Genomic DNA, 123,468 nt, shown 5'->3' with positions numbered 1-123,468 from the left:
GGCTGCCTTCTCACCAACTGTCTAAATCCATTGAAATGACAGGAGAAGCTCCGCTGTCAGAGTCACCCTTCACATTCAAGCCAAGCGGGCACTCCCCAAAGTACTCTGCAAACTCTCATCGTTGTGAACTGTGGACACCACGTTGCCAGAGTGACAGTGCTGAGGCTTTCCATCAACCTCAATGGCCTTTGGATCAAGGAAGCTGCCAGCCATCAGCTTGTTGCTCTCCAGAGGTCAGCTCAGTTCACCATGCACCTCCCCACAGAAGGGGGAGAATCTCAGGAGTGATCCAGCTGGTACCACAGTGCTAATGCCACCTATAGCCACTCACACTGACCTAATTCATCCTTGCGACGGAAAAGTTCTTCTTATTAGTCACAGGCCTTCCCGCAATACCCAGACCTCTCTGGAGACCACCCGCATGCGTTGTAAGGGTTCGGTGCCATCGCCCCAGGTGGCTAACTTCCTACCATGCGTAAGGAGAGGGGAGAGATACAAAGCAAGGACCTAAAAATCTCACGCTGATAAATCTCACATGTAATAGATGATGTGCTGCCTGTTTTAATACATCGTTTACAAAAAGTCTACAGAAGTCTTTCCTACCCTTTCTATTATGAAGAGCCCAAAATGTTGAGAACGTCAAACCAGACCTTTCAGAGGGAGGGACATGACTGTCACAGGAACGTTACTCCATGTACAGAAGGTAGCTTGCAATTGCAAGAAGGTAGCTTGCAAAAAAAAGAAGGAGAAGGAAAAAAGCAAAGGTTGCCTGAGAGAAACAAACAAAGGGATATTCACAGAGTTGTCATTTGCAGAATGGGACCACAAGGTGAGAGGCTGGGTTGGTTATGGGGTAAGACTGGATATGTGCGGAAGGGCATAGGTTTTGAGGTCATCAAAGGTAAATTATCCTGTTACATATAGAGAAATTACTGGGAATGGAGGGTATTGGCACACTGCAAGGTCTGACAAAGAGTTGGGTGCCTTCGTCAGTTCTTCTGGCAGGCCAGAGTTATTGAGCTATGAGCCTGGAGGAGACCAGAGAGACGGGCGGAAGGATGACATTTATCCAAATAATTCTTCCATATCTGAAAATATGGCTCATTCCTCTGAGCACATTCCTTGTTATGCAGAATATCAAGTCACCTGTAGTAAAAGCAAATGAGCGAGTAAACCAAAAGTCCTTGTTATTTTGGCGCCCAGAGTTAAAAAGAGCACACTCTTTGTTTCTACAGATTTTGTGTTTGCTGTCAAAAGAAACTCACTGTTTGTGTAGTGCTATTGATACTGCAGATCTGTACAGCACTCGCTGCAAAACCTTCCACTAGTCTCCCAACAATACATTAAGGAACACTAATAACCAGATGACTGTTGAGAAAGACCACAGTTAATCTCCCCCAACCCCTCTGCTTCGGCAAAGCTGGATAACCCGTAACTCACAAAACTAGATGGCAAAACAGCTGTACCTGTCCTAGGCCATTTCTGACCTCCCTCGTCTATCGTTTTTATTCAAGAGCAACACCAACTCAGTCATTACCCAACAGGAGCCTCATGAAATATTTTCCTGAGTTTTAACAATCTTGGTTTGCTAAATGAGGAGCAGGGGGAGAAATAAATCTGTAAAACTTGGGCAGCAAGTGGTTTTTTGATTCATGCTTACCTTGCACTAGACAAAAAGGCTGGTGAACTGTTAGCAAGGGCAATGTTAGCATGCCTCTTTCTGTGTCTGCAAATGGATAGCCTTGAGTTTTGGAGGACTGACTCTGAGCCTAAGAGCATCCCGCTTCCAGTTGTTCTTGGCAGGGCTTTTGTCCTGGTAAGGGCAGAGCACGCCACTGCAATCGCTGCCATCAGAACCGCGGGACTGCCAGCCACATCACACCACCACCACCATCATTTCCTACCGCTGCGCCTCCCCTGAAAGGGTACGTGTGCTGCTTGTACCTCTATAGCGTGTGCTCCTTTGCAGCAGTGTTTTCCGGCAACAGAAGGGAGAAGGGGCTGGGAGGGGGTTCAGTATAGCTGCACACCAAGGAGGAAGAAACCCACAGAAGCTATCTCATCAAAATGATTTCTTGTCAATTGCTAATTAACAAGAAATTAAGTGGAGGCCACATGTTCCGACATTGCCATGAAATGGCGTGCACCCGCCGGCACAAGGGAAAGGCCTGTAAACCTCAGGCAACGTAGAGCCCTTTCAGATGGCTGAGCTGCCCTGTGTGTGCAAGGAGGAACACGACAAATACAATACTAAATGGGCAGGTAAGGGACCGTGTAAGGAGCAGAGCTTCAGCCTGAAACCCAGGACCTCGCTCCGTGTGATCGGCGCAATGCTTTCCAGGAAATTCCCACCCAACCATCATCTTCATTCATTGACGTGCTGCAGGCCAGCCACTCCAGCAGCACTCGCAGTCGGAGTGCAATGTCCCTGCAGCGTGCGACACGCTACCAGGAACGCCGCTGCAGAGAAAGCAGCAAGAGGTATGTTTGGGAGGTTACCAACAGATCCTGTTGTAGCTCATTACTTGTGCACAATTCCGTGCATGTTAAATACTGCAAATATATAAAAACTATCCAACCACAACCCCCAAACCTCTGAAATGGATATGTCTTGCAGTGTCACCAGGTCGACAAGTTGATCCTGAATTTCTTTTTTAAAAAATATTTTATTTGCCAGCAGTGCGCTCTATGCTTCTTAATACATCCTACATAACTCAATCTCCTTTTGAAACAGAATAACTGAGTTTGAAAGAAAACATGACTTCGAAGATTAAGAGGTGGGATCAGAAGTAAGCCACCTGTCAGACAGGATAAGAACCTAGGAGTTTTTTCTTTGGATTTAACCAGTCATTTAAAATGTAATAGTCATATGTTTTAGTGTTCTCTATACGGTCTAATTTTAGAGTATTCGTACAAAATAAAAGGGTGCCTCACACTTAAAGCCATACTTTCAACTATTATCTTCTTCATTGCGCTAGCCAATAATGACAAGGAACCAGACTCTATTATAGTTATTTCTTGTCAGCAGCAATTTATTTATATTCAGAAGTCAAGGGAGATTTCTTTCTGAAAGCTGTCTCCACTCTGGCCCTAAATGGTCCGTAACTGCTTGGCCAGGCGAGGCACGTCATACGCACGCATCTGTCCTGGGAAGCCACATTCAGCCTGCTACGTGTGCACAGTATAGGTTTGCACAGGCACAAATAAATAGACCATTCTGTGCCTGCAGTCCTCAAATACAGGCATCTTTCCCCGTTTACACATTGTGCTGGGTGAGATAAACCTTGGCCCGGGTCCCTTTCCCAAGGCAGACCCTAGCTTAGGTGCCAGCTCCGAGCAAGGAGAGCAGAAGCCGCAGCAGCATCTCCCACAGGCTACGCAGGGCTTCTGGCGGGGTACAGCCCTAAGAAGAACAGAAATAAATAAGTTGTTGTCTGTGCAGTGATTCCAACGGAGAGAAGTGTCATTGCTGCTGCTAGTTAAAGGTTTCTATTTCTTAGAGCATTGTCATTGCCAGCATCCCATGAACAAGCAGCTAATTCTGTGTACCAAAGGCAGACTGGCAGGACACAGTATTTAAGAGGCATTTCTCTTTGAAAAATGTGCTTAGCTTTGCTATGAGACAATGCACTTGTGGCTGATGGACCCACGTGCGATTTGGCTGCAGCCCTTCTGCATGGCTCCATGGTGGAAGTCCCGAGCTCAGATCTACCTACAGGTTCACAAGACATACTACACTGCTGCTTAGACATTATTTTCCATAATGAGACTAGGATGAGAAATCTAGAATAGTTGGGGGTTTTATCCAGAAAGATCTCGCTTTGCCCTTAGGTATATTCCTTTTATATATATATATATATATATAAATAATATATATATATTTATATATAGGAAAAATAAACTAACCTTAGACATAACAATAGCTAAAAGCCATACTTCAAATTCTTATTCATTGTTATTGCTATTAAACGGCTGTTATTCATAACACAGCCCTACAGTACTTGGGATCTTAATCTCCTTTTGTGGCATAAAACGGTCCAAACAGCTGCTAAATGGAACAAAAGTGTAATCCATCAGTATCAATCTGAATAAACATAAACATCCCATTTCCTTGCAGACAAACATGGCACGGGCTGAGCAGCTTGCTTTGACCGTCACGATGATGCTGCCGGAGCTCTCACAGCCTGGAAAACTGGGGTGTTAACCTGAGCCTGGCACACGGCACTCCGTTTTGGGGAGTTTGGGGGATGTGAACAGAACGCATCGTGTCTGCGCTTGTTTGGGAGTTGGAGGCGGGGAAAGACGAATTTGTGAGGCTGAGTGCCGCTGGCAGAGCTGCGGGCTGCGAGTCTGCTGCGGGCAGTGGTGCTTCACAGCCCTAGTGCTGGCTGCCCCGCAGCTCACGCCTGCTCAGAAGAGCACTTTGCAGCGATCCAGGGTATGGGAAGAGCGTCTCAGCTGCAACCAGAGCATGAAAACCCCAGCAGAAAAGAGTTCTCCTTGCATCTGCTGTACAAGAAACCACAGCTCAGCCATTTTCTCCATGAGGTATAGCAGGAGAGTGGCCGGGGTGTGCCCAGCACGGTCCTTGAGCCAAAACTGAGGGGACCCCAGCTGACTGCCTGGGCACCGGACCACAGCTCAGCCGGGCTTTTGCAGGGGGCAGAGAGCTTTTAGTGCCTTTCCACTGTGCAGCCACCCACCCTGCCCCACCAGCACGGGCTAGCGTCTGTCCCCGGGCAAGCTGACATATTTCTAAGAACTGCCAGGGAAGGGACCCTTTTAGGTAACAAAAATTAAAAGTGGAAGCTATTGGCATGAGGTTCCTCTTGAGACCACACTGCCGAGTACTTTCTAAGGCCCTTCCTCCACAGCAGCAGCACTTGCCAGCATCCTCCTGGCAGCTTGGAAATGACCATGACTGGAGGAAGAGGATGATCAGAAAAGTCTGGTTTTAAGAAGCAGAAATGCTTTCTCTGATTGAATTTGAAAGTTATAAACCTGAAACTAATCAAAAAAATGTTTCTCCCTTTGAGATGCACAGCTATTTTGACCACATGCGCATTTCTGTTCATCTCGGGTTCAAAGAAAAGCAGGCACTCGGCATTCAAATGCCACTTGGCCGACAGGTTGGGGTAGGATGGATGAGGCCATGCTTGTCAGCCCCATTCCAGTATGTCTCCTATATGCTGCACCTCTATATTGAGTGCATGAAAGTGAGCCTAGGGACAGCTAAAAAAAGGAGAATCAAATACATAGTCAGTAACTTAGCTGGAGACAGACTCCACAACTTGGGGATCTACTGGGGAAAAGGAAAGAGGGAAGGGTGGAAAGGAAAAATGATGGATCTGGAAAAGAACACGTTGTCTTCACCCCCAGATGACTGCTACTTCCATCAGCCTCCCTGAGCTGCTGCTTTGCGGTCTTCTGTACTTAGGTAAGGATAGGAGCATAGGCATGGATAGACACCACCATCAGGCACTTCCTCCAGAGCTCAGGGTTGCTAAAGTGACTCCAGAAACAAGAGCACTGTTTCCTAGCAAACGCCTGGCACCCCGAGACTGCCCAGTGACTTGCACTTTGCCGTGAGTTTCAAATGAGGTGGCAGCTGGCACTGTGTCTCCACTGTCTCCTCTGGAAAGTGCATTCCGGGTCTTGGCTTGCACTGTCAGCTGTGCCTCGGTCAAGCAGGGGTAGGGGTATTAGTATTCATTAATTTTGAGGCACATCACTGTGCCATCCAGGAGAAATCACTCAATATACAGCAAAGGAAATATTATGGTTTTGAGTCTGGGACTACATGGGAGTTCCTCTTTATCTAAACAGCCAGGCCTCTAAATCTTCCCTTGCAAAAGAAAATTATCAACAACGTGGCTTTGTTAATAACTAAAAGATTTTAGCATATCACAAGTGCGTGCAAAAACTCCATGTGCTTTTAGCTACCATCAGTCCAGACTCAGAGTCCCATTTGAATGTGATCTGCTGTATGAAAGTAATTGGAAAAATATGGCTAAAAATGTGTGTGTACACGTGCACATAAGAAAAGCAGCTTTCATTAAACAGCATTAAACATAGAAACATATGGCAGAAGATTTAAATCACAAAAGTTTCCTCTGATTTCCTACAACCAGCACTGCGTATATGGAATGGTACCTTGCTCGGCTTGCTTGTGTGCAGCACTGATACCGCCAAGCAAAGAGGTGAAGTCAAAAAAAGAGAGGTGGGCTGGAAATTTGGAGACTGACAACTGAGTATTGTGGATCTTCACTGTTCAAGTAGAAATCAGTGCCAAGTCGCTAGGAGACATCATCACTGGGGAAAACCATGAGACCTGTAAGAGGGAGACCTCCTCATTTGCTTGAAGCAGCTGTCAGTGCAAGATCTGGTGAAGATATAAACTGATTTATATCTTCATGGTGAAGATGTGAACTGATTTTTTGGTAATAAATGTGCACCTAGACAGTTAAGCACACCCTGGATTCCCTCTCAGTTTTCTGCCTGATGCTGATTGCTTGTACGTATGTCTGGACTCAGGTTGGTTTTAGAAAAGCAGTTGGAAGGGAAGAAAAATGCTTGCGAAGCTCAGAGGGCCAGAAGAGCGTCCCGGGCTGCCCACCCTGGTCAGACGGGTACGGTAAGGGCACTTCCCTTCCCAAAGGTGCTCAGATCCCCTGAGCCTGGCAAAAGTCTCAGCTGCAAGCGGGGTCAGGAGCTCAGGCTGTCCTGCTGGGGCGTTGCCTGCAGAAGCTTTCATCACCTTTTCTGCCACAAAACAGCTCCCGTCCACCACGATCTACTACCGACGGGCCACGTCCAGGTCTTCATCAGGAACAGACTTCGTGGCTCACCTCCCCGTTTCAGTTACTAGGAGGCCGTAAGAGGGGTAAGCAACGCATCAGGCCAGGCGAAGGAGACAGAGCAACGCACAGAGCGCTCCACTGCAGAGCAGCCACCTGCCCAGGGGACGTGCCCCGTGCTCAGCAGCGATGCACAAACGCCTGAGGGACCACGGGCAAATCCGCTGCCGCGGGGGCAGCTCTTTTCAAAGCCCAGCTTGTGCATGCACTGTTACAAACCCGGCAATCAACTTAACCCCACGTAAGCGATTAAACTGCATCTAATCCCGTTTGTTTACTCTCAGGGAGCCCACACCGCCGCCCCCCGCCCCCCGCCCCGGCCTGCTGAACTGGAGGGATGCAAAAGCAGAGGTGCCATGCTGCTGCGCAATGCAACGTATCCTGTTTACAGTACGAGAGAATTAGCCAATCTGCCTGTTTACGCATGATGTTAGCTGGCCTGCTGCTGTAATGGGAGTGCAAAGATCATGGGTTTAGTCTGTAATGTGTTTAACTTGTTTGTTTTGAGGCTAAATTACCAGACCTTTCTGTTAGGGAAAAAGAGAATTATTTTTAAGGGACCTCTGTAGCATGAACCCAGAGGTCAGACATGGCCTTTGAATGTAGCTTGTGACTAGCTAAGGTTCAAGTGTGACACTTGAAAGATAATGTGTAGTGGCCACCAAAAAGGCAGTTAATATGTGCCGCGGTTTAGCCCCAGTTGGCAACCAAGCCCCACACTGCCTCTCGCTCACCCTCCCACCCAGTGGGATGGGGGAGAGAATCTGCAGGGCAAAAGTAAGAAAACTCATGGGTTGAGATAAGAACAGTTTAATAATAATAATAATATAACAACAACAACAACAACAACAATAATAATAAATTGTAATGAAAAGGAAAATAATGAGAGAAAGAGGGGAACAAAACCCAAGAAAAAAACAAGTGATGCAACCGCTCACCTCCCACTGACTGACACCCAGCCCGTCCCCGAGCAGCAATCGCTGCCCCCCAGCCAACTGCCCCCAGTTTCTATACTGGGCATGACACCATAAGGTATGGAACAGCCCTTGGGCCAGTTTGGCTGTGCCCCCTCCCAGCTCCTTGTGCGCCTGGCAGAGCAGGGGAAGCTGAAAAGTCCTTGACCAGTGTAAGCACTGCTCAGCAACAACTAAAACATCCATGTGGTATCAACATTATTCTCATATTAAACCCAAAACACAGCACTATACCAGCTACTGGAAAGAAAACTAACTCTATCATCTCAGCCGAAAGCAGGACAATATCACAAAGGACATTTTAATTAAAAGGTATTAATTCATTACATCGCTCACAGACAAGCACGTGCTCCATGCACCACGCTCTCTGCACGTGTGTGGCAGCAGCAGCCCCATGCCCAGCGCTCCTGGCTTGGACTGTACAGACGAGCTTCGGCTTCAGGCTGGCCAGGCAACACAGCCGAGGGATACAGTCAAACTGCAGACTGCAGCAAACTGCAGCACTGCAGCGGGACCCTGTGCCTGCGGAAGCTTGTATTTCCCCATGAAAGAAATATAAAGCAAAAAAAAAAAAGTCCTCTGAATGGCTTTGGCATCAGCCTCTGTTTTGCAATCGCTCCTTCCCAAAGGAGACCTTTCCTGCTTAGCTGAAGGTTTACAACCTTCATGTCTTGCCTTTTTTCTTTTCTTTTCTTTTCTTTTCTTTTCTTTTCTTTTCTTTTCTTTTCTTTTCTTTTCTTTTCTTTTCTTTTCTTTTCTTTTCTTTTCTTTTCTTTTCTTTTCTTTTCTTTTCTTTTCTTTCTTTTCTTTTCTTTTCTCTTTTCTTTTCTTTTCTTTTCTTTTCTTTTCTTTTCTTTTCTTTTCTTTTCTTTTCTTTTCTTTTCTTTTCTTTTCTTTTCTTTTCTTTTCTTTTCTTTTCTTTTCTTTTCTTTTCTTTTCTTTTCTTTTCTTTTCTTTTCTTTTCTTTTCTTTTCTTTTCTTTTCTTTTCTTTTCTTTTCTTTTCTTTTCTTTTCTTTTCTTTTCTTTTCTTTTCTTTTCTTTTCTTTTCTTTTCTTTTCTTTTCTTTTCTTTTCTTTTCTTTTCTTTTCTTTTCTTTTCTTTTCTTTTCTTTTCTTTTCTTTTCTTTTCTTTTCTTTTCTTTTCTTTTCTTTTCTTTTCCTTTCCTCTCCTCTCCTCTCCTCTCCTCTCCTCTCCTCTCCTCTCCTCTCCTCTCCTCTCCTCTCCTCTCCTCTCCTCTCCTCTCCTCTCCTCTTGTCTCTCCTCTCCTCTCCTCTCCTCTCCTCTCCTCTCCTCTCCTCTCCTCTCCTCTCCTCTCTCTCTCTCTCTCTCCTCTCCTCTCCTCTCCTCTCCTCTCTTCTCTCTTCTCTCTTCTCTTCTCTTCTCTTCTCTTCTCTTCTCTTCTCTTCTCTTCTCTTCTCTTCTCTTCTCTTCTCTTCTCTTCTCTTCTCTTCTCTTCTCTTCTCTTCTCTTCTCTTCTCTTCTCTTCTCTTCTCTTCTCTTCCCTTCCCTTCCCTTCCCTTCCCTTCCCTTCCCTTCCCTTCCCTTCCCTTCTCCTCTTCTTCTCTCTTCTTTTTTTTCGCCATCTGTGTATCGGGCAGTTGTTTCTGTGAATGGTCCCAGTAGGTTCAGTGAAATCTCGTGCAGCAGACAGTACAAGCAGGTCAGAGGAAGGGTTTCCAGCAATTGCTTTTTGGGTTCAGAAGGAGCGCTCCCCCATGGGACCATCTACAAGAGGCACCAGCTCAGCCAAGGGCAGGAGACTCGGCCGGTGACAGTCAGCAAACACAGCAAAGCCTGAGTGCCGTGAGCACATTGCTTCAGAGGGAGTCAGTCGGTTCCAAAGCAGTGCCATGGATGTGGGGCGCGGAGTGCCCCATAACCACGGCAGGGAGAGGGTCAGGCCAGAGCAGCAACTGCAGAAGAGAAAGAGAGGAACATGCAATCTTTGGAGGGGGAAAATATGCAGTTCATATAATGGCCCTACAATGTATAATGTTTAGAAACATGAAACCAACAGGGCCAATAGGTTTTTTTAATTGGGAGTGTAGAGTTTTATTATTTAAAAGGTTTTATAAAGGAGTTCTAAATAGACCATGGAATTGCTATAGCAGTTTTTTTTCTGTTGGAAATTACTCAGCCATTTGGTTTCTATTTTTGCAAAAAGCACAAGCCTTTTGAACAATCATTTGATATGCTTGTTGATGCATCACAAAAAGGAGATATGCTTTGAATTCTCCTTAAAAACCCCATGTAAACACAAGGCTTATGTATAATTACAACAAAATACCATCTCCTTATTGAGTGCTTTCACATGTAATTTCCTCTCTGACTACTGCATGTAAACACACTTATTGTATTTGGGAAACTCCCAAATCTCAGGCACAATCAGGATCAATAGCTCAGCAAAGGCAAATTATAGTTTAAAATGTCCATGTTTTGCAACAAGATGCCTAGATGGTAAGAGAGGAAGAAAGAAAGAGGCATTTTAACATAGACGGGTGGTTGGATGGCCCCATTTTCCACTCCTTTGTGTCACAGGATCACACCACACCCACCCACAGCATCCTCCACGCCCAGGGACCACTGGTCCACAGGCTGTAAGACAGACATCCAGGCACGGGAGTGTAATTTCAGACAGACAAGGGCATTTGCCTCTCTGTCCCGTAAACTGTCCCCTAAATTTCTCTTTCTTTTTGTAAAGACAAGACAACGTCTTCCACCCATTGGGGTTGTGTTCATTTTTCTTGTGTGTTTGTTTCCCTAAAGCAGTGGGAGGCTGTAAGGGGTTGGAGCTCAGTGGCTGCTGCCACCCCAGGCCTGCAGCCGTGCCGTGCCGGATCCTGACCCGCTCCCGGCTGCACCGCCATCACCGCCCCAGAACGAGCTGAAGGAAGGGGCTTCCTGGGAGACTTTTTATTAGGAACACCATAAAGAGATAAGCAACAGCACCAAGACATTGCACAGGTGAGAAGAAATAGCAACTAGTATAAAATTCAACATGACAAAAGACTGTAAGAAAATTATTAATTACCACTAAAATAAGTGGATTGTCTTGGTTTCCCATGGTGCACACAGCACATTTCTGTGCATAGAGTCAATCACTGTATAATTCCCTTTTGCTTCCCCCCAGAAGCCAGCCAAAATGCTGTATGTGCTTTCCATTTCTTGATCTTCAGTGTCCCCGGGGAGACTTGCAAGGTCTTTTTAGTTTAGCACATAAACCATTACCACCTTCTTCCCCACAGCTGGGCCTTCTGGACAAATTGTTGAAAGTCTAAATCCTATTAATTTGTAGATGAATAGCCATGAAATTATCTTAGGAAAGTTCTAAGGTACTATTTGTACCCCTAAGACCATTTATGGTTATAATGGTTATATGGTTATAACCATCTTTATGGTTACAATTTTCCTCTGCTGAAATTGATATTAAAATTTAAACTAGATAGAGTTCCATCTGTACCTGAAGGCAACACAAGATTGGGTTTCTGCTTCTTCAAAGCCCTTCAGCTTCCCCTATGCTGAATTACACAGCTCTGGGCTGAGCACAACAGGGGATTAATGCCACTTGGACTCTGCCAGTATTGCAATACAGCAGAGCATATCTAGCTTTATCCACATACAGGCAATCACATCACTGGAGTGCACAATATTGTCGTCAAGCAAAAGAGCTGCGTAATGTGAGTGTCCTGTAAAAATGGCATGAAGGCAAGCTGAAGTGGTTTTCCCCTCAACTTTCTGTATATTTTTTATTTTCAAATGTTTCTGCTATGCCCTGATTTATCAAAGCACTAAAACACATGCTTGACTTTAAATGCCTCGCTGCAGCTAAAACTAATTGCATACTTAGTCTTTGATGGCTCAAGGTCATAAAGAAATCACTAGCTTTTCCAAACAAATACTTCAATATGTTAATTGCTAGCAAACCAAATCCCACAACCTCTTCGGTTATGGGTGCAGGGCTGTATGCCGGACTAGAGGGTTAACATGTTTCTGCCTGGGATTTCCCAGCATAAATGTAGGCACCACACAATTACTCAGGACACAGAAAGTCCAAAAGTGTCAGACCACATGGCTTGGTCGAACATCGGTGTGTCACACATTTACCTGGAAATGCCTGACCAAGTGAATAGAGTATGTGCAGGGCGCAGACACAGTGCAAAACCTCTGCTTTCTATGGCTTTGCATATGACGTGCCACAAAGCACTGGGCAAAAAAAGGCAGCTGTCCTGACCCTGCCGGCACACGTCTGGGTCGGAGACGCCTAACCTGCCAGGGTTACCTGAACACATCTGTGAAGTCTTCAGCATCTCGTCAGCAAACATTTCCCATCTGGCTGCGGACATACGGTAGCCCTCTCCTGACCACACAGTCCATGTAATCCATGTTTTGCCTAAAGATGCAAGGGTGCAGAGGCTGGGGAGGGAGTGTAAAGCAGAAGCATAAGATATGTATGGTGGGACAATGATGGCTTGGAGCCCGGTGGACACAAGCACCTCGCTCCTGACGGCGACATTGTGCCAGTCCTGATCACGCCACAGCCCAGCGCACCGGCACCATCTGCACGGGCATGTTGCCTTCTCCTTTGGTTTGTCACTTCCTCTTCAAGTGAGGCTGGGCAAGAATCACACTGTTCTCTGAAAATGCAAATCATTATTTATTTGTGATAGCAGGAGGTGAAACTAAGGATACGAAACGTCTCACACCTAAACATACACACACACACACACACACAGAGCATACATATATACACACCGTGTGTGTATATATACACACATATATAAATATATAAATATGTAAATAATATATAAGTATATAAACGTACACATATATAAAAACATGTGAAAGCAGTACTGCAAGAGTAGAGTTGACATGGACACTAGCTCTGACAGCCTGGGGATATTCACTCCCTCCCTCTATACTGGCTGCTTTCCCCTCCAAAATTCTTAGTAGAACAATAATATTTTAACAGTTGCAGCTTTAAAAAGCTTGATTACGACCAATCATTTCTCCCAGGCAATTGTATATTTAGCAGAAGGGAAAAATTAAACTTCCCAGGAATGAGGTTATTTAGGGCATAAAATTCAAGGAAATAGGTATTTAGGTCATTGTGGGCATGGTTTTTATTTTCCCTAACTTTCAAATTACTTTCGATTAGGTCTGTTCAGAGTGGAAACTTCTTGATGTGAAATAGATACTATCTAAATCATTAGAGCTCATTCATTGCCATGTGCCACCTTTTAGAGCAATTAAACCTGACCTTGGGGTTACCTAGCTGAACACGCACCGACCCAGGGCACTTCCTCTGAATATGAATAAGCTTGTAGTACAAATACAGTCAGGAGGCAGCATCGCTCCTGGCACAGATAATGCCTTTGTTAAATGGAGCTGGGCTCCACGGGCCGTTAGACTATGGAGACCATTGATTCAGAACATGCTCTGTTGGGATCAGTTCTGGGTGGGTTTTTTTTCCCTGACATCTGGAGTCTATCCCTTCGCCAACCTCTCAACCCCCACTCAAAAAGAGAAAGTGAGGGAAACAGACAGTCAGACTCGCAGAAAGGCAGAGTGAGCCCCAAAAAAGCTTTGACAAAATTTGAAAAAAATAACAACGTTGTCTATGTTTTTAAGCCTTTTGGACATTAATATTTTTGTCAAGTGTTTGCCAGCTGAACTCAAGGCAGCCTCAAAAACCCATCCCCGATTCTTCCCAGATTGGTTTCTTCTCACTCTCAAACTTTAGGTAGTTCTTCCCGCAGCCGCACCGTGCAGCACCTGTGCTCCAGATTTGCAGCCCTTTGATCACAACGTATTTACAGGGCAAGGAGCTTCCAGTATGTGAGTGACTGATCTCCCTGGAAATGTCTGGGAGGCCAACGGAGCCATCCGAATTATTTCAATGCCTTCTTCCTTTGGCAGAACAAATGCGGAAACTGCCGCTACTTATATTAAACAGAAAAGGAGATGCTGGTAAACAATTAAGTGGGGTCTTGTTTAAAGAACAAATCTTTTTATATGCTGCCAAGCTACACTAAACAATAGCTGTCAGAATCTGTTAAAATAGCAGAAAACCAGTATTGCTTGGTACAAAACTAATTTTACTAGCATTTGTTCACAAACTGCATCGCACGTTTAGTCCTGTTTACCCCACGAACTCTCAACAGTCCAAGACAGCTCCAAAAGCTGTTTCTTCTAGCTTTCATAATGTGTTAAGTAGGGAAAAAAAGCCATATGGCATTCCTTTGCCTGGCAGGGCGACTCCTCATTAGGCTGCTGACCTGAAACGTAATCTCCACTGTGACCTACAGAGAAAAGCGCAGGCCCCACCTGCAAAGTAAAAGCCCTTTTGAGACATAATGCCAGAGTCCTGATGGCTGATGTCTTCGGATTCACCTTCAGCAGACATTGTCAACTCATATGTCACTGCCGCGATGTGCAAAGGTAGGACACCATAGGGGTCTTCTTGGGTCGTGATGACTTCAGAGATAAACCTTTTTTTTCTTTTTTTTTTCCTCCATTTTTTCCATGTTTGCTACATGTAACGTGCCAAATTACATAGAATTGGAAAGTTTTCTGTTTTACCTTTAGCCTAGCTTATAGGCTGCCCTGCATGCAATTTGTGTGTCTGTGCTGACTGCCAGTGGCATTTCAGTGATGCTGGGATGAACCCGTGCAGTGCAAAGGGCACTGCTGGCAGGAGAAGGACATTTTTCTGTCAAAAGAAAGGAGTAAGCTTTTCTGTACTCTGACAGCGGATAAAGCATTGCCGTTTTTAACATTCCCCCCTCAACCCGCTATGTATTTAGGCAACAGCAGTCCTGTGAGCACAGCCCAAGCCAGCCCTCAGAGCGGGCTCTGCTCGCACCTCGAGGGCAGAACAGGCAGAAGGAGATGCCATCCGAGTTCTCGTTTTCAGCACGCCAGTTTGGGGACCAGATTGTACTGCAGTTATCCAAGCTGACAGTACTGGGGGCATGTAGATGTTACTCGGGCTCCTCTTAATAAACGCTTGCTTCCAAGCAAGTCTTTTGTTCATTTGCAGGTAGAAGTTAAAGCTACTGAAGGAGCTAAATCAAACCTCCTTGTTCCTCACTGACATAGTCCAAGAGGACACAATATGGAAATACTCCGTATTGTACCACTTCTGAATTCCTCTATACCATCCATCTTGTACACGGGGTGTGCAAAGTCACAGCACAGCATGCAGAAGCAAGGTCAGGACTTAATGTTGGGGGGGCAACACTTTCCCACTGTAGTCTATAAAAGTCTAAAGAATTAGCAAATATTCACAGCCATGGCAGATTTGGGGATTCAAACAGATTTTTTTTGCAGGTGTGATTATCGAAAAAGATGATGGAGACTATTTTAAATCCAGCTTTATCTAAAATTCCATCCAAAGTAAGGATGCAGCTGAATTAAATTGTTGTGAGAAAGGTTCTTCATGCTGATTGCTATCTTCATAATTGCTAATATGTTATAAAAATACTTGTTCAAGAAAACCTTTCAGCTTTAAAAGACTTGAAGATGGTATAGAAAAGTCCTCAAACTTCTGAAGGCTAACACACACCTTGGACTTGTTCAAAACTTGGCAATTATACTTCCATGGTATATTGATGTGGCTACAGTACCCTTTCAGCAAGGGGAAGGCAAAATGTGGAGAGTCTGCGTAGACAGATAAACTGATATTTCACTGAAATCCACCGCTAAGCAATGTTTTCCAAGTGTCTTTAACCACTGGTCTTACAGTATCCACAAGAGAAATAACTGTGATTGTTACAACAGTGTGCTCCAAACAGTCCCTGACCTGTCTGATGAGAGACATTTTGTTTTCTAAACTGCAAAATTAAACATGTTAGTGAACTGCTGAATGCTTTATCACAAATTAGACATAGTGGGAGGTTTCCTTTCCCTGGAGTAAGGCATCCATGTGTCCACCATATATATCCATATAAATAAAAGATGTAGTTTTGTACAGCTGAAGTAGCAGATTTTGTATTAGACATGACTTCATGATCTTAAATTGTCTATAAATAAATAAGCATTATGTAATATGATATAAAAATAATCTTGCTATTATGCCTATTAAATTACTCTGCTCTAGTCCTCCACTTGCTCTGACTCCTACCCAGATGCTGTGTGGATCCAGTGACTGGACTGTTGCCTTTCAAAATCCAGCCGACATTAAAATCATCTGCTTGATCGGGGAATGGCATTTCCAATAAGGAGGTAAAGTGAAAGATACTTTGAGAGTTAGAGCTATGGAAATTGCTGGCCTTTTTCTCTTCTCAAGTAAGGGGAAAATTATCATTGGGCCTCTTACAATAAAGACAAAATAATCACAATTCCAGATGGAAATCTTATCTTCTAATCCAACTGAAATGGTTTTTTTTTCCAAGCGGAGTGGCTGCTAATTCCTGGGGAATAGCATAGTAATTTGGGGATTCTGCGTGCATTGACTTTATGAATGTACAAAGAAACAAAATACAAACTCATCCTGGCTTAACCAGAAATTGGAAGTTGTTCCATTACACAGTGGGGAATGTACTTCAGTCCCAGATTTTTACGGCGGTCTTGCATTTTTCCTGCAGCTTTGGTACCACAACTGTTTGGAAATCCTACGTTGCTTTGGACAACAGTGTACTTGGTGACCGAATTCCTACCTCCACATTTATGACTTTAAAAGTAACTGCCCCTACATCTGCAATGGTCTTTGGTCTGTAATCTTGCTGCCTCGCTGAGTTTGTCATGTTTATTTACGGAATGGGATCAAAGTTACTGACTTTGAGTCTGAAACCTGTGCCCAGCCTCCCCAGAAGACGTGAGCGTGAGCTGTTTTTCTCCCAGTTTCTGTTCAGGCATGTTCCCTCCATGCTACACCCATGACGTGTATTTTAAACAAAACTCCTCATTTTTACTTCCTTCCAGCTGGAATGTAGCAAAGCCAGATACGCAGGGCTTTGATGATAATTACGCCAACTGAGATTTTCTGTGCTTGTTTTTCAGCATTACAGGAGCAGACTGTTGCTTCCTAGTGCCTAACAAAGCGGAACTTGGAGGAAACCAAGTTTCTGTGGTGGCTGAACAGTTTCAGGGTGAAAGCTCTGCTCTCTTTTCAACTTCATGCACAAATGCAGAATCAAACCAGCCCCTATTACACACTCACAAGTGCAGCACTTGAGTTCATGAAAACAGCACTCTTCTCCTCCTCTTGAAAGTTTCTCTCATCACACATTCACATCCCCTAGGGAGCAACTCATTTTCTGTGTAAGCATTTTATTTGAAAACCATAATATTACCGTGTAATGAGAGTAATGCAACGTCACCCATGCCAGGATATCATGTTGGGAAATAGAGGCAGGAGATTCACACCACTGTCATCCTTCACAGAGCGCCAGCAGAGCCAGCACCCCGTCACTGCCAGTGGAATTGTAGGATACAAATGAACTTGTATTTCCTCAGTTAAAAAACTGCAGTTTTACTTGGTTAGCTGTTTCTATGTATGCCAAAAAAAAGGGTTGATTACCTGGTTACAAACTTGTACTTTCCTTGTCAACACAAAATCAATAATTAAAAAAGAAAGCATTTGGAAAGCAATAAGTACGTCCCACCTTCTTTGACCATGAGGCAGACGAACTAAGCCGTGACCAGAAAGGAGCAGCCGAAGGAGCAGAGCGGCCGGTGCTGCCCATCCGCCAGTGCCCCGGCAGCGTCCAGCGTTGCGTGGGGACGCGCCTCGGTGGGTCACGTATTCTTGCACAGAGGAGAACAGACGGGTTGTCATTATTGGTTGATGTCTGTTTGCTGGTGAGGGCAGGATAAATGTGCTCGTAACTGAATTCCCATTAACTAAATACTTCATCCCCAAAATCATCAGCACAAATTGGTAGTGTTGGAAAAATGGCCGAGAGAATAGTTCACCGATATTTTAGTGGCATGCTAGCACAACAGCATCTGTGTGTTTGCAGTGTTTTGGTATTATTTTTTTAACCAATCTACATTTTATCAAACTACAAGTATCCTATTGCTAAGTAGAACTTCACTGTCCGGGGCACAGAAACGCTGAATTCACAGGAGAAAACCCTGGTTAAAGCCAACCCATTTCTTGCAGAAGTTTCAATATCTCACTAGCAACACTACTCTGGCTCCTCTTTATCATGCGATTAGAAAGAATAAGGGCTGCAAAGTGAGGGCCACGTGAATAGGCGGGGGGTTGGCGGCGGTAGGAAAGGCAATATGGCCAGCTCCGCTCCAGCCATTAGCAAGAGCAATTTGCCCACAAACAATTTGGAAAGAGTTTTCTCAGGTTACAGTAAAGTTAATGGAGTTGGAAATTCCTCCTCTTTCAGATTAGCTCAGCCTTCTTTATGCAACCTTTAAGTATATGGTGAAGTGCGAGGAAGGTTTTGATAGCAGCAGAAGCAACTGGGTAGCGTATAACTGACCTGCAGCGTGGGAGCCTCGTCCAGAGCTCCTTGCTGCTCCCAGTTACTCCGGGTGCGAAAGCACAAGATCTCCCTGCACGGGTGCCTTTGTAAACTGAGAGGAAAATTAAAACACTGTGTAGGCTGATTCTGATCTAACTGGTTATTTAAAGGGGTGGGGAGAATTGACATAAACTATAGAATTTTAACAAGATACGGCATCACCACTTTGATATCAGATTTTGCTGACAGCCGGAGCATTGCAGAGCTTCATGAGCACAGAGGAAGCTGTTGAGAGGAGAGACAAATAACATAGACGAGACAATAGAAAACATGCATTCTAGATTAATTAAATTTAACTGTCGGTCTGATCCAAAGTCCATTATGTGATACAGATTAATGAAAACATCAGAAACCAGCTCAGTTATTGTGCACATCAGGAATCTCTTCCATAGATCTCTGATCACAACATTACGGATTCTTCATACCATTCTTTCAAGTGTACCTTTCCGCCTCCTCAGATTTAAGAGCTGCTATTACAGTGTCAAAGTACCTGATTATAAAAAAATTGAACGTCATCCATTTACATCAGAAGACAATCAAGTAAAAGCTATGTTTATTCTTCATCCCTCTTTATTATATCCGAGATTTGATAAAAGAAACTAAATTGGGAGAACCCTGTGCGGTAAACAAAAAGTTTTTCCACTTAGAGGTTGCCAGGATTTATCCACACACGGCCTTTACTGTCAGAGGAGAGCTAACAGGGAAGCAAGGAACACCTGCTGGAATCACCTCTACCTGCAGAAGAAATGAAAAAATGCCCATGCACTTTAGTTAAAAGGGTGGAAAAGCTCTTGCACTGCATAGACTTGATCCAAAACCTACTAGAGCCATCACTGCTAACTCAAGTGGGTTTGAGATCTCTCTGTACAAAGGACCGTGTCTTCTATCAATCATTAAAGTAGCAGAGGCAGGGCAGGGAGGGTTGCTTCACAACCCATTTTCTTCAAAGCCAAGTCACAGTTCAGCAGGGATGAGCCTGCAGACACGGGTGACCCATCTCAGGCGCAGCCTTGGTCATCCTCAGATGGTGGATGGAAGAAGCTGGTGAGGACATACCTCCCTTTTTTTTTTTTTAAGTGCCATTACCTTACTGAAAAAATACTTATAGTTAATCAGCACTGCTTAATCCTATTCACTTCCATCTGTGCCTCTTTGTAGCCTGACACCTCTCCTGTCCCGAGGCCATGGAAAGCGGAGGGTATTTAGTGCTCTGGCTCTGCCGTTGGAGGCCTCTGGGGAGCAGCTGTCCCCAATCATCCTGTCCACGGCCCTTCCACTCCCAGGTTACATCTTGTACCAACAGTTTGTGTGTGGGAAAAATCAAAGATGTCAGGGGCTCCTCCCAGTACGTGCACTTTGCGTAAGGTGCCCAATGACGGGGGCGCGGGCGCTTGACCTTTGCGCTTGTGGAGAATAATGAATTGGGGGCCAGTTTTCAGGCACTCGCCATCATCATCCAGCCCCCACCAGAGCGCAGCATTAGAGTAATCACTGACATGCTGAAGCAATGAAAGCAATCTGTTGTTAACTGGCTGAACCGGCTTGTCCCGAGCCCCCAGACTTCCTTGTTCGGGCATATTACACAATGGTAATTCTCTCTTTCTTTAAAGGAGAAGAAAAACCTCAACAGGGTAAAAGATGCCTCCTCGTAGCCTTCCTTCCCCTGTCCAGGGGTTCAAGAACAGTTGACAGAAAAACCAAGAATGACATTTCAGAAACCATAGACAGTGATGAAAGTTGAATGCCTCAATAAATCCCAATGGGCTAGAAAGACTTGATAACGAAAAGGATTTATTTAATATTAGTTCTTCACCCAAGCTCATTGTGATGAGTCTATTGAATTACTCGCGTTCACTGCCTGGGAAGGGACCCCAAGCTTTAGTTACAGCTGATCAGGTTATTTCCAATGGTCTGAAATGAAAACATGCTTACAATTTCTTTATGGGTGCAACTTTGAACTGTGATTCACAGCAGACAAAATTCTGGTTTGGGTGTCAACCCAGCCACAAAGCAGGCAGTGGAACCGAAAACCCGCTGCCTGCTTGGCCTTCACACGGCAGCCATGCGACAGCAGCTCTGCTTCAGCCCGTCATCAGCAGCACTGAGTCCATCACCCATCCGTCCCAGGCTTTCACCCCAAATTCAGTTTTCTGGTACCCACTTTCTTACCAATAGTTGCATATCTGCCAACAGTAGTATTTTAATTGCCTACTTAACATTTCAATTAAGCATTCAGTTGGGCAAGGATCAAATGCTGTGGGGTTCCTGCACACGGATGTGCTGAGCCTGCTCCAGTATGGCACTGCCTGGCTTTTGGCTTCTGGTTATTTTTAGCTTCAGACATGATCCTTTACACCACAAGATCCTCATAAAACCATAAAAATAAAGTGCAGTTTTACAGCTGTATCAGTAAAGGACAGGACAGCTAAGCACCCAGCCAAGCTCATCGCAGGAGCCCATGGCTGAGCTAGGAGGTGAACCTCACTGCTTGCCCCCTCCGCGGTGCTCATCAGATGGTGCCAGCTTCCCTGGATCGCAAGAAGTAGCAGACACTTGAGCAGCTTTATGGAGGGGATGGGTGGGCCAAAGAGCCTCAGTCTGGTTGCATACCCCGCAGGGATGCCCATTGTGCCCAAAGGCTGTGACCCCCTTCCTTCCCAGGTCCCTGTCCCCCCCATGCTGCCTGCGTGGCCCCGGGTCTGCTCTGTGCGTGGCTTCGAGCACAGCCCGTCCCTCTGGTCTGTTGTGAATCCCAGCCAAGCTACAACCTCGTAAATATGCGCCTAGCTCATACAGCACAACCCGCACTCCCAGGCAGGACAGAGGCTTTGGTAACTCAGGAAATACACCGATGCGGTTACGAGTTCAGGACAGACAGCGTGAGAGGATCACATTGAACTGCTGTTAATGCTTTCAAAAATTATATATCCACCCTCTTCTCAAATGCTCCTTTTTTAACTGCAGAAACACCATTGTTGAGGATATCAACGGTACTACTAGAAAAAATTGTCAAACCTGGGTAATATTTTATGAATGATTTAAGCACTTTTTCTAGTTGTTGAATAAAGGGTTTATCTTCCAGCTTGGCTGGGGAAATGCTACTTAGTGCCTAGGTCACATAAAAAAAAAAAGTATTATTATTTCATGAACAGTGTGAGATGATGCTATCGCTCTTTCTTCTACACTTCAGCGGCTTCCTGTTGCTGACTTGTTAGCAGGAATTTCGCAGGATTAAATGACCTGATGTTATCGGGCTGCGGGGCAGAGTTCGGCATGTCCGGACAGATCTGATCGACTGACGCAGTGTCCCCTCTTCAGCGCCCAGAGAAATAATCCCCATTTTTCATGCCACACGCCAGGAGATGTTGTCAGGCTTGCATAAACAGATATTTTGACAAGGAAATTTAAGTTTTCCCTCTGTTATTTTGTCTAATACTTCTCATGTTTTGTCTGTTGTATTGCAGATTGGTTAAAACAGGAGTGCAGCTGATGCGGTAGCGTGCAAAATACGTAGACAAAAACGTACTGTCCGTTTCATTTTCCTATTAGACAATACTTGTGGGTTGAAGAAATCTACTCCAACTTGGGAAAATATTCTCGTGTTTCAATGCAAACCCTTAAAAAATGAAGTTTTAACACCAAACGTGCATATTCCAGCCACAGCCTTGATGCTGATCCTACAGTCATGCCCGCTGACTGTCACTTGGGACAACCAGCTCAGCTTGGCTGTATCATAAAGATTTCAGTTAAGGACTATAAAAATTATTAAATCCCCCCTGCTGAAGGGCCAGGCCACATGCATTCTCCTGTTATCAAGGAGAACCATGGCCACGTGTTGGCAGGGTGCTCCTGGTCCTGCTCCCCATCACCCACCCTCCCTGGGGAAGTCCAGCACTGCCCTGTATTTGTCCTGCTTGCCCACAGGGACACAAGACCCTGTATCCATGCCTGACATGGCAGATCCATATAATTTACTTATAATAATTTTGCTTGTCTTAACATACCAAGGGCCATTCCAGACCCTTGAGCACCCTCCGGCAGAAGCAAAGCAAGTCCAACAGTTGCTCACCAAGCACGAGGAGAAACAAAGAGTAGAATGGGTCATTGGTTTGAAACAGCTACAGGTGTATCCTACATCATTTAACAGATTTCCAGTATTCTCTTCATTTATAAATATAGGTAATGTCATATGTAATCTCCAGAGAGGTGGCTGAAGCTTCCCGGCAAGCTCTCACCACAGAGACCATGCTGCAGTCCAGAGGTCCACACGATCCCTGATATTTCTGCCCCGCACTGCCCATCCTCCAGACCTTACAGAGGTACAAAACACAGAACATGTTTCTTTTAAACAACTATCAATCACAATCATATCAGTATTATAGCACCAGTCTGGGCCGTTTCCTTTAAAACTAAAACAATCTTGCAACGTGCCTTGAAAAAAATGAGACAATTTGGAGGATGAAATCTTGGCTCTCTGCAACTGAGTGGTAAAACTTGCATTGTTTCACTGGAGGTTGGCCGTCACATCGGCTCTTCTGGTCCAGGGCAGAAAGGGAAATTATGTGCACGGTGCAGGGCCCCTCTTTTGGGAGGGAAGGTGTTGGTTTAAGGGTCTCAGCCCAGCTCAGCAGCGGTGGTGTATCTACAAGCAAGTTAAGACCTGATGTAGGTATCTCCAGTATGAGTTATGAGGTTGTTAATCCTCCACAGGTTTTAATAATCATTTAGTATTTAGTGAATACACTATACTATAAATGTCTTATTAAACCTAAATTAAATGCAGATTTGGAACATAAATGTGCTATAGAAATTTATGAGGGATCTTAGCAGAGAATAATTTTTTTTAGACACTGCTGTGAAAGCTACAGAATACCAGTTTCCGAATGAGTATAAAATACTGTGTGTTAGTTGTCAGTTATTAGAGAATGTGTCTGTGGGTATGTCCTAAACCCCAAAACTTAATTCATCAGCAGGAATTTCCAGGTCTGTAAAAAGCAAAGGAACAATTTCCATGTCAGTACAGTACTGTGCCATCTGGAATCGCTGGGTGCGGGTCCCACCTTCTCCATGCTAACCAAGCTCAGGATGTGCAGAAAGGCTGTGCACGTCCCAAAGGCTGCAGACATTAGGGTTGATGATGCTTGTTCGGACCATCAGTGTTCGTATCCAACATTTAAGGATTTCCACTGTGCTATATTGGTCGCAGTACCAGATTTGATACGGCGCTTCAAGAAAGGATGATTAACACTAAGTTTGTGGTTCTTTTCTCTTAGCACTTGTTCGCTGAATTGTTTTAACCCTAAGACCTTTGACGAGAAAAAAACCCTCAGCAAGTGTTTCATTTTACACCCTGAATAGGTCCGCCAAAACCTGGCGGGATAGCTCACACACCAGCTTACACACAAGAAACCTTTGCTGGCTGAGCGCACGAGTCAGTTTGTTCAGCCACAGCCTGAGCACTTCTGACAAAGCTCAAGACCATTTGAGACACAGCTTGAACCAGAAGCCACCTTCCCCTGAGTAGGTCAGTGATGAGCCGGGGTCCCTAAATCCATGCGTCCGCCCTGGCTCAGCACAGTCCTACCTGGCACAGCTCCCGGGCACCACAGGGCCAATCCCCCCTGGCAAACAACGGCTGGATGTGTCCACCCAAAAGGGAAAAGAGCTGAGAAACTCATGCCAAAATGAAAAGGAGGAACAGAGCAACAGTACGGACACTCTCAGCATCGCTGCTGGCTCCAGCGGCTGCTGAGAAACAGCAGTTGGAGCATCTCAGGCTCCCTGTGAGAAGCTGAGAATCTGCCAGTAGCATTGTCACAGCTGAGTCCTGCAGAAGCAATGCTGCATTCATTCAGGCCTTGGTTTCCTCTTCTTCCCTGAGGATGGTCATCGCAGCTCCTGCCCCCCTCACTGCGAAGCCTGGAGATGTGCTGTTGATAAATTCAGGGAAGCCATTCCCAATACATCTCAAGCATATCACACACCACGAGGTATCATTAAAGGACAATATTGCATATGTTGACATGCTCTTGGTAGAATTTACATCAACAATACTGTGCATTAATTTGAAATGCTTACTGTTGTTTTAAAAGAAGAAAAGCAAACTTACAACAATTTTGACCAGCTTACAAAGCTGTTAATGAATGCAAAAGCTGGCCCTCATTCACACTGCAGCCATTTTTTCGCTCAGATGGTCAGGCTCCGAGGTGTGCAAGGATCCCATTTTCTGCAGGAGAACAGGTCATCAGTCTTGCAAGGTTTAACACCTTTAGGCAGAGCAAAGCTGTTAGCTGAGAAATGATCATCAGCACCATAGTCAAGAAACAGCATCTACCTAAAACTCCTCAGTGGCTGGGAGGTGAGAACAAATTTTAGGGAAGACAAAATAGTGGGGAAGAAGCTAATTGGCCCAATGATTGTGCTTTATTTCAGAGTCATATCAAATTTACTTCATGGTCTGCACCAAAAATTAACACATAGCTGTCATGTCCACATGTGCATTTCCTAAAGGACCATCTCTGTTTCTAGTAATTCTAGAAGCAAATGTAAACCTTACCTTAATCAGGCACTATGGAAATCTGCTCCCATTCAAAGAGGGAAAGAAGGGGAGAAAGGAAGTGGCAGGGCAAGGGCAAGCTCCTCCGAGCGCTGCTATGGGCACTCTAGGTAGTTTCTAGAGGAAAAAAAGAGACACTTACATTGACTGTGTGCTTTCTGTGGAGCAAATCAGTGTTGATGACTTCCTATCACTTACGAGCCTGATGCGTCTACGATATCTGTTTCCAGCCCTGCACTTGATTAAAGGACACTCCGCATCCAGAGCAATGTTGTTATACAGAATGCCTGTGTTATCAAATAATAAACTAACTGTCACAATATTGGCTCAAGGTTTAGGAATTTTCTAGCATAGGAAGATTAAGACGATTACTGTTCAAATAAGGACCATTTTTGACTAATTGTTTGCAGATATGGCATAGAAGCAATATGGCTTGCTTTGGGAAACTAGTATGATTTTATTATACAAATTTCTAGCTGAAACATAGCTAAAGAATAAATGTTCAGAGCCCAAACCTGCTTAAATCTGTACATTTGCATTCATGTGAAGGGAAGTTGCACTTACAGAGCTGAAGAGCTGTCCCAGCATACTGGTCTCCCCTATAAAACTGAAATGAAAAAGCAGTTACTATATTTGATTCAATCACCTGGACGTAGATTTTCTTACAACCACTCTTCAGATCTAGTCTACAGACAACAGACTAGACTGTCTGTTGAACAAGTCTTCCCTCTTCCTGCACCAAACCCATAAAGATACACACACAGAAAATCACTCTACAAAACCCTTAGAAGCTCCCAATGCTTTTTCCATCCATTAATACATGTCCTTTTCTATATAGGAAGGTCACAAAGACCACCATGTCTCCATCACTCACTTCATATGCTCCTGTACTGTTGTCCACCAGGAGCCACCAGAATCTTTGCACTTCTCATAATACAAAGGGAAATGAATGCCATGCCTACGTCCCACCTAAGACTGGCTAGGATCTGGGTTACAAACAGAAAATCTATGAACAGAGAAGGTATTGCCATTTTCCACCCCAAAAGACACCTGGGGTTGGAGCGCTATTCTCCGATTAGGGCTCGCTGTTATCGGTGACCTGCTACCAGCACGAACTGTCCTGCTGATCTCCCCAGGGTGACCTGCACAAGCAACCTCTCCTCTACGGGCACTCGAGCTGCTCTGCAGCACGTCGAGCGAAAGGCATGCAGTCAGAAAGATCTTGGTTCTCCATTCCAGCTGAGTCAGAGGCTCAATATGTGACCTTCTGTCACTTGGTCTTCTTATGTCAAAACCGTAACTGAGTTTAAAACTAGGAACACGCTGAAAACCAGATGCTCCATCTGAGCCAAACCTTTCTGGGTAAATATATTGCAAAGAGCACAAATCATATAATTTCAAACTTTGGAAATCTGTATATATTTAAATGTATACAAAATTCTGCTGTTTCTCGACAATAGGTTCATACTGTAGAAGAACAGAAATCCAGCAGACTGAAATTAATAATGCATTAGAACAAACACCAGTGCATTGTTTCCCATTTAAGGAACTGCCTGGATATAAATAAACCCTTACTCATATTCTGTGATTTAAATAAAACAGAATCATTCTTACCCAGAGTAACAATTGCACCTTTTCAGATAAATAAGAGATAAAAATTATTTTCAAGAAGAAATCTGAGGAATTAGTCTTAAACTCTGCTGCGCCAGTGCTTTTGCTGTCAGTGTACTGAAACCACATAACTGGAATGTGACTGTGCAAAACTCTTCCTCTGAATGTCCCCAACATTTTAGGAGAAGGCTGAATTGGATGAGTGAAACGCAAGCTAAGGTCATTTCTACTTTTGATGCTCTACCTAAAGGTACTGTTTCCTCAAAGTGGCCAAATCATGTATTGCCTAAATTTGCACTAGCGTTGCCTCTCACTAAGACCAGGTTTTCCTCTTGCAGCATGCCAGAAGCGTGCAGTGCATGAACAGATGGATACACGTGTTTGCCCAAAACAACAACTTAGGTAAAAAGCAAAAAAGATGAAGAAGGATCAGGGATCATGGGCCAACCCTGAAATAATTTTCTTACAGAACCTGTCTGCTGGCAATGGGGCACAGTGTTATGGCAGTAGTGAGAACGTGTTTTGCTTTGCCTCTTGGGTTATAGCCTGTAATGAGAGTAGCTCATGACGATTCAAGTTCACTGGACAACAGGCAGCTGAATTATTGCACATTTACCCATCTCCGACAATACCTCCAAATAACACCAGAAAGAACCCAGGCAAATGTTTTTAAAATGTCATTTTAAAAATCTGAAATACAAAGACAGAGTTCAATTTGATAACCAGTTGTACAGTTAAAAAAAAATGGACGGTGCTTTACATTCAAATACAGTAACAAGATCCTTTTCCCTATAATCTCACAGTGAAGAAAGTTGGTTGCAAGGTAGATTACTAGCCACTTTATTTTTATTTGATTTATGAAATGTATAAGCCCAGAGTATTTTACTGTAAAATTCACTGCAGCATACACAGCATTTGGAGTGAACAAGAAAAAAAAAACAGATCATAAAGTATTTTCCTTTGCTTATCAGTTTGTGAAAACAACCGTCTCATGAAGAAACCATTTTAAACAAACAGAGTTTTATTAGTGCGCAGTACAGCAAATTATGGTTATTTCTCACATAACTTTGTTACATGTCAAGCACTGATTTCCTTTTTATGTAAATGAAAGCCTATAAACCGATGCAATTACCCTCCACACATACATTAGTTTAAATGCTGGGGCGCTACAAGTCATTTATCTTTCATCCTTTCTGTTAGGCTGCAAGTCAGCTCTGAGGTTTAAATTTTGTTTAAAAGTTCTTGGCTAATTGATCACTTTAGAGATGCTTTAAACACAGGTAAAACACCGACAAAGACTTTTAAAGTAAGCTTTCTTAATGGATGAATTGCAACTATCCATCATTCTGCTTGCTACTTCCCTACCACCGTCCCATTAAACCTAATAAGTTCTATTAAAGCTGTTAACATGTGGCATCTGTTAATGGAAAGTGTATAATGCACAAGGCATGAGGGGGACCTGAGGGCCCATAGAAGTCAAGTTTGGAACAGAAAGACAAATTCTGACCGTTCGCGAAGTTAATGTAATGGCAGGTCAGTGCTTCAGGCCTTTCTGGAGATGATTCCCATTTAAGCCTCGCCTGCGCAAAGGCAGCAAGGTTAGGTTCACTGGCACTGCCGTTCGGAGCTCATGTTATATTTCAAATGCTTCAGCAGATGAAACGTAGAAGTTGAAGGAAAAAAAAAATATTTATTTTTGGCTTGAGAAAACAGTGTGACACATGACAAGCCTGGATCTCTTTTGGAGAGGCTGTGCTCTATATTACTGAGATTAAGTTTGATCATTCCTGAAGGAACACAGAAATCCCCAAACCTGGATGGCGAGGGCTGTAATAGTTGCTCTGAATGTCTGCTGTTAGCTGATTACTGACATCTTGAAAGCATTGCTCAAGCAGGCCTTCTCGCAAGCTTCTGTCATGCGGATGCTCTCGCAGATGGAGAGCATGCATCTTAAAGAGTGGGTGACTGGGAGCTTCAAGGACCAGCGTGTAATCAAAAGCTTTGAACTGTTCCTAGCTTGTGAGACCGCTTTACTTGTTACTAGGGGGACTATCAGAACATATTATAATGACCAAAGCCAGCCCATGTAGTAACAGCTGTGAGTGTAATCCAAAAATTAGCTCATTAATTCACAGGAAAGTATTTTCTACTCGTCTTTCATTACAAAAAAATGTGTCTGCTTGTTAGCGAAATCTAGAGCTTTAACTGGGACCTTTAAAACATTAGCAATGCACATGTGCTTTTCTATGCCTTAGTGGGAGATTTATTAAGTTTATTCTCTAATCTCTGTTTACAAGCAGAAATATGACGAACATAAATCATTTGAAATAAGATTTCAAGCTACAAATCCAGTTTGCTATTTTCCGACGTCATTATGTTATTTCAAACCTGCAATTAATTCTTTTCCTTGTTGGCCTGTTTGTTTTTAAAAACAATTTCATTCCACTTGACCTTTGTGTTTCTTGGAAAAATGTTCAAAGTTGGAAATAACTTGAGATGTTATCTGTTAGTGTTTATTTACCATACACAGTGTACTAAACTTGAGCTGAAGCTTAGGAGCCCCAGAGAGATACAAGACGTGAGGGGCAAAGCTGCAAGCTACCAGTAGGAAATAGTGTCACAGTGACACTGTGATCATTCTTAAGGATACTCAGGCTACTCTTCAACTAGTGGCTCTTATGAAATCCTCAAATATTAAAAAAAGAAAAGGAAAAAAACAATGATAGATGGCCAGCTCTTGCAGAAAACTTACTCTATTGTTGCTAAAACATAATGTTTCTCATCACAGGACCAAACAGTGCAAGTGAGCAATGATGCTGCAAATTAAATGCTCATACAGTAGATGCAAAAGCTCCAATCCAATGCATAGCAATTATCTTGCGAAACATTAATGTATCTAGTTTATGCGCTATACAATGAATATCTTTTCATAACATGCTAAGTTTATTTTCTTCTTTATAATGAGGAAATTCACAAACAGAAAAAGTTCCAGATCTAAACCATAAAGTGGTTTTGCACTTCGAACAGGAACACAACAGTCCTGCCTGCCTTGTCTGGCATTGTTCGCAACGTAAGGAATTATCACAGAAGTGTGAAAAATCACCTTGGCATATCCCTTGTTTTATGGTCCCTTTCTCTTAGGTTTCCTCATCGCTATTTTGCACAGTGCAGGAGCCGTAATCACATATATTTAAGAATTCTATAAAGTTTGTTCTTTATTGCCAATTTGCTGCAAAGCTTAAACTACAGTGAGCAAAATTTTAACCATCCACTGCTGTTCAACCTTGGATTATGACCCATGGCATATCCAATTTGGTCTCAAAGGCCAGCCTGCGAGCACAGCCCCTCCTGCCAGCCAAGACACGGATGATGGGGCCGTCCTCGAGTGCTGGGACGGGTCCCTGTGCTGCACCCGCACCGGGACTGCAGCTCCACTTCTTAGTCGTGGGAGGAGAACCCATACTGCCATTCGCTCCTGGCACCAACCAGCACCCATGTTAATACACAGAAAATACATTTAAGCCAGTGCACATGCAGCTGGGAGACACGGCTGCTGCTACACCCACAAATAACCTGGCTCTAGCTATTCTCCCCCATGCTCAGGCAATCACTCTAAAGTTCGGATTCCCAGCTGAAGTCAGTGGGAAATGTGCTGTTTTGGCAATACTTGACCAGCCCCCTCCTCGAAGCCAGCTCAAAGTAGCTCATTTTGGTCTGCAGCTCTAAAATGTCAGCCTCAGCTATCTTTCTGAATGAAAAACCTTTGATTGTATAATTAGCTTTTAATTGATCAACAAACTTGGACATGCCAGGCCTCTAGCACAGCTCGCTCAGGACCACACACACGTTAGACAGGAGAAGCTTTTAATTAATGCAGTAGCCTAATGAAAACCCAGATGCCCATGCCCACAGGGCAAAGATGCCGCACGCTGTAACCCACCTGGGTTACAGAAGGGGAGGCAGGTTCTGTCTTCAGGGTCTAAAAATACCCAACAAACCCCAAACAACCATAAACTTTAAACTAGCCAATTTAAAACAATGTGTCTTTCTGATCCTATAAGCACAGTATCAGACTGGAAAACAGGACATGAATCCTTTTCCAGGGTGTGTGCGTTTCTTCAGCATTTCTTCAGCTCCATATATTCAACCTCCTGGGTCCACGACGACACCTCACATACTGCACATCTGTAGTGCAGCACCCCAGACCGGAGGCCAAAGATATTTTATTTAGTTTACATTTTCTTGAGGAACAGCTGATTGTCTGCCTTGAAGTGGGAAGAGAAAAGCTGGCCCAAAGCACACACCCCAGCAGCAGCAGAATCGCAGACCTCAGAACAGGGGCTACGTATCCCACGGGAAGGATGGGTGCAGCTGAGAGAAAACTGGAGTGCACAAAACCCAGCGACACGAACAAATTGCAAAAGAGAAGAAGAGATTGATCCAGGAAAGGCCAAGACAGAAAAGAATTGAAATGAGGAGACCCCATTTTCTCCACCAGCCCAAGATGTTCCAGCTGTTAAACAGAACTGAGGAAAAAAACAGCTGCCAGGGCATTTCAGTGAGATTTTAGCTCTCATTTATAACAGTGAGAGGTATTATAAGCAGATGAACAACGAGTTCCCATGATGGGATGACTGTGGCAACTCTCTCACCCCTCCTTTTCTTTACGTATGCCAAGAAAAGCGCAGGAGAGGCGCAGAAGTCACCAGCCTGATGGGGTTTGGTGCTGCAGCAGGATGTCAGCACGCTGCACAGCGGTGCCGCTTCCAGCCTTCAGCATTACACACAGGACCGCTGGTTACTTTTTACAGTGACCTGCAGAAAAGCAACTATTGCAAAGTGCTGAAGTCTAATGGGATTCCACTCCCACGACGGACCCGTGTGAGGGAAAGTGTGTGCAGCAGTTTGGAAGGACTTAAAAACATTTCACTCTTTTTGGCTGTTCTTGACCCACCCGCCCACCCTCCTTCTCCCTCCCCACAAAAGAAGCACTGTTCAAAGCAGTGCCTTTTGACTTCATTTATACAAACTAGCACCTGAAGGATTTTACTGCAACTTGGTGATGAACAGGGCAGTAGCAGAAGCTCAGCGTGATTACGTTGGTGGGGCTGCAGTAGTGCTGTGCTGAACAACATGATTATTAAAAAGACTTAGTTTTTGAAATTAAAATGCTTAGGGGAAGAGTAAGCACTTTAACGTCTCTTTAGAGCTCAGTCCTTCAAGGTGCAGGGCACATTGGCCGTGGCAAGCAGGCAAGCACTTCAACGCATGCCTACCTAGAGAGTAACCCTATGCCTTCAAGCCTTCAGGCCCACCAACACTTACTGCTGGAGTAAGCGCTACTTGGGCACAGGTGCAGAATTGGGCCCAAGGCCCTGAAACAGAAACTATTGTCATTACTGTTGACAAATTACAATTATTGTCATTACATTATTGTCGTTGAACATGAAAAAAATGTGCTGTTCACTAACTGCATTACAGCAACTCGATCCCTGGCTCAGGAAGAACGGTACTCTACAAAGCTGGTAATCGTGATATTGGAGCAATTTTAGTACATTCTGCAAGATTCAGTTTTATCTTTTTAGGAAGTTTTGTCTGTTTTCAGTGGGAAATATATGTCTTAAAATGGCTGCGCTGGTTTTGAGACCTCTGCTGTCAGCTAAGGATCTGCTGGAACTTGTGCTTTCAGAAGTACTGACCATCTACATTGGATCGGGAACAGGGCAACAGCAGTTCTTCAGAAGCATTAGCTAAACTGTTATACCTCCATCCTATATAGTCCAGATACACAATCTCTGCTTTTTTGTGCTAGAGGGAGGAAAAAAGTTCAACTCTGTACCAAAAAAATAATTCAAAGAAAAAATGAAAGCCAAACACAGAAAGCCGACAATATTTACATTTGACAGACTGTAGCATTTTGGTTTTCAAAAGACCGAGTCCAAGGTAATTAAAACTTTGGTGGCCTTTCAGTTTTTAAATTGCAAATAAAGGATAACAAAACCTCGAGAGTGAGGTCTTTCTCCAGCACATGTGGCATGAGAAGCCCGTGCCGTCAGAGTTTGACAGGCGTGTGCCTGTGCGCTGCTCGGACTGCTGTTGCGCTGAGGTACTCATGAAACCTGAGAGTGTTTGTAAACAGTCTGTACTTTCTCAAAAGTGCCCTAGAGATTTGTTACAGGAAGTCAAATTGCTCAAATCTACCTAATTTGGCACGATACGTTGAAAGTATGCTTGAGTGATCATAATTGCACTGGGACTGACTTCATTTAGCAATCTCTAGGCATACCTTTCCAATAACAACTGCAGGCGATATAAATTCAATCTCTTGTTTGTTTCTGAAAGTGATTAGCCTAAAAAATTTGGAATTTAAACACTCATAATTGCAAAGCGTTATTTATATTCAATTTTGATTTATTAAATAAAAAAGTCCCCTTTTCCCCAGGATTGATTTGAGTTGCTTTGGAAAGTGAAAGGGACAGCAAATAGAAATGAAAGGAAAAAGATAATTCTCATCGGTGGTGTGCGCTGGTCTTACAAGGGCATTTTTTCCCTTTTTTACAACACATAATATTGACAACACATAATATTGCAACAAGAGCATAAAAGATTCTGATGTTTATTTCAAGCATGGACTTTTTACTATGATACCTATGGTTCACTAGGATTACTATAACTTTCCTTCACATCTACACAGAAAAGTGTGCAAAGATAAGCCAAATCAACTGTGGTGTACAACTAAAAGGACAGAAAGGAGAGCTGAAAGAGTCTCATTTTCATTCTGAGTATGATAATCATATTCAATATGATGAACAAGGCTGAAAGAAAGGTATTTATTTGATGCACGCATTCAATTTTTTTAAACCAATTTATCTAACATATATTTGCATTGTTTTTGTATTGGCATTCTCCAGAAACTGTTGGGGTAAACCCCGTGATGGGCAAGAATTGTCCTGAACGTGAATTCTGGGAAAATATTTGCAGAAAGAAAATACCGAATTCATAAATATAGGAAAATACTCACAAAGTCGTTTCAGCAGGATGCTAACTCAAACAAGGAAAAAAAAAAGCCATAACTTGTGTATAAACCCCAAATGTCTGATTTCCACTTAAAGAAAAATCCTGTGAACTCTTTATAAAGTGTGCTTGCAAATTAAGAGCTGAAAGAAATTAAATTTCCAACAATGATGTTGGAAAGAGCAATTTCAAAAAGTCAGAGAAAACCACAAAATTCGTTAGAAAAAACTGTTTGCTGAGAAGGTCTTGCTTAACCCTAATCATGAACAGATCCATGTGTAGCTTTCTTGCTCTAATTAAAAAGAAGAAATGAGAGATGAAGCAAAGCAGTACAAATCTCCATAAGGGTTAACCCTGTGCCCCAGCCTTACAGCGTCAGGAAGGACTGGGTTCTCCTCGCAAAAAACAGAAGCTGAACAAGCCTCTTTTCCACACCGACTTCTTCATCTCTTCTTTATAAGCATCTTCCTCCTCCTCTGTTCCTAACCTGAACTGTCATTGAACTTGGCAAAATCTGTGCCCGCAGACGGGCAAAACATTGTGCTCAGCATCAGAAATGTTACACCTTGACCAACAGCCCTGCCGCACACCTGAAAGCACATCCAGCACTCAGATAAGCCAGAAACAGCAGCACTCCAGCAGCGACAGCACGGCAGCAAAGCTGTTGTGTTTCATCGCACGGTGCCCACGTCCGTGCGTCCATCTCACCCGGCAGCCGCTGACCTGCCCGGGTGCTGCCGTCACGGGATGCCCGCAGCGCACACTTTGAACTGTGCTAGGAAAAGCAATAGCACTGAGGACATGGGAGGAAAGGCAGTTGCGCATACTAAAACTGAGGTTAAATCTTCCAGACATTTCTGAATCCCTACAGGGCCCGGTGGTGAGTCGTGGGATCCCGTGCAATGACGAGGAGCCTGTGCAGGCAACCCACAGGGAGTGCCTGCTGCCTGCTGCCGGCAGGTGTATCCAGCGGGCAAGGGGTCACTTAAGTGGTGCTGGAAGAGAGAAGGAATTTCTCAGACCCATCAAGCTTTACCTAAAGTTTACTTTGTTTTTAAAGTAACAAATTAACCAAATTGTCCCTAAAAAGCCAAACCTCAGGGTGAGTCTGATTGATAAAGGGTCTGTGCACAGTCTGTTTCAAACTAGGTGGGACCTTCACCTACCTAAGCAAATAATTTAGTGCTATAATTTAGCCCATTTCCCCTTCAGCAATACTACTGCTTACCCAAAACATCTCAATTTATTTTTAAACCAAACATATTATTTATTTGATGGGAGGGAAGAGAACAGAAAGAGCGGCACAACCTGAACATTCATCATTGTTGTTTGTGCTTCTTGAAGGACATTGTTGAATTATTGCTATAAACATTCCACATTTGGCTAAATGTTGTTGATATAAACAAGGATTTTTCCTCATTAAGGTAATTTGGTGCAGTCTGAGAAACTGATTTATCAAGAGAATTAATTAAAGGCAGATATGATTTGTGGCTCTTTGTACTTGTAGATGTTTCAGCATAAACATCCCCATTAAAATTAAATTACTGCTAATCTGATCCTACTAACAATAGTTTTTAAATACACTTCACATATGCAGACACGATGCCCTTATTAAAATTCGGAGCTGTGCAGCACGGAGTCTGAAGCTCACAGTCGTCATGGTGCATAGGTCGAAGAAGAGTTTTGCAGATGTGTTGGGTGGCGTACGGTACCTTCATACTGAAGGCTTGCTGGGTTGGGGGGACAGCAGGTGAAAATTCTGTTTTCTCCTCCAGTTTTCCCATGAGGTACAGATTTAAGGGGACTTTCTTGGGCTGGGGGAAGGATGCAACTAGGCAATTAAAATAAAAAGTCTCTCCCTCCTTCTCTTTGATCTGGACTTTATGAAGTCCACAGAGGCAGGACACAGATCAGGTTTCAGTCAAACCAGTATCCCCTGAATCAAGCAAGATTTGTCTGTAGCACCTTGGTTCAAGAGCCAGTCCTTTTATGTAACATTTCCTAGTATTTTTCTTTTCAAAAGGCTACAGAAACAGAGGGAAAAAAGACACAGCGGCGGATGTTGTCCTGCTCATTGGACTGGGGTGTTTTGCAGGTGGTGAAGTTCCTTCAGGACACACATTGGTCACCCACGGGTGCAGCGCTTCATTTCCTCTAACGCAGAGGAACCCTGGTACAGCTACAGAGCTGCCACGGGGAGACACAGACCAGGAGCCCTGGGCCCTTCTGGGGCAGCATCTGGAGACCCGACAAGAATGGCACTAGAAAATTATGCCTATGCACCCGGAGTTATCCTTTTACAGGTTCCTCAGTCTTTCTTTCACATAAACCCACTGGGGAAAGGTTCACAAGCACCAACCAAAGCTACTGAAGTGTCGCTCCTCCTCCCCTTACAACTTGCCCTCAGAGTAAAACCACATCCACAAAGCAAAACCAAAGCACAAATCTGACCCGGGTTTCCCAGGCTACCTTCACATGAGCTGCTTTGGATGGTGCACGAAATGGGCAGCAGCAGCGGTTGTACCAGTCTGCCTGAACACCAGGTCTGTGCTCAGGGAGGTACTGATTAAGACCCTGTTACTATTTATTTTGTTTCCCATGCTTGCTCATGAAAACTAGCAAATAAATGTGGCGTCCACCCCTGCTCCAAATGTACCAGTATTTGCTCGCCAGTTCTTGAAAGTCAAGGGGGCACAGACCTCGCTTGGATTTAGGACACATTGGTTCCCACGCTCTCACATATTGGTTGAAATTCCAGGGTAATCAGAAGTGATCACATCATACTGATTTTCTTACCTGCCAGCAATACAGAATGTCATTTGATAAAGAAAGCAAAGACTTTCTTGACACACAAAGAAATCAGGCATGCAAAGGAACAGGGAAGAAGAGCAATCTAGCTTGGGTCATGGAAGTCTGACTCGTGTCATAGCTAACAGCCTCTCAAAGATTGAAGTACTTGCTGTTCAAAACACAGATTAAAATGCCTGAATTTATCTACAGTTAAGGGAAACGGGCATTTTGTGATTTAGGAGAAGCCACCTTTCACCAGACCAATCTTAGTGATCAATCCTGTAAAGATGCTGAACATCTTCAAGCCACTGTTAATTGATTCTGCTAATTACAGTGTTCAGCAACTCACAACCCATGAACATCACAGAGCCAGATAGAGTACATATTTACAAAGAGGGCCTTTGGGAAGTCTAGATTAGTCTCAGGACAACTTGAAAGGAAAGATAAGGAAGCTTAAGGGGACTCTTCCTCTCCTGCAGCAGACGAATGAATTAGCAGTGAAGGCTCCAGCTCTGGTCAAAGGGAAGGGATAATGTGGTGATGAAGCAGGTCTTAAATCATTTTGATGTATTTAAGTGTCACTCTAAAGAAGATCTAGAGATGTAGAGAGAAAACAAAGTATCAGTCAAAATAATCGGGCAAATTTGAAGATGCAACTGGTTGGTTGGATACGTAGTTTTTTCAGTGCAAAATTTTCATCACGTTTAAAGGGTCTGTTTTCTATTGTTCATTTAAGTGACAGAGCTTTTGTTTAATCAAGTTATTTATCCAATTTTGTTATTTCATTTCTCTCACAGGGGAGTGTCATAAAAAGCATTTTATTTTCCACAGGCAGAACAGTGTCATGGGGGCAGGGAGTTATATACTGCTTACCCAGGAACCTACAACCAGTTGTGGGGACTCTGGTGCCTCCCCTGCCAAGGGAAGCAGCGTCCTTCCCTGGTCTCTGTCACAGGACAGAGCTTGACATGTGGACTCCAGCACCAGAATATGATCCAGTTTCAACAGTAACACTGCAGTCAGCATTATGGTGGCACCCAAAGTCCCCAGCTGAGGTATGGTGGGCATTAAACACACTGATATGCTGTGTAAGTGGTGTGTGGGGTGTGTCTGAGGCGCTTACAGGATTGCCAGGCAGACAGCTGAATTTCTGAGGGGCAGGAGAAGAGCAGAGATGCTCCTTCACAGTCACCACAGTGCAACACAGGAACAAGAGGATCATCTGGGAGGCTGCAGGGGAGCAACACAGTCCCGTGCCAGAGCTGAATCCAGTCTCCAGAGTCCCCTTTTGGGCCAGTCTCCATCTCTAATCATTGAAATAAAGGCAACGAAGAGAATACATCGTGCTCTTCTATTTGAGATTTGAATTTCAGGTCTTTGACATAAATCACAGAGATACAAGACTCGGGGGAACACAGAGGAAGAAAAACTCCTTTATGCATGTACTTTTTCAGAAGTGAGTACTCCTCAGGATACAGGCACATAGTTGAGGTACTACTGTATAGAAAAAACCCGTAGCATTTCACTTGAAACTCATTAACTAGGAATTCATTAACGTCTTTTGCTTTCATGCAAATATTTATTTCAGGGAAGGATATCTGCGTATACATCGTCTGGGAGGGGAGAGGGAGAATGAAGGATTTATCTCATAGAACTTGAGAAGATACAGAAGTCATGTTGTTCCTACACTTCTCATAATGGTTGGCTGTCAACAGCTGCATCAAGTGGGCTGCACCCGTTACGGGGATGGAAGCTGTCATCAAAATGAATTAGAGGCTTATTTGGCCATAGTTGCATTTTATATTCTGCTGGCAATTCACTGTCTGTCTGGCACGCTAATGAAAAGTGGTCTGGGAAAAGAGGGCACTAGTGCCTAAGAACACAAAGTATGTAGATTATTTTTCCTTTTCATAATGGAATACTGTGGGGTTTTACAGTCCTTTAAAGAGACTTTTTTCTTTTTTTATATATATTCCACTACTAAAGAGCAGTTGTCTTCCTAAATCTTAACTAAAGATTATTTGGAAAGCACAATTAATGGCTATGAGATAACGCCACATCCGCAAAGTTAGATAATTAATGAGTAATAACTGATGTACTTGTGACTGCAAACAAATGTGTCTGCACTTTAAACCTGACTTAAAAACAGTCACAAATCCTAATTCACCTAGAACACCAATACATGGCCATAATAAAGTACCAGTATGAACTGACCTGATCCCTCTCACACCAGTTCTGGAGGAAGAAAAAAAGACAAATAAATCAGGTGTCAGTCTACCCCCCACCTCTCCAATACCTCAGCTGTCTTTGCTGTGAGCCGTCTTACAGTACAACCTGGAGAAATAGCCGTATCCCAGGGTCCATTGGTGAAAGACTGTCAAGGGACCTTCGATAGCACTCACAAGCACAAGAAAACCTTGCTGCTCTTCCCAAGGCCACCAGCAAGGGAGGTGTGCAATAGTGACTGCCAGTGTGGCTCACACAGGGACCAGCAAGGAAGGGGATGGGTTGCCTGGGGTCCACGTGTCCTTCCCCTCCCCACCGCTGTTATCCCATTAGTGCTGTCTGCTACCTGCCTCCTATGATGGACTATGATGAAACCAAGGAAACTGTCCAAAAAATTTTCTTGTTTACCAGGAAATTCTCTGCTGCCCCGTGCTGGCTTGAATCTGGCCTCTAGATGCCCAAGTATACAGAAAGATCACATGAAAGGTGCCTACTTAGAAGAAATAAATGCATACTTTAAACTTATTTTTAAAGCTTGAATAATGAGTATTTTAGAATGTAGCAGAGAAAAAAGCAGAAAAAAAGTTGTTTATGTATAAGGGCATTTATTTTATGCAGTTTTCCATTTTTCTGGGGTCAAGAAACAGCAGTGCATATGTATTTTACCAGCAAGAAAGAGGGGTGGGGGGTAAGAGGGGGAAGTGCCTATTAGGTGAGTATGTGTCTTTCTTCATTTTGGTCCCAAAATGCTGAGCCTCCCCGATTATATCAGTGTAAGACATGGCAGCACCCAGAACTGGCAAAGAGCAGCCTGTGTGCTGTCTGCGGGCTCGGGGGACAAGTATTCACCTTCACAGCTCATCGGCAAATTGCTGTAGGACTGTGATCCCACAAAGGCAATATATTTCCTTCCTGGAAAGGTGCAAAGCCGTTCATCATTTTCATGAGAGTACAAAACACCCACATACTTTTCTTAATACAACAAGCTGTGTGTTGAAAATGCGAATTCCCTGTATAGGAAGTGGGGCAGTTCAGCTCAATCATTCTGACCTCCTCTTCAGAGATTTGAAGACAAAGCTATAACAAGGCTTGAGTGGAAGTGTCTCATATGCTATCACAAAAATAAGCCAACACTGCCCTCCTAATTTCTCTTACTAAATTGGTCCATCTCTTAGCACAGTTTAGTTGCTTGTTCAGTAACTTGTGGCTGAGCTCACCAACACCACCATATGAAAGCCATACCCAAGAGGACAGGATTTTTCTCTGTCAGTCATAGTCCTACGGCCCTTGCCCATCTATTACCCCTAAGTTTGTGTGCGCAATGTGGTGACAAGAGCTCCGTGCTCTGCCAGTGCCACCTCATCTTTCACAGAGCTCAGGACAGTTCAGCAGTACAATCTGGACGCTGTGGAGTGTTGCAGAAAAATGTTGAAGCATTGCATTTCGCAGTGTTTTGCAGCCTTCAGACTTGTCTGCGGTTCCTGAATGTGGCTGCACTTATGAAATTAATTTTGTGCTTTTGGTTGCAAAGTAAATGCAACCTACTAGGCCTAACAAACTACCCTAATCTAGAAAAAAAAAAACCATGACATGAAAAACAAGAATTCAACAGCAGGCTAAGGGAATTAATAAATGTAATGATTATATTTTTGTCAGCCCAGCACACAATCAATAATAGGCTATATACACAAAGCTGAAAAAAATCAGCACCTCTGGGCTCCTTCCATGCAATTCAGCCATCCTTCAGAAGCAATAACTCTAATAAAGAGATGAGGTGGATAATTCCAAGCGATTCAGTGAATCACAAAATCACCCTAAATTTGTCTGTCTGCATTTGTGAATCAACACCCCTGACTCCCCTTCCTTCTGAATTAGCCCCATCCATCCTATGTGAAACAAGTCATTTTGCCTTTGAGTCTCTTGATCCAAAAGTAACATCCTTTTTGATCCAGTCATTTGTATTTGGTCTCAACCAGTCCAACTGCAAATTTGAGCATAAGCTACACTATTTGGACTTGGAGCCATTTTTCCCAAATCCAAGAGTCAGCAGAGAGAAAAGGGAGGCGTTGGATTTGCAGGTCACCTCTCAATGCAGATGAGTTTATTGAAATCCCAGTGAAAAGCTACTGTTGTGCAGTAGGTGATTTTCAAGTGTTAATAAAGCAGCCAGTTTTGCCAAGCAACACCCCAGCTCCCAAGATTGTAATAAATACTTGAGCATCCTGCCAAATTTCACTGTAAACAATAAAGCGTTTTCTATTATCAGAGCATGAAAAGCACTCTTGACTAGTGTAACTTGCCCCTTAACTTTAATTCAAGGCACCCCCCAAAATCATTATCCCCTGGAAGGCAGGGCTCATTTAAGCAGGCAGCAGCCAAGCCTGGCCGGGCGAGCTGGAGACCTGACATTAATAAGGTGCTCTATGCCTGAAAGACCGTAAAGGGAAAACCTTAACTAGGTGTTATAACAAGGGGATATGAAGTGGCACAAAGTGTGTAAATGTCACGAGCACTCTACGAGGCCTCTATGTTAAAAGTCTTCCCCATCTTAGCTCCTCTGGGTAAAATATTTTCCTTCTGCTGCTGCTCCTTTTAAAATATTTTGATAATGAGAGCAAAAATGATAATTTCAGCGGCTTGTATGCTGGCAGGTTTGTGGGGATGGCAGCACAGATCACAGCACTGAGGAGAAACAGGGAGTACGTAGCCTGATAACAAAAAGCAAACATGTATTACTATTAAAAGCTGTTTACAGAGTGCCACAAGTGTTTCAGATACAACATAAACCCTGCTTCCTACCACCAGCATTTACAGCCTCATGTTTAGGCATGTTCTTAATTTTATGCACTCGGTAAATCCGTGCGACTGTTCCCATGGATTAATGTCTGTAGGCCTGGGGGACTGTGAGCCCAATCCAGCAAATCTTGAACCCATCACCCAAATGGAGCTCGTCCCTGTACTTAACACTTCGATAAGCAGATACCAATGGAGAGAGCCCTGCAACGGAGCCCTAGGAGACTGTATGAGATCACAGGAGAAACACTTCTGGAAAGAAAAGGGCAGTCTTTTTTTTTCTTTTTTTTTTTGAGATAATGCCTTGGAGAGATAATTTTCATGGAGATATAATGTGTTAAAGATGATGTGATAAGGTTGTAGGCATGTAGAAGTTGGCCCTAGCACGCATGGGCAAAGAATAAAAAAATAACCATTCCTCTGCTAGGGCCAAATATTTTACAGCCATTCTTATGGACTGCTTTAGTTCCTAATTCCTGGTACAACCAGAAAATTACTAGGAGACCTCCCAGCCTGTTGCTCCTCATTCCGCACTCCTGCAAGGGCAGGTCCCGCCGGGCAGAGGCCACTGCCCGGGTGGCAGCGGCGGTCCCATCAGCAGCAGCCATCTCCCGCACGCTTCGGTCCTGCACGATCTGCCTTGAAATAGTCCTGCATTTTACACCCAGCCTTATCTCCGCTGCGGACAGCAGTATGAATTGCTTCACGTCATGGTTTTTTGTTAATGAGAAGAGTGCTGAAGTGCTGTGTGGAGCACCTTCCCCCAGCCCTGACACTGTCATTGCTGCCTGTGATGAATTAGGGCTGTGCTTGAACCTAAAGACCAGCAAATTAACAGTTAATTAGGAGTTGATAAATAGCAGAGTCACACAGACCCTCTGATTTAGCTTGTTTTCAGCTGCTGCCCTTCTCCCATATCTTGAAACAGCAAGTGTTTATGTGCTTGTAACAAGTGCTTGAGTGGGCCGCCATGTCTGGGGTTTGTCAGGGGCCTGGAGGGCTCTCCCGCGGCCCCCTCCCGCTCCCGCTCCCTTACACAGCTCTACTTGACACAGCAACTTTATCAATATTTATCCCTGAGATAAAGAGATGTGACAATGCTTTCAGGGGGAAATTAGACCGTGTGGCGGTAGGGAGGGAGGGGAGCATTTCCTAGCCTGTCCTTCGGTAAAGCTCGGTGCGCTCCCATGGAGGCACTCCTGGGCCTGGAGTTTCCTCTCACAGGGACTGATATCTCATCTGACCACGTCAGACAAGCTCTTGGCTCTGAAGAGGGGTATTTTACGAAGCTGAGAGGACTGCAGTTCATCTCCCCTCTATACAAGGTCAGTTTTCCCAATTCCTGCAGAATTCACTGGAAGAAATTCTCTGTTTTGGTGGGAGCAGCTTCACTCCGTCCACCTCAGGTGGAGCACAAGCACTTTAGTGAGGTCCCTGTATGCTTCACTTGGAGCCCCATAGCCTCTTTTATGTCTTGACACTGCTGATGGATGCAGGGAACCAGGGAAGGTTACCAGTAAAATCAAATTAAAGGATAAAATAACTAAATTTGGTTAAACCTGGAGATGCTAGACGTTTGCAGGACCACCTCAGGCCCATGACATCCATTAATGACGGCTGTGTGCATGGCGTAGGTGTTTGTGTTGGTGTGTATATGCACACTCATTCAGTTATCTTTCCTCTGCTTCAGAACAACTTTAAGGCCTAAGGTTGGAATAAATCTTTGAACTACCTTGAAATGTATCTGCTTTGGACAGCCATGTTGCAGGGACACAACCAATATGTATTTTCAAAATTTTGAAGGTAATACGGTTTTTTGGTTTTTTTCCTTATAAATAGGAAGCTAAAGTATATGTACTTATGTCCGAGTGAAATAAATAACATCGCCTAGATTCAGCCGAAAACGTGATCTAGGTCCTTCAAAAAATGTCCACCTAGCCGAAGGCAGCATTACTTAAATTTATAACTCCATAACATTGCAAGGAAGGAGGAACAACAAGTGCTCCTGGGGGAAAGAGGTGCTTCAGGAGGGGAGGAAAGCAGGGCACACAGGCTAAATTGGCAGGGGCTAACGAGAATAAACCACTCATCCTTAAACGGCTCTGCTCTAGCCAAGTAAATACACATCACCTCCCATGTTTTTGTCCCATTTTTACCTACCCAGTGGTTTTCTAGCTCTGCAGGGTATGGGGCCTTCAGCAGTTTACATATGCTGTATGGCCCATTCTGGGAATTACTAGATTTGTCCAAAAGAGAGAAGAATAGACCCAAAACATAACTCTTAATTTGAAGGGGTTGTATATTCATGAAGCAGGATCTAAAAGAACCCCTGTTAATAAATACATAAATCAACAAAATCCCTTAAGTGCCTTAAAGGTGATTAAATGTACACTCAGATTAAATTAAATTCACTGTAGCTTTTACACATTTCTTTAAGTGACTTGAATAGGTTTGTTTTCCCTCAGAAAAAAAAAAGTGTCACATTCATATAAGAGCATTGCTTCTCTCAATAAAGGCACATTCAATCAAATCCAGAAACCAACATTTAAATAACATTACAGCTGGGCTTAAACCAACAAGCAGAAAAGGTTGCAGTGAGAGAGTGATACCACCTTCCTCCCTAGTCCTATTTTATAAAAAGAAGGACACCACTGTTAAACAGAAACAATTTACCAGTTTTACTTTGGTAGTCTCTGTGGCTTTGCATTGCTAACACTTGGCTCCGAGTACCATGTAGTTGTTTATTGTATTAGACTTCCATGCTTGGAGATGTGAAGCAAGATGGAAACTTATTTTAGAAGTTATTAAACAGTTATCAGTCTCTGTGGTAAATTATCATCTGCAAATACTAATATTCATCCTAATTAATGGCAGCCAGTGGTAAATGGAATATCAGTTATCTCATAACCGTCCATCCTCACTCACTGTGCAATGTGACAGAGGAACTGGGCCATTTCAAATTAGTGCCTTTATAGTGATAGGTTTAATTTACCATCAACACTCAGAAATGTAAGAATTAAGGACCTGAAATAAAATCCAGGCTACTGAAGGAGTCAGTAGGAAATCCTTCTCTAGGAGGCAAATGGACTTTGGACTAGGTCCTGTAAGAACTGACCAAGGAATTCTCAGATGGTTTTTGTCTCTTTCCTGTTCAGCAGCATCCTGTAATGCTTTTCCTCAGCTTTGCTTGTTCCCCACGGAGCATATTAATTAATCCTTCTTCATTTTTTCAAATAAGAAATTGAGTTCCTCATCAACAGCTAGAAAAAAAGGGGTTGATCTGTCTGTATGTAACGATTTCGTCCTATTTCTATATCCTTGAGCATACACATAACTTTAAGAAACAGTTTTAAACTTACATTTATCTGTCCTTAAGATTCCATGCCATTCCTTCAACTGCTCTCTGGGGTTTTTCTCAAATTAGATGCTTTCAAGAGGATGTGATCTTTTAAGGTTTGAGCTCACAGTAGCAAACTTAATCTACAGTTATCTTATTAATTGGGTATTCTCATAGGATTAACACTATTCTGCAGCACAGATCTGAAGTGTGTGTGGGAACAACTGGTGGTTGTACTTAACCATGTAATTTGGACTCCCTGTTTAAGTAAAGGAAACAATAATGGTGGCCTTAATTGCAGAAATTACCAGTTACTTTGAGTTTGACATGTGCTTAATGACTAGGCGGATGGAAACACTAAACCTAATGCCACTTGGCAGACAATTGGAATTGATAATCACCTCTATAAAAGCTATTGATGGTAATCTGTTATGAACAGATTTGGCTAATTCCAAGCAGAAGTGGTGTATTACTTAGCTTTAAGACACAGCCTCGAGTAGATAGACAGTAATGGAGAGTATTCACATATCATTTGAAACAGAAACACAGATCCTGTAAAGAAAACCACAAAGTACTAAGAGGCAATGTTGTTTCCATCACTATTGTTTTTTATAGAGAGTTCTTACTTTCAAGTAATAATGCACAGCACATTATTATCTGCCTTATATTATTGCCTTATATTAACTGCGTTTAACGTATTCCCTATACTATTTTTGCTACGTACTCCTGAATAACACTCTTCCCGAAGTTGTGATGAAATATGGTGATGTGCTGTTCAATATAAAAACTGGATCTCTCCTCTCCAGCAGGAAAGAACCCACAGCAAAGCCAAGTTGTTACGTTTGGTGAAGCTGCCTTTAGTGGCAGAAAAGCCTTAGAAGGGATAATTGTAGGACTGATATTGAACAGATCAGTATCAGTGGATATCCCAGGTGAATTTTCTTATGTGAAGGCATGCAGAAGGGCTTGCCCAAGTCTGTCTTGTTTTATTGATTTCTGTCTCCCCAACAGCTTGGCCACTATTTTTCTTTTTTACTCTTAAAAATTATTTCAGCAGAATTTGCAACTATCTTATATACTGCGTAATTTGTATAGACAGCCTTGGTCCGTCCCAACCAAAATATTAACAGGATCCTCTGCTGAACTTTGTTGTAACCTAAACAAAGCCATAGCAGAATGTGATGTTTTTGAGGAAATGTGTAATCACTGGTATCATTTTTCCTCGTCTGTTCTGTAAAAGAGCTCCTATTTTCCTGGGCAAAGTAGCCTACCCAGTACTTTAACAGGTTCCAGCTTTACCTTGGGATTAGTTAGATTCCCCTCCTAGGTAAAATAAGGAAACCAGAGGTGGAAAGCCATTATTATGCTTATGCATGGTTCTCTACCCAGATTAACCAGATCAGGGCCAACAAACTCACTGGGTTGCATTATTGTCCTTACACAAAGAAGAGTTATGTAAGAAAGTCTTTAAAGTCCGTGATTGGTATAGAAAATAAAACACTTGCCCTTGAAGGGCAACAGGTTCCTTAATGTGAAAAACAATTTCCAACTGTTCTGCTACTGACAATTTGCTACTGCAAATACTAACTACTGACAAATCTCATACAGTTTTATGCTGAAATTCCGAGCACCTCTGTAAGCTCAGACATGGAATCAGACACACAGATAATGTACCAAATCTAAAATGCAAAAAATTCCTCATGTTTCTTACCCCTTCCTTATCCACCTAAAGCTTTTGGGAAATATTTTGCTAGACAGTTCTGGAGATTGGTCCAGGTTTGCTTCTTTGCTGTTTTGTCACTGGAGGAAAATAAAGATTCTGAGGTTTCATGCAAAAGACCAGTCTTGACCCTATGCCTTTGTAATGCAACAATACCCAGGTCTTCCACGCTTCCGCTCATTCATTGGCAATTTCAACCATTTCAGTAGGAGCAGAAACCACCTATTAGCTAGGCAGCTAAGCTGATGCTGTTCTGAGATAACTCTCTCCCCAGGTAAAACTTCCAGAAACAGCTAAATTAGGTGATTTTGGAGTCTAGTCCAGGAAACTTGGCTATACAAGTCATAGAACCAACCTCTTTCTTACTCTCTGTTTGCAATATCTGTAAGACATTAACCCAGTAAGTGAAGAAAACCATATGATAAACCCAAAATTGTTCTTCTGTTAAAGCAAAAAGTTGAGGTAGTGCTTTGATGTAAATTGAAGTGGTTTTAGACATCCAGCAGGATCTAAACACCTTATCTGAAAGCCAGCTAAACCTTGCATAAGCCTTTAACAGCTTCTCTGTAGTCAAGGGGAAGTCAAGCAGCACACAGCAATAAATGATGCACTGTAAATGTGTAGAGAGGGGCTTTAAAATGAAATAAACTTGCCATGTTAGCCAAACACTCATGTTACTGCAGAGAATCATATACTGCCTTGCATCTTATTTCAGTGCTCTTTTTTCTGTGTAGTGCAGTCATATGTTGGGTGTTATTCCTTGGTTTGAATAAGCACAAGCCAGGATTAGTGGATCCAGACCAAGCAATGAAGAGTGCCACATCAGAAAAAAAGCATTAGGTGGTAAAGTGAAACCCCCAACAGCCACATATGTACATAACCAAGTACCTCTCAGGACTTTGCCCTGCTGTGCAGACGCCATGCATTCAAATCTTGCTCTTGTGTCGAAGTTGCATGCTGGAAAGACCACTGCACAAAGTGGTTCTGGAGCAACTTTCTAAAAGTTGGACCTTTATCTCAAAGGGTAAGACACTGCAAGGCTGATTTCCAGAGCTGTTGAAGTCAATGGGATAACGAAAAACACATCTGGAAGCACATGCACGAGCAGCTGTGACTAACCCAAAGGACTGAAATGGAAATACATTTCATGTGATATTTTCTTCCAGCTCAGAGATGGGAGGACTTTCAGCTTCAACGTGCTGAAGAGCAAGGGCCAGCACAAATGTAAGCTTATGCTACAAAGCAGTACTCTAGATAGGAACATTGTTTGTGGTATCCATGTGGCGATACATGAGGGATGAAAGAAGAAATCACCTTTTTCAGTAATACCAGATTTAGTTCAGGAAGACAGCATCACCAAAATGCTTTCTGTTAAAGTACACTGCTGAAGCCAACACTGGAAAGGACAAGCAGAAAATGCACTGAGCAGAAAGAAAAAGAATAGATAGCTTTTTGATTTTTTTATTGTTCTTGTAACTTGCTACAAACCTTTTGGCCAATTTTTCTGCATTCATATAGCTTTAGAAATAAAAAGGTTGATTCATAAGGAAGATTTAGAGTTATATTTCTGTCCAGCCCAATATACTTCATTCAGTATAACTAACTTCCCCTAATTTATAGGGAAAAATGAAAGTTAAAAGATTGACCAGAAGGGGGCCAGAGGAAAATATATCTTTTCAGCCACAAGCTTAGGATAGAAATGAATGGTGGAATATAAAAATGATTATGAAAGAAATAAAAATAAAAAAGGTTCAATACAATTAAATAAAGTCAAATTTGCCAGTTCAGAGTTTTTCATAGACTGTATATCTACCTAATCACAAAAGGAGGATATTAAAGTAATTTTAACGGCCACTAAGTAAAGGCATAAGTTATATAAATCCATGTAATAGAGAAATAGCTTTTAGGAAAAGTAAAATGCTATGGTAAAGAAGAAAAAATTTTTATAAGAAAGCCTTCACATTTGGGGGCTGCTAGAACAAGCAGCCGTACTCCTTCAGCCTCTCCCACAAACATTCTGCATTGCGAACAAACATGAAAGTTTTCATCCCAAAGGAGTTACATATTTGAAGAAAGATGAAGCATGAGAAAATGGAAGATAATAGTGAAAATCCAAATATAACCTTTCCTGAACTTCAGCCATTTGGCAAACTACAATTATGTAGAATGATTCTTGAGATAACAAGAAAGCTAGTAATAGAATCTGAACACCAGCTTCTCAATTTTAAAGAATTACAGTTTTTATGGTTAAAAATACTTTCCATGCAGGGAAAAAACAAGGCCTGACTTACTTTATAATTTAGTAACATATCTCAGATTATATTTATTTCTTGCACAACAGATGCATAACCAACATCTCTACTGGGTAAGCAATGATATTTTTGTGACTAACCCAAGAGAATGTCTCACTCATTGGAAGTGCACTGAACTACAATCAAAGATGTCACCAGCAAGACTTGGAACTAATGATTTAATGTATATTTTAAAATACTATTTTAGGTTTTGGTGCTTTTCTGGTACATGTATTCCATATCAACAGGCTGTAATCAAAATCAATTTTCTAAATTTTTTTCTTGCAAGCTGCTTGAAATCTTTACTTTTCTCATTCAAGCACCAAGATTTGTCAAGCCTAGTCCTACGTATGTTCCAAAGAAGTAAGTCTGGCATCCTGTCCCCTCTGCACAGAACCCTCCCTGGTTGCCCTCAGCAAAAATAATGCACAGAGCCCTTTGAAGGCACTCCTGAATCATTAGCAAGACTGGAAAGATTCCACAGTTCCCGTGCAGTCTCTGGCCTGCTCCAAGCAGCTCTGCCATGCCCTGTTCAGCAGCTGATCCCACCTGGCAGCGCAGCGGTCCGTGGGCTTGGAGCTCAGCTGGGGAGCTACCTGCAATCGTCCCGGTACATCCTGCAGCAGCAATTCTATGGCAAAGAACTTTTCAGGGTTATACCTCAGCAAGTTCAGCTATGTAAAAGGGCTTGGGCTTAGGCTATTTTTGGCTTTCAGATGTTAGCTAGTCGCTCTTTGTGAATGCACAATAATGCTAAGATGAGCAACCCTCCTCTATTCCAACGCACAGTAAAACATGTTAGGTTAAACTAGCTCCATTGCCACCTTGGAGTAAAAGGTCATTTATCACATGGCCACAGCAGAAAGGAAATAGCTACTACCTGACAGAGAGTGGGTTCTTTATCTGCCTCTCAACTCTACACGTGTGTTTGCAAAATAGAACACATTAGCAGAAAGTCAGCACTTAACACAAGCCTATTTACTTTGCACTGGAATGGATTAAATCTAAATATGGAGAAGCAGCAAAAGACAAGAGACAACTGCTGCCCATCACTCTCCATAGAGTGCCCTGCCCAGGAACCCCTGCGCTCCTGTCCGGGCACCTTCCCAGGGACATGCTGTCTCCATGGGTGACGGCTCCCTGGCCTCCCAGCCCAAATGCTAAGAGGCAATGTGCAGATAGATAGCAAGATGGACAGTAGGCCTGATACTAAACTTTAGACTGGTGCCTAAATAGCGATGCGAATTCATCTAGGAAGAATTGAACTTACAAATATGTTTCAAGTGTAATTATCCACAAGGTTTTTATCGATGTGTTTAAAAATTAGCACTGCTTTATAAATGCATTCCTGACTGTGCCATAAGTAAGATATGCAGAGTGGAAGTTTGCTGTGAAGTAAGATGAGCTGAGAATTTGTTGTGAAAGGTAGGAGACAGCCCCATTATCATGGCATTAGAATAATTCCCCTACCTTATTCCAGGCAGGAGCCAAAGTCTACTTTTTGCCTAAGCCGCAGGCAGTGAGATCCATCAGTAGGAGCTGCCAGCCAGCGTGCTGGAGCCCTGTTGGTGACACAGCAGCCTCATTGAGGGGGGCACTGGATAAATACACAAGCAAATTCCTTGTTTCCCTTCAAAGCACCCAATTGCAAATAATCTACCAAGAAAAAAATCTAAAAAGTAAGCCAGCGGCAATAGATATTATCAGCAGATATCATCAGGAAATTCAACACAGCTCAGCTCTAGCTTTGATCTTACCAGCTTCTTGGACTTTAAACATTTTTCCACATACACTATTTCACAAAGACTAAAAAAAAACCCCAAACTCTTTAGCTTTTATAACATAAAGATTTGTCTCCAAACTGGTGCGCTAAAACAGGTGCACCGATTTAATCTACTCCTTTGAATAAGCAATATGAATTCAGAGTACAATACTGGACTATAAAATGTTGAGGCTATGCATCAATTACATCCCATTTCAACCTAATTTGACAGTACAGCCTTTGTGCTTGCTCCTTACATTAGTACAAATGCTAACCCTGATGCCCAGGTGACAATCCAAGTCTAACTCAGCCTAAATTAGAAATACAGTTTGTAGATATCAGTTAATAATAAATATTGCATATGGTTTTATGATACAAAGACAGAAATGTCCACTTTTGGTGATGCTACACATCATATATGTCTAAATTGGGAAATGTATATAGCCATTAATCACTAGTAATTAGTCATCTCTTGTTGAAGATATCATTTCAGTAGAATTTCTGCATTACAATCACAGAATTGTTGAGGCTGGATGGCACCTCTGGAGATCATCCAGCCCAAAGCCTTTGCTTGAGTAGGTTGCTCAGGGATGTGTCCAATCAGGTTTTGATTATCTCCAACCATGAGACTGCATGACCCCTCTGGGCAACCTGTTCCGGTGTCTGACCACCCTCACCGTAAATCTCCAGCATTCCAACTTATGACCGTTACCTCTCACCCTGTCACCGGGCACCACTGAGAAGAGCCTGGCTCCGTCTTTTTTTACTGTGTCCCTTCAGGTGTTTACACACACTGCTAAGATCCCCCTGAGCCTTCCCTTCTCAAGACTGAGAAACTGGCAACTGAATTGACCTGTTTATTTAATAACAATGACTTGTAAATGCAGCTAGATAGACCTGAGATCTTACCCATGGCTACCTCACTGCTACCTAAAGCTTCCATTGGCTCTGGAGTGTGAGACAAAGTCTCAGACATGATGCTTTCACTAAAGTCTGTCATTCCTTGCAGAAGTGTGATAATCTGTGATTAGTACTTCCAGTATGAAGCAATACCCTAGATCACAGGTATTATTGTTTAGACCACAGTCAATGTACTCAAACATGTAAAACCTCCAAAGACTATTTTGAAGATATCTGGACCTTCTCAATACACTCAATTTTCTCTCATTAGAAGCCAAATTACAAAATAGCATTGGTCAACGGTATAAAAGCCATGCACTGCCAATTGACTTTGAAGGTAATCACATGTGCTGCATGCATGCTGTTTGCCTTTGATTCTCTGAAGATTTACAATGTCACCAATTGTAGTTGTGTGACAAATGCATGAGTAAAATCCTAAAATAATGAAATAAAACATCTTTGATGGGATTATTTTCCTTGTCTTCTGATTTATGATCCACAGGGCTTACAATATTTAGGCAGTCTTGCATGCATTGGGCCTAGAGTTGGTTTTGAAGTAAGAGATGATTCACAGAATTATTTGCCTGCAGAGTCTGGGTCATTAGCCAAAAGTGAAATATTAGGAGAACGATCATAAATTACAAGTGCTAACCATACTGTCACCCGACATATCAGGGCAAGATTTTGTTTTATTCCTCTACACGAGATTCAAGGCTAAACATTATTATATGTCAGAGATTCTCTGGCCAGAACTACAGGACCATGAACTGAACCACAAACCTCATACTGAAAAATGCACCATGTTTAAATGATAACTGTGTATTTCTCAGCTGCAAGCTGATCGCAAGTCTGAGATCACATTAAAATGGCCAGCATCAGTCAAAAGCTCAGATAAATTCTGCACTGATAGCTTTAAAATACCTCCCTTTGACCAAACATACCCAGAACTGTGCAACTTTTACATATGTATATATAATATATTAAAACGAAACCAAAAAGTCATATCCTTAGGAACATTATCCTTGAAAACAGCCCAGGATAATGCTGGTCTGAGATTAGAACATAAAAAAAAAATTCATGGATTACATTCTTCACCTTTTTATTATACACAGAATTCTAGTATCTATAATGTTTTAAAGTACTTATATACACTATAGTCTAATATGATTTATTTGGTTATTGCAATAACATTTTAGTGCCATTTTATCTGAGAGTTCATGGAATGTTTTAAAATCCAAGCCTAATGGAAGCCAATCAATCATCACATTTTCAAAGAACAAATTATTTAAGTTTTTGTACTACATGGAGCTAATCACTGCACAGAGATATCCTATTGTTTTGACTGATGTCATTCATTTTTCTTTAGGCTGACCTGATTGATAGTCTAAGTGCTGAAGTTAACCAGACAAATGGATATGTACTTCTGGGGTATTTCCAGTCCAGCTGCCTTTTTAGCACTAAAAACTTCATACGGCTGATAGCAACATGCAGCTGCTCCTGCTCATAGAATTGAAATTAAAGTCTGGAACTGAAAGTGACAGCCTACACTTTTTCCTCTTACATTAAGGATTTTGTCCATGATGCCTCTAAGCAATCACCAGTTATAAATGAGCTGTATTAAATCCACATCTATATTTGAGTATGTGGTGGCCTGGTTTCCAAGTTCCCACTTTCACATCTTAAAGCACTTATTAATAGCATTGCTGAGACACCCAAGCATTGCGTCCATTTCTTCCTCTCCTCTGTGAACTGGAATCCAATGCTGTGTCATATTAAGGCTGTTGCTTTTGAAAACCAGAAAAGTCCTCCACGTGCCAAAACTAGCTAGTCAGCTCCCCTTCATCAGGGGAGCTGACTAACCGAAATCTGCGGGATGATTACCTGATTAAGACAAGGAAAATTTGGCTTATCACATGCAAAATCTTCAGTAATAAGAATACAAGCTTCCCTGAAGTCTGTGAAATCTAACGCAAGCCAGTTCCAGCCCAAAGTACTGACTAGATTCTTTTACTGTAATGTATTACATTACTGCTTTATTGGCTGACATGTACTATAAAAAGTTTTAGGAAAGGTTCACATGAGGAATTAAAGGAAAAGCTTGCATATCCATGATTTTTCATTTATGCAGTCACTGGACCAAATATATGCCTAGTTCCAAGCAGTCACATTCAAAGCACAGATATATTTGGCCTTTATGCTATGACAGAAAACATAAGCAAGTTATACAAGTTTTGATTGTTCAATCTTAAATTTACATTTTGAAGTCTCTCCCAGCATTCACTGTGAAGAAAGTATCGGCATTGTTCTTTTTTTGCTGCTAATGGGAGAAATTTTCAGACTCTGGAAATGCACAAGCAACTTTTTGCCATTTTTTGGACATGAACTTTTATATTGCAAACACAAGCTACACATAACTGCACTTGGATAAAACAGCAGAGCTGGAAATAAGAGAGCAGTTTATTACCTGACAAAATGGAAGCATCTCTTTATGAGGCTGCATTTTTACACAAATAGGTGAACCTCCAGAAACCTCTGTTTCATGCAGACTGATTCTTTGAGCAAGTGTGCAAAAACATATATACATGTATATGTATGTATAGGACAATAAATAAAACATTGAATAACATTTTTCATATCTCATGGAATCATTTCCACTCACTCCTCAGCAGTGAGGAAAGAACAGACTCTTGCAGAACGGTTTCTAACTAATACAGCGTACCCAAAGGTTTACATATAATGAAATGGCCAGACCGTCTTTAGCAGGAGGTCTGCCTCACGCCCATGAAGCACCTCTCGTGCTGTGTTTCTAACGGCTGGCTTTTACTTCCAGAGTGTACATTTTTGCTATACAACCAGGAAGCTGAAAACTCAAATATTCTCTTTATATACTGGCAGCTCTTTCTGAGCATTGCTGGCAACGCTACTGCTCAGAGATCTGAAGGCTTTAGCTCACAATTACATCAAGTGTAAGCAGGCAACACGTTCAATCTCCTATTGCCTGTAAGAAGCATGTTTACAGTATAGGAATCAACAACACCATATAATACGGCTTTTGCAAAGGGAATTTTAACTGTGTGCCACCTGACAGAAGTACTCATATATGGTTCGAACACTATGTTACTCTTGTAAAAAAATCTGCCCTGTCAGCTGCGACTTAAAGTTCACTGCTGTTGTACAAGAAAAATAACAGTAAGGCAAAAGGCAAGTACAAAGAGTTACAGGAGACAGTTGCAGATATTAGTCCCAGTAAAAATAACACAGCTATAATAAACAACAATGCATCATTTAATTTTACCAAAATCATCAATGAAAAACAAAACCCTGCCATAAATCAGCCTGCCATGAATTAAACGAATTTTTGCTAGAAACTACCTCCACTGGAAGAAAGCACTTCCAATTTTTGCAATGCCTTCTGACAGACCAGGCCAAACAGCTCACCGACCATAGAAATATCGTGAATACTATAAATGAAAGCAACACGAAGAGGTTATCTTCAAAATGTGCTTGTTGAAAGACCAAGTATTTTTGCAAGGGTAAATTTCTGCTCCTTTTAAAATCCATTAGATGTTTTTCTGCTAAGCCCAGGGTCTGATGTCACAAGAGCTAAATAGAAAATAAATAGAAAATAAATATTTTCACAACCATTCTTGTAACTAAAAATGTCATGTTATGGTGTTATTAACTCACATTTTGCTAAAGCTGAATGATTACAACACAAACATTTTCAAGTGGCAGATAGCTATCAACGTGAAAAATGAATTCAGCCCCAAACTGGGGTGGATTCCATGAATGCTCAGTTGACACCTGACGTATGACTACTGCAGATGTGACAAATACTGTCACATCAGTATTTGGCAAACTGGAAAATACTGGACTGAGAATCACATTTAATCCTGAATTTCATATAGAAGCACCTGTTCTCATGTAAGAAAAAAAAAAAGAAGGAACCAAAGAAAGAAAACCCAAACACCAAAAAACCAAACCAAACCAAAAACTCATACTGGGATCTTTTGTAATTTTGTATATAGTTAAATAAAATGTCCGTATTTAGGAATTACAGTATGAGAAGCAAAATCACTTTTGGCCACCATATAGGACCTGGGTCCACAGGGTTTTCTACGAGCTGAGCGACAATTGAATGTGTTTCCTGCTATGTAACCATACCATCCCCTTCTATGTTTCATCCTTTTTATATTCCCGTTCTGAGATATCTCTAGACTTTGTAAAAGTGGCAAAATCCCTACAGAAGTGGCTTCTCTGAGGTCTTTCTGAACAACGGAGAGTGAGAATTAGGCATATTTCTTCCCCATATGGATGCTTCACGGGGGAGCGTTCTGTCATCCATCTTTGTACAAGAGAAATTTTGTCTTATGCCCTCACCTTTGCACAAATTCTGTTATTCTGCTCTGGCCTGATAACCTCAAGGAAGCCAGCAGAGTTAAAATACAGGCAGAAGTCAGACCACAGTTTATTTCCTGCATTTTTCTTGAAGATCCCAAACTAGGACAATGTCACATACAGCAGAGCTATATACATTAACATATGGGTATAGCTGGCTGCAGCATTTGCCAAAGCACTGGACAGATTAGACAGAAATTTTGATTAAGGTAGATCAAAATGATTAGGTTTGAAGTGCCCAGTGAGCATTACTTCGTAAAGCGCAGTTAGTAGTTATATTCTGGAATTTCATAGCAAAAATACCACGTCAAAAGTCAACTGCCTGGAATTTTTAACAGCAGCTGTTTAAAATGTGACAGGCTTTTGCTTAGTACAGAGAACGAGAATTTTAAAAGCCATAAAACCAGGAACCTCCAAAACACAGAATACAGAAACTCTCAATTCACTGAGTAGCTAAAGGACTCCATTCATAGTCAGAATACATTTAAAGTCAGGAAAAAAGTTATTCCGTGTGGAATTGGACTTTGGACAAGACAGTCATAGTCTGGCAGGAACTACTTTATGTCCACCAGGACAGGCTGTGGGGCTGGTCTCCTCCTTTCCTCACAACCGTGTCCTGCGGACTGGTCCATGTTTTGTCATCCTCATCCTGCCCACAACACTTATTTATTTGTGACAAGTGACACTCTGCCACAGGAAGAAATTGCTTTTGATGGGCTTTACCCTCCTTCTCCCTGTGAGTCTCAATTTTATAAATGGCTTAAAGTGCACAGATAGCTGTGTGGGAATTTCTAATTGTACAAGCACTCATTTTTTTATCTCTCTAATAAGAATAATGCTGATCATATAACATTAATGAAAACTAAAATGGAACACTTCATTTCACACAATACAGGCATGATTCTGGTACCTGTAAAAACTCAGAAAACCCATGGTGACTAAGGGTTGAGCTTTCCAAGTCATTTTCTATTTTACATTCAAAGAAAAACTGTTCCGATTTTTTTCAAGACTTGCAAACAGCTCTGAGGGGAAAAAAAAGAAGACCTTTCAATAAATGAATTGCTCTAAACCTTTAACCCTCTGATTTTTAAATTCAGTCATACACTAAGTCTCCTTTGGTTCCACTGAGAGAGGTTCACATGACTTGCTTGCACTGGCTTTATACTTTTAGGTTTGTTCCTTTGTTTTCATCTCTGTAAAACAATCAACAATCAGCCACGTGCCCTGGGACTTTTGTAAACGTACATATTTCTGTATAACTAAGTCCCACTTCTTTGAATATATACAGTAATAAAAAGTAATAAAAAAATAAAATAAAAATTTTAGAATCCCTGAAGCAAATTACAAGAAGAAAACTAAACTTCAACAGAGCCACAGACACTAAAACTAGCAAGGACCATTACAAGGATCTATTTTTACTTCCTTCTTACTTCTGATATAGAGTTTACTTACATAGGACTTATATAGAACTTATATAGAACTTACTTCTCATATAGAACTTGCTCTAACACTTTCATCGCCCGAACACAACTTGTCTTCATCTATAACACATCTTTTAGAAGAGCACACAGTCTTCATGCAAGTATTTCAAACGAAGAGATCACTATATAGAGAGGCAATGGATATTTCCAGTAGCCACTTTAGTAGCCACTTCTGATCTTTGACACAGGGGAAAGAATCGAGCCCCTTCCTAAGCAAGACACACAATTCTCCTTTCCCTAGGACAACTTCCCAAGCAGCTTTTTCTCAGCCTACTCTGTTTTCTCCTTCCTAATTGTGTTTTATTTTTCATGATATGTTTTATTTTTCATTTTTCATAGGCTAATCTGATTCCTGTTATAACTTCTCTGCATAAAAAAAATCGTGTCGTGGTTTATAAATAGATGTGGCAAAAGGGAAAGCTTTGCTGGGAAGGATGGAATACAAGTATAGAATGATGGCAACTTTGTGTTAACGGTAACTTTTTTTGTCTTAGTTAAAATTTTAGTTGCTGTATTTTTCTTTCCTTTTTTTCACCTATGAAACTAACCAAAAAATCTCCCATGCACCAAAAATTGTGATCTTATCTAATATCAGTAGAAATTACCAACGTTTGTGTGTTCAGCTGGGTGATGTGAATTTATCCGGTACGCGTTTAAGAAAGAGACAAGTTTAATGTTGCAATGACCTAAAGCTGCATCACATGTAAAGCAGAGCGTCCACGCTGGATTTGCAGCGGTTGAAATCCATTTGTCCCCGTTCCTGTGTGTGACCCCTGCGCGTTCCCGTGCAGACAGTGCCTTGGCTGCTCGTGCCCGTTGAGAGGAGCCCGGGCTCAAGGTTTCACCCCGGAGCTGCGAAGCGATTCTCGCCGCTACACGCAGCAGGGGAATTGCTGCTGAATCTCGCTCTTTGGAGAATCAACTATCTGAAACATAACTTCCCTCCACACTTGCTCATCAGTAAACATATTGCCTGAATTAGAACTCAGATTAGCTCGGGATCACGTATCTCAGGGACAGACAAAGCAAATAGACTTTATCAGATCAGCTAAGTGCTGTTTACACAGTAGCACTGATGGAGTCTTCGGAAAAGTTTGTAGTGTTTTGTGCTGTTTGGCACAACCGAAGGCATCAAAGCCTGCATCTGAGAATGTCAACACGGGCGTGATTTAACACCTGCAAGATTTCACCTACAAGACTTTTGTTAAATAAATGTAGCCAGACCCTCCTTTTATAGCATCTGTAAACTTTGGTTGGGGTGACAGAAAAGGGGAAGCTCGTACCTACGACATGTAGGAAAGGCAGCGCTGTAATTGATATGCTGTCTAACAGGGAACTAATGTAAATCTTTCAGCAAAGGGGAAATATGCTTTGAATGTTTACTTTGAGTGATAAGGCCTCCTGATACATTTTGAACCTGCTCAACTCTGTAAAGAGTCTTGCCAGGAAAGCCTGCGAGCATTAGTGTAATGAGTGGTCAAAAAAATCTGGACTGCCATTCCTACTTGCAAATACAAAATGCATAGCTGGGCAGTGTGCTAAATGGAGTCTTTAACTTTGAGACTAATATTTCCTAATGTTTATTTAAGAGCCCACAGTGATGGGAATTGCTGAGTATAGGTATCATGTTATTCCTATTAATGGGAATGAAGAATAACACAAAAGAAGTTAAGCAACTGTTGAGTTTACTCCAACAGAATCTAATCCAATTTCCATTTTAGCAGGAAGAAATTGAGTTCTGTAATACTCAAGCAGATATATTGCTTTTTTAAGAACTAAATGAAGGTTTCTTTATATTTTAAAATTGCATCAAAAATATAAAATGGAAAGATTTAATTTTCAGTAATTTTCCTTAAAACTTTATATTAAAAGTTGCTGTTTGAAACATTTTTGTTCATTTTTTTAATGAAAAGCATGTAACTTTAGTCAGTTATGGTTGAGAGGAGTATTGTTTAAATAAAATGCCTGAAACAAAATCTCTTGAGTCAATGGAAAGACTTGCACTGGCTGGGCATTTGATCAAACTTTCATTCAGAAAGCATTTTTCTCCACCAACATACTTAAGCTGTTAAAATTAAAATGCAATTTAAGCAATTACATAAATAAGAGTGACAAATGTTTCTTTTCCTAAGTGCAAGCAGGTGTAGAGCACAATCAAGGTTATTCTCCAAAAACCGCAATCTTTACATACGTGAGCAGCGCCGAATGAGCCCAAGACAAAAGCAACAAAACATTATGAACCTAAACCAAGATTAGCCTGGTTTACATCCTGTTGTGCAAACAGAGCTGCAACAGATCTATCTGAACTACGCCAACTGTTATCACAAGCCGCTGTTAACGCAAATGCGCATGCTGCTTCATAAGCACAACACCCAGAAATACGTAACATATATACATTTTATTTAGTAATTTAATACATGCTTTAGTTTGCATGATTGATCAGTTAAGCAAGTAATTATATTTTAAAGAAATCAGAGCTCATCTACCAACTGGTTTACTTTAAAGTAGGAAGTTTACTACATACTACTACTATAAAGTAGTAACTTCACTGGAATTACACTGATATTTTCCACAAAAATCTGATTCAAATGTATAAGGAAGTTACATAAAATTTTTTTAAGCCTTTTGAATGACAGATGCTTTGATCAGCTTTCCACTCTTCTATTTCCAAAACCTAGCTCAACCCTTAAATACTCAGATTTCTGCCTTTGCTGATAACACACCGTCCAACTTCAGGTGAGCAGAATATTATCTCAATTCTTTATAGCATTTCTGAAAATAAAAGTTTAAAATATGAAACCCTCAGCTACAGCAGTTCAGCAGCTAATGTAAAATACCTACTCTTAAAACATATAGAAGTTAGAGAATCCATTGCTTGTTAATGACAACCTCTCTATTACTGATCTCCAACTGTTGGATTTTTCTTTTGTTAGTCTCAAATGCTCAATATTTACTCACTCTATCAATACAAAACTTGCAGAATATTCATTATAAAGGTTTTCTTTGGTTAACCAGAAAGCAAAATCCTCAGTTGTTAGTGCAAAGACATGCTGATCTACAGCTAAGAATCAGCTCATAGAGTTTTGTTCTGATGGCAATAAAGTATATTTTTTTTGTTTCTAATGGTTTCTGTTTGAAACAACTTCTGTATTTTTACTGCCAGTATGTGGTTCTGTATGGACAGGTATAGTTTATTAATGAATTCTTCAAATCTCTTTTTGTTTTTTTTTTTGCTTTTATTTTCTCCCCCTTAGTGGTGAAATAAAGCTGAATACAAGACCAGAAAGCCACCTAAAATTAGTATTGAGTAACATAGCTGAAAACTAAATTTGTATTTGCCTCTTATACATTTATCTCCCATTACTGTTATTATTACTTTTTAATATATTTTAAAAAAATTTCTTACCATGATGTTATATATATACACACCTTACTATCAGAAATCACTATAACGTGCAGCTCTAAAATTGCCCAACATTTGCTACTTTATACTGGTAAGGCTGAATTTTCTCCTACCTTCATCTCGCCTTGATAGGCTACACCAAAATCCTGCTGGAGACACAGAAAACACTATTGAGAGCAACAGCGTTAGTGCTTCTTTCTCAAGAACCAGCCGGAAAGTTGTGAAGCATGCAGTATAATGATGGAAAGGCACGACACAAAGAGGATTTCAACACTATTATTTCAGTATGAGAAAACAACAAACATTTAAACATTTGCTTGGTTTCTTTAGAACAGCTTTGGTAACAGTAGAAAGGTAAGACGATCGTGTGTGGCTCATTTTTTAAGCAAACTTGTTTCAGAAATATTTTTGAACAATCACTGTAGCAATTCTTTTTACTGAGCTTAAGAAAAATTGCACTTCAGTGGCTTTTTCTTTCCCACATATATGCGTGTAAAAATGAAATATACCCGTTAGCCCAAAAGTGGCTTTGTGGGAAATAATTTGATATAATAACTTTATAAATGACTGAAGGATTTCATTACTGACCTGTACTGAAGGAAATGATGGAGACTTCTGAAAAAATCTGTCCAGATTCCCATATAATTGGGACACGTAGGCGGTACTCCACTTGCCTGATTGCCGATGAACAGCCACCCCCTTGGAGCACTGCTACGGCTGCTAGTAACTTAACTTCTCTTTATTGGAAAATACGAAAATTTGGGTACAAAGTAGGTATGGTGGAAATTAAACAAATGGCCAGTTCTTGGTGATACCAGTAAAAATGCAGGGGAGTTTCACCGCGGTTGGTGTAGTTGCTTTGCACTTCCATCAGTGCAAGGAAGCATGATTTGGTCCATGGTAACACAAAGGGTAGCTCCAGGAACAAACTGGCTATCACTGCTCCACAGCTCACAGGGGTCGTTCAGTCAGCACTAATACCGACCAAGTCATGGTGTCATCTGATCTTCCCGTAGAAAGAATTTTGGCCAAGAATTATGATCCGATTCTTGATAATCTTTTACTGTATTGGGAAGGAAATCATACCAACATGCAAACCTGGCACCAATTATTTCTCACTCTTCACTGATTGAGCTGAATGGGTTACCACACGGCAAGCGAAAGCCAGTGGCCCTGCTCATTACCTCAGCCCTGCCTTTCCCCCAGGTTCTTTGTTCCCCATGAATCTTTATTCAAACTAAAGGAAGAGGCAATGTTAGAACATACGCACATGACAGTCCGTGCAGTTAGCAGATCCCTGCAACAGGGCCTCTATTCTCTGTACAGAAAGTAATCAATAAAAACGCAATGAGGATGCATGACCTGCAAGAGTTAGCAGATTGCCATGGTTAGACCCTGCCTGCTGAGACACGAGGGGGGCTGCACGCCACTAGATGGCAATGCATAGTGAAAAAGAAGTAATTTTGATTTTACATACCCTGTGTTGGTGAAGCGTTCTTTGTAACAGTACCAAAACCAAGAGTGTTCCTTCTGCGGTGCTCCGTGTATTTCTTGGGGAGTTACAAATACTCTTTCATGATACGGTAAGGATTTATTGTAGTTTGGGAACTGAATAAATTACTTAAGTGCAAGCATCCAGGGAGAACGAACAGTAAAATCCTCACAGCAGAACCTGCTAGCTATTTTGTAGTTTTTGTCTTCATGAAACAGTTTAAAATAAATAATTCTTTGATTTCTGTGCAGTTCTGTTATTACTATTAGAACCTGGTATCATCTGCAAACCACAAGAACAGGTCTTAAGTAGCAGAGCATATGTTTCACATTTATCAAAATTCCACATTGTGTGATTTTTTAAATAACCATTTAATTTACATGCAAAGTTTTGCAACAAGTGATATAAAGGAAAGACTAATAAAATGCTTATGCTGTGTTATACAAGTAGCCTTTAGAAGTTTTCTGTTTTACAGTTAGAATTAGTACTCAGGTTATTTCTATTTTAGTTTTTATTACTGCTGAAAATTTGCTTGGGATTACAGCTACACATGCAAACACGTCAAAAATAACATATTTTAAACTAAGCCCACATTTCTAAAACCATTCAGGGGAATAAAGAAGCATGTCACATTCACTAACTGTTCACTAAAGGGGATTTTTAAAGAATCATTTGTATTGTAAATGTCTCTTATTATCTATCATTTTTTTGCAGATAGTGCCAGGAATCTCTTCCTGAGGGAGTTCTTTAGCCGTGTAAAATACTGCTTCAGGGCATGTATCTTACTTCATTCTTCTGAACAGCCTTGAAGCAACAATATAAACAACAGCTTTTTAAAGTCTTTCTAAATACAACTTTGGAACTGGAGCAGCACGTTATGATGAACACGTACATCCATGGAGAGATTAAGACCTGGATCTAAAGCACAGCAAGCTCAACACAAAGACTTACCAATTTCAATAGCCTTTGAATCGTTACTAAGCGCACATACCAAGAAACCATAATCAGCTACTCCACTTATTTAATTAGCTCTTGTTTCCAGCCATCTGAAATGAAAGACAAGCTTGACATCCTATGTAGGCTGATTTTCTGTAGAAGAGTGCAAAATCAAGGCCTCAGGTGGAAGATTTCAAGAGTATTTGGGCCTAAATACAGCACCTGTACCTAAAGTTGTAGACTGAGGTGTAGCAGGGTTTTTCAGAAATGCCTAAGTACTTTCATCCTGTAAGTGAATTTATTGAAATCTGGTCAAACACAGTCATTTCCTAGGACACTAGGTGCTAATCTGCATCTTTAGACGGTTTGGATTTATTCTCTAACACATCTAAAGCTGGGACATCCTGACACTTTCAAACCCTACTAGCATCTTCATTGTAATGGCATCCTCACAGTCAGAAAACCTGGCTCCCAGCATTAGCTTGCTAGTGACAACAGTTCCCCTTCAAAACACGTAATAATTTGCAGAATATTTAACTCTTAAGAATATCAACAGTAACAATGTATAATCTTCAACTATGAGTCTTTAAAAGATGCACTTTCCATTTTTATGTTGCTTTACAGTAGAACTTGCTCCTGTAGAATTTGGACAAATCTGTCTATTTTTATAAATGATCATGAGTTGGCTGCAGTGAGTGGAGTAGTATAGACCTCTCAGGACTTAAAATCTAGTACATTTTTTTGAGGAAAAGGGTATCCCAGAGCTAGATGCCCACCTTACCTGTACTCTTTTTAAAAGAGATGGGAATAGTTATTTTTGCCTTTTTTTTGGGGGGGTGGGGTGGAGTGGGGTGGTAAATGGCAATAAAATACTACTTTGTATAAATATTTTGGGATCTGTTTTCTGAGAATTAACACTTTTCTTCACAATTAACATAAATAAGTTATTTTGTACCAGGTACTACAGCTCTAGTTACTAAGAATTCTGTGCTTTTAAAAAATAATCGGTAGATATTCCAAGTGCTGACTAGGGATTTGCACAGCACTCATCCCAAGATTAATGGAAAGCACATTGTAAAACTCCACAAATCACCTGGAAAATGTATCCTAAGAAGCAAGTAAATATCTTCTAAGGGACAGCCTCTCCTTGCTATTACATAGGGAAATCCATCGGTATTAAGGGCACTGTTAATCCTAAGGAAGGATAATAAAATCTACTTCATCTTCCCTCAAATGTGAGAACTTTGAGAACTTTCAAAGCTATTTTTCATTCTCTGAATTTGTTCCCAACATACTATTAGAAGTCTGCAGAAACATTCAGTGCTGGATAAGTCTTCCCAGTGTATTCAAAGTAATACTGGATGCAATATAAGAAGCGGTTTGGCCTTTTAAGAAAACCATCAGTTCAAAGTATTTTCAGCATAATCCAGGACACTAAATCACTAGTTAAACAGAAACATTTACTGACAGCTTGAGTACAAATGTTTTATTGTGAAGAGCAATGAATATAATGACCAGAGCTGTAGCCTCTTGGTCTGGCTAAACAAGGTGGTGGCGTTGGTGGGTATATGTGATTAAAATGTCATTGCCAGGGCTAAGCTGGCAGCTAAAAAGAAAACAGGAAGAGTCCCCACCAAGCCTACTAAAGCTTTAGAAGGGCTTTAATAACTGCTGTCAGTATGGGTCTAACTGAGATAGCCTTATTTACTCCAAAGAGGGCAAAAAGATCCATCAAAGTCAATAAAGCTGTTCCTAAAGTTTAATAACATGGAAGACTCTCACAAGCTGCTCCCCAATTGATAAGCCATCTCGGAGCTGGCCGAACAAACCAGCCTTAAAAGCAAAGGGTTCCATGTCCACACTGAAATAAACCGTGCAACTGCAATGAATCCAAGCTTCCTTTAATGAAGTACAAACCAGCTTTAGTTTTACCAGCTCTAGTGTCCGGAGCAGTGTCAGTGCAGCAGCACGCAGAGGCTGGTCGTCCACGGACCTTCCTGTGTTTGCACGGTCCACACCAGCCCTTCTGCTCCAAGGCGACATTGCTCTCGGTACACGAGTACCCGGGTTGGGACAGATGAGCTGTCCTAGCTACACACTCTACAGCTGCACCCTTGGAGCAGATCCAAATCTGAGTTACTACCCTGTTAACCAAATTGCAAATATTTTCATTAGTTAGTGTTTTAGTCTAAAAAAAGAAAGCTAGTTCTGGGTTCAGTGCTTCAATTTCTCCTCTACTGTATTCTTTTTGTGCTGCAAGGTTCTGTTTGCTCATTACTACTCTTCTACAATAATCTTCTAGCTAATGTTGGGCTTCTTTTCAATGTTTATTACTAAACACCAAAGCTGACGAGGCAAAAAACCCCAAACCCCTTTCACTTCCCAAACTTTGCAGAATTGTTTCACTACTAGTTACATGCAATGTAACACCTACCCTTGCTGAATACTTGAAGACCTTTGTAGCTCAGTGTCATGGACAACAGGCTTCAGAAGCATGATGAAATCTACCTTTTTGCAGCCAAAATTATGGAGATTACTATGCATGAAATGGCAGTTCAGTGATTTTGACAGCCAGTGTCCACCCCTCAGTACTTAAATAAAAAGAACTGTACCATACTACCTTGATATCTCTGGGGAAAAAAAAAAGAAAAAAAAAAAAAGCCAGTTTATGTGTTCAGAAGCTGGGTTTCCAGACTGCAAAATCTTTGGTAAGAATTGTTTTTGAAATTCACTGGTCTTCTGAAGAAGTAGACAAGTGCCTCCTGGTACGCTGATGCTCTGCATCTGATGCTCGGGGGTTCCTTCCCTGCAAAAAATGCCCAGTCTCACAGTATCTTGCTCATTCCTCATTAGGCAGAAAAGACACCAAGAGATACGATAGTGTTATAATTATAGTCAAAGACACATGGCAGAAACAAGGTACTGTTCTGGCTCAGCTGCGATACTACATTCCAAATTCAGTAATATAAAATGTAAAGTGCAGGGTTTTTTTTGCTAACAATCTACTTCTATTATTTCAGCTATTTATTTTCTCTTTAACTTTCAAAATGATCAGAGTAATACTATCTACATACTTAAATGGAAGAATAAGTGGCTACCAATCTACGTAAAACCCCACTGGTGTTCTCCTCCTTTCACCGACTTTTAATATTATTGGGACTAGAGCGAAATAGTGGATGCTGTAGCTGTACTAGTCAGAAAAGAATGACAGGGACAGAGTTTGTAGAGAGGAAAGTGAACCAACTCAGATGGAAAAAATGGATAAACTTTTGTATACATAGACCCTTTTGTAATTATTTACAGGGTATTTAGAGATGCTACTACTACATCGCAAGTATAGGATGTTCTTACATATAGCACACATCACTACAGGATACTTGCACTACCTCTTCAATATTGCTAAACTAGATTTCATTTTCCTGCCATTAACTAACAAGGAGGAGATAGGCGCTGCTATAAAATACTTCATTACTCATTTTTTCAGGAACCAGAGTTGAGAAAAAATGCAGGAGGGCAAGGCATATTTTATTTTATTCACAGGATTATCCATGTGTGCTGTGTGATGAGGGAGTTGCCATGATCGGTTCACCTTTTTGTTGAAAAAAGTAAATTAGTAAGCAAGAAAGTATGCATTGACTTGTCAGCTTTTACATTAAGGCTGCCTCAGGGTAGCCTTCACTTGTATGTTTTCCTCTATGTCAGAATTTCTTTTTAATCCACATAGTTTGAGCACTGAAGCATAACCCCTTTCTTCCTTAATTGATTCTAAGGTTAGAAGTATATTGTTAAAAAACCCCTTTAATAGTCCTTTAAGTCTAGGGTTAAACTATATTTAAGTAAATGCAACTTAGACAAACACATTAAGCCAGGTACATGTTTCCAGGCTTTACAGAAACTGCGCTGCAATCCAAGTTATCCTCAGTGAAAATGGGCAAAGCTGGAAAGAGAGCAGGAAAACCCATCACAAATGCTGTTTTCTCTCCCAGCTGAAGACATGCTTTTTTATTTTTTATCAGCTACAAAATGTGACCAGATATTAATTTAGTTGTCTGAATAAAAGGGCATTAGTAGTTAAAAGGGAAATGTACTGCAGGATGAAACGTTCTAGATTTTTCAATATTCTTTACAAATGATATAAGTGCTAGAGTACCAAAGAATAATGTCTCAATTTCCAGGTGGCGTGATGGCAATCATCTCTGCTTAATGCAAGATATGTACAACTTTTAAGTAGGACTTAAAATTCAGAGACATCCCTTAAGGATACCATTGAAACAGCATGCACCAGCACTTTATATTAGATTACTTTCATTGAAGGAGTGGTTTTAGACTTCTGAATCAGTTTGGATAGGTCTGATATCTGCCTACACATATTCCCCAAGAGATATGGAAAACCACCTAGCAAATATTAGAAGTATTTAGGTCAGATCCATTAGCAAGAATATCCATTCTGAACCACAGGTATGCTTGTCCTTCAATTTGCAAGGATACATCTGCAAGCACTGATAGGCCAAGTTTCAGTTCTGCAGACTGAATTGAAAGATAAAGCCTTTCTTGGAGTTCATATGAAGGAAACCAAAATGTGGAAAAAACAAACTGAATGTAAAGGACTTTTTTCCACAACTTTTGATTGCAAAGATGTCTGCCTGATACAAGATTCATTTGCAAAGCCAAAAGCTAGTCAAGTAGCAGCCAATGTATCTCTACCAACTCGAGATTACAACCCCATTTATTACCTAAAATTATTTGCTCTAAGAAAAACATAGATATCATAGTTCTGTAGGAAAACAAACCTCTCCAGCAATCACAGTTGGATCCCAGTTGCTGTCTGTGGTGACTGACTTCACCTACCCTTTCTTCTACCTGCCCCCCATGGACCTCTTCCCACCTCCCTCTGCTCTAGCTACGTCATTCGCGTTCTCAATCAGCTGCAGGTGGCAAGGGTAATTTTTACTTAGTCTTCTTTCAGCGCTTTTCTTTGGAACTTTTTTCCAACCTGGAAACTTGCACATGCTTTAGTCTAGACATGAATACGCTGTCTGTTTTTGCTCCTCAGACAGCATCTTTTCACAGTAACTTCACACATTATAGCTGAAAGTGGAAGCTCGATATTTACCATTGGGGGAATGGAGGAAAAAACACCACCACTTTGGCAGTCCCAAGTCTCTGCTTCCCTGGGTATCCTTTACCCAAGTTCTGGTGGTGAACAGGGGCCAGAGAGACAGCAGCATTTGCCACCAAGGAGTGCCTCTGTAGCGAAGAAGACATCTTATTGCTGTAGAGCAGAGAAATTTCCTCAGCAGCCCCCAGTGAGAAGCTGCTAGCAATCCCTCACCACCATCAGACGTGAGGGAGGCTGGAATGCTTCTCTGAGTGACAGCAGTGTCCTGCTAGGAGCTGCGGTAGCACAGCGAAGTCAGGAGTTTGAGGCGAACCTGGAGCCCCGAGGTGGAACGGTGCCTTGGTGCCACCTTTGCACCCTGCCCACCCACCCGCCTGGGTGCCGAGACTGCCGAAAGACAAGGTTAGCTGATTCCTACCCTTCTCCTCTGTGTCCTGTGCTCCCCACTGAAACACAACAGCTGGCACCCAAGGTCTTAGTATACCTGAAAGAAGTTAAAAACAATTACCAAAGATGCTCAATTTTTTTTCATCAGGCTGATTTCTAGGATTTCAGGGTAAGTACATTCCATCCCAGATGTACCGTCTCTGAAAGGCTGCTGAATTCCTCCTTCAAGCCTCGCTCTGTTCATCGCTCAGTACCCAGCTTGTGCCTCAAGCCCAGGCCACATTACTACTCACGGTTCATGAGCGCTAATACAGATTTTGTTTGAAAAGCCACACGTTAGCAAACCACAGTTATTTGCAAGCCTGGCCCAGGGCTAGTGTCAGACATCAACACATAAGCAGCACAGATATTTTATTTAATTAAGTCATTCCATCTGGGCCAACAATGAAGGCACTCATATACTTTGCCTTTGCCTTCAGACTGCGTAGCGCTCTGATCCCCCCAAAATTGTTCTAAAAGCCAAATCTCCATGGAGTTTAAAGAACACTTTCAGCTGTTACTTGCATTAGGCTGAATTTCTGCTGCAACATACTCAGGATTTTTCCTATCCTAATAAAGCAAGTGACCAGAGTCAGATTTATGTGCCTTAGTTTCGTCCGAATGCTGCATCTACCATGCAGGAAATTACTAATGAGCAGCTGAAAGACCTGTGCTATATATAGTATGTGTGTATACTACCACGGAGCCACCAACTTTATTCTGCCAAAGGTTATTTGCTATGAAAAACAAAGGTAGCACCAAACAGCCAGGCGTTAGACAAGGAGAGTTGCTGCTCGTGCTCTCTAGGCTTTCCGGACCTACAGCGTTACCGTTCCCGTCTATAGACCCTCCCTACAAAGATGATCCTTTCTACCAAAGCAGAGGTTTTCTAACACACCCACAATGAACAGGAACCAAACCAAAACTTTTTGTGACAAATATGAGCTCAGGTCTTCAGAAATGGGAAATGCTTAAATGCTGTAAGTTTCCCGACTTAGTTTTGGCGCTCCAAGAAATACAGAAAAAAAAATCCTGTATAACCCAGCGCCAGCTTTGTGCCACGGTCCTAACCTCGTCCCCAAACACAGCGTGCAGCCATGCACCCCTATCACACGTTAAATAGCTATGAGCAGACTGAGCTGTTTACTCTAAAAAGTTATAGATACCTACAGGGTTTGAGAACACTCATAATGCCAAACAGGATTAAAAAAACCAAAAGACACAAAACCCTGGTGCACAGGCACTTAAGGACTGTTCAGGTTATTCTCAATTGTCCTTTACTCAGACTGCGGCATTTCCACCTTGCTTATGGGGAATTTACTGGCCCTTCTCAGTGATGGTTGGTGTGGCTACCAGACCACCACGCTTACCCAGCATGATGACATGCTGGTACAGTATGACTCACAAATGTTTAAAATTAATTAAACTATTTCAATAACTTTACTGAAATATTTTAGTAAAGTTTAACAACTTTAGTTGAAATGCAGGGTTGAGTCAGACATGTAATTAAGTCACTGTGCATTTCCTCAAAATGTGTTACCCTTGCTCTTTATTTGATATAGAGAGGATTTTATTGTGCGAGTCAAGTTAAATAGGAACCAAAGAGTTTTGCTGCACTGAGGCCTAAGCCCATGGAAATGTAGTCTTTGCTTACTGTTATTAAACAGCATAAGGTGTTACTTAGGATATCTATAATATTCAGTTTTTAAAAGTTCTACAAAGACATGTTCACCAAATTTTTGTGAGGTAAGAAAATAGGGAACACAAGCTAAGATCAACGTACTCTTATGTCACTCTTTAATTGCTGGATCTCTGGGAAGTTACCCAAGTCTTTGCACTTCCTAGTTACAATTTACATCTGACTAAATTAAACAATTAATTCTAACACACATCTTTTAGCACAAAGAAAATCCCATCTCAATGTTATTAAAACCAAGAATCAACCCATATATCCTGGGAAATAGCACCACAGAACATTTTCAGGGGAAAGGGTATTTTTACATTCCTATTTTCCAAGTTTCTGTATTTAGCAATGCTGGGCAGAAAGTCAAACATTTCCTTTTTACTGCAGCAGATGCGAACTGCTGAAACTTCTCACGCTCTTGCTACCATCTTACATTAAGAGAGCAAGAGCAAGTACTCCCAAACACTGCTAAAATATCTACGTTATAGACATGAACAACAGATGGACACTTCAGTCCAGGACTTCTTAGTACCATCAGCAATAAGCAGTCAAGGTTCAAAGACACCCGCAAACGAATTTCTTTAGCATCAAGCATATTCTGAGCTGCCATGGGCTGCCTATTATTCTATGATTATGGCACCTAATGTGCAAGAACGGTTTTAATGGATCCAAAAGAAGTATAACAGAGGTCATTATGAAGTATTTCACTGATGTACTTGATGCTCTTTTTCTTTGCTTCCAAAAATAAAATCTCACTGGTTTAAGATAGCTGGTTTATGTAGTAATGAGCTTAAGAATATCAAGCAGTAATGAAGATACTGTACAGAACAGCAAAATATTCTGGGGAAATTAAAGTACTGGAATGTGTTTTAGCGTGTCAGTTGATAAATCAAACAGAAAGGCCAGCATTGTGATTAGTAATTGCTTAAAAAAAAGGAATAGAATCACATAAGGCAAAACATTCAGAAAGTGTTCAAAATCAGGCATTTCAAGAACTGCTAATACCGTTTTAAATACTTCAGAAAATATTTAAGAGGATATGAATATTCTTACAAAATGTAAAATTCATTTAAGTTTGTTAAGGACTGAAAAATCAACTTCCAACTTAGCGACTGGAGTTTAACCTAAAAGGATTAGGCAGTGAGTTCTATGTATAAGTGCAGTTTTTAAAAAAAGAAAATTTGGACTGCTAAGCAAGCACAGGCTTGGGGGAAAAATGAAGTTGGGAGTCTTAGGAAACAGCATATTTGGGTAAATAGGAACTCTCCATATTTACACATGGCATGACTGGGAACGAAACCAAAGCAGTCCTTCTCTCGCATATATCACAAAGAACTCACATATATGATATATAAAGCCACTATTGCAAAAGGCATTTATTAGATGTGCAAGGCGATTCACAGTTGGCTATCCCAAGTTGGAGAAACTTTTAAAAGACTGAATACAAAGAACAAGTCTCATGATAGTGAGACAGGAGGAGTTCAATTTTCCCAATTTAAAAAGAATTTTGAAGACCTTAAATATACCTCAAAGGTACTGACTGTCCCTGCTTGCCTGTCCCAAATAAATAACTTACTGACGCAGGAAGCAGTCTTTTTTTGCTGTCATGGACTCAGAAGCTGGTCAGCTGGAAGATTCTCAGTTATAAACACAGAAGATAAAGCAGACAAAGAGCAATGGCCAGAAACCAAAAGGAAATTTTCGGCAACAATGTAGGAAAACATTTTGAGAAAGGACAACTGGATAGTGAATGGATAGACAGGGAAAGGGCTATTATGCTAGCAATGCATGAGTAAGACAATGACGTCTCATTAGTGACACGGAAAGACATTAGTAAAAACATCCCGCTAAGATATAAGGAGGAATACGGGGGCATTGTATGTCTTTTGTAGAGCTTATACAATCGTGCTTTAGAAAGTACGACATTATGAGGTATACAGACCATTTATTTTTTGACGTGCAGGGTGCAAAGATTGCCAGAATTTTGTTCCAATTTATAAAGAATTTGAAAAGTAGTAGGAATTATTGACATCAGAATTGCAATTTCTTCAAAGCATCCAAATTCAGATGAGTTACATTAGCAATCCAAAAAAGAGTATGCATAAGCATTTAGAAATTGAAGACAAAGATCAGAGTAGAAAGTTAAAGCACGCTGAGCTGAAAAACAGACCGGACCTGGGCAGAATGATGAAGTCACCTCGTAAGAATACCATAACCCGTCCTTTCTCCTAATGCAGCAAAAGGACATGAGCATAGTCTGAAGTCCACCCTATGTTAATTAAGCATGTTCTTAAGTTCAGTGGTATTTAAAAATGTGCCTTAGATGTTTTACTGATTGGGATTAGTATGTTTTACAGTGTAAAAGCAATAGCTTCACCATGACAAAGGTTCAGTCTTTCTGTCTGCCTTAGACTTTTTTTGGCACCTGTGACTGCTTTGGACTATGTCATGATACTCACATTTTGAGCTTTCCCTCATTCTTAGGTTTTATCCATTTCAGCAGGAGGACACACATAGGCTAAAAGTTTACATGTGAGCTTGGAGTATTAAATCCAGTCCACAATTAATAAGATTTCAACCAAACATGAAAAAAAAATTTCTCGCTGCTTAAAAGATCTTGGTAAGGGTGCCTCAATTCTATGGCCCTTGTCAAAACAGCTCATGCCAAAATTTGTAGTTCCTACATTTGCTGCTCTAAGGGCAATTTCTAGGCTTTATCTTTCTGAAACAGATAAGCAATGAAAAGGAAGGGAACTCTATGAAGAAAAAGTTACTGCAATTATACATCTTTATGCAAAAAATGATGCACAAAAGTTTGTAGACGCAAGTCAAGCTGAAAGCTCAACATCAATTCTTCACCCTCGAGCTCCAATATTAAAACATGTCACGTCATCAAATGTCAAGACTGCGGTAACTGACTCATAGCAATTGAAGATCAACTTATTTTTTCTTTGTGGCCTATAAATTCTCCAGTGCTTAACACTTGCTACAATGAGGAGTATCTCTCTTAAATAAGCTTTTATGAAGAGAATAAAATGGCCCTGTTGTAAACCTAAATTTGGTTTTCATATTTTTGTTGATTGTGAAATGGTATCAGCTGTTGGTTGAATTTTTAATCTAATTGCTCTCAAATTTCAGAAAGGTATTTAAAGTCACCGAGCGCATACTCCTGCATTTGCTTGCTTGCACTCTGTATACAGAGATATAAAAACATATATACATGTCCCTGTGGGTATTTATATGCTATATCCAAACTACATAAGTATCTATGTATGCGTGTACATAGATGCTTTAGATGCCTATAAACACTGCGCCTCTTCACTGCCCAGAAAGCGCAACAAAACTCCTATTGACATGAACCGACCCAGATTTCAGCCCACTGGCTTTCAGGCTGGGGCTTCCAAACAGGTGTCAGGATTGCGGAAAGGCCCTGTACTGTTTTATGGTCCAAACCAGCATACAGGGTCAAAACATGCCAAAGGTTAAGAATCACTGTTTAATGCTATTTATTTCCAGCAAAATTATATCAGCCTGCCTTTAAATTAGGCTTTTCCTAAATTTTCCTCCTGCTGTTTCACCTGATTGGATTAATCTGTTTTCCACTCAATGGTATGAAATAGCTGCGTGACAAAGTGAAAAAGAAATCCCAAACAGAATATAAAATTAAATATAAATTATTTGAAGGTATGTTACAGCAAAGGATAAAAACACATAATTCTATCAACGAAAAGAGTTGACTGTCAAAAATTCAACACACAAAGTACATATGAAATATACAATCTGGTTTTTTTCATGTTTGAAAAATTACATTAATCCTTTTAGTGAATTTTTTTAACGTGTGGAGTACATTAGTCTGGATTAACGGATGGTGTTTATCATACTTTGTATTGTGGTTTCAGGAAATAGTCTGGCAATGCTAGGTTTCTACAAATGGATTTAAAATTAATCAACATCTATTTATGAGAAAGTTTAAACCATTATTAATACACTGTAAATACAGATCTCCTTAGAGCTGACCCCAAGTGTCTACCATCTGCTCAACTGTTGTAATCACATTTTTAAAGAGCATGGTCATACATAATGATTCTTCTCAGGAAAGAGCATCCTTAAGTACATCAGCAACATTTTAAATTCCACTTGTGTAATGCAATAATTTCCTACTGCCCTTTGCTAAGGAAAAAAAGCATATGGTGGTGACTAAAAGCCAATCAAGCAACTCTCGATTTGTTTTCAGTGCTGCACGGGTGATGAAGGACTTTTTATTTATTTTTAGAAAAAGCAACAAAAAAACTATAGCTCTCATAATATTTTTTAATTAATTAAATGTAAGTATTCTCACTGGCTTAGCTAAAGCAGTCTCGTTGTTAATACAGGCATAGATAATATTAACTCCAAATACAAACGTTGTGGTAACTTCAGTTATATTATATGCATGAATTAAAGCACAGTTTTAGCAAAGCCAGATGAATCAAACAAGTTAATTTGAAGTACTCCACAAAATCCTTTCTAATCCTGACAACATAATTCCAAGTTAATAAACAAGGTACGAGGCATTGGTTTACAACTAATCTATTACAAAGAGGGACAACGCATCCCGTACTCACAGTATTTACACGCCCGGGACAAGCGATGCTATCCGTTCAAGACACTTAACTTCTTTTTGTGGGACACGTGGGAGAGAGGGGGGAGGAAGAACGCACCCCAGATCAGCCTCCTGTCTCCACGGCCCTTGTCAGCACAAAAACCAGCTGAGGGACCACCGTCACACGGTTTTAAACAGGACTTCACGCTCTACCTCCTTGCCAGACCAACTTGCGCCTTGCCTGTCTCTCCAACGGGGAAGCTGTTTCGGGGCTTCTGCAGGAAAGCCAGTCACTGTTTCACATGAAACCGTCTTCATGCCATGCCCCTCCTGCAGATGCTTCTCAGCATTAAATCCTTCTTTAAGCTGCTGAAGCAAAGAAACCTTACTTGTCTGTGGACAAAGGAAAGACACGTCATTCCAAGATTTCTAAAACTTAATACATATTTTCCCCCCTACCATGCATTTTTTTCAGCTAGCTCATAGTCAAGGTCAGGCTTTCATGCCTGAACAACGTAAATCACTGACAATAATATCAGTATCTATTCACTGTTTGCTTGTTTAACCACAAGAACCAACAACAAGGAAGTTTTATTTTTGTTTTCTGTTTTGCTAGTGTTTTCTACAATAGGCTCATGGTGCACAGCTAAGACTACATTAACATAATTCAATAATTTTAATCATCACTTTTCCTGTGAAATGAGCAGCAAATGCAACCAAGACAAATACTGCCATGCTACTGTAAAGGGTCCATCTCCTATTCCCTAGTGGAACTGCATAATTAACTCACAGACTTTTTTTTTGTGGATGTTGTGGTTTAACCCCAGCCGGCAGCTGAGCCCTACACAGCGCTCGCTCACTCCCCGCCATGGGATGGGGGAGAGAATCAGAAGAGTAAAAGTGAGAAAACTCGTGGGTCGAGATAAAGACAGTTTAGTAGGTAAAGCAAAAGCCGCGTGCACAAGCAAAGCAAACCAAGGAATTCATTCACTGGTTCCCACGGGCAGGCAGGTGTTCAGCCATCTCCAGGGCAGCAGGGCTCCATCACGCGTAACGGTGACTTGGGAAGACGAACGCCATCACTGCGAACATCCCTCCCTTCCTCCTTCTTCCCCCAGCTCTATATGCTGAGCATAACGCCATACGGTGTGGGATGTCCCTTTGGGCAGTTGGGGTCAGCTGTCCCAGCCGTGTCCCCTCCCAGCTCCTTGTGCCCCCCAGCCCACTCGCTGGTGGGGTGGGGTGAGAGGCAGAAAAGGCCTTGACTGTGTGTAAGCCCTGCTCAGCAGGAACGAAACCATCCCGCTGTTACCAGCACTGTTTCCAGCACAAATCCAAAACACAGCCACATACCAGCTCCTGTGAAGAAAATTAACTCTACCCCAGCCAAAATCAGCACATTCTCTGCCCCTTATTCCATCCCATTTACATCATGCTGAGGTCTCACACTATCCAATACATTCTCATTACCTACCATGACCCTTCCCATCCTTTCATATAATAGACAGATATCATTCCCTTACTCTATGGACCACCCCTGTGAAATGTCTGTAAAATGTCCATAAATGTCCACAAAATGTCCATTGAGTTCATTTAGTCCCTGACTTTGGGCTCCATCTCTTCAGGTGGTCACTCAGGACAGGAGAGGCGGTGTGTTGTGTGGAGTTCGTGGGCACCAAAGCCAGCTCAGGTCAGGTCACTGCTGCGCTTGCACTGCTCCTTGTATGGCTTGTCCTCCACTGGTTCAGGTGGTTCCTGCCATAGTAATTCCAGATCATCAGCAAATGTGAACTTTATTGGCTAAATGGTATTTCAGTGATTTATCCCACATGAAAGCTTGTTTTTTTGGGAGAACTCCAACTAACTTTGGAGAAGACTCTTAGAATATCTGTAGTACTGGACTATCATTTTGGAAGTATGTTTAAAAAAAAAAGGAGAGACACAAACAGAGGGACAACTTCTCTCTCCCACCTCTGTCTGAAAAACCTTCTATATTTATATATCTGGTCTTTGCTCTCTGAGTGTGGAAATGATGTTTCATGATTTTAGACCTGTGTTAGACTCTGGGATCTAACTGATCCCAGAGTCTAACACAGAATCACAGGAGCTCTTTCTGGGCTCCAGGTAAGATTTTCGGGCTGCTTGCAGCCCTCACAGGCTGTGGGGCTCCATGGAGCTCAGCTGCAACACGTTGTTTGTTCTTGAGTAAGAAAACCAAGAATGAACTGTGCACCTCTCCACCCATCCCACCCCACTGTTTATATAACTCCGACATATTTTCAGCAGTAATTAGCTCTCCCTCGGAGATTTCTGGAGAGTTTTTGGTGTTTTTTTAAAATCCAACATGTTGTTGAGTTGTTGAGTCAAGCAATTACCATTCCAGCTAAAGTTTGTAACTTAAGAAAATAATTTCATTTTTATATTTTATTTTTAAAATATTTTCACTGGAAGTAAATTATGCATAAGGTTTATTCAACACTGTGACCCACATATAGTAGCCATATTTTGATATCATTTTTCCATTGATATTCAACAGTCTTATGGATAAATGGAATGTCTACCACTAAATCAATTGAGAAACTATTTAATATGTTAAACTTTCTTCAAATACTGCTAGAACTAAACATGTCTATAATTCTATCAATTAAAACAAACAAACAAACAAACAAACAAACCCCAAGAGTTTCAATGACTTAATTCATAATAAGATATGGCGTTTTTCAGCTTTAAGTCACAAGGTCAAATCTATCAACAGCCTGTAGTACCAGAAATCATTCTCATGGGATGCTTTTATAACAGTCCAACATGAAATAATTTTATTGTCATTGCAGCTCTGCGGAGTTTGCTGAGCTTGCTTTAAATAGGCTTGCCAAACCATGTTGGTGGATATGGCAGGCTTGATCTCCCATGTCCAAATGTACTCCTCCGTTCCGCCACGATACTCCACGATTTCCCAGAGAACATGGAGAAGAAATTTTACAGACTATGAAATGGCCTGGTGAGTCCGTCACTGCATGGACAACTGACTTCAGTAAAGACACCTGTGACTATGCAAGTTGCCAATGAAACCTAAAAATCATGGCTTTGAAATGAATTGAACACCTTGAGTGCATGGAAGGATATCTAACATCACACATTCATTCCAGTCACTCAGGTCCATTATTATTTTATCTTGTGAAGAAATTGTTAGACATATAAAATCGATGCTATCTGCAATGACAGGACTTGCGTTTCTGTTTTGTAGCTTAGCGGTATTTATTGGAATTCAGCTGGCAGGGAAAACAGATGGGGATGGACATAACTTGAGCAAAGCCCTCTGAAATGCTACCAGCAGGCTGCAATTATGCTATTACTGCAGCTGATGACTCCAGTAATGGCTAGAGCAGCCTTTACTTCCCAGGTTACTTCCAGAACAGTAATCAAGGACTCATTTTTGGCCATGAAGGAAATCCAAATGAATTACTCCTTCACAATGGGCACAAATTTATGTCTGTGGAATCTGATGAATTTCCAAATGAGGGAATTATTAGTTACAGACATTCTCCTCTCTATTAGCATCAAACCAATGGATGAAGAAACTGTTTTAGCAAGACTTTGAAAGCTCCTTTGCAAGTTGTCCTACAGAGAAAGCCGTGGCAGTAATTTGCTTAGCCATTCTTTGCAAACTTAACAGAACCTTGCCCAGCAGACAAATCCAGACTAGACAGACAAAGTTTTGGTCACCTAGAAATCTGCCAGACAGGTACAGTAAAGCTCACGGGAGAAAACGTGCCAGACAATGTTGACAAAAATAAGCCAACTGTATGTTGATGCAGTGCATGGGTTGCAATGCAGTGCACTGTAATGTGTTGCGCAGCATTACATTGTGTTTCCTACAATTCTGTATTGATTAAAATCAAAATGCTCAGATTGATCCACGCTTCTGTGCAACAGAAACGGGCTTTCTCTGGAGTTATTTCCGAGGAGAAAACACACGATGTTTTTCACTTGTCCACTCAAAGGCTAGGTTTGAGATTCTCAGCTGAATTTGGCAATGCCAGTTATTTGTTTACTCGGTGTTTTGGCAGTGAAATGAAAACATGCGATGTTTCCATGCCATCTGTATCCGTACAGCCATATGCTAACTGACAAAATCTGTCAAGGCGTAAGATCCCAGTTGCCTTCCTCTGCACTGCTGTTCTTAGTACCGTACTGAAACACTTGGAGAACATTCAGTTGCAAAGGTGCCAACTTTGCACAAAAAGAGCCAGACGTGCTCTGCAGAGGGGACAACTTCCGTTCACGTAAGGGCTCTGACACATAGTATCAATGTAGAGGAAAATTTTCATTCAATGGACACATTCAGTTAAAACTTGTGGCTATTGTAATTAATTTTTATTACTTATTATTTATTATTGTTTATTCTTCATAAATATGACTAATTACATTAATATATTAGTAATTATTGCAATGCATTCATATCTTAATAATTAATTTAACTATATTAAACACAGTATTCCCTTTAGTATTAAAAAAGTAGAATACAACTAGCTTTTACAGAGAAGTTTATTTATGTCCCCTGCTTTTCAAGCAGGATCTTTTCTTTGTTATTCACAGGTCCACAGGTATTCTCAATTTAGTGCAGGTTATAAATTACTTTAAACTATTTGATGACTTTTCATGCTTCTGGGATGAACATAGTACAATGCTTATTTTTAACAGAACTTAAATGAAATAGAGGGCTGTTAATCAAGGATTAAAATTTAAATCTAGTGACATTTGCAGAGACACCTGCCCTCCTGAACTATTGCTAGGAAAAGATTACCAGGCCTTACCTCAAACTACACATAATATGCTTTGGAAGAGCCAGATAATTCTTTATTGGCAAGTAATGCCAAAGGAATGTACATAATTTTGCTTTTATAAGAATAATGACCCTTATGAAAGAAATAAGCCAAAGAAACCTATTTGGGATTTACACCTGTGTTTGCTCACGGATTCCGGTTTGTTAGCAGACCTGTGACGGACGCCTTCAGCCTGGGATGGGTGTTACTGTCCGTCCGAAAGCAATGAGCAGAACCTCTGTCAGACCAACAAAGCAAAGCAAAGCTCAGCTGCTTTTGCCGCATTGTCTCTGCCAAAGTCACTCTGCGAGCAAGACGTTAACTGTCCAGCCGTCTTTCAACAGTGCTGGCATTTCTTCCCTTGCCGTGCTACCATTGCATGCTTTCACCTTTGCAAGGAGTCTGCTCAGAAGCTCTGGTTTTTCTTTTGTTTTGCAGGATAGCAGGCAGCTTTTTCGACAGAATGCAGAGGGAAAGAGTCCAATGAAAATCCTGGGGATGAACTTAATTGTCCAATTTCTTTAATTGGTTTTATTAGATTAGTTGCTGAACCCACAGTTATGTTTCCCATATGCAAGTATAAAGCATACTGTTCAAGTGTTCAGATTCCCTGATTCTGTAAGTTTTAACTCTCAAAATATAGTGAAGATGTCTCTGCCTAATGTATAGGTTTTATTATTCATTACTGTATTTAGATATTATTTCTCATAAGATTTATAACAATATTTGTTATATTGTTTCTTATAATATTTATTATAATATTATATGTCAGATTTTCCAGTTCTCTGACAACACATGTAGGGAATACTTAGCTAAGTTTTTTACTTTTGTCAAAAACCAAACGCTACAAAAATAACAACTGTATTGAGGATTATTTTATTTGTGACCAATTTACAGACATCAACCCATACACACAAACAGGGCTCCTTGTATAACTCCTGAGCAAGTGACAGGATGTATAATAAAGCAGCAGTGACAAACAACACAACAGCCACCAATAAGCAATGTTGCTTTACTCTACGCATCTTTTTTAATTATTCTGCTTATTATCATTCAAAATATGCGCTACGTATACCAGCCTGTTTGACAGTGACTAGCTGCAGACCAACCTGCTTGGCAATATCTATGTGTGCTTGATTAATTAGCCACTAGTACGTGCCGAGCGGCGCTGGCTAATGCCGAGTAGCCTCTTTAGCAGCGCTGCTGCCTGCTGAGCTGCTCAGGAAGAACGCTAGAGAGGTTTCATCTGGCTATGGCCTGAAGATGAAGGCGTTTGCTTTTGTTTGTCTGCTGAAAAACCTAAGGAGAAATTCACTTCCTCGGCTTTTTAAAAAGTATTATTGATGGTGACGGATTACTTGATTTCACAAGCCTATCTGAACATCTCACAGTTTTCTTTTTAGTTAGCATGCTTAAGAAATTAGACAAACCAGTCTTTACTGTATTATTACTTGCTGTTGTTCAAAATCCAGTTAGACCTAAAAAATGTTCTTGAAAACTTTAGTCTGAATACATCTTCCTGACAACATTTGTCTTTGCCAGTACTCACCGAGTTGCTCTCCGGAATTCCTCTTATTCTTCATCGTCAGGAACCTGGGTAGGAAAACCATTTTTTAATGGAAATTTCTGGGCTGTGTATGCTCACTGATGTTTGGTAGTGACTGAAAATTGCAGACCCCAACAGGTCTGGTTTTTGAGCTGATAGCAAATCTTTTAAATCCCCAACTTTGAGGAGAAAAAAGTATTTCCATCCATATATTTAGCTTTTTTGTGTAGTTACGCTGAGACAACTTTCACCACAACCGCTTTGCAGTTGGATATGGCAATGCCTCACGCAAGGGATTCAAAATGCACCACCATGACAAATTTTTCAGCAATACCACAATACTTTTTTAGGATCAGTGTCATGGGGAATTGCTCATCGCTCTTGAAGGTGGCAGAGATGGATGGCAAGCTTGCTCAGCAGGAGATGGGCCCTGCCTGGCAGAATAGAGTGGGCTGAAGCACCAAGAGCAGTTTCTGAGCGGATGGTGCCCACACGGAGAATCGGGGGGCATCAGAAATATACACCAGGCTAAAGGGTTAATGGCAAGGGCAGAGAGCAAACACAAGCTTGAGTGATGGTTAAAAGAACTTGAGAGCACAATTGGTGAGGGTTGGAAAGAGGTGAGAATCTCTTCTCTTGGGAGCTGTTATTTTCTGCCAGGTTTGACTTGATAGTGAAGGAGGGCTCTCCGCTCCCACTAGCAGACGTCTACCATCTTCACACGCATGCTTAATCCCAGCTAGGCATGAAATCAGGGCACAGAACAACCTGCACTAGTATCAGATGCACAGTTATGTGGCTATAACCTAAAACGAAAAAAAAAACCAAACCACTGTCAAATTGCAAGCATTGAACAAGAACATCTTCCAGGATAATTTTCTTCTTTGTCACATCAAAGAAGATGTAGCTCTCATTTTAGCTTTCAGCCATTAAGCTCCCATGTAAAGACAGCAGTAGTTACTTCCTCTCACACTGTTTCAAGCAACGGGCATGTCCTAGTGGATAAAAAGGTAATTCCTGCCTGTAATAAATACTGAATCACATAAACCTCATGTGAAACACAAATTCTTGCAATAGCAAGCATTTCAGAAATTCTAACTCTAGAATGCCGCTATAGCTCCATTATCTCGGGCAGCTCTGCTGCCTGATAACAGCTGACAACAGCTGCTGAGGAAACACCATATGAACAAAGTAAGGAAAATTAAAATGCAGGTGCCAGCTTTTCAATCATGATTCACAGACAAACTTCTAGGATCATGGGAGTGAAAGTGTAAAATTAGGTCCTTAAGAAACCTCTGCTTTACTCAGCTTTATTTACCCAGGATTGCATTTAACAGTCATGGAAGACTGAAAATCAATGATGCAGAAAGCACTTGGTAATTTATTTTGTAAAAATCTTCTTAACAGTTTTTGGAAGCCACAGCTGGATATCCAGCAGAAATTAAATGAAAGTTGTACTTTATGACATGACTGTGTAAAGTTAGAAAGGACCAAGATAAAAAATAGGCTATAGTACCTTTAAAATTTCTCTAACCGTCACATGTTGATTCAGACTTATTTTTCCAAAATGCTTTTAAGCGTAATATTCAATATTTCGCTATGAAATGCACTGTTTCTTTCTTAAAAGAAGTCATTTATTTATCTATGATTTCTGCATTTATGTGCATGATTTATCATGCACTGCACAGATGAAAGAATTCCGCACCCTTTTCCTGTACCAGATGTACTTAGTTCCAGTAATTACTATTTCAAGCTAGTTACTTTTTTACGTTCATTTTGCTGTAGGATAAATGAAAGCACAGAGTATGGTGGAAAATGGAATCTGGCCTGCTGAATCAAATATTTATTTACCAAATACAATGCAGAATGTGTTAACACATCAGAGGAAGCTTTGTTAGTGCATATCAAGAGCAAGAATTTAACATTGCAATGTGTAACTGTTCCTCAAAATATGACTTGAAAAGAAACTGTGCCTACGTGCAGGTTTAAAATAAGAAATGAAACCATCTGAGAAGCAAAACGAATGTTAAACTGACATGTCATTACTTTAGTATTTATTACAATTTTGCATAGGTGTTCACATAAAAATGTTATCTGGAATGCATTATTGCTTGTGGCAGACGTATATTTGTATGTTTATGATGACATACTGCCATTGACATTAAATACAGCAGGGGCTGAGGGGGTTAATATATTCCTTCTTTCCTTCGGGAGGCCTGGGTTCAAATTTAGTTCAAGTCACAAGTGAAAATGAGTTTGGTGGTCTCGAAGCAAAACACATTTGTCCGTATGCTACAAAACCACCGCGTAATTTGGCACACGTCTGCTCCATTGACTGTTTTTGCTCCGCAGAGCAGCGCTGAGCTAGCTGGAATGCTGCAGGTCAGCTCTGCGGTGTGCCGGCGGCAGGACGTGGGAAAACGAGCGCTCGCCCTGCTCCGCCAGCAGATCTCGTAGGGGTACCAGGCTCACGCATCTCGTCCGTTGCACCGTGACTCTCTACCCTCTCAATTAGCAAGAAAATAAATCACCCTTTTATAGGTGAAATACAGAAGAGGGTTTGCTTTTTGTAAGATTCTGCTTGCTTTCAGCAGATTTTTGAAATGTTTTGGCAGCTGAAATGCTCAGGTTTTTCAGAATATCTTTGAAAAGGAATTTTTAAAATGTAAAAAAAAAATAATCCAAAGGTGAAGCTCTGACTGCAGTGTTTTCACTTGAGCTTTTTCATGAATTTCAGTGAGCTCGGGATTTCGTTGGAGAAATTTCATTTTGCCACATTTTCCATGCAGAGTCTTTATTACTCCAAATTGATACAAGATATAACAAGGAAAGAGGAAGCTAGTCATTTTTCATTAAAAAGTGTTTCAAGAAACAGCTGTAGAGTATCTGTTAAAAACAATAATTATTGTAAAAATATTAAGTTATATACCTATTGAAAATACATTTCTTTAAAAATCCTAGTACCCAACTTAAATATGAGGTAACTGGACAAGATGAAAGATTTTTTCTTCCTTGTCACACACTAGTTACATCTGAAATATCAGATGATATCAGATGAAATTACCAGAACGTAATTCCTTCTCCTGGAATTCAGAAATTTATTGAAATTATTAAGAGAAATTATGTAAAGGTCAAACAAAAGGACAGCACTGAATTCTTTTGAAATATTTCCTTCTTGAAAATTCTGCTCTCGGACACAGAGCATGGAGGGGCCAGGGAGGCATTTGTCTTCCCTGGCGAACAAATACACCTAAATTCTCCTGCAGCCTTCTGTGGTTCATTTACAATATGCTTAAGCAAGTGACCAAAAAGGCAAAAATTCCTAGGCCTTTCTCCGCCCTTCATCATTCTTTATTCTTTCTCTGCAATATCCGAGTGGTTTGAAACTGGAAAAATAAGCCGAGCAATTCAAGGCTCTTTGGCGATTTTTTTCAGTGCCTAACACGACTGACATGAGGAGTGCCTATCCAGCAGGATGCTTTCCACTTCTCTATGAGATGGCCGGGTACTCTCACCTGCCTCCTTCCCTCTTAAAGATTCGTTTCTGCAAATATTTGTTCATTTGAATTTAACTCCCCCAAAACTCGCGAGAACGCAAAGCTTTCAGCTGGAACGTGTTTGACCAACTGCATCAGAAACTGCCTGTTTATTTATAGCGAGGGAAACACGATGCGTATTTTACTGGTGTAAAACTAACTCTCACCTTGTCTAGACCACAGAGAAGTCAGCTAGGTTTGCCTGCTTTAGCAGGGAACAAAACTGTGCCTGCCTGTGTTCGGTTTATGGGCGCTGGCTTTAGGGAAAGGTGAAAGAGCAGGATCTTATAGCTCGTGCTTTAAAACCAAATATAAACCAAGGAGAACAAGAAAGCTTTTGGTATCTTTCCTTATCCCAAAGCCAATTACGGAATCTTCTATGGCGGCTGAGGTCGCATCTTGGTGGGTTTGAGCATCTAGCGTGGAAGCTTATATTTAAATATACCAAAGTGTATAAATAATGAGTTTATTGCAAACAATGTAAAGAAGATACAAGAACCTGAAAAACAGCACTAAGTAAAGAAGTAAAGTACTATATTTTATTCCAATTCTAATATTTACATTACCTGTTTGGACTCTCTCTGAAGGTATCTTTTAGTTGAGGAAGGTGTGAAGGAAATAGAGAAAAATACGAAACAGTTGCTACTAGCTTCAATTTTTAGGACTTGGCAAACAAGTTTATCTCAGATATTAACTGAAGAACATGTAAGGTTGCCTGCAAAATCTAATGAGACCTAAAAGTAATCTGGCGTATAGAAAGCAATAAGAAAATCTCTGTCATTTCTCAGTAAGAGACTTGGATGCTGTCTAGTTCTACATGCTATAATTTTTGGGAAAATATTTTTTTGCAAATGATGGGAAGTCAGTAGTTACAGTTACTGCTTACTGTTGACATTAGGTGACTGTTCATATGCCCAGAATACCACCTACCTCAGCTAAATGGTATCTTTATGAAATTAACAGAATGCGGTTACAACATGGCTATAAGAAAAAATATTAACGTCAAATTTTGGATTATAATTGGAAAACTGACCTTTGGAAAATATGTTACCACTGCAGTCCTGAACTGTACCATAAAATGACAACTTTAAGATCTAGAAGAATGACTGTATTATGCAGTTTAGAAAACGCAGCAAAATAAAAATAATTATACTCTTTATGCTTCACTAGAATTCTAAATTAAAAAAACCTTGAAGGTTTCTATGGCTTTCCTCCTGTGAAGTAATTGACATTATTTTCTGTCTTCCAACTTTTTGGAAGTCTCTGTCAAACACTTTAAAATACTTTCAGTAAACTAGATTTTTTCATCATTATATGGGCAATCTCCATAGGCAATTGTGACAGGTTTTGTAAATAAAGTTTTTCCTAGAAACATCTTACAGCAATATTATTTAACAGCATATATATGATTTTTTTGTTGTTGTTAAACAGCTATATTTGATTGAAAACCCTGAAATACAAAAATCACAAAATGCGTCACAGCAGGAAATTTCGAGAAGCTTCTACAAGACTCACTTTGAAATTGTACAGTGTCTCTTGGTGACAGTACTCTTAAGACTTCTGCCACTCTTTTAAATTTTAATCAGTGCTACATGCGTTTTCAGTTGGGTTTGGTCCATTGCTTTCCTCCCCAGGTCAGTATTTATTAATGTACGTGTTACTCTATGCATATATAGCTTTATTAGCATTTATTAACCATTAGGCTAGTCTTATATCATTAAGTTGAATACCATTTTTCCAATAAAGACTCAAAGGTGCATAGAAAAAAGTCAACCTATCAGTATTTTTTCTTTATGGATTAATCACAAATATTCACTATCTGAGGTTTTTTTCTGAGATGTGAACAGTCAATTGTAGTTTTATTTCTCACTGGATACATAAAAATCCCACTTCCACACAAAACTTTTGATCAGTAAATTAATAAATAGACTTCTACATAGACAAGTACAACTACATTGCAATTGTATTTAATCTAGCTGTGCTAAATTACCATCTAATGGAGAATGTAGAACTCAAAGCACTTAGGCTAATATTTGTTTCTAAGACAACATTTGGTTTATTCACAGTATAGAAAAAAATAGAAAATGAGAAATATTGCTCTGCTCCAGTTTATCAGTGGCTGATGATTGAAAATTAAATCCAGAAGACTGAGAGAATCACAAGAAAAAATAACATTGGTAAAATGTAATTTAAAAAATACCAACACCAATATGGAACACCATAATGGGGGAATATCACCCTGGTTGTGTCAATGGAACTGGCAAAACCCTTCCAAACCTTAAGTCAGATACAAGGATTACCAAACTAAAGCAAGAGTTTGTGCCAAAAATAAAATTAAAAGCCTCCAGGATTCTGCAGGGGAAAAAAAAATTCATTCTTATTCAAATATTAATTTTTGTTTCAACACAACATCTCAAGACTAAGTTTATTTAATTTAAAATAAAAAAATAAAAATTTTAAAATAATCTGATTAAGTGTGTTATTTTTTTAACTAAGCGTTCTGGATTGGTTTGATTCAGTTTTTTTGGTTTTGTTATTCATTTTGCTGAGAAAACGAAATAGATTTCATTTTATAGTGACTCAAAATGATCCAGCTCAACCCAAAATTTTTGGGCTTGGCCAGAGAAATCAAAAGAATGAAGTATTCACACATCTGTATTTTAGCCACAGCTGGTGCAAGCTGAAAGGTCTGAGTTAAGGCTCACTTGCAGGATGATGAGTGAGAATCTTCTGGACAATCCTAGAGCATTTTTTTCACCTTCTTCTTTTTGACAACCATGTAATAAAGCATGGAAATTAGTGCTTCTTGATGCATGGCAACCATTCATGGCCAAAACCTCTAGGGTTTGCTGTACGTAATAAAGGTAATCCACTGAAAAAAACTTTTCTGGTGTCCTAGGAGGGAACGATGCAATAACAAAACAGGTTATTTTTCACCATTTTATGTTAATCATTACTGTTCACTTCGGAATACATCCATGCTCCAACATCCATCCCATCCCCTCAGGGTTTTATATTGCGTTTCGCTGCAAAACGACCTCCACTCTGGTCACCTGCAGAACAATCTCTCTTAGCTTCCCATCTTAGCAGAGCAGCTATTTTTCTCTCTTTCTTTTAATTAAAATCTTCATGTCAGTAGCATATATTAAATCAAGTTCCATTACAAGCCCAACTTTCAAAAGTGCAGTTTTTTAAGCAGCTCATATTTTGTCAAGCCTAATTGCTTTAGTTCTAGGCAATATTAGTTGCAGAACAGCCAGTAATAACCTTTAGTCCTGGCAAATTTTCTCTCTACAAGAACTCAATCACATAACATAAACAGCTATAAAAGGAGGCTTTTTAAATCTTTATTCATAATGTGTAGCACATGCATGTGGCAATGTATATCAGATCACAACACTGAATGAAATATGAGATTTATCCATGATGTAAGTTATGCCAACATATAGTAAGTTGAGAGCATTAATTTGAATTTAGTTATATGAGAAAGGAGAGGGGAAAAAACGACATGCTGCTTTATTAGAGCAGGCTTTCCCAATTTAATATTAAAAATTGTTTCTTGATTCCTGAATGCACTTGGTAGTGGCACAATGCTTGGTGATGCAACTCAGCGTAGAGAAGACGTACCAAGCTGTTGGCAGCAGAGAATGAATGAAGGTGATCCGTATGAAGAAATGCATGCTCAGGATCAATGGTAAGGAAGAAAGATTTTACCTTTGCTGTGGTACGGCAGTAAAAAGAAAGCTGTAAGGACTGAAAAATCAGAAGAACGAGAACTTAGGATGGCCCCCAGGCCAGCACACGCCCACGGGCTGATGGAGCCCCAGCCTCAGACACATACCTGAGAGCATTCCCGAGATCCACAGGCAATGCAAAAGCCACATGTTGGCCATCCCCGACTGGCTGTGTATCCCACAGTGCAGTCTGGATTATTCTCAAAAGCCCATGTGTAATTTATGGGGTGTATTTACAAAATGTCTTTAGCTTAAGCCACTGAATTTGTTAATCCCCAGAGATGAGGATACAGGCTTCAATATGGCAAGTATACTGCAAGGATTTAATACCAACTTATTTAACACTTAATCTAGTATATTTTAAGCCAATCTATTAGAGGAATATGCCTCGCAGACAGTTTTCGGCCTAACTGGTGGTCAGCAAGAAAGACAGTCTTCTCAAACCCTCCACCGCCACACTCTCCTCTCCTAAAAGATGGCACCGTAACAGAGGGCATATTTATTCCATTCTGTTATTTCACAGCTTTTATTTTTATTCACATAATAAATTACAAAAAGGAGAACCATAGCAGAATAATCTGAAATGTCGCAGTACACGAGGATATTCTTTTGAGAGCAGCAAGGTAAATATGAAGCAAGTCACGCAGTCTTTAAAACAGGGAGAAGGCTGATAATGAGTTATTTTTGTAGTTCCATATAGTACAGCTCACCTAAGAGTAGTATATAATAAAGAATCTGAAAGGTGGTGACAGAACTTTCTTTGTGATTTATAAACTTCTCTAAATCAAAAATATACCATTAATTTCACAAAGCCTAGCTGCAGAGAAGTACCCCAAGTGAAAACCTACATCACAAGTTTAAATACGAAAAGGCTGAGATTCTCAGGAAACAAAAATCTTCTGTAGGACCGTTACTTATTTCACCAATAAGTTTGCATAGTTCAAGCCAAGTTTTTCTAAAAGGTAATACAATCCTTTTTCAAAGGATCCATTGCCAAGTGCAATTATTTGCAAGCATTTGAGAAGTTCATAGAAACATTATGCATACAAATTCAATTTGAGAAGTTTTAGGAAGTCCAAATTCATTAGGGAAGGCTGATCAGAACTTAAAAGCAATTTGTGACTATGTCCAGCTCATTTATGAATGTTTTGCAATCCCTGAAATGAAATGTTTTCTTTAGTAGTTACAAAAACTGATCAGTACTCCGTATCTTGTTTGTTCTATAAATACTGTACAAGTATTCACATATAAGAAAAACATTATTAAATAACTGAAAAAAGTTAAATATCCACATTATTTTCAAAATTAAGTACAGGTTTGCCCTTATTCTTAATGCACAATTTTTCTACTTGAAAAAATTTATAGCACCTGATTTTGTTTCTATCTTATGAAGATTTAGGAATTGGATGTATGAAGAAGGGACTTATTTAAAAACTTGACTTTCAGCTTGACTTTCAGACTTTCATGTTAAAGTCTTAAAAGTAGGAATCTGTATAAATCTTTGCTGGATAATGGAATTAATTTCATTTAGAAATGGATAACATCGATACATTTGGTTAAAACATTTTTTCTTCTAAACTGGATCAAATCCGCAAAGCCTTCCAAACTAACCTTGAGCTGCTTCAATAGAATTTCTACTCAGTGCCTCAAAATGCGAAACCAGGCAGGCATAAGTATCAGCTACTTGTGGCAGAGGCACGTGCAATTTGATAATTTCATTATTTTTGGCACATTCAAATAGAAAAGTGCACAACTAGCAAGGAAGATCACTAACACAAGGTAAGTGTCAGACAATTACAAACACTGCTTTCTGAAGAATGAGTTAAATAAACATTTCCAAAACAGCATGCTAGGTTTTCGTGAACTTGCCATATCAAAAAAGGATTTTTGGACTCATTCTTGAGCAAATCAAGGCTACAGAGATGGATTCCCCAGTGCAGAGCCCCGCTGCTGTCCCAGGAGATCTGCATAGGTGCGCCAGTTCATCCCTGCCTGCCATATTTATATTCCATAGCTCTCCAATGAGAATATATTATGTAGAGTAACCCAGTAATTGCAATCACTTGTTCATAAGAATACCGTTAAAGGAGATGTAAAGACACAAACCAGATGTAGAACAATGCTTTAAAAATATTTTTTCTTCAAATAAACCTTTTTAACATACAGGTGGTATTCATACAGAACAGTGATATAAAGTACAATGTTTAAAAAATAAGAAACAAAATATTTTCTTTCTGGAAATCTTCCTAAAGGAGTTACCATAGAGAAGGAGTTCATTAAATTTCATATCTCTGTTAGGGACTTGTTTCACAGCTGTTATTTTTATTTGTAATTATTTTCTGTTTCATATACTTTTTTAGAAAGCCACACAAAATGTCATTTAAAGACATAAACACAACTAAATATTAATACCATTCTGTTAAAAAAAAAACCTCCCTTAAAATATAGTTTTATATTACCTCACTATACTCATTTCCTGAAGAAGAATTTCAATAGATTTAGGATTAGTTTGCATACTAGATAACAGGACCTAACAGAGGTCAAAACTATAAAAAAAGAGGTAGCTTTATTTGTGTTATTTACATTGCATACTGGCTTAACCTGTAATTACAGAAAAGTTTTCTTTAGCAGAGACCACAGCAGGCGGAAACCACACTGAGTTGTGCCAAGAAAACTGCTGCCTGCTCCAGTTAATTACTAAATGTGTTTCTCCGACAGAATTTTATCTTTAAGACCAATTTTCACATTAGCAACTTGGCCTTTCTCTGATATGTTGCCTGAATTACCGTTCTAATACATGCCCTAAGTACCTGAGAGACACAGACATGCACAAGGGAGGTGAAAGCAGCATTTTTGTCATTTCTGACTTTCTTAGTCAGAGAATAGAATAGAATAGAATAGAATAGAATAGAATAGAATAGAATAGAATAGAATAGAATAGAAATTTCAGTTGGAAGGGACCTCCAACGATCATCTAGTCCAGCTGCCTCTTAAACCGGCATTACTGACTCCTTAGGTCCTTCCTCACAAAGCCCTGTGAAGCCAGCTGGATATGGGGTACTGGAGATGGAGCAGGTTATTCACAGAATTACTGCAGGTTTGATGTTTGGAGTATGATACTGGCATTGAGTGAGACATGACTGCCAGAACTTTTCAAGTATATTTTACCTTTGTCCATGAATGCTGAGGGTAGTATCCCCAGTTGTTAGAAAATGTAGCTTCATTCTATCTGCTGGCATTGGCTAAATCATTCCAACCCTGTGGACTACCTACTGATTTACTATGCATTTTACAGAGTGATAGATGGCCTACAGCATTTGCATATATTACAAAAAATTCCAGGAAAACTTGACATAAAAACAAACAGTGAGATTTTGCATGACATAAATGGCTGTTGGTCATTCAGTTCCTAACAGAAGCTTAAAAAACCTCCCCTTTGCATAAATTTTCATCTACACATTACAAAAAAATCCGTTTTAAAATTGATATTAAAAATGAGACTAGATCAGCTCACAAAACCCAGGCACCCAAACATTTTCATAACAACATAAACTGGTCTGGTTCCTCAGAGCTGTCAAGGACTGAGAACTCAACCAGACCAAGCACTTCACTACTAAATCCAACATCAACATAAAAGACTGCATCGGACACATCATATTTATGTTCATGATTCACATGTGGCATTTTCGCTATATTCTAATAAAATAAAGGATCTAAAATGTCACAATCCGCAGTTACAAGACCACCAAATTAATTCCTCTCCATTTCTTCTCCTCACTACAGCCTCCACTGCTCAGATTTTACAGGTTTTCTCACCTTTTTTTACTCAATACCTTCTTTACTGCACTACTGCATCTGAAAATCAGAAACCTACTTTTCTACCTTGTCACGTGATTAGAATTCAAAAATCTCTGCAAGGAAGGGACTCGATTTCGAGTGCCTCCTTTCCTAATTTTCACAATGGAGATTTTATTGCTCTTAAAAGTTCTGGGTATTAGCAGGAACATCAAAGACGGCGCATTTAGAGGTATTACTCAGAATCTTACATCATGTATCATCATGAACCACTCACTCAAAAACCAATTGGCATTACTTCTATAGCAATGAATACAAAGACAAAATGTTTAAACAGAATAATTTAAAAACCTGTCTTACACTAGAAAACATGTTCGTCTGTAGCAATACAGAAGCCAACTGTTTAACCATTTCCTATATCAACCACTGTAATCCCCCTGACCTTGACTGTCACCTTTTAACAAGCCCCATACAGACCAACTCCTCTGCCTCCTAAAAGGGCAAAAATGACTAAGCCATTCCTATCAAGAAAATAACTAAATAAGGTTTTTATTAAATACTTGATATTATTAAAAATCTAAAAATATTCTATTCGATCTTATTAGTCATCATAACTGTACCTGTAAAACAACAAATTATCACTGCCTATATGTTATGTGTGTAGTTCTCAAATGCACTTCTACTGGTAAGAAAAAGCTTTTCTTACCAATTTTTCATGCAGTTTTTCTTGAAAGAATAATCTTACAGGCTGTCTCTAAGTGCTCATCGTATCTGGAACAAAACAGAATAAAGCAAGCTGAAGAGCTGTGCATTAGTATTGGCCAATAACCTTCACTTTCAAACTAGAAAGGCCCTAATGAACTACAGAATGAACCAAACCTCACTCAGCTCACACTGTGTGTTTGTTGGTTTTGCTATTTAAAAAAAGTGTGCAAATGAAGAATTAATAGAATTGGTAGGCGCTATCACTTTATCAGTAGACCATTAATAATGCTGGGAGCTCCTGATCTTACCAAGCTTCCTGTATTTTTGTTCACTCTCGTCACTAGGCTTTCTCTTAAACCAATTACCCCAGTTGCTCTGGCCTGGCTTATGAAGGGCATTGTAAAACCTGTCTCGAGTGCTTCAGCAGGCAGAGCAGCACTGCGAGGAACTGAGCACCAAACCCTAGGATTGCGAAGTCCGTGATTACCACATATAAAATCTATTCCAAGTTTTTCAGGTAGAGATCCTCAATTAAGCTGATGTTTTACTCAATACCTTTGGAAAATGTCTATGAATTCAGTGCGATATGTCTACAAATTTAAGCCTCTGCTGCCCAGTTTTCAACGCTGTACGCGCTCTGTGCTTTCGGTGTTAGGCTACTCACTAAATGGCCAGGTGCCTCGTGTGGACCCTGTCATTGAAAATACTTTCTGCAAGAGGCCAGAACAGCTAAGAACGATTGGGCTGAACTGATGCTTGAACGACTTTTCTAGAAACTGAAGCTCTGATAACAAAGAAGTGTACTAAAGAAGAAAAGCAAAGTTCAGAGCAAAAAGAAGCCCAAAAGAAGAAACTGAAGAAGCTGCAAATAGCTAGAGATAGACCCAGAAAGCAAGAAAAATGTATTAGCAGACACTGAAGATGTTCCAATAGTGCAAAACTGGAATTCAGATCCGGGTTTGGATGTTAAAAAGCCCCAGAACATAGAAGTGCTTGGATCTGGACATGTATTGTAATTCTGTTTTCTTATTTTCCTTTTTATAATGTATCAGAAAAGGGTCAGATATTTTTTACAGCCGCATAAAACACTGTGGGTACAGTATGGCTAAGTGTATAAGTGCATGTTTAAATCCTATTAACTGTGTACAGAATTTACAATAATATTAGAATCATTTGTTGCTTTATGGATGAGATTAGGCGTGATTACTACAACCGAATCCTATGTTATTCTATTTCTAAGACTGAGATCTAATTTTGATTTAGTTTTCTAAAATCAACAAACTATTCGTATAGACTAGTGCACTAGCCTGCCTGCAAGTTCCAAATCTCAACCTGTAAACTCTTGCAGGCACATGAACCAGACTTTAAATGCACCTGGACACTACTATGGAAATACAGAAATAAATAGCAGAAGCAGTGGGAAAGCCTATCCTGATGGAAGAAAAATGTTACATCCAGAAGGCAATGCAGCTAGCACATACAATTGCAATAACTACAAGTGAAATGGTTCTGTAAGTAGGTATCATATGGAAAACAAATTAGCAGAACTTGAAAACATCTGGAATAGATATCAACATAAAGCTCAACAATGCATTTGAAAACCAAACAAGATTCCAGCAGAAATATCATAGAAATAAAAGACTGGAAGCAATACTTAAGTACTGAATCATGGAGGCCCCAATTCAGTTAATATAAAGGATTTGTTATATTTCATTGTCATTATCAGTTTGCTGTATATATTTTGTCTAATAAAGTGATACATGAAATCCGTTGACACATTGGTAATGAAACATGAAAGACTAACAAAAAGAAAGATCTTGATTAAATTAGTTTACTTTTATTATCTTTTGTCAATATTTTACCTGTTATCTAAGTCTACACGTAATTTTAGCATTAGTATAAATAGGGGAAAAAAAACCCCAAACAACTCCCTTTCCAGAACGAACTGTGCTCACTGGAAAGATATTCAGCTGAAATGTGAAAAACAGTCTACATTTTAAGATACACAAAATGCAGAATGTGGCATTGTTCTATACCAGATGTTTTAAATATACAAGAAAATAGCCAGATTGGGGTTAATTTAAATGTCTTTTTACATTGATTCATATTTTTCATAATGCATAATACAACATGTTTTCTTAGTATATAAACATATTTCTGCAGTTGGAACATGAGGATTTTAGTACCAATTGCATTACCAGGGCACTATTTTAAATCTATTAACCATTTCGAAAAGCCAGCAAATCCCCTTACATCACCGCTACTTCCCAGACACATTTCTCAGTAACTTCTTTACCTTTTCCTGCCCCAGTTGCTGCAGGGTCCGTTCCTTGTCCAGTTCTCCACCTCATGGGACAGACTCTTTCCTGCGGAGAGCCTGAAGGATGCTAACTGTCCTTCCTCACTCAGGGCCCGACCGAGCCCATCACACGTACGCAGCCAGACCTTCTTCCTCATTTCCCTCTCTCTTTACTAGTCTTTGTTCTGAAGGCAGTATTTATTGCATAGGCATGTTTCAAACCACGGAGAAGTTGCTTGTTACTGCCTCTACCATTCCACTACTTGAAAATATACCGCTTTTCTCCTTGATCATTTAAAAGTAACTTTATATAGTTATAAGGAACATGCTTATCTGGAGCAAGCCAGCAATCCCACTGACCTCAAAGAATATAATGCTGAGCATGAACTGCGAGTTTTGCAGAACTGGGACCTTATAGTAATGCCATAAAGACATAGAGACCACGAAAACAGGACTGCCCACCACAGTCACATCCTCTTCCTCATGTGGATTTTCTACCCATACGCATCTTCCAGTAATGCTCCCTATTCTGTTATCATCTCAGTGATTCTGCGCTTCACAAAAACTAACTTCAATTAAATGAAGTAGGTTCTAATTAGTTATTACAAATAATAGGAATAATGATTTTCATTGGGGAAACAGAAAATCTTGAATGCATTTTCATTTAGACTACACGACCCATCTTTTCTTTCCATCCTAATTATTATTGTGTATTACATGTAGTTGAAGCGAAACATGTCTTCCATAATCACTCTTTTTTTTCAAGAGTATCCAGGTTTAAAGTACAGTTCTATACTGGAAAACACTAATATAAAAGAGGTACCTTCTTATTAAACAGTTTGTCACCATTTTAAAATTCTGATCAGTATTACTCATTGGCAGCAACTGGCACACTCAGAACATTCCATTTCAGCCAACATAGATATTAACAAAACCCGGAGCTAAAAGATTAATTATTAGTGACAAAAAAGATTTCACACTGACCAAAATTTTGGCTGAGTTTGTAGACAGGGCAATAAGAAGTAAAATAACCAAAGTAATATTGTAGGTGGTTTAACTAACAATTTATAAGAATTAATAAACAATAATTAGCAGTTATGCTTAGACACATCTAGTATGCTGTAAAGCATCCACGTTGACGGATGGTATTATGGAAAGTTAATAAGTATTACCCTCTTGTACTCTACAAAGATTGATTTGTAGATCTCTTAACAAAAGATCAACCATTAACTTTTATAAATAAGTCATAAATACTAACTTAATGTACAAGTTGACCAAAATTTTATTTTATTTTTTTGTAAAACAAAGATTTTTCACTAGAAATAAATGGCAATGACCACAGCTTTCCATATTGGCATTTTTACAGTAAAACTCCATTCAAACTATGAGGCGGTTAGTATTCATGAAACACAGAGAAATGATGAAAAACAGGTATGGAAGGGCAGAAAAGAAAGACCCCAAAACAACTTTAAATCTTCTTTTACTTTGTTGCCTATTGAAATACCCATGTTGTCTTTTGAGGGTTTTTTGGTAAGTTCTGCTCTACTGATGGGCTCTTCTGCTCTTCTGCTCTACTGAAAGTGACTCTGTCCTGCAGCACTGAAGCTGCAGCACTGAAGCTGCACGACAGTGGTTTGGACCTAAACTGCAGAATTTTCACAGTAATTTGGCGCTGCCTCAGAGCTTTTTCAGTGTTTCTTTAACCATGGCTTGGCATTTTCATCCACTGTTTTCATCACTACTGAATTGGTCCCGCAATTTGAAATTAATTACTAGCTTTTTGGAGTATGTCACAATTCCAAGGAATATAACATTAAATCAGGCTCATTATACTTTCCAGCTCTGTGAGACAGCCGAAGTGTTTGCAATGGAGCGCAGATTACCCGGTTCATGGATCCAGTGAGCAAGCTGCCACAGCAGAGAAGTACTTCACTTCCAGGTGAAACAGATCTTTGGCCAGGCGGGAAGCAAGGCCACTCGCTATCTCCCTGTATCTTCCTAACACTAAATTAAGCTCATAAAACGAAGATTATGGCACCATGCTTGGTACGAAGAGATTTTTCAGTAGTTCCAAGATAATGCTTTTTTAGCAATTGATATTAAAAAAATTGGCTCCAAATGGTCATCGTTCTTTGTTTAACCTACTGTTTACTTACCAGAATTTTCTGCAGGTATGACTGCATCTGGCACAAGCATCCAGCTAACTTTCTTTAGCTAGGGAAAGCACATGCACTACAGTCTGCTCTAACCACAAGAGGCTTAGTTTTCATGAAAGCTGTGTTTACTCTAGCTGAGTAACTTTTGGGGAGGGCAAAGACACAAAACAGAGGATGTACTAAACAAGGAGCTCATGGAAACAATGACTACATGTAATCTTTGAATTGTTCATTGCTAAAAATATTAGTGTGTCAAATCTCTGGGCATCATATTCTTTACCAAGAAATAGATATTTGAGAGGAAAGAATTACGGCTGAATTAGGATCAGTAAAAAATCAGCCTGCTAATTGCACTTGGCCTCCCCGAGACGTAGGTGCAAGAGAACAGAGTCCAATTTCTCTACAGAAAATCTTTTACTTCTGTTCCTGCTTTATTTTGGTTTCATATGACAGACACTACTAATTCAGTGAAGGAGTGACCCCTAGACCCTGTTTCTTCTCCCCAGGGGAGCTCCAATCAGTCAGATTTTTCTCTGCCTTCCTTGCTACCAATGTATTTCCACTGGTTTCCCTAATTTTTTTCTGCTAATTCCCATTTCCTTCATAATCACAGGCTTTTATGTGACTTGCTGGCCAAGCGATTTTCAGGGGAGCTATAATTGCCACAGGTCTTAAGCATTAACCCTGCCAGGTGTCAGTACTGGGACTGCTTGTGCATTTGATTAATGATACCAGAGCAAAAAAATTGTTTTTTAATTGACTGTCGTGTTTTTCTTCTTGTTCAAGTGCTCCTGAAACAGTCAGATGATCTGGAACAAAGGTTTCTTGGGAAAAAAACACCTGAGATGGCATGCTGAAATAGAAGACATACAAGCTAACTTAGTGAAAAGCAGAAGGTCTCAGAAGCCGGAGATGTATTGACTATTTTACACGTGGAGAAATCTCAGCAGGTCTGAAGCGTTTCCAGCTTTGTCACCTTGGATGGATGTTACACCACAGGGAGCGGAGACACAACCAACAACTTTAAATATTACCTCTCTCTCTCTCATAAATAAACACACACACAAAAATAAAGGTTACCTGGATAGTATTCATTAACAAGAATGATGCTGTTATTTGGCTGGGGAAAGCCACACAACAAGGCTCACCATCACAGAAGGATAAGGAACTCTCATTTCCCAGCTTGCCATCAAGGGGTCAGTTTACATGCTGGGAGTTCAGCACACATGCAGCTGAGCTCTCAAGTTGCAGACATTTTTCTGGAGCCAATAGACAGCAAGTTCCATATACCTGTTGTTCTCTTTAGCACTTTTAGGATCAGAAAATTCATTGTTTTGATGAGCTGTTCAAGATGAGGTTTTTCCCTCCTTGGAAAGCAGAAGCAGCTGAGGATCCATCAGTTATGAAAAAGAAGCTTTAAGAACTCTCCCAAAGCCATCAGCTGTAAACAAAATACAGTGTTTAAACACACACATCTCCACAAGCTACTGCTTGAATCGCATTACTTAACAAAAGTTGTTAGAGTTGGATGTAAGTGAATGTATAACGCCAATCTTCAGGCAAACCCAGAAAAAGTAATCACTCGAAAGAGAACATTGTTTTAAATCTGTTAACGGTTAGAATTCTGTTAAAATGTGTTTGCAGCTTCTTTTTCTTTGTCAGTTAAACATGTGGGATATTTCCACTAACTTCCACTGTCCTAAGTGAAACAGGAGTGGAGGAAAATAAGCGCAGGTAACTCCCCCATGGCCTCAGAGCACACTTTTTTAGGTGTCTCACATCTGTTAAGTCAGCTGAAGCCTGTCCCAAACTGGGGTGCTTTCATTAGACACAGTACATTCAATTCAGCAAAAGCAGGCTCAAGTTAGCTCAACTGTTTAACAGTATAAGCTGATTTAAATCGGTTGAGGTGATGCTCTCTTGAAGTCTCCTATTTCAGCACAGCAGCCTTCATATTTTAAGTGCTTTAATGACATCTTGCAATCCCAGTGACTTCAAGAAGCACTGGTCCAGCTCCTTCTCCTGGCCTATCTTCAGTGCTGAAAATTCATTTTTCTCATGGACTATTGGTGTATAGAGAGAGCTCAGTTTTGCTGCTAGGCTATAAACACCCGGGATAATTCTATAACATGTTTAAGATTCTCATTTAGTTGCACTCACAAACACTTAATACACTGTTAACTTTTGGCTTTTCAAGATGCAATTTCTTCAAAATCCCTCTTATTGCAAAATCACCCTCCAGGTGACAGAAATCACTCTGGGTGTATGAAAAAAACCCCAAACCAACTGAAAAACAGAGGGGTTAGAATGGAAGCTGGAACTCTATTTCTTAACGATAGCAAACACTGCAAGTGATCATTATAATAAGTGTTTGTTTGAGATATAGTTATTATATATTGCCTAAATATTTAAGTTAGCCAAAACTCTGATCAACTGAAACAAAACCTATGCAGGCCAAGAAGCTGGAGCTAGACTGTTAGGGGGAGTGTGAAGCTGGCATTAGCACTGAAGCAGGAACAGAGGTGGTGTGAGGCACACAAAACCACAAAAAGTGATCTCATGTCTTTAAACTGTCCAAAGAATCATAATAATAAAGTTCTAGATGAGTGTTGAGGGGACACATGCCATTTCAATGAAAAAAGTAATAATTTTAAATGACATTTTGAAACATTCCATGGAAATGTATTTGAAATGTAATATGGGGACTCCAATAAAGAATATGCTTTTAATACATTACAGATTATATGTGATCATCAGTTTAAGACTTCCCCTCAACAAGCAAGATAATTCAAGTAGACATCTAGTCTGTCTATACAGTTTGTATTGCCATCCTTTCAAATGCAAACTCTGATGTTTCTTCATGGCTGGAGAAACACAGAGAAGGTATGGTTTTAATTTTTCAAACTCCTTTGCAAATAAGCTTAAACATTTTACAGTTAAAAGGACAGAATTTACATTTGCTGTGTCTGGTCAGTTTTAAAATGGTATCTGTTATGAATCATGTTCACTTTTAAAGTTCATTTAACTTGGCTTATGGTTTACTTTAAAAAAAATGTTATGCATCATTGGGAGCTGCACTCCTAGCCACTATTAGTAATAACAAAGGCGTGCAGGTTCCATCTGATGGCCCTTGTATAAACTTGGATTTCCATAGGAAAAAACAAACAAGATCCACACAGACGGTAATAAATCCCACAGGCTTGTGCCATTACTGATGCCAGGAGTTTTAATCAAAGTACAGCCATTACAGAGCTTTCTGCTGCCTTAATGGGATGTCTGTGTGGAGGGTACTAGGGACAAAAAGAAAATCCCATTAACCAGAAATGCAGTGGGATTTTTTGCTTTTAATCCTAATGAGCAAGGATGCATTTATGGTGAGATGAAGTCACGGAATAACTTTGGTGGGACTTAAGGATTCAGCATCTTCTGGTAATGAGCTCTTTTAGGCTAGTCTCAATTTGCAGCTTCTGAGCTATTCACTCAGGTTACCTAAAATGATTGGGCAAGAAAATCATATCCAGAAAGAGAAGAAATGCAATATTATAAGATCATTTGCTTACAAGGTGGATTAAGCTCCTTCAGTTAACAGAGACAGCTTCACATGGTGGTGTCACCTCACCACATCCCTTTTTCTTTCTCTGAAGGTTATCCCAAATTGCAATGCTTCCCATCAGGCTGAGTCACCTATTTATTTTTGAGGCCTCTATGCTACTCTACTCAGACCATGCCAATGTTGCCCCCCCCCCCCCAACATCTTCCCTACCGCTCTTTTTTAAAAAAATAAACAATAATTCCAAAGCCAGTGGTCTTGCTGACCATGCCAAAGGAGCCAAAGAAGCCATGACATTAGCACCTCCAGTGCTCCGATAAACACAAAATGAGCTTCTGCAAAAGTCAGACGTAGAAGACAAGGAACAGAGGGATCCAGAACTCAGACTGAACACACCCCTTCATCTTACAACTTCAGTTAATGTCTTTTTTGCCTCACCATTATGTATTTCAAAGGAAGAAGTCAAGAAAAAAACCCACACGTTTGTCCACGAACCCTTGTAATGATGCAAGTACTTGCCTTCCTTTCAGCAATGTTCACTGACATTTTTGACACAAGAAAACCAGTTTTCTTATAATTACATCTGTCTCATAAATACAATAAAATGTCCTTTCAAAAAGCCACCACATAAATCTAAACATGGGTGTAATGAATAACAAAAATCACTTTTAAAAACTGCAGCTTATAACCTCAAAGAACAAGCCCTGTTTTCCTGATGCTTGCCTGATGCCCAATTTGATATGGTCTGCAGAGCAGTTTTTTCTGGCTATTATTATGTTCTTAGCCTCTGTTCTTCTCTCTCTTGTCCATCACTGATGCATAAAGAAATATTTATCTCACAGAAAAATATTAGAGTAAGATTGCCTTGCACTCCCCAGCCTCTTCATGAGAAATTTTTCCACTGTAGGGCTTTCAACATGCACGTTTATCTGTTACTGAGCAGCTGTTTAATCCAGTTAAATAAGTCCATCCTCCAAATCTAGGAGTCCAGTAAATAGTTCAGTTAGGCAGAAAAGCAGATGGTAAAAAAAGATCACCTTAAAAGGTCAGTGGAAATCACACCACTGACACAGTGAGTAGCTATGAAAGCCCATGGTCTGCTTCCTGAGTGAAGTCTTCCTTCCTATGAAGTCTCTTAAGACATCAGGCTCGTCCAAGCCAATATGACTGAACCTACAATGATCAGTGAGATCTTGGAGCATGACGCAAAGACACGTCTCTATGGTCCCATGAAGAGCATCAGCACAGTTTAAGAATCACAAAAGAGTATCCTAAGGTTTGTGACCTTCCTGTTAAACTTTAGAGAGATGTACCGCTGAACAGCTCTGTGACAAGAGCCTGAATATTAGCCTGCCAGTACCAACCTGGTGAGCTTCCGGTAGCTGCTGAGAACTGAGACAGGCACTTGCTGAAGAGCTGCTCTTTGCCTTTCAGGCTGAGCTGCCTGCTCTAGCTTGCTAACAGTGCCAGTGGTCTCTCAAGCCAAAAATAGACATAATGAAGCTGCTACAAGAAAAGTCCATCCACAGGTATGGACCTGATTTTATCTTCTTCCCCCTCATTTAGTCACAGTATCTGAGCTGCATGGCAGTGGCTGCAACTGTTGGATAATGGTGCTGGCTTGTATGAACCTTCCGAGCTTGAGCCCAACCCCCACCCCCGTAGCCCCCCCTCCCAAACCTTCTGGCTTCTAGAAGTTGCACTAAGAAAAAGCTCAGGGGACACAGAGCCCAGCTCCACTATGGATATCTGCCCAGATGCTGCGTAGTTATTTGGACAAAAAAAGAAAACTAAAAACCCACCAGGGTTGTGTGTATGGAGGAGAGTGGGTTAAACCCAACCATGCAGATGTACTTATTTCAAGAGTTATCACTCAGCAAGTCTGTGCTCTAAAGCATAATCAACCAAAAAAAAAAAAAAAAAGAAAACCTCAAGTCCACAGACGGCCAGTGCTAAAGTGTGAAGTATTTCTCTGGTGCCACAATGGTATTTAACAGCAGCACAACTGTTTACCTCAATATTGCCTTTAAAACCAAAGGCATTTATGCACTCTGGAAAACAAACCAGGGAACAGGCAATGCAATCAGCTTCTTTTACCATGTACGGCAAGGAAACTGGCCAGGCCTGACTGAGAAATCCAGAGCTTTAATGGGAATGACTAGCAGTCACCTAATAGAAAATAGGTGAGTAATGGCTAATGAATAATCTATTCCATGAATTTAGGACTTCTTTCCATTTCAAAACTGCCTATGAACACATTATATACTGTCAAATAACTTCTAGAGCAGTTTCTTGAACGCTTTCACATTCAAAATATATTAGTCAGATGTGCATGATCATTGGAATTATTTCTTGTACCATGCTAAAACCAATAAGCTCAAAATTTTCCCAGAAACAAAAAGTTGAATTATTTTATTAAAGTTTCCTATTTTGTTGAATGTTCACACCTCATTGGCTGGAATATTCTCAGAAAGCAAACAGAGTAGGCAGGGGTTCCCATAATAAAAATCTGCTGAGTGTTATTTACACATTTCCCTCTGTCGTTCTGGAGACACCTCCAGTTCATTGTTTGCCCCATCTATAAATTGATTAACATGCTAAACGAAGCCCTTTCGCCTCTGTTTCTGGGACCTGTGCTGCTGGAGGAATTCTCGGGCAGCACGAGAATAACCAGCCAGTGCTGCATCTGCACCAGCTGCTGCCTCGGTGCTCAAGGCCATGCCTCTTGGGCGAGCCAAAAGGAACGTCACTCCAAGGAGCCTCATCTCTTCAACATGAAAGAGTATTTACTTTGGAGCAAAGGAGGGTGAGCTCACCCAGAAACACGGCGATGCTGTCAGCAATCGTGGTGACTGCGTTCCCATTCCTTATTCAGAAGGAAAAGGTCAGTGATTTGAGTACTGGCTCTGACACACGGCAAGCAGGTTGGTACTAACTGAGTCTAACTGAGGACTAGAAGCAGCTCACTCCAAGTAGCACCTTGGAGAAATAGAGAGCAATAGCCAGATAAGGATCTTCTTGATATTGGTGCCCAAAATGTCATCCCAACTGGACAAGTATAACCCAAATATATTTGTAGCGTCTGCTGCATGCTGAAAGTATAGCTGAGTTGAAATGTATGGTATGTATGTAACATACCAAATAACAAAAGTGAAGAAGTAAATGTTCCTTGTGTTCACCTGACATACCACATCATAGACTTTGAATATGAAAATGCAGACTTAATACTCCAACTCCTTATGTATTTCAAACACACACATTCTAAATTGCAGCTCTTACCATTTCCAATTCCCTGTTTATGTCAGTATATAACTAGAAGTAAAAGTAAGATTATAATCAAATCAAAATAAATATTGCAAACCTGAGAGATCAGAGATGTACATGCATAAACAAACTATTGAAATGTAGAGTGTATCACAGATGGGCCCCTGGGATTTGCAATCCATTGTCGAAAGTGCAATCAAATGCAGCACAATTCAGGCTATCAGCACAGGTCTCATGTCAAGATCCGACAAGCTTTTCCCACACCCTGCAACACCAATCCACTTCATAGAGAGGATAACTCCGACCACGAGCCAGCAAGCAGGTGCTTTCATGATGAAGCAGTTAAGTTGTGCTTCATCCCATATGTGTGCTTTGTTGTCAACAGAAGAGCTGCCAGTGGCGTTCAAAATGCATTCAGGAGTTCAATGAACACGTGCAATTTTGGACATGCAAGATGCTCCTACCCTGCAACGCAAGGCAGCGTCACCAGACTCTCCTTTTGGTTAAAGAGCACTTGTGGGTTCCTCGCTCTGTAGGACTTGGATAGGTCATTTAGCCCCGCTTGGCCTCAGCCTCCCTTCTTATGAAATGGCATTAATGTTTCCACATCACTCATGTTTATTGCGGCCTTCACAGCTTGCGGTGATGGGCATTATGGAATGCCTATAATAACAAATAGCTTATGCAGCTGACTGCCTCGCTGCAAACACAGATTAGATATTTAATGCTATCTGAGGTGCATTCACTTCACTGAACTGGAATCTGAGTAAATGAAAAGTTTTCCGTGTCAGTTTAAATCGCATCGTTACCTACACATACACATATATTAAGTAACAATGATGTTAAATTCCTAACAAGTTGTTACTGGAGCATTCAGGAAACAGTAAGAGCAAATGGCTGAAGAGGAAGATTTTAATCAAATTACACACATCTGATAGCTAGTCTGTTTTCCAAAATAAAGGTTAAAAAGACCAAGTACACTTAATGGATATTTACACATTTTCTATTTTCTAAAAGCTTTCAGGACTGACTTCAATGAAACTCACTTTCTTGGGAACTGTGCTTGTATCAGTCCTGAAGATTAAATTCATTATTACTGAGATGAAAACATTGAATAAATTCATTAATAATGCTCATATTTTCCTATAATAAAGAACTCCCATTCACATTAAACATTTCTAAAGGAAATAAGCAGTTGTTTCACAAACACCGGAGATAATGTCTGCAGACAAGCTCTTGCCTGTCTGGGTTCCTTGGTGCTACCAGGCAGTACATTCACATTATAGCGCTTCTTTTAGTTAGGTTGCTTAATATAATTTCGCTCCTCTATTCTCACACTTGCTGAAAGGGAAAGGGACACGTGCATATAAAGACTTAAGTTTTGCTTCGTGTGAAACTAGGTAAATGCAGCAACCCTGTGCCATGTGTGCTGTAGGCATGTCTGCTGCATGATACTGTTCAGTGATAATTTTTTCATAATGAATTATACCAAATGCAACCCTGACCAAGACACTGAAGTTGCGTGACTGTAAGTATTAATTTAGCATTAAAAGATCTCTGATTATTATATTGGTTTAAAAATCACAGAATCATATACAAGAGATTGTTTAGTCTATCTACTGTCAGTCTTAAGAATAGGATCAGCTCTCCTGCATCATTCTTGATAGATGCATGTCTAGCCTCCTGTCAAATTCCTCTAATAGTAGAGATTCCCAACCCACCCAAACAATCTTTATGATTTCAACAACCACACTATTTAGGGAACATGAACCTTCTCTGCAGAAACTCAAGACCACTATAGCGCATCATGTCTGTTATAGATATGGAAAAAATGTTATTCTCTTCTTCCTTGCGGCAGCCTTCTAGACATTTCATGCTACCGTTTTCCCTCAATATTTTCTTCTTTAAGGAACCCCTGCTTTCTCCTTGAACTTCAAATTTCTGAACTGCTAATCACTTCCACTGATGCCCTTTGGACTCGACAGTTTTAGAGGCTTGGTATCCAAAACTGGTCATGATATTCCAGTTAAGGTCTTTGCCTTTCAACAGCCAAGTAGAAAGGAAAGATGATATCACATGTCTTGCTGGCTGTAGTTCCGCTGATACATTTTATGGCAATGTTTGTATTTTCACAACAATGAGACATTGCTGATTCACATTCAGTCCCATTAAATGACAAGTCATCTTTTGCAGACTATGGCTCAGCCAATAGATTGCCGTGAGGCATTCAACAATTTTTCTCTACTCAGTAGAGACAAAATAAATAACCAAAACCCATCTCCTATTTGTCAAGACAATTTCGAATTCTGAGCTTGTCCTCCAACATACTTGCAGATTTCCAATGTTGTTTTTTTTTAAAAATCTCTTTTATTTCCAAACAAAGTTATGAAGAATAAACCAACTTCACATGGCCCACTTAGTATGCCTTCCCACTCTGACAGGGAATTAATAATAGCTACTCTCTGAAACTAGGTTTCCAAAAAGTTTGCACCCCTCCCACAATATTTTCTATACTACTATCATTTAATGGCTTGTGAAGATAGCACGTGAAATTATCTCAAAAGCCTTACTAAAGTCAAGACACGTGACATCAGCTCTAGGTTCGAAAACATTTAGTTAAAATATTAATCTCTGCCATAAAGACACCAGCTAGGCAAGAACTGAAAACTACTCGACAGAGCTGGATGCGAAGCTAAACTCAGAAACTGCGCTGGGCTTGGGGTTTACTTCATCCAACTCAGATGTGAAGAGAAGTTTGTGTTCCCCAAAGCTAATCTATTCTTTTCCCCAAAAATATATAATTTAATTTGCTAAAAGGCACCATCACAGCTCCTCTCCATTTGGCACCAGCTTAGGCTCCAGTACAAGATCCAGGACTCTTGAATCATTCCCACTTTACTTGGCTTGCATTTTCCCTTCTGACCAAGAGAGATCGTGGGACTTTTATGACTCTGCAGCCTGTTCCGAGGATCCCACATTGGAGTATAACAGCATTACAACATTCCAAGCCATATTAAATCTAACTCGCACCACTGAGATCACGTTAATGCATTAAGTTTCGTTCTCAGGTCCCAACGACATGCAAAAATACTCATTCCACTCTCCCTTTTCATGCAAAACATACCTCTTGTAAGACACTAACATCGCTTTACACTTTTCCAAACTGTTTACTAAACTTACTAATCAGCAAACTGTTGCATAAAAGAGAGACAGATTAATTTAGCAGTACTCTCAATAACATTTCGGCTGAAGTGTGGATGAGGTAACGTATGTCAGCATTGCAATGAGGAGAGAATTCTTCAAGGAAATCCAAGAGAGGAAAGTTCCATTTTCTTAAAAGGAAGCAGTTATAAAACAGGATTATGAGCAATTCAAAGATGAGCCAAAATAGTACATCACTAGCAATCAAACAGGAAACAGAAAAAAACACATTTTTCAGGTTTTCCTTCTCACACATGGCTGAAAAAGTTTTTATTTCAAGTTTATTCACTTTTCTGCTTGACATTCTAGGGAAGACTTAAGCAGTCTAGTAAAAACCTCCACTAGAAGACATGAAAAGTTTAATTCTGGGGATTAAATCCTCATCTTGCAGAAGCTGGTTAGTGAAGATTTCTTGTGTGTACACATAGGTAAAAAATTAAAATGTTTTTCTTAAAGTTTCCTTCTATTTTAGAACTTCCAGAAATTTAATATCTCTTTAGAGAAAAACTCCCTCAAAACTTCCACTTTAGGACAAAGCAGAAACATCTTGCTATGGTACAAACATAACATATTGCTTCCTTATGTATTTGTTGAAATATATTACTTTAGAGTTCATTAGTACAAGGATGCTATACTTTGCGGTTGGCAAATCACATATTTTGTCATCCAGTTCTTGGCAATCAGCAACAGTCATGAAAGAAAAAGAACTGAAAAAAAAAAAGCTGTCGGTCCCTCAGATTTCCCATCGAAAGTCATGCATCTTCATTTAGGCACTTTAAGAAATCTCTGTTTAAAGATACAGAGCCAAACAACATGTGGGATGGCTCCTCATCTATCACAGGGCAAGCACAAAAACTGGTCCAGGGTGTTAGAGCATCAGAAAGAAGCCAACAGCTGTACGGTTGTGATAGTCTTGATCTCAGCCCACGAGTTTTCTCACTTTCACTCTTCTGATTCTCTCCCCCATCCCACTGGGGGGACCGAGCAAGCGGCTGGGTGGTGCTGAGCTGCCTACTGGGGTTAAGCCATGGCGGTCCCGTTTGGCACCCAGCGTGGGGCTTGAAGGATTTGAGATAATGACAGGTTTGACTGGAACGTGCTAGGTTGAATTTATAGCTGTTACTGCTGTTTAGGTATTAATTGGCAAGTCCTGTGCTTGCCATGGGGCTTGCTTGCCTCACTGTATATTAGAGTCTAGGGCTCGTTAGTGGCTGGTTTTTGCTTTCACTGCTTGCCTGTACTGCTGTGCTGCTGATGGTCTTGCTCTGCTGTGCCTGGGAACATTCTGATAACAGCAATGGTGATGCGCCTGGCTGGCAGATGGCCACGGCATCGCTGCTGTTTCTGTGCTGCTGTGCTGGACAGGCTGGAACTCCGGCGTGAACTCGAGTCGAAGGGACTGTGACCTGGGGATGAGTCCACATGGGAGCAGGACATCCCGAAGCATCTGTAGCTGTGGGTAAGTCCATGCCAGAGCAGGCACACCTCAGAGCATCTGAGGCTGTGGATATGTCTGTGCTGCAGCAGGGTGAAAGGATTGTGGCCCAAGGATAAGTCCACGCTGGAGAAGGTACACGTCAAAGCATCTGTGGCCATGGATAAGACCATGTCACAGCAGGTACACCTTGAAGTGTCATTGGCTGTGCATGAAGCACATTCCAGCATGTGCTGGAACACCTCCAAGCATCTGCAGCCATAGATAAATCCACAGCAGGTGCACTCCTGAAGAGCCTACAGCCACAGAAAAGGACATGTTGGAGCAGGTTGACTTCTGAAGGGGCTGTGGCTGTGGGTAAGTCCATGATGGTGCAGGGACACTGCTGAAAGGATTGTGGCCCATGGATAAGGCTGCACCAGAGCAGGTGCACCTCAAAGTGACTGTGGCTGTGGCTAAGTCCATGCTGCAGTAAGTATACCCCTAAAGAGGCTGTGGGTCATAGATAAGGCCACACTGGACCAGGTCTGTGGATAAGTCCAAGCCAGAGCAGGGGCAAGGGGAGGAGTTCATTGCAGTGTTAAACCCTAAGGTCTGGTCCAAAGGGAGCAGGGGTAGAAATTGTAATAGATATACCTTTAAATTGTCATAACCTATGATTTGAGTTGCATGTTATGGGAATTACTATGGCAGGAACCACCCGAACCAGTGGAGGACAAGCCACACAAGAAGCAGTGCAAGTGCAGCAGTGACCCGACCTGAGCTGGCTTTGGTGCCCACGAACTCCACACAACACACCGCCTCTCCTGTCCTGAGTGACCACCCGAAGAGATGGAGCCCAAAGTCAGGGACTAAATGAACTCAATGGACATTTTGTGGACATTTATGGACATTTTATGGACTTTTTACATCTACCTGCTGATGGGAAGTAGTGAATGGATTCTTTATGTTGCTTTGCTTGCACGTGCAGCTTTTGCTTTACCTATTAAACTGTATTTATCTCAAACCATGAGTTTTCTCACTTTTACCCTTCCCATTCTCTCCCCCATCCCACCAGAGGGGAGCGAGTGAGCAGCTGCGTGGTGCTGAGCTGCCTACTGGGGCTAAACCACAACAACTGTAGATAAATGCCACAGTATGAATACAAATACTGTACTAATTTGACAGTATAGTAGCATCAGGCTGCTGTAGCGCATAGGCAAAAAAAGAAAGATCTCAGGAATACTGTCAGAAAACCGATTCGCCTTTCACTCCCGGCTGTTTTATATCAGTGCATCTCCAAAGTCTCCAATAAATTGACTCCTGTATTAAAATGTACAGAAGTCTTTTCAATAATATTTTATTAGGAATTTTATCCAATAAAAGAAAAACAGAAATCTAAGCCTTTGTTCTTTTTATAGTCCTCCATGGTATATGAACGAATTGTAGTGAAATGCAAATCCCCAAAACACTGAATTATTGGTGTGCTTTGGATATGATAGAAAACAGGACACAATGAAAGTTTTGCAAAGTGTTGCACAGAGACCAACTTGTGCATTTATTCAGAGCCTCAGTGAAGGACCACACGGAAAAGAAATCTAACTGCTCTCCTTGCAGTTATCCGTGGGGCAAGATGCTACAACCATTGGACAAATGCTAACAGTGAAAAAGCAGAGATATCCTGACATGGAAAAGAGATGAGGATACGACCTGCTGTTCTGCTCGATCCCAGAGAGCATACAAGGCTTCAGAGACTTAGCCTTGTTCATTAGTCTTCTGAATAAAGAACTGGGAGCAAAATAATTTAAGACGGTCTAGAAAAGGACAGGGTGAATAAGCAGGAAGGACTTGGGGGTGGTAGTGGTTAAGACTCAGTCCAGAAGTACTACTAGAGTTCTCCTGAGAAATTCACAATGCTTTCTTACTGTGAAAGAAAAGAACTGAAGAGGCATGTAGCACACAAGGAGGACCAGCATGGAGGATGGCCTCTGTGGTTTGCAGTGCTGCTCCTTTCACCTACAGTGTTAGGTTTGGAGACCCTAGAAGAAGTGGGATGGACTGAATCCCACAAGAAACAAATCACTATAAAGGTTAGAGACAGCGTGGACACCTCATAGTGCCAGAAGACTGTGACCACTACTCTTGAAAATGGAGGATTTCTATTATTCTTAGGATGTCCCTATGCTTTAGTCACCCTTTTCTGTATCAAGTCTAATAGCTCACCGTTATCTTTGGTCACACAGGTAGGATATGAATGCATCCCACTCAAAAGGTCTGCGTTCCCCAATACGTAGCTAGCAAAATAAGGTGAAACCCTAACACTGTGCATTTAACATCTCCTGTGTCAGTACCTCTTCTCATAGGAGCTGGTAAGCTAGTTTCAGGTTCAGTTAATCCAGTTTACAAAATAAAATTAGCGTTTCAACATGAGGAAAGCTCTACTCCGTTACTTAGTCTGGTAGTCAAAATTAATCAAACTATCCATGATTTGAACTGTTCCACAGCTCCAAATTTCACAAATGCAGCAGCTAAAAAGAATAAAATTCCCTGAGCTTCGACCACAGTTAAGGCACCATAAAAAGACAGCTCTTCACACACAGTCAGGCAGACAGGCTCTACAGAAATTTCCATGACCTCTACTACAGCTTTTTCCTCTCCTGCCTTTTTTGTGTTACAGACTATTGGAAACCGCAGTGAACTGCAGAGTTCATTTTTGTTAGTCGGTCTACAACGCTGCCATGTCAGGTGTCTATCCATAACATGGAACAATTGAGTTTCTGCTCGCAGAATGCTACGAAAATGGAAAGGAGGATCCTGACTCTTTTCTAGCCCTTCCAAACACTCCGTTATGTCAATTAGACCCCCTGAAATCTGAGAGTATTGTAGCTGCATCACTTCGGTAGCACCCCAAAAAGGCTGTGATCTCACCTCTGGGTTCACTAAGAACAGAGGATGTAAATACTGTACTACTGAGCAAAACTTATTTCCACCCTAGCGTCAAGGTCCCAAGGGCTCCTGAAAGGAATTTCAGGGCTAGCCTACACGATTCAATCAAAACTAATATGATTTTTCTTTTTTTTTTCTTTTTTTTTCCTTTTTTTTTTAATGATTAAAGGTCTTCCCTAAGTAGAAGCTCTCAGTCCAAGGTAGAGAGAAGAGCTGTAAGAGTACCGATGTTAGCAAAGTATGTATCGGTGTTATGTGGCTGGAACATATTTAAGGTGCTTTAAGCAGCATAACGATGCCATTTCAGCTTATATGACTGTACATGATGCCTCGGGACTAAATGAAAAGTCATAGTAGGAATGATTCGGTTAGGAAGTGGTATCTTTGTAACAGGTACCCAAGTGCAGATGAGCTCTAAACCATCAATCCCACACGCTGCTCTAAACCAACTGTGTCACCTGCAAGGAGAGGTATTTATGTCACCTGCATAAGTACCTTGCTGAACGGAGGCATAGGTTGTTTGTCCAGAACATTTCCTCAGCTTTAAAACTCATTGTACAGAGGAAGCCAAGGTATACGTGCTCTTATATTTGTCTTGGTAAGCTCTTAGAAAATGTAAAGCAGATCCAGACTGCAGACTGATAAGTGTCATATTAAACATGGTCTGCTTGCAAGCTAAATGGTGTTTACCTAGTTGTTTTATTTAATAATGGAACCATTATGTAATTTGAATTCCTACAACAAGCCCCAAATGTAAAAGAATTCCTTGCTTTGGTTGTCACTGAAATCTGCTGTTAATAAGATTTATGGTTATATATAAAATCCTTGGAATTATATAAGAATCAAAAGGCTTATTCATGATGGAAATTTTGAAACTTGTGGCATTAAATCTGAATGGAGCAGCTTATCTCAAAACAATGAAAAATTCTTAAAATAAGATTTCAGTAAATATGCATCTTGGGTTACACAGGGATAAAAAACACGAGATTTTGCAATTTATGATGTGAAAAAATCTCACAAAATGCTAAAACCCGAAGTAGTCATCCCCCCACTTACCATATATGCAAATGCATTTCCATTTACTTTAAATTTGCAATTATTTTAAAATAGTGTTGCTCCATCCTGACTTGAGAATTGGACATTTTGCTAGCACAGAACTTTCCTTACTACTCTGAAAACACAAAGCCAGTGTGGAACACCTGCCAACATTACAGATGATCAAAGTCACTGGGTGCTGTATCAACACACAAATATTTCATTATATAGAAGTCACTATAGTTTGATCCAAACCCACTGAACTCAAAGGAAGCTTTTTATTAATGACAATGGTTCCTTTTATTAAACCAGAGGTTTTGGACAAGATTTCAAATAAAACACAGTTACCATGCTGCTGTGTTCAGATCAGGAATCATGTACAGACTCTTGATGCAGCATGGCCCCATGGCCCTTTTTTACACAGATCAAAAGGGAATTCATCAAGACCTAAACATTTTGAAGTTTTAATGCTATGGGCCAAAATATTTTTATAACATGTCTAAGGCAAAGTATTCCTTTTAATTGAGTTCCAGGAAGAAAACCTGACTCCTTCACATCTCACAGGCACATGTGAAGAATATATGCTTCTTCAGCATTAACATAAAAATAGTAATAAGCAAAATTAAACAATCTACAATCATTAGCCTGTACTAGGAGAATTTACTCATAGCTTGGCAGAACTTCCTTCCCATCATGCAAAAAGCTCTGTTGTAGTAGTCTCTACAAATGACTGCCATGTGCTTCTATTATATAGCCTTTTCTGTTGGCTCCACCTTATAATGAACCTGCTCCTTCTGCTTAATTCAACGTATGTCAGTTTTCCACTGACTTCAACAGAAAATCTATTGTCCAGAGCTGAAGATACTATGGATTGCTGTTATATAAGATATAGCAAAATGAATAATCGGGTAAGAGGAGCAGATCAATCAGAAAGCTCTGATTCAGGCACAAAAATCTGGATAATCAATAGTGATGGGAAGCAAATTCAGAAAAAAGAACATGGCAGTTAAACTGAGTTTACTAAAATATGATGGTTTTAAAAATAGCTTGAATATGGCAGGAGCTTTTCTAAATTTACAGAAGTGTCACAGTTAATTTGCTTGTGAAACTCATATTGGGTTTTTTTAGTCAGTCCTCAGTGTAAGCTAACAAGCTTTAATCCTCCTCTCTGCATCTCGTATGTTTTAAGGACATGTGAGTTTATTGCATTTACAAGCAAAATCTAAATAGCTACCCAAAAATAAGAGCTGGAAAGGAAACAAGCTGTGGTATTGCTTAGTCAACATTCCCCTCTACTTGATAGCAAATGAAGGATGCTGCACCGGAACACGTGCTCACACACGCACAAAGGCTCTCCATCCTTCTTCCATGACGCGGGAGAATGCAGTCACACTTGAGGGTGCACCTCTGCCCCTCTGGCAATTTGGACAGCGTGCTCAGCTATTGCTGCTCACAAGCAGAGCTGTATTTCACATGAAGCCACCACATGAGGAGCACCCTTCCTGAGGAGACAGCACGCTCAGACAGCTAAGGATCAGTCAACGAAGACTGAAGAAACACTGAAGAAGGGCTGCAAAAGCATACGCAGATATGCAGATGTTCCGGACTGAATGTCTGCACGTTTATGTCCATATACAGATCTGTTCTATTGCTTTGCCCTCTCAGCAACTGTCATCCCCATCGAAGTCCAGGCAGGCACAGGCTGGGACCATTAATTTTCACAATATTTCCATTCTATAAGTAAGAAACCAAACTTAAAAGCCTGATTCAAATTAAATTTCTTGAAAATCGACTTATTCTAACTTATCTTCAGCAATTTCATTTAGAAATTAAGGGCGGTTGTGGCCAGATCTTCATCTGGTACCAAACCAGCACCGTTCAGTTGGCCTTCTGAAGCCTTCCATGAACTGGACACACAAAGCAGGCTCTGCCTTCTCCCAGTGTTTGTAATTCATGGTCAACTCATTCTTACAGAGAGTTTGGAACAAGATCTGCTTCAATGATTCTTTTTTATTAAAAACAAAACAAAACAAAACACAGGCCAAATCCCAAGAGGTGTCCAGCTTCTGCAAATCTTGAAGTCCAATATTAGCCGAAATCTTGCGGATCAGAATTTTTTTTAATTCAATATTTTCAAAGAGGAAAGACACTACATCTTGGAGAAAAGTAAAATATATTTTCCATTCTTTTGCTGGCTTTATTCAACTTCAAGTCAATGCTAATTGCAGCTGCTTGGCATTTCCTTAAGATATGCATCATGGTTTTTTGGTTTGTTTGGGGTTTTTTTTCCATATTCTTTTCTTGCACTTTTGATGTGACAAATCTATATTTTTTAATTATTGATAAATGGAAATTTTGGGTTAAGAATGCAAACTGAAGTTCTACTTTAAAGAGGCAGAGCTTAGATCAAATATAATAACAATTTACCATCAGCTATATTTCCTGCTTTTAGAAAAAGAACATAAAAAGAGCACCATATTGCCAAATAATACAAAAATGGGAGCACGCAGGCCAAAGCAAGCACATGTATATAGAGGGAGAGATTAAATGGAGAGAGCAAACCCAAAAGGCTTGTACTACACAGAAGAATGTTTAAGGTAATGATCTGATCAGAGGTTTCAAGAGGCACATTTCAGATGGGGATTCAGCCACTAGATGCTACTGCAACCTGAGCTAGAGTCTCTTCTTCCCCTGGCAAAGATATTGCATACAACTTGTGCTTACAGTTTACGTGGAAGACTAAGTGTTCAGATTTACAAACCAGTGAAACAATTAAAATCAGCAAGATGGTGTCAGCCCAAGAAAAAAGTAGATTACAGTAAAACTGCAACAAGCAAAAGTTTGTGATGAAAGGATAAATACTACAATAATTCATCTGTTTCTGCAACAAACAGGTAGAAAAGACATTCTGCTTGACTCAGAAAACTGAGTATAGTACAAATAAAGCAATTATAGACATACTCCTTAGATACCTGACAACGTAACACTTCCACTTAATTCTGTGCTTACAAACATATCAGCAAGAAACAGAGCACATGAAAACGCCTTTTCTGTAAAGCGGGATTCTCTTCACTAATACATATTACACCATTTGAGAAAGAAAGGCATTTTACCTCTGTCCAAAAGAGATAACCAATAGTTTTCAGTAATAATATCAAAGGCTCATCCCCAAGTTAAAAAAAATTCAGAAGCAAGAGCAACACAGACCAAAGTAAGTGCATGTATATAGATGGAGAGAGCAAACCCAAAAGGCCTGAATTTCTTAAATTTGTAACAGCACAGGCAACTGAGAATATGTTTTTCTTGAAATCTTTCTTTTCCTTTCTTTAAAGCAACACTCTATTTGTTAACAAGATAAAGTATTTTTCTGGTCTTTCCTAACTAATACTGCCATCCTGGTCTTGCCTCGTTCAACACGATGCAATTTGTGTGCCATCACCTTACCCTCTTAAAAAGAACTGAAAAATTATATACTTACCCATTATTTATTTTGCAAAACTTATTGACCTGATTTCATCTCCATGTTCATCTGTTTGCTGTGAAATGAGCCTGAAACAGTTTTTCCAAGTCTTTATTATTTCAGCCAATGATGGAAAAACATTTTCTTAACATAACTTGACTGCAGAAAAAAACAGAAGAAAGTACATTTATGAATTGAGGCCTGTAGCAACCATCCCTCTGACCTGCCTCTCGCTCTCTGTGGATAGCTTTATCATTTCCTGAACAGTGCAATAGTCAGGATGCAAATATCAGGTCCTGACACGGCTATCTTTTCCTCAACTCTTAGGACTTAAAAATGAACACCGGAACAAAAAGAGCCTGATCTTTGTTCAAAGAATGCAGATACGGAAGACATTCAAGCTCTTAGTTCAGCTGTTAGCCAATGATGTTAGTAACGTACCACAGGGACTTGTGATAAAGAATAAATGGGCAAGCACAAAGCAAGTTCATTGACAAGTTTTAAATAGCAGGATACTGTTATTGTGTCACCATTTCTGCACTTTAAAAATTGGAGAATTTTTTTTTTTTAAATCAAAATATTAGGAAGTGTAATCAAATGCTGTTAAGCATGGTCAAAAATTATGCAAAACTGAGTACTATTCTACATGCCATGCGAAATCAGTTAAACCAAGATTACATGGAATTCAAATCACTGCAACCTTTATCCCATGCAGTACTAGATGTAGGTTTCACTTGTCATCAGGGCAAAGAGAAAGAATACAATACAGAGGAATATTGAAGGGTTAAGCAGGACTCATTTTTGCATTAAAAATGCATTAGATTCCCATTTTCTGTCTTCCCTTTAACCTTTAGTATTTGTCTTATTTTAAACACATTGCTCAGTAATCACATGTTGATGGATGTCATCTACTGTAGTTTTGTTCAAAGCCATGAGCCAGATTTTTTTGTAAGTCATCAATTTACTACTGACTTCAGGGAAGATAGGTGACTTTGGCACCAACAGAAAGTAAGGGTTCCTATAGGCTCTTATGATCTTGATGTAAGCATACGTGAATGCCCAGGCACACAAAAACTGTCAAAATAATGGTAACTTAATGACAGGCTCCTAACATAACATTTAGGCACCTAATTAAGACTCCTTATTTACAAAAGCACTCAGCAGCCAGCAGTCTCAAAGTTGTCTGAAGTCCAACTTCATGCTCCTATTTTTAATATGAATTCAGCCGCACACGATCTGATTGCATTGATAGGTAGAAATTTTTTTTTTAATGAGAGGGCTGGAAGGACGTTGTAATTAATCACAAGCCCTGTGCAAGGGAGAAGGTGCTACTGTGAAGTCCCTGGAGCAGCCGGGAGGCAGAGCGTCACCCAAGGAACCGCTGAACTCCAGAGCTTGCCTAGCCCAAACACTATATGTAAGTAAGCACAGAAACAAAACAACCCAAGGAATTATGTATCTGAAAGTCATCTCACAACTGCTAGAATTTATTTCAGATATCCTTCCTAACTGGGATATGGATCCATTTTCTTTTTAAAAATTCCTCCCCTGATAGCATATAATTTTTCCCTTAAAAGATACAAACAAAACCCCACAATGTACTGCTTAACATCATGTGATAAGAAGAGTCTTAAGACCACAGGACTTATTTCCTCCCTGTCAGGAATTTGTGGGCACTGTCTGTCCTGCTCGATTTTACTGAGCACACACAATTCCAAACGTTGTTTTTTTGGATCACTTAATGGATTAAAATCTGTCAGCCTTTAGCCAAAAAAAAACCAAAGGAGGAAGAAAAGAAAAATAAAAGAAAAGGAAAAAAGTGTCAAGTGACACATTAGAAGCACTATATTGTTGCTAAGTACTTACAGCAGGTTCACCTTGACAGTCTGTCACAACATAATGGGATGTTCTGTCACAGATGAATCACCTAACACCCTTCTTACAAAGGAGAAGCACTGAATTCGAAGTAACATGACAAGCCATGATTTGCCTCAATCCTGCAAAACATGCTAAGGTGGAATGCAGAAGAGAAAGCCAAGAAGGAAGAGATGAAAGTTTAAGGCAACAACGTAGTGTTTCAAGACAGCACGTGTTTTTCTCTACTGTGCTTGATGGACATGGCATGACTAAATGGCTAAATATGAGGTTAATTAAAAACAAACAGTTCATTTTTAAAAAGTGTATTATTGACCAAAAATATTATTTTCTCAGGAGTTTGTTACATGAGCATTATTGACTTGATTGAGCATTATTAGCATGTCAATCACTTCCAGGCTATTTTTATAACCTTGTGCATGTTGTTTTATTGCAACATATACAGATAGAAAAGTAGATACACACAGTAAAGAGCACTGGAATTCATAATCTCTACCAACAATATCTGTTTTGTAGTGTCTGGGGCCATGAGGAGGCTATAGGAGGGCCTTTTACGCTGGAGCAAACATGGGAATTGGATAATCATCTCTTCTAGCATTGTTGGTTTGCTCCCATGACTTTCTACAGCCAGGACTATTCAGTCCCCAAGACCAAAGACGGTCTCTCAAGACATGCTCATTGCCGCAGCTGGATGGCCCAATATTAAATTTAGGCAGAGCATACAAATCAAAGTGATTGTATATGATGTAGAAGTAGACAGAGGGAGTGAAAGAGTTTGCTAAGCCAACTCCATAAATTCACAAGAATTGGTGTTTAGGCTCAATGCAGGAGAAATAATTATGTTTTAAAGTTTATAATTCAATTTAGTTTTTTGAAAAGAGTCAGCGACAGTCCTGATGCCTAGCCTATTCACAGAACTGCAACAACAAAAATACCAGCACTTACAAAGCAATTTTCTTCATTCAGTTGCCGCAGAGGTAACGCATTGAAGAACTCCTGCACCCTTTGGCTAGCCTGTTAGTTGCCAAGAGATAAAGGAGCTGATTACTGCTGAGAACAAGGCTGAAACAATGGGGTATAAAGAAGTTTCATTAGGGACCACACCTATTCCCATTACCTAGCTAGGTCAAATACAATGAGTATACATACCCCAAAATAGCCTGTTTTCTGTGTGCAGTACAAATTAATGCCAATAATCGTGACGCTATACAAAACATCTATTTTCATTATTTGTTATCTGGAAGACAAGAAGGTAACAAATGTCTGCATCACAGGACAAACCCTGGCTTGGTTTCCAGGGCTGCCTGAACCTTTTTCTCATGCAACAGATTTCAGCAGAGTTGTTCCATTTCATTTTTACTGAAGGAAATGAACTGTATTTTGTGTTCTTTACTTGGGGCAGTCAGAAAATCCCTGTCAAATTCAAAGTCCTGTGGAAAGCTAAAACATTTAAAAGCATAAGCCAACTGAAGACTTTTTTGTAAAGCGACACCCATCCATTATAATGCCTGTTGGGCATTCGCTGGCTCCAGCAAAAAAAGGGACATGCAAGCAAAATGACTGTTTTCAATTTCAACATTTCTTTTTCTTTTGTCTGTCATGAAAAGGAATAAACCACAGCAAGCTGACACTTCATTGAAACTCAGCATCACGTGGGACAGTAAATAAAGAAATAAGACGAATCGTTTCCTTTTATGAAAGGGTCTAACCAAGAGACTGTCAAGCCACCACCATGGTTGCGAGACTCTCCTTTCCTTTTGGCCCTGGATGAAGTGCAACTGTGCTGTGCAGCTCCAGTATTTACTTGTGCTGTGAAGCAAAACTTAAACATTCCTTTTATTTTAACTCTTTTTCAGAGCTTGCTACAAACAAGGTTAGGTCTGTACTTGAAAAGAAAGCTGAAGGAGAAATGATAAGAGGCTCCTGAAAAAATACTAAAAAGTAGCACTCTACAAGAAAAAAAGAAATAAAATTGTTACTTGAAACCTTTACTTCAACAGGTTTATATCAGTAAGTCCCCATAAACCCTCTCAACTGAATTGGCTGGATTAGTCAAAATAGACATGTAATCCAATTAACTTTCCTATTTGTATTTTCTGAAAACTGAAGGAACTTTTGACAAATGGGTTCCTGGGCCAGTAGACTGCTGGAGGCTACTTCCATCATAAAACCCAGTAAGTCTCATGCTATAAACATGTCTGAACTACAGGGTTTGGTGACTATTCTTAAACAAAAAAGGGAAAAAGCCTGAACTATTTAAAATACAGTGAGAAAAGGGAAGCCAAATGCAGGCTGTACATCAAATGTAATATTTACTGAAATAAAATTTAAGAACCGGTTTCTTGTGTTATTCCACAGCTTGTAACATCACCACGTGAGATCACTGCATTGTGTCAGTTCAACAGTTACTACAACAGTCAGTTGCTGCAACCATCTGTTCAACAGTTACTACAGGGATGAGCAGAAGACCAAAAATAAAAAATACGAACATTATATTTTCTTGCACTCATTTTAGAAAAAGAATAGCATTCAGACAGAATTAAAGAGTGCTGTCAAGATTACAGAGACTTGAGCAAACTCAGATCTAGGTTTAGATTTTTGGTGTACATGGGTTAACGGAAAGATGTATGTCCCCTCCTGCACCCTACATGGCTTTACGTAGCAGGTCCTAACCATTTTAAAGGCGAAGGCTGCTCCTTCCTTTTGGCAGCTAAGGACAACAAATCCTACAGCCTCTTCAGTGCAAGTCTCTCAATTACACTCTATTCTGTAAACAAACAGAAGGAGCAGGACAGGTCAGCACAACAAATAAAAGAAAACCTTTACCCTTCTGCGGTCCCTCAATTAACCACGAGGAAAAAACATCCTCCACACAGAATCATCCTCCCATAGTGAGCCATTACCTTTCAGGAGAGGGAGTCCTTCTTGCTCTGTCAATGCTAGAAATCAACCACACCTTCCGCAGATTAGGAACACTTGTCTATGCTTTTATTACAAAGTGGAGCGAGCTTGGATCCCTAGAAAGCCTAGACCAATGCCCTACACAAATGCTCCATGACGGTGCTCCACGATGGTGCTGCAAAGGACAGTTGCAATGGTTGCTCACATCAACCCAATTTTGCATGAGACTGGCTGAAGCTTTTTGCATGAGTCCTATTCAGTCTTGACTACCACCATCCTACCCAATCTTGTTAAATTTAATTTGCACACACAGGCATGTCCCATAAGAGCAGATGGCTTTCCAATTAAATGACAAACATCTTACACAGCACAACAAGCAAATTTAGAAAAGTCAGAAACTCTATTTTCAGACAGCAGAAGCAAACTAAATACAGGGTAGCAGCCTCGAACCACAGCTTGAAATCCAAAACCCATGGGGTTACTCCTTGGAGCATGTAAAATTCAGTGTCCTATTGCTCTGAAAAGTATGGCACAGTTACGTACTTGCCTACTAGTGTATTCGGAGGCTCTGGAGTGGATGGGATTAACCTCTGACTGGGAGAAGAAAAAAATGGTTATTGATCATACAGCCTATACATATTCAATATGAATGAAAACATCAACAGATGACTGGGGTAACCTGAGGCAAGACAAAGCACTGGACAGTCACTTCTACGGACATGCCAAGGGAAATAATGAGATTAAAAAAAAAAAATCTCATTCCTTTCACTCAAAACAAAGTACACTGGTATGACAAGGACAATATTTCCAGCTTTATTCTTTGCAGCTCTGCCTTTATATCTAACCTAAGATCATAAAATACTGTACATTGATAAAAACTGTCCTGTCACCACAAACATTTGCTGGTTATGGAGGCTGCAAAGGCCAAAACCCATTATGGCTCAAGATTTTTTGCTGTCACCAGCATCCCTATAAAGTTGCACCCCCTTCACGCCGTTAAGCCCTAGTGCCAGCTTTCTCTCTGCTTCTCTACCCACCACAAGTTTCTGTGCCTGCCTTTGTGGGAAGGCTGCTTTGCTCACACAGCTGTGCTGGGAGCCACGACAGACAGCCAACGTTAGCATCTATGCAAGAGAAAAGGTGGGAACTTGTCTCTAGAGGGAACTAAAGAATAGGAAAAGCTCTTTCACTTATTTCAGACTGCAATTCCACAATTACTTTCTACGAAGAAACCACAGAACTGAGGCAGGCCACATTTTGGGGAAGTGGACTCGCAGGAACCCCTCTTTGAAACAGCAAAGACTTTTACGCAAGAAATGTACTCCTTACAAGAGTGGAGAGAGGTCAGAAAAGCCTTGACAAGCTTTTCCCAGTATTTTTAAGGATCATAACTGACTTTATATGCATATGACTGAATTTACAAAATTACATATGGGATCACTTTTTTCTCCATCCAAGCCTTTTGTTGGTTTTCAAACAGCTAGTCTAGGTCCTGTGGAGTTCTTGGAAGTGTATCCATCCTTATCACTGGACATGACGTTACTCACGTGCTTTCAGACATCCGGATGGTTCAGCACAGAAGCACTAGACAAGAATGCGCTTCCCAGCGTTCAGTTTCTCGCAGATGTCTTATGCAGGCATGAGAAAGCTCTCTACACACTCTTCCTTTGCTTAAATTTCCCATCCAGAAAAAGGAATAAGAATAGTAACACTTTCATACTTCCCCGGATTGTTGTGAAGATAAATGCATCGAAGAATGTGAAATATCTGAATATTACACAAATGAGGATCACAAAAATGCCAGTGATAGGTAGGCATAAAGGAATGAAACAGAAAGGGAACTCCAGGGCATATTTTGACTGACAGACAGACCTCAAAATTTATTTCCAGAATACAAGGAGCTCCCATTGCTCTTCAGAAGAAAATCCTGAGACCTCAACAATTCAGGATTTCTTTACCTCGCTGTGAGAACCCTCAGGACAGCTGCCACTGCGAGTGGGTGGCTGACACCGCATCATCCAGCACCACCTTTTCCCTCCTCTCGCAGAGAGCCACAGAAATCCAGAGCAGCTCTGGCAATATTGACTTTCACTGCTCAGATGAAAATCTTTTATCTATATGATAAATTAAGCTTTGACTGTTTTTACTGATTCTTGCTGAATGTTTTGTGACCATACAGAATTCAGGTGTTAGTGTAATGAAGCGTAGTTCCTTAAAGACTAAGCAGAGAGCTTCTAACAAATGCAAGCAGCCTACTTCAACCAACCAACCAAACAAACAACAGAATACTGGCAAATTTTCAAAGTTTCTGAGATTAATATTAAAACTGGATTTCTGCATCGAAGAGCAAATACAGGAAAGGGAAAAAAATTTCACTCCATTTAGGAGAAAATG

The 123,468-nt window shown here is 40.5% G+C and overlaps 1 long non-coding RNA gene across 11 annotated transcripts; it reads right to left on the bottom strand.

The window, feature by feature from the left end:
* Nucleotides 1–9,367: 9,367 nt before the first annotated feature.
* Nucleotides 9,368–75,220, bottom strand: LOC140658201 (uncharacterized). 11 transcript variants are annotated; one of them, XR_012044636.1, is made up of 9 exons: nt 74,857–75,220; nt 25,434–25,476; nt 24,870–24,986; nt 24,423–24,579; nt 18,476–18,538; nt 18,272–18,365; nt 17,438–17,630; nt 12,112–12,466; nt 9,368–9,745 (listed from the first exon to the last, which is right to left on the bottom strand). It is a non-coding gene; the product is annotated as an uncharacterized lncRNA (long non-coding RNA). The 11 variants fall into 11 exon arrangements; XR_012044638.1 differs by having other exon boundaries at nt 17,438–17,579; XR_012044637.1 differs by lacking the exon at nt 18,476–18,538.
* Nucleotides 75,221–123,468: the final 48,248 nt, after the last annotated feature.

Source organism: Ciconia boyciana, chromosome 11 (genome assembly GCF_034638445.1).
Source record: "Ciconia boyciana chromosome 11, ASM3463844v1, whole genome shotgun sequence".
Lineage (NCBI taxonomy): Eukaryota > Metazoa > Chordata > Aves > Ciconiiformes > Ciconiidae > Ciconia > Ciconia boyciana.
This window is presented reverse-complemented; position numbering and strand designations above follow the sequence as displayed.